Raw genomic sequence first — 144,179 nt, forward strand, 5'->3', positions numbered from 1 at the left:
TTCCAGATATGAAATGTCGGCGCACGGAATTCCGGATATGAAATATCCGGAGAAAGTGGAAAGTCGGTCGGATAGAATTCTTCCCCGGGTGGAATGAGTTATGCTACGCAAGAGGGACCATCTGCCTGTGCAAGGTGTAGGGACCTCTCCCCCTGATGACACGGAGCGCGCATCTCTATCCGGAGCTACTCCATCCAGATTCCCCAAGAGGACATGCGCCGCCATGCTATCCGGACTCCCTCAGGGAGAAGTACACGGCACTCGTGAACATCACACCCCAGATGATAGCATATCCTATCCGGATATGTTGTCCGGATGGAAAACATTGACTAAAGTGAGCAAGCCTTGCTACAACCCACGTTCCACTGCCCTCCAATGGTGTGTCCGGACGCCCTGTCCAGACATGTTTGCCATGGATTCCAAAGAACTCTCCTCAATCTCTGATTGCTTTGGTGATCAAAAAGCTATCAAAACACCAAAACTTAACACAATTTGATTAGAATTGATTTCAAGGGTCCTTAATATGTTAATTGGGTTAAAAGGTGATAACTACTACTCAAAAGTGTTTAAAAGAGTTAATTACAGGTTATCAAATAGCACTTTTTGAGTAGTAATCACTCCCCCCAACTGACATATTGCTAGTCCCTTAGCAATGAAGGAGAGAAAAATAAAAATAAACAGTACTATAATTTACAACATCATGCTAATCAAAAAACAATTTTCAAGTGGCATGATGATCTAACTCTCACATGGAACATTAAAGAAATAAAACTCAAACTTCAACAAGAGTTATCAAATAACTTGTCTAATCACAATTCTTAAAGAGAAGGCATTATGCAAATTTAAGTTTTAAAAGAGTTTCCACTCCCAAAGGGTCAAACCTTACTCTTCCACAAAAATCTAAGTGTTATTTATTAGCTTCCGAATATAGTATGTTGAACTAATCTCTCCCCCCAACCTAGTTCTTTTTCACAGCTTAGCAAACTAATCAACCTCCAATAGATTAAGAACGCACATCTTTTTTCACAAATTTTTTTTTATTTTTTTATTTATTTTTTATTGTATAAGTATAAGGCTAAAGGTATTCTTTTCTAAATTGTCCATGTAACGGGGGTCCATCGATGACTCCCAACCAATTAAGGTTTAGGGCATCAAGCTTTAAGGATCTTTCAACCACTAACTCCTCGAATTTTACCCCGGACTTTTGAGAATGAATTTTAATACCCAAGCACCTACAATTTGTTAAACTCCACCTATCCACCCTTGTAACGAGCATTGAGGTCGGTGACTCCCAACCAATGAAGGCTTAGGGCACCAGGTTTTAAAGATTTTCACCATATACCCCTCAGACCTTGCTCGGGTTTCAAGGCAAGCAAACATTTTTTTCTTTCTTTCTTTATTCTTTTTTTCAAAGGCTCATTGGCCTTTTATAAGGTGTCCCAACACTATTAATTGAGGTCAAAGGTACCAAGTCTAAAATTTTCCTAAGTCAAGAGGAAAATAGTTTTTCATCTTATAATCGGAACCTATTGTGTATAGTGTGTGAATAGCTTAAAGTGGAATAACTAAGGTTGAATTCAATAGAAGTTTCAACAATTCATCAACTTTAGTAAGCATAATACAAACTCTAAGTCAAGTGAAAAGACAAAAATTCAATTTCTCCCATTTCAATTTGAAAATTTTTCCTTAATAACCATGGAGAGTAGAATAAAAACTTTAAAAAAAATTAAAATTAAGCAAAAAGCAACTAAATTACCAAAATAACTTAGCATTAATAACAAAAACTTCCTTCCTCAACTCTCCCCCCAACCAAGCTGAACATTGTCCTCAATGTGACAAAAGTGATTGAAAAATAGGGAGGAAGTGGTACCTCCTTAGAGACATGAAGTGATGCTGTGGAAATAATGGCTCAGTTGTCTCTCCTGTACGAGGCTCCTGATGAGGCAAAGGCTGATCAACAAAAGGAGGGGCCTGTGATGGCTCTGATGAGCTGGGAATGGCATCAGCTCGGAGCAACTTCTTTCGATTTTCTTGCAATTCCTCATTGACTTTAATCATTCAAAAAGTTAGTTACAATTAACATACTTTAAGACCAAAATTACAATCAAATAATTTACAAAACTTAAAAATTAACATATTTAACAAAATTATGGACTTTGGTGAAACCAAATCCATCTAACCCTTCTCTGATCAAGATTTTTATGGCTCAAGGAGGTTGATTTCCTCCTTTTCTGGCTTGAACGGTTCAATGAATGGATTGAGGCGATGACCATTGACTCTGAAAATGTCTATGCCATTGGAATTTAGTAATTCCACCACTCCATTGAGATGTACTTGGTGAATAATGAAAGGACCTATCCATCTTGACTTGAGCTTCCCTGGAAAGATATGGAGCCTTGAGTCATAGAGTAGGACTCTTTGTCCGTTCCGCAATTCTTTGTTGGAGATTAGTTGATCATGCCACTTCTTCATCCTCTGTTTTGCAACTTTGGAATTGATGTAAGCATCATTTCTTAATTCCTCCATCTCATTAAGGTCTAAGCACCTCTTTTCCCCAACTCTGATCAAGTCCATGTTCAACCTCTTGATTGCCCACCAAGCCTTATATTCAACTTCCACAGGGAGGTGGCATGCTTTGCCATAGATGAGACGATAGGAGGACATGCCAAGAATAGTCTTATAAGCTATTCTATATGCCCATAATGAATCATGCAGCTTAATAGACCAATCTTTTCTGCTTGTAATCACCACTTTCATCAGTATGTTTTTTATTTCCCTGTTTGCTAGCTATACTTGCCCGGAAGTTTGAGGATGATAAGGTGTAGCTACCTTATGCTTCACTCCATACTTGGCTAATAAGGCTTCAAAAGGTTTGTTGCAAAAATGAGTACCTCTATCACTGATTATGGCCTTGGGCACTCCAAATCTTGAGAATATGTTCTCCTTAAGAAATTTGAGAACCACCCTGTGATCATTATGTTTACAAGGGATTGCCTCCACCCATTTGGAAACATAGTCTACCCCCACCAATATATAAGAGTTACCAAAAGACATTGGAAAAGGTCCCATGAAGTCAATACCTCAAACATAAAAAAGATCAACTATAAGGATGGGGTTCATGGGCATTTGGTTTCTTTTTGTAAGCTTCCCGAGTCTTTGGCATCTATCACAACTCCTACACATGATGTGGGAGTCTTTGAAAAGCGATGGCCAAGTAAACCCTAATTGCAAGACCTTCATGGCTATTTTCTGAGAGACAAAGTGGCCTCCACAGGCATTCTCATGGCAGTGGCTGAGGATCCCTTATTGCTCTTCTTTAGGGACACACTTCCTTATGATCTGATCTGCACAATACTTGAAAAGGAAGGGCTCTTCCCAATAATAAGCATGAATCTTTGTAAATAAGTGTTTCCTGTCTTGCGCTTTCCACTCACTTGGAACTTCACCAGTAACCAAATAGTTAGCAATATGAGCATACCAAGGAGCTTTCTCTAGCAACATAAGTGATTCCTCAGGAAAGTCATCATTAATAGGTAATACATGGGAATTATGTGCTATAGCCAACCTTGAAAGGTGGTCAGCTACCACATTCTCCACCCCTTTCTTGTCTCTGATTTGGAGATCAAACTCTTGTAACAAAAGAATCCATCTAATCAACCTTGCTTTTGCATCTTGCTTTGTCAATAAATACTTCAAGGATGAATGGTCAGTGAAAACAATGATGAAAGACCCTACCAAATAAGCACAAAACTTGTCTAAAGCAAACACCATAGCTAACAATTCTTTCTCTGTAGTTGTGTAGTTTCTTTGAGCCTCGTTCAATGTTTTGCTTGCATAGTAGATCACATAGGGCTTCCCATCTTCTCTTTGGCCAAGTACAGCTCCTATAGCAAAGTCACTGGCATCACACATTACTTCAAAGGGTAATTGCCAGTTAGGAGTCCTTACTATTGGAGCAGTTGTCAAAAATTGCTTCAATTGATCAAAACTCTTTTGACATCTCTCATCCCAGACAAACTTAGCATCCTTAGCTAAAAGTTCACAAAGAGGCCTTGACAGCTTAGAGAAATCTTGTATAAACCTCCTGTAGAACCCTGCATGGCCAAGAAATTGCCTTACTCCTTTTACAGTGGTTGGGGATGGCAATTTGGCAATAAGTTCCACCTTTGCTTTATCAACTTCAATGTCTTTCTCAGAGATGATATGGCCAACGACAATTCCTTGATGTACTATAAAATGGCATTTCTCCCAATTGAGCACCAAGTCTTTTTCAATGCATCTTTTAAGAACCGCTTCCAAATTTACTAAGCATTCTTCAAATGTACCTCCATATATGGCGATATCATCCATGAAAACCTCCATAATTCGCTCCACCATATCACTGAAGATACTAAGCATACATCTTTGGAATGTTGCAGGTGCATTGCATAAACCAAAAGGCATTCTTCTGTAGGCGTATGTTCCAAACGGACATGTGAAAGTAGTCTTCTCCTGATCTTCAACATCAATTTCAATTTGGAAATACCTTGAGTACCCGTCCAAGAAACAATAAAAAGGATGGTCAGAGACTCTCTCCAGCACCTGATCAATAAATGGGAATGGAAAATGATCTTTCCTTGTCACAGTATTCAATTTCCTATAGTCAATACACACCCTCCAACCTGAAGTGAGGCGTGTTGCAATTTCTTCTCCTTTTTCATTCTGAACCATAGTAATCCCTGACTTCTTTGGTACCACTTGAGTAGGACTCACCCAAGGGTTGTCAGATATGGGATAAATAATACCCACTTGGAGTAGCTTCAGTACCTCAGTTCGCACCACTTCTTGTAAATGAGGATTCAATCTTCTTTGAGGTTGATGAATTGGTTTAGCTTCTTCCTCCATATATATGTGATGTGTACAAACCAAAGGACTGATTCCTTTCAAGTCAGATATTTGTCATCCTATTGCTTTCTTGCACCTCTTAAGAACTTCAAGTAGAGAAATCTCCTGATGACCGGTAAGAGATGAAGATATAACAACAGGACATTAGTTATTTTCTTCCAGGTATGTATATTTTAACTCCATGGGTAGAGGTTTCAAATTGAGCTTCGGGAATTCTTCTGTTACATCGTCTTGTCCCTCCTCCTTATCGAATAAATGTAGGATCTCTTGGTTCTTCGTCCAACCTTGTAGAGTAGCAAGCACATCAGCGGGTTCAGACAACCCTTCTTCAAGATCCTCAAGACTTTCATTCAACTCGTCTTGCATATTCTGATCACAATGCTCCTCCACTAGAGTGTCAATAATGCATACCTCTTCTGGACCTTCTTCTTTTTCCGGAGTTATCAGCTTCTTTGACATATGAAAGATATTAAGCTCAAGTGTCATGTTGCCAAAAGTAAGTTGCATAAGTCCATTCCTACAATTTATGATTGCATTTGAAGTAGCAAGAAATGGCCTTCCAAGGATGATAGGAACACAATTAGCTTCCTTAACTAAAGGATCAGTATCAAGAACAACAAAATCTATTGGATAGTAAAAATTCTCAACTTGAACTAAAACATCCTCAATTATCCCCCTTGGAATTTTCACTGACCTATCAGCTAAAGATAGGGTGATTGATGTTGGCTTTAATTCACCAAGTCCTAATTGCTTATAAACAGAGTATGGTAGCAAATTCACACTCACTCCCAAATCTAACAAAGCTTTTTCCACTACCTTTCCTCCAATCATAACTGAAATGGTAGGACATCTCGGATCTTTGTACTTCAAAGGAGATTTGCATTGTATGATGGCACTCACTTGTTCAGTCAAGAAGGCTTTCTTATTCACAGTCAACCCTCTTTTGATAGTACAGAGGTCATTTAGGAACTTTGCATATGTTGGAACTTGCTTAATCATGTCTAGCAATGGAATGTTGACCTTCACTTGCCTCAATACTTCAAGGATTTCTGATGCATTTTTTATCCCCTTTTTCCCATGTAAAACTTGAGGAAAATGAGGAGATGTGCATTTCTTCATCAATTCTTCTTTAATAAGCTCTTTCTTCGAATTTGCATTCACTGTTGAATCACGGTCCTCCTTCTCTTCACTGATATCTTTCTTCTTTCCTTTCATTTCCTCCCTCTTCTTTGTCTCTTCTTCTTCCTTCGCTTCAACATATGGCTTGGGTGTTGGTGACTCAACCTTTTTACCACTCCTTAGAGTGATCAAGGCTTTAACATCTCTCACCTGTGAAGATTCTCCCTCATGAGTTTCTAGTTCATGGATACCCTTGGGGTTTTGGTGAGGTTGAGAAGGAAATCTACCCTTCTCTTGCACTGTGTTCAAATTAGTGAGCCTTGAGATTGAGTATTGGAGATTATCTATCTTCTGAGATAAGTCATTTTGCATCCCATCCATCCTATTCTCTACACTGTCTATTCTTTGACTGAGTTGAGAGTTGATGGATTTTTGTTCTCCAATAAAATCTCCCATAACCTTGCTGAGATTCACTATTGCTTGTTCAAGACTTGAAGCTTGTTGGGATGGTTGAGATGGTTGAGCCGGTTGTTGGTACTGAGGTGCTCTTGGCTTCCATGAAAAATTTGGATGATTCCTCCAACTTGAGTTATAAGTATTGCCATACGAAGCATTGCTATTGGGCTTGAATTGTCCAATGACATTTGCTTGTTCTTCATACATTTCTCTATCAATTGGAATTGAAGGGCACTCCTCCACCAAGTGTTCATAAGATTGACAAATAAAACATGGCTTTACTTGCACTGGTGTTTCAGCAACAACTTGCACTTCATTCATCTTTTTCAGTTCTAGCTCCTCCACTTTTCTTGTCATAGCTGCAAATTTTGCTTTCATATCAACATCCTCATTCAAGGTGTACATCCCAGCCTTAGCATGAAGAGCATTTGGTTGAGACTTCATCTTTCTCACTTCTCCTCTATGCGGTTCATCCCATCCCCTTGAGACTTCAGCTACATAACTCAAGAAATCCATAGCTTCCTCAGGATTCTTACTCGTGAAATCCCCTCCACACATTGTTTCGAGGAGTTGCTTCATTGAGGAAGACATCCCATCATAGAAATAACTCACCAACAACCATGTATCAAAGCCATGGTGAGGACAAGCATTAATGGCTTCCATGTATCTTTCCCAACACTCATAGAATTTCTCATTCTCTTTAGCTGAGAAGTTTGAAATTTGTCTTTTCAAGCTATTTGTTCTGTGAGTAGGAAAGAACTTCTTGAGGAATTCAACTTGTAAATCAGTCCAAGTACGGATACTCCTTGGCCTTAAAGAATTAAGCCAAATCTTGACCTTATCCTTTAAAGTAAAAGGAAATAGTTTAAGCCTCATCAGGTCGATAGAAGCTCCTCCCTCTCGGAATGTATTACAAACATCTTCAAATTCCTTGATATGGGCATAAGGATTCTCACTTTCCATTCCATGGAAAGTTGGCAGAAGTGGCACAATATGGGGTCTGATCACTAGCTGCTCTGTAGGGGGCACTATACATGATGGTGCACTCATACGAGGTGGATGCATATAGTCCCTCATTGATCTGAATTCATTGGGATTGTCCTGATGATCATGGTGACTATGCTGATCCTCAGGTGTAGTTTCCATGATGTTCAAGATTACTTCCAACTCCTTGTTATGAGGTGTTTCAAGTTTAACAAGCCTTCCTCCATAATCTCGTATCCACTTTGGCATACACAACTAGTATCAACTGTAACAAAGAAAAAAAAAACAAAAACAGAGGAAAACAAAAAACAAAACTACCAAAAAAATTTCGATTAACTAAAACTAAATTAAAAGCTATGCTAGAATATAAACGAGTAAAAGAAAAAACTAAAAGAGTTAGTAAAATGAGAGAAAACTCACCAAACTTGTGATGAAAACCACAAGTACCCTGAAATAATATCAATATGAAGTTGGCACTCTCCCCAGCAACGGCGCCATTTGATTCGTTCCCAATTGGTGTCTCAGTTGATTCATGTCCAGCTAGTGCTCTTTGATTGAGAGAGTAATCAACAAAATTTATAACCTATATCACCATGCATTAGGATAGCTTAGCTAATATAGCATAGTGGCTCTAGGATCGTTCACTGGGAAGGGTTTTCAACTCACAACTGATACCAATTTAAAGTAAATTATTGGTGTTTTTTCATTTCAAGGTTAGCTTAAGAAATAAAATACAAACTTTGTTTAAATAAGGTTTTGTTTAAAGCTAACTAAAAAGAAAGTAATGGAAATTTCTTACGAAGAAAAACATTCCTTGGAGGTTTAGGTTCACGGGGGAGGTTCCTTATGCAAAAACAGAGCTTTGGTCATTTGGTTCATTTCCTCGCATTAGAGAATTAACATATAGTCAATTCTCTAACCAGTGTTGTACAGATGTAACCTTTAAATGGATTTCAGCTCTAATTCCCTCTCACTGATGCAACTTGCAATGGCTCGTGCCTCTCACCTAGCATTTTCCATTCAAGGTGATCTTTAACTTTGGACTTCCCTTATCAAGCTCGTAAGAGATAACTAATGGATGTCTCCTTGGAGTCTAAAAGCTTACCAAGTGTTGGCAATTCTAGAAAATCCTACCTCCAAGTCACTTCCCAAAAGCTCGCAAGAGATAAACAAGTGCATCTCCATGGACGGAGATCACATGCCTTACCATGTGTTGGCTCAAGTGACTTGAAGGTGTTTTAAGTTAACTAAAAACATAGAAATCATTAAAGGATCACAGTTTCTCTTCATTAATGACTGAAACCACAAAGCTACTAATTCTTGCACTTGGAACCTTTCCCGGCAACCTTAACTCCAATGAACTAAAAGTCTAGCCACTCATTCTCTAAAGAAACTTCCTCAGAGCTTGTTTGGCTTGTAAGAAAACTAACGAGAAAACAATTATATGCTAGCTCAAGGAATACTTGCTTTCTCCTCTTGTTTTAGTGTCTCCTATGTCGGGACGTCCACTTCTTTTGTATTTGTTAGTTTTAAGCATGGCCTTGGGATGTATGCTAGCTCAGCTCGATGACTCCGGGAAGGAGCGAGCTATTTACTATTTGAGTAAGAGGATGCTGGAGTATGAGATGAGATATGTTATGATTGATCATCTCTACTTAGTGTTAGTTTGGGCCACTAGGAGATCGAGGCATTACATGATTGAGTATTTAGTGTGTTTGATTTCTCAACTAGATCCATTAAGGTATTTGTTTGACAGACCCGCATTGACTAGTAGATTGATGAGATGGCTCGTACTTTTGTCAGAGTTTGATATTCAATATGTTTCTCAAAAGTCACCGATCACTTAGCCTCATTACCGATATCTGAGGGTAGACCAGTTGACGATGATTTTCCAAATGAGGGGTTCATTGCCATGACTAGCTATCAAGTTGGCGCATGTATTTCAATGGTGTAGCCAACCAATCAAGGTTTGGGATAGGCGTTTTGTTGATATCCCCCCAATGTGATCATATTCCGAGGTCAGTTCGTTTAGTGTTCTCAGATCGACATCCCATCACGAACAACATAGTTGAGTATGAAGTTTGTATCCTTGGTCTAGAGACTACATTGGAGCTTAGCATTAGACAGATGAAGGTATTCGGTGACTCCAATCTAGTACTCAGACATATTCAAGGAGATTAGAAGACTATGGATGTGAAGCTTAGGTCGTATCATGCTTATTTAGAGTTACTAGTTAGGAGATTTGATGACTTAAGATATACTCATCAACCTCGAGTGCAAAACCAGTTTGTTGATGTCTTAGCTACTTTAGCTTCTTCAGTGGACTTTTTGACTGAGGTGGTTATATGTCCATTGCTAATAGAGTCGAGGTTTGCACTCGCTTATTGTTGTCTGATTGGAGATACAGAGGTCCAGGATGATCTATCTTGGTATCACGACATGACATTTATTAGCTTCTTAGACCTGGTACATACCCCGAGGATGCCACAACCAAGGATCGGAGGACATTGTGGCAATTGGCCACTAGATTTGTGATTTGCAAAGGGACTGTATATAGGCAATCAGTTGATGGTATGCTTTTATTATGTTAAGATCAAGCCTCTGCAGATCGAGTGATGAGAGAGGTTCATGCTGGAGTTTGTGGTCCACACATGGGAGAACACATGCTAGCCTATAAGATTATGAGGACAAGTTACTTTTGGATGACTATGGAGACAGATTGTTGTCAGTTTATTCAGAGATGTCCAGAGTGCCACATTCATGCACCACCATCAGAGTTACACACTTTGACCTCGTCATGGCCGTTTTCAGTATGGGGTATTAATATTATTGGGAAGATTTCACCGAAATCTTCCAGTGGTCATGAGTTTATCCTAGTTTCCATAGATTATTTCACCAAGTGGGTGGAAATTGCATCATATACAAGGTTGACATCTGCTAGAGTAACCAGTTTCATAAGATCACACATCATCTATCGCTATGGGGTGCCACATGAGTTGATTTTGGACAGAGGTCTACATTTTCGAGCTGAGGTTGATACTTTGTTGCAGAAATATGGCATCTGACATCATAGATCTTCTGCATATAGGCCATAGACTAATGGGGCAATAGAGGCTGCAAATAAAAACATTAAAAAGATTTTGAGGAAGATGGTTGAAACATCTCGAGATTGGTCAGAGAAACTCCTTTTTGCATTGTGGGCATATCGTACCTCTTTTCGCACCTCTACAGGAGCTACACCTTATTCTCTGGTGTATGGTATGGAGGTTGTTTTGCTAGTTGAGACAGAGATGGGTTCATTGAGAGTAGCTCTCGAGCAGTAGATTTCTAAGACAGAGTGGGCTCAGGCTAGATTTGATCAGCTTAACCTGTTAGATGAGAAGAGATTGAGAGCAGCAGATCGTGTTCAAGCCTATCAGAGAAAGATGGCTCGTGCTTTTAGGAAACGGGTTAAGCCTAGACCATTACAAAAAGGAGATTTGGTTTTGAGGATTCTCAGAGGCTTAGTTAGAGACCCCGGAAGGAAATTTAGACCTAGTTGGAGTGGGCCTCATGTTATTCGAGAGTTAACTCTAGAAGGGGCTACATGGTTGACCAACTTAGATGGAAATTAGTTTTCAGAGCCTACCAATGTGGATCAGCTGAAGAAGTATTACGTTTGAGATTATGGTCATAGGATGGGTGGCCATTATTTCGGTTAGCCTTACACCTTATCACCTTTATTAGTTTATTAGACAGTTGCTAGCCCATTAAGCCTCACGTGGCATGCTATAGCCTTTTCTTTTCTATAACCTTGCTTATCATTTCTACACCCAGGTTAGGGCCCTTTGATGTATAGTTATGCTTTGCTAGAAGAGTCTCATGAGATTTGGACTTGTAAGCTTATCTTTCTCATATTTTCTATTATCACCTCACCACCCTGTCTGTTACATTACATTATTTTCACATTTTCATCTCTATCTTGGCTTTCATTACGAGTCGTTACACTTCATATTTTCTTCACTTGGAATGTTGATTCTTCACATCTTAATGTATAGAGAGTAGTTGTATCACCCTTTTCATTCCATCATTTGACCTTAACTCGGAGATTTTAGCTTGAGGGTTTATCTCATGGGATGTAGTTTCATGTGTTCATCAGTAATTTGGGGGAGTTTATTCATTCCTTTTAGTTTCTCATTGAAGTAAGATTTATTGATGATCAGGGTATGCACACGCAAAAAAAAAAAAAAACCGCAATGATATGTTTGTACTTGGCATCCTACTCCATTGAGCATGTGTTGTTATTTAAGGGTTTATTGAGTTTATCATTAAGGGTTTGCGCAAGTTTTCCATGAGGACTTTTCGCTCCTTGAGTCACTTTCATTATGCATTTGGAGGGTTGAGGGTTCATGTGAGAGTTCTATGAGATCCTATGCTTCTTGGATGAAGTTTGATATGTATTAGGTATGAGAGATGAGTAACCTTTTACTAGGATCTCCGGATCATTGTCATACCCACCATTCCATCATTGGTGATATGATTTTCCTTTATTGTACTGATATGGGTTGATCATCATTCATTCCACTTTCTCATTGCTTTGTTTTATATCCCATCACCTCCTTCCAGATCTGCATTACACCTTTTATCCATTTCCTACATATTGACACATTTTCAGTTCAATACCTTTTACACATCATTCACACGTTTCATTGATAATTTGAACACTTATTATTTTTTCTTATTCCGCCATAGACATTTCTCTTGGTTACCTCGAGTCCATGGCTCACGAGTTCTTCTATACATGTCACATTTTATTCACAAGGGCATGGGTTTTTAATTATTAGGTATTTGGGCCTAGTTTTCCTTCATTTCTATTACCCTATTGCCCTAACCTACGTTACGTCCTGTGTTTTAAGACCACCCTGAGGCCATGAGATCAGATGTCTTCTTCAATAGCCCCTACTCAGATAGGTGTTTGAGATTTGGTTAATATTTAGATATCATCATGCTTCTTCTTCTGGGAGACATCCCTTTGATGTATGAACCTGATTCAGTTGTGGATATGGATGATTGAGATTGCACATTTGATGATGGATGATTCGATGTCATCTGATTTTTTTTATCTACCATACATATGATGCCATATTGGGGTATATTTCCCTTTCGATTGAGATTTATAGATCTTCATGGAGTTCCATGATCATCTCCACTTACAAGATACACACCAAGACGATGACCTGTTTGTTAACTTATCATGATCCCCTAGTGGAACCGCTTTGGGCCATTCAGTCATGCCCACACTTTTTGATATTTAGATGTTCTCATGCTTCTTCTTCTTAGAGACACCTTTTGATATGTGGATTCGATTCACCTGTAGACATGGATGACTAGGATTACACACTTGGTGATGGATGATTGGGTGTCATCTGATTTTTTTCGACCTACCACACATCTGATGCCATATTGGGGCATATTTCCATTTCGGTTGAGATTTGTAGATCTACATTGATTTGCATGATCATCCACATTTATGAGATACATGTCAAGTTGATGATTTGTTTTTATTTTACGATGATTCCTTAGTGGAGTCTTTCTTGAGTCATTTAGTCAGGCTCATACTTTCTGATATTGTCATGATTCTTTGAAGGAGTTGTCTCAGACGCATAGACTCCCATATCATCATTTTAGTGGAGCACATGTCATATCTCTTATACATCCCCATTAAGTTATCATCGAGTCATCAGGATGGACCAAATGTACTAGTTGTTATACTGAGGCATATTTTCCTCAGTTACCCACATGGCAAGATGCGTCAGTTGCTATACTGAGGCATATTCCCATTTTCTGTTGTGGAAATGATCATCTTCTCATGGAGTTGTTACCGTTTTCTTTATTCAACTGAGGAATATTTATTCGCATTACTAGTTATAGTATCGATGATTTATGCCAAGATGAGCCTTCAGATGAGCCTGACCTTTGGGTTTTGACTGTCTCGTTACCTATGACTTTTCAGTCAATCATTATGTTGGGGCAGTGATAATTTCCCCAATGGACCATTTTTCTTGAGACCCGCCAATGTATCATTCCTTTGAGATGACAACAGATTCCTCCAGCAGGGTATCTCGAGTTAGAGATATCCAGATTATTAGGACACTTTGTCAAGCCTTGATTTAGTAAGATGAATTGTGAGACTTTATTTTATAGTTGATTTGACCATTTTGACTCATCAACGGAGCATCTTTTGAGACTCATGGAGTCTCTTTTAGACCCTTTCATTGGATCGAGATTTGTGATGGCACACCACACTGAGGCATTTTCCCCTTCATCATTCCCTCGTAGCTTGGCATTCAGAGCCACCATCATATCTTCAGTTTGGCATTCAAAACCACTCCCTCTTTGCAATCTCAAGCGTTTAGAGCCACTATTTTTTCCAGTTTTAGGCGTTCAAAGCCACTTCTTCCAGTTTTAGGCATTCAAAGTCACTTCTTCTAGTTTTAGGCATTCAGAGCCACCATTTTCATAAGTGTTCAGAGCCACCATTTTCATAGGTGTTCAAAGCCACCATTTTCATAGGCGTTCAGAGCCACAATTTTCATAGGCATTTAGAGCCACCATTTTCATAGGCGTTCAGAGCCATCATTTTCATAGGCATTTAGAGCCACTATTTTCATAGGCGTTCAAAGCCACCATCATTTTCTTAGGCGTTCAAAGCCACCATTTCCATAGGTGTTCAAAGCCACCATTTTTAGAGGCGTTCAGAGCCACCATCATTTTCATAGGCGTTCAGAGCCACCATTTTCATATGCATTTAGAGACACCATTTTTAGAGGCGTTTAGAGCCATCATCATTTTCATAGGCATTCAGAGCCACTATTTTCATAAGAGTTCAAAGCCACAATTTTCATAGGCGTTCAGAGCCACCATTTTCAGAGGCATTCAGAGCCACCATCATTTTCAGAGGCATTCAGAGCCATCATTTTCATAGGCGTTCAAAGCCACCATTTTCATAAGCGTTCAGAACCACCATCATTTTCATAGGCGTTCAGAGCCACCATTTTCATAAGCTTTTAGAGCTACCACTTTTAGAGGCGTTCAAAGCCAACATCATTTTCATAGGCTTTCAAAGCCACCATCATTTTCATAGGCTTTTAGAGCCATCATTTTCATAAGCGTTCAAAGCCACAATTTTCATAGGTGTTCAGAGCCACCATTTTCATAGGCGTTCAAAGCCACCATTTTCATAAGCGTTCAGAGCCAACATTTTCATAAACGTTCAGAGCCACCATTTTCATAAGCGTTCAGAGCCACATTTTCATAGGTGTTCAAAGCCATCATTTTTGTAGGCATTTAGAGGCATCATTTTCATAGGCATTTAAAACCACCATTATTTTCATTTATGACCCAGAGTCATTTCTTTTCCATTTAAAGCCTAGAACTCTTGACCTAGAGTCGTTTTTCATTTATAACCTAGAGTCATTTCTTTTTCATTTAGAGCCCAGAGCTCTCGACCTAGACTCATTTTTCATTTATGACCCAGAGTCATTTCTTTTTCATTTAGAGCCCAGAGCTCTCAACCCAAAGTCGTTTTTCATTTGTGACCCAGAGTCATTTCTTTTTCATTTAGAGCCCAGAGCTCTCGACCTAGAGTTGTTTTTTTCATTTATGACCCAAAGTCATTTCTTTGCCATTTAGAGCCCAGAGCTCTCGACCTAGAGTCATTTTTCTCATTTATGACCTAGAATCATTTATTTATTTTTTAGAGGCTCGAGCTCACGACTCAGAGTCATTTTCTCATCTATGGCCCAGAGTCATTCTTTCTACATAGAACCTTGAGCTCATGGCCTAGAGTTGTTCCATTTTTTTTTTATTGCAACCCCGTGGTCCTTTTGTTTTAGTTCTTTGGTATAGTTCACTTTATTCCGCTCATTATTCATATTTTTACTCACATTCCCTACACTCATGATCCCTACCGAAGATGAGCATATTTGTAGACCCTCCATTTTGTCCTCTTAGCATATGTCCTATAAGGTATTTGTCCCATATTTTACAGCAATCCCCTGGTGGCTCATTACTACTCGTGTAGCCTATCTTTTCTAAGCCACCTTGGGGACTTTGGTTGAGAGATTTATCTAACCCCGTTGGGACTCCTAGCAGCCTTAATTTAGATTTAGGCTCACTTAGGCACCTTAGGCCCACTTAGGCACCTTAGGCCTACTTAGACACCTTAAGCCCACTTAGGCACCTTAGGCCCACTTAGGCACCTTAGGCCCACTTAGGAAACTTAGGATCACTTGGCACCTTAGGCTCACTTAGGCACCTTAAGCCCACTTAGGCACCTTAGGCCAACTTAGGCACCTTACGCCCACTTAGGCACCTTAGGCCCACTTAGGCACCTTAGGATCACTTAGGCACCTTAGGCTCACTTAGGCACTTTAGGCCCACTTAGGCACCACACTAGGCCCACTTAGGCACCCTAGGCTCACTTAGTCTCCCTAGGCCCACTTAGATACACTTAGGCCCACTTAGGTACCACACTAGGCCCACTTAGGCACCCTAGGCCCACTTAGGCCCCTTAAGCCCACTTAGGCACCTTAGGATCACTTAGGCACCTTAGGATCACTTAGGCACCTTAGGCTCAATTAGGCACCTTAGTGTCACATGATGCTTCAAATGACCCTCCCCATGGGCTTATATAGGAGAAGGGAAGCTTCTGGAGACTCCTGGAGCCATCTACACTAAGCCATTAGTGGGAAGAGTGTGGAAGGTTCTAGAGATGCCTAGAGATGTCCACACGTCTCTACACTATGGTGGAAGGCATGAGAGGAGTCCAAGGCTTTCTAGAAGATTCTAAAGATCTCTTGCATATTCTTGTACATAGGGTTGTACATAGATTAGTATAGGGAGTTCTAGAATATTCTTGATTTGTAAGGAACCCTCCAAGGTTCCAGAAAGTTTCATTGGTGCCTATAAATAGGTAAGGGCCTCATTTGGCCAAGACACCACCCAAATCACTTCCTAACCAAGCAAGTGAGCTTCTAAGCACTTGTAAAGGCTTCCTTGAGTTAATAAGAGCTTCCATTCTTTAAAGAGTTGCCTACTAAGCTTCTTAAGCTTTCGAGTCGTGAGCGTCTTAGCCTAGCAAGCTAAGCATTGGGGAGCAAGGCTGACTTAGCAAGATCAAGCGTCTTGACTTGCCTGAGTGCAGCACGAGCTTAGTGAACGACTAAGTCCATGACATTAGGCTCACTTAGGTACCTTAGGCCCACTTAGGCACCTTAGGATCACTTAGGCACCCTAGGCCAATTTAGATACACTAGGATGTGCTTGAATTTCTTATTTTATTTCCTTATTTATTTATTTATTTATTAGTTTTATTCATTTACTTATTCACTTTTTCGGAAAATTGCATGAGAATTGGGATTTTAGGTTTTTCTAATTGCATAAATTGGTATCTAATATATATTCATATATTTACTTTACTTTAATTGTAGGAAATTGCTTGAGCTTCATATTTAAATTCTCTTAATATGTTTGATACCTTAGTTTTAATTGCATAATTTTAATTTTACATTTTAAATTTTTAACTACATGATTCTTCTTTTATTTTACTATTTACTTTCTATTTCACAGGGAATGAGGAAATATTTTCTCCTAATGGTTTTGTTGAAGTATTTTCATCATATGGGACGACATGAAGCAGAATCGTGGTTATGGATTTGTTAAGCTTCCTAATAGAGATATGGTAGTGGCAGCAATGAATGCACTAACTGGAAATTACGTGATGAGGGGTTGTGATTTTTTATTTTTTGGAAAGTGGAGAATCAGTCCAGAGCATAGCGTCATTTTTCCTTTTGAAAGGAAAATTAAAATGATTGATTTTGGCAAGCTAAAGAAGGTGGGTGCAGCATGTATATGGACGAAAAGAAGGTTGTGTTCAAGAGGGGGGTTGGTTGGCTTTCTTTGGGAGAGAAGACGATTTGAAGAGAGAGTTTTTCAAGGCGGATGGGAGCCATTTGAAGAGATCGGTAAAGGGGACTTTTTTTTGTTGAAAGGAAAAGAGACTGTTGTTACTGCTATATGGATTACCGGATTGCTATTGCTTTTATTTTTCATCATCGGACTGTTGCTATTTCTATTGAGATCTCCGAACTACTTCTATTTTTCATCACCGGATTGCTTTTTCTTCCATTTGGATCACATGACTGTTGCTTCCAAGGATTGCCATGGTGAATAGAGAGGATGGGACACCGATTCTGATTGAAAAAAGGTACAGCCAAAAAAAAAATTAAGAAAACAAAAGAAAAAGTTGTTTTCGTCTAAGGACGCCGAAGGGATTTTCTATTGGGTTTTCTCTCATTTTCTGAGAGACCAAGTATCATAGCGACACCACACGTCCACTTTCATCCTTCTCCACTCCAAGCAAGCATCGTAGTGGCGGCTGGGAAGCTTCTTTCTTCTTCGACTTTTCTGGTGTAGATTGATCGAAGTTTCGAAGAACTACTCTAAAAATCTGAAGTTCCAAAAAATGTAAGATCTGGTAGTGGCCGAGTAGTTTATTGAATAATTTTAAGTCAGAAGTTCTTTTTTTTTTCTTGCTGTTTCGACAATCATTGTGTTCAGATCAGTAGAGTGTTTAAATTTTGAAGCATTTGGTATATTTTGTCTAAATCAATTTGGATTAGAGTTGTTTTTTTTTTTTTTAGGAAAGGTTTGATGATTGCAACATTTTTTTTTTATGTTGAAGTGATAAATAGTGACTAAAAACTGAAGAGCACTATAGTTTGCATCAAAAATTATGGTCCCCGCCAATTGACAAAGCTAACAAGCTGCCTTGTGGGGCTACCTCATGGGGCTGCCTTGTGGGGCCTTGTCATAGCTTGATAAACCTTTTGGAGAGAAAAATCAAGGCTTTTTTATTTAAATCTCTTATCATAAATGTCATCATCCAAGACTAGTTCGGCAAGATCCCAAAATTCTTCAAAGAAAATGTTGAAGAGCTTGGCCTCAAAATCATGGTTTCAACCTTCCCCTAGTCTATCGAATCAATGTATGTTGGTTTTTGGTTTTTGGTTTACAGGTTCACCTACCTCTGGTGTCTCTGGACAATCTTATGATGTAAATACAGAAAATAGTAACGTGATTTTTGATAATATTCCTGAAAATGGTGATTTAAGTGGTGAGGTGGTTTGGGTAATTCTTGATGATAATGGAAAAATTAGGATTTTTAAGTGTTTGGATAATTTTTTTATGACAGTTTAAAATTTAAAATTTTGATTAATATTATTTTTGCTCTCAATTGGGAAATTCATGATCTCATTTAGTTTAGTTTTAATTTATCTTTTAGTTTAGATGTTATTAAAATTCTAGTTTATTAGTGCAATTGATTCCATGCTACTATTTTCATATCCAAAGGTTGTTAATTTTAATTCATGATTCATCCTTTTAGTTCATTAGTTTTAGAATTTAAGTTGGTTAATTTATTTCATTTTGTGTTGATATATTCATATTTAAAAAAAAAAAACTTGTTAACTCTAGTTTTGATTGATATTATTTATTTTATGCGTTTGTTTTCTTTTATTTAATTGATTAGTTTAGTCAATTGTATCTTGTTAGATTTATGATTTAAAATCGTCAATATTAGTTGATATGTGTTGTTAGTTTTATTTTAAAAGTCGAATAATATTTGCGCTTGATTGATTCTATCTTGAGTTTAAATGTTTTTTTTTTAATTCCAGTGCTTGTAAGATCTAAAAGGTTTTTTTGTTTGTCACTTTGGTCATCCTTCATCAAATTCAATTTCTAGAGGCCATTGGAAAATCATGAAGACTGGTCTATACTCTTCTCACCTTTACCATTTTTGTTGATTACTAAAAAAAAAAAAAAAAATTACTTTGTGATTTCATTTTCTTTTGTTTTGTTCGGCATTTTGTCTCTTATGTTTTGTTGTTTTCAAATTAATTTCTTCTATTTCAAAATCAAATACTTTTCTCAAAAGATCAATTGAAAATTTTGTGCTAAAAATAATTCATTTAGAGTCTTTAGAATCAAAATCCCATTTTCTTTAAAAATATGCAATCATTTTTTTTACTAGTTCGCATCTTTCTTGGTTTTTAATGAAAATTTTGGTTTTGAACAAAACATGAATTAAAGCTTGTGGCCCTAAAAAAAAATGGGATAATTCTAGGCTAAATTTGTGTATACGAATTGTGGAATTGGTGAAACCTCTACATAAGAAAATTTTTCAAAACTCTTCTTTGCTACCAGTTTTCACTCAGCCACTAACCCTTTCAACTTAAAGTTCTTTTAGCAACTTTAGAATGTTTTTAAAAATTTTCCAAAACTTGAATGGCTTTTCTCATTTCTTGAACTTGAATTTTAATTTTTAAAATTTTTTTTTTTTTTTGAGTTGGAAAGTCATTCTAGAATAGAAGATATAAACAAGTTTTTAGGGAGGCTCCATTTTCACCTAGTTCTGGACACCCGAAATATTTTTGCAAAAATGAAATTCTAGATGATTTTTTAAATTTGATTCAATATTTTTTTCTCAATTCTAGGCTTTTGGAAATTGATATTAGACGCATGAAATATTAAAAAAATATGCCTTTTTTAGGGAGATATGATTTTTCAAATTCATACCTACTGTGCATGATGAATTCTTGACATCTGATTAGCTTGAGTGTTTTAAAAAAAAATTTGAGTACTATACGACCCTATATTCATTTTTTATGTGATATAGACACTTTGAACTGTGTGTAAATTTTTTTATGATTTTATGTGATCATTTATTATTTTTTTTTTAAAAATCGTTTATGCTTGTCAGTTTTTCTTATCTAATATGGACTTTGTAGAGCCTTTAGGTGTCTTTGTTGCAACCTGTCCTTTGAATGAGAGTTTGGCCTTTGGTATGTTGATCTAAATGTGTAGTAGTAGTTTCCTGAATTTTTTTCGTAATTAAATTCCACTCTAATCGATTTTTTAGAAATTTTTTTCTTGATGTTCCCTTTTCTAATTGCATGTTGATGGTTTTATACTTTACTTGAAATTGTTATTATTTTTTTAGTCATTTGATTTATCTTAGCTCGATTTTGGCTTTGGCAATGTATATTAGACATAATAAAGATGTTATATGATATATACTTGTCCTAACCACTCTAGCCTTTTTTGAGGAATCTTATAAATTATGCATGTTATCCAAGTACGCTTTCTATCATTTACTTTTCGGAATTCCATGAACATGCATGTTGTTGTGAGCCTTATTTATGCTTGGTATGATCCTTAGGTGCTTAGATGTATGCTTGATTCACTATGACTAAATACTGTCGTGTGTTATATTTCTATACTAACTCTAATGTTTTATGATAGCGCTTGAGAAGCGATTCGGGTACGCATCCCAACTCTCCTTTATTGTGATTTGATCTTGTTTAACATGATATTTTTTTAAATCACCTTAATCTACCTAGATACCCTCAATCAACCAATTAATTACCACATTCCCCTCAACTTAGTCAGTAGAGACCTTTATAGGGCTTAGAGGGGCGCTACCTCTTAGAGGTACCTTTCCCAATAAGTAATCTGATCCCCGGACCTAAACTTGGGTTTTTTAAGACTTGCTTTTCCAAAACTATGAAGTCTTTTTTTTTAGGGTTTTCTTTCTTGTTTTATTTTTCCTTTAAAATAAAAATAAAATAAATGGCGACTCCAATTTTTTCCAAAACTAAATAAATTTTTCACAAAATAAAAGTGAGTCTCACTAATCGAGTGGGGGCGCACGTGAAAAATGTGGGTCCACAGTTTGGTCACCCGAATTTTATTTGGTTTGACTAAAAAAACTTGTATGTAGTAAAGCTAAATCGGCTCAATCCTTTCACTACCACCACAAACCCCATTGAGGGTGCGAAAGCTTGCCCCCGTGGTATGGACCTGTTTATTTATTACTCTCTCACACACACACAGATATATATATATATATATATATATAGGGTTTTCCATGTAAATCTATGTGTTCTTTTTTATTATTATTGTCTATCCTAGTTTTTCGTAATAGTATACTTGAGCTTAAACTACCTAAAGGAATTTGACAAGTTCTCTAAGATAATATTGGCCTAGGTTTCTCATCAATTTGAGCTCTAAGGATCTCCATCTTGGCACAGGGTAATGCTTTCATGCCATCTTTCTTCTCAAATGTCTTAGGACACTAATTTTGAGAAAAAAGAACTCCATACCTAAAGGGTTGCAGACCTTTCATATACTCCAACATGACAAACTTAACAAAAAGTTTGTTAATCTAGGTGACTTTAGATAGCACAATCTTCATATTTTTGCAATCCTGAATGACCTTAATCCCAATAACATATTGTACCTCACCCAAATCTTTCATTTAGAATTGAGTAGATAACTAAATCTTGACTGTTGATAATAGCCCTACATCATTTCCAATGAGTAGAATGTCATCAACATACAAGATAAAAAACACTATCATGCTTCCCTGCATCATACATACAAGGCTCAACATCATTTTGATCAAAATCAAGAGTCTTGATAGCCTAATCAAAACACCTATTCTATGAGTGAGTTGTTTGCTTTAATATATAAATAGATTTATGCAACTTGCACACAAGATGTTTTTGGTCATTTGCTATGAAACTATGTGGTTGCATCATATATATGCTTTTTTTCAAGATCATCGTTCAAGAACATTGTCTTGACATCCATTTTTCATATCTCATAATTGAGAGAAACTACAATGGATAGTAGTATTTTGATAGATTTAAGCATGACTATCGACGAAAAGATCACCTCATTGTTGAAACCAAGTTTTTAACTACAACCCTTCTTTGACTTCATTCCTCTTGTAAAGCCACTTACCTTATGGGTTCAATCCTTTTAAGTGAACCAACAAGATTCTAAACTCTGTTATATAATACATAGATTCTAGTTCTACCTTTATTGTTTTTTGCCACATAATAACACTATTAGTATTCATTAATCCATCGTAATCCATAGAATTGATCTTATGACCTTTTGAAATTGCCTTGAAAGACTCTCCTAAATACATAAGCCTATTTAGTTGTATAACAATGCTCTCATTATGATAAGGCTCTTGTGTAGTAGAAGTGACTGGAATGGTAGGTGTAGAAACCTCAAGACCCAAAGTGTTCTTTAATAATGTGGGACTGTCTTCAAGTGTTCTCCAATTTATCTTACATTTTGCTTTATTGCTCATAATATAGTTTTCTTTTAAAAATCTAGCATTTGTGCTAACAAGTACCTACTGATAGATCGGACTATAAAACTAATGTCCTCTCGTGCTTTTAGATAGCCTACAAACTAACATATCTCAAACATTGCTTTCAACTTGTCTACTTTTAGCTTCAATACATGTATCGGGCATCCCTAACTGTGAATGTGTTGTAAATTAGGTTTGCAACCTTTCCATATCTCCTTGGGAGTTAAAGGTACTAACTTGAAAGTCACTAGGATAAGAAGACAAGTCATAGTCTCCAAGGCATATCCCCAAAAAGACATAAGAAGTGATCATGAGAAACTCATCATAGATCTCACCATGTCCATCAATGTTAGATTTCTTCTTTCTGCTACTTTATTTTGCTATGGTTCCTAGTGCATTCAATTGGGAAATAACCTCATGCTCCTTAAGGAAAGAATAGAATTGAGTAGACATGTACTTACCACTTCGATTAGATCGAAGTGCCTTGATATGTTGTTTTACTTGAATTGGTTATTGTTAAAAAATTTAATTATTATTCCTTTTCAACCATCCACATAATTTTGGATAGGTGATTCTCAAGGCTCTCCTCCCCTAAGAGAAAGAGAATGAAACCTATTGTGGTCCTCTAAGCTCTCTCCCTTAAGAGAAGAAGCATAGTACTAAGTTCTTCAGGCTTCCCTTCCCGTCCTCTTTTCTCTCTTTCTCCTCTTCCTCTCCTGAGAGAAGAAAGATTGTGATAGGTATGAATGGTCTAAAGAGAAGGAATTCATAAGAGAAATTCTTTTAGCACAAGAGTCATAATTTAAGAAAAAATAATAGATTTGAAAAATCTCATGATAAAGAGTTTATTTTAAGAAAGGTTATTGAAATTACTCAAAGTCACTCTTTTCAAAAGATAAATGGGAAAGGGCATTAGCAACACCCATGACCTCTACTGCCAAGCTCATTTTGATTTGGGTTCATCACTACCCCAACGGTGGGTTGTGCCCTAGGAATCAATGGCTTTGGACTCTTTATTTGGATAAGACTAAATATGTTTGTAGATGAAGCAACCACCTTAGCGGTGAGGTTCTATACTTGGTGACATTGATAGTTCAATGAAAATAATTATATACTTAACATTGGATATGAAATGGTTAAATCGCCTAATATGGTCCTACTTTCATAGTCCATGGGCCAAAGAAAAGATTTCTTGATCTTGTCATATATACCTTCCATTCTTAAGGTAGAGAGATCAATCTAAGAAGGACTCTAACTAATAATAAGGTCATGACCCACCCAACATTGTCTTGATTCTTATGATATTAGGATACCTTACAAATAGACATGTAGTCTTGAGAGCCCCATATTTTTTGCTAAATTTATTCTTACCATGTGTGTTTAGTTAATTAATGCATGTTTTTCTTTTTTATTATAGATATCAAATTGTACAATCCTATTAATTTAATACACACTACTAATAAATTGACTAGACTAAACTATAAGGATTGGAAAATGAATCTAGACATACTACTCATTTGAAAGGAGCTAAAGTGGGTAAATCAAGAGTTTGCTCTATTCCTCTTCATGAACATTCCACTCAAGAAGAGACTGATACATATCATACTTGGTAAAAGGCGGATCAAAAGACCAAGTGTACGATACTTAGGTCTTTGGATAACATGTAACAACATTAACATGTGTCTATGCCAACAATTTATGATATTCTTCTCAATTTTTATGAGATATTTTATGGTAAGGGTAAGTCAGCTAGACAAGTTGCTCTTAAGACTATCATGAATGCTAAGATGTCAGAAGAAACTTTCATTAGAGATCATATGATTTGTATAATTGAACACTTTAATGAGATGAAGATCTTTAGAGTTAATCTCATTGGGGAAACTTGGGTGGATATGTTTCAAAAACCTTGTTGGAATCTTTCAAGCATTTCAAGTTCAACCATACTATGAATAAGTTGGTGATAAGCTTATCGAATTGATGAGAGAACTCAAGACAACTGAGGAGATTCCCAAGGATATAAGTGCATTTATATTGCAGTCAAGGGTTCCTTAGGTTCTTTTAGCCAAAATAAGAAGAGAATTTTTTATACCATAAAGCAAAGCAAAAAGTTCAAGAGCAACGGGAAGAAAAAGAAAAAGAAAAGTAATTGGTAGGGTAAGTGTTTCCTTTGTGGAAAGAAAGGTCACTAGAAAAGGAAGTGCCTAATTTTCCTAAAGAGACAACTAAGTATGCATCATTATCTTCTAGTTGAATCATGTTTAGTGGTGGATAGATTTTGGTAGCACTAATTATGTTTGTAATTCTTTATAATGGTTTCAACTAAGAAGATGATGAAATGATATAGATATATACTTAACATTAGTTTTTAAAGCAAAGATTGTTGTGCAGGTAATGGGAGATGTTACCCTTATCTTAGGTGATGGTTATCTTCTAAAACTCAAAAATTGTCTTTTTGTTCCTAAGTTAAGAAAGAATTTAATTTTAGTTTCTAATATATGTAAATTGAATTATTTAGTGGTTTTTTTTTATAACAAATAGATTTCATTAAATTGAATAATTCATTTATATGCTTAAAATCATTAGTTAATAATCTTTATAATGTGATTCCTTTATTTGTTGTGCCAACTAATGAGAATTATCATGTCTCACTTAAAATGAAGGAATCGAACATTAATCAAACACGACTTGGGCGCTTATGCCTAGGTCATATTAATCTAAATAGGATCTAAAGATTGGTTAAGTTTGAAATATTACACTCTTTGATTTCAAAAGATCTTCATATCTGTAAGTCTTGTACATAAGGTAAAATGACCAAGAGGCCCTTTATTGCTAAAGGATATAGAGTCAAGGAATGTTTAAAGTTGGTGCTTACTAACATGTGTGAGCCTTTTAATGTCCATCCACAAGGAGTGTATGAGTACTTCATCATGTTTATGGATGATTACTCTAGGTTCAGATATGTTTACTTGATACATAGGAAGTCTAATGCCTTGGACAAATTCATTGAGTTTAAGGTGGAATCAGAAAACCAATTAGGTAAACATATTAAGGCACTTTGATCTAATCAAAGTGGAGAGTATATGTCTACTCAATTCAATTCTTTCCTCAAAATGTATAAGATCACTTGGAACTCCAAAGCAAAATGGAGTATTGAAAAGTAGAAATTGAACATCGATGGACATGATGAGATCCATAATGAGTTTCTTATCACTTCTCATATCCTTTTAAGGATATGCTTTAGAGATTGTGCTTACCTTCTCAACCAAGTACCCTCCAAGTCAATACCTTTAACTCCCATAGAGACATGGAATGGTTATAGACCTAATTTACAACACATTCATATTTAGGAGTGTCCAACACATGTGTTGAAACAAAAAGTTGACAAGTTAGAAGTAAGGTTTGAGGTATGTCGGTTTGTAAGCTATCCAAAAGGAAAAATAAGGCATTACTTTTATAATTAGGTTAACCATAAGGTATTTGTTGACATAAATGCCAACTTTTTTAAAGAAGGTTATATGATGAGTAATAAGGCAAAACATGATATAAATTGGAAAGCACTAAAAGACAATCTCACATTAGCACAGAAGACTATGATCATAAGTTGTCTACACCTATCATTGTTATCAATTCTAGTACATGAGAGCTTTATCACAGTAAGAGGGTTGTTATATAATTAGATAAGTTTATAAATTCGAGAGTTTTTCGAGACTGATTCCATGGATTACGATGAAGTAATGAGGAGTGAGATATTCTATGGCATGGAACTATGAAGGTAAGGATAGAATGTGGTATTATAACATAATTTAGGATCTTGTAGAAGTGTCTAAAATGATAAAAGCTATACCATACAAGTAGGTCTACAAGAGGAAAAAATGGGTAAATGGAAAGATTAAAACATATAAGGCTAGGCTTGTAGCAAAGGGTTATAGTCCAAAACCTAATTTTGTCTATAAAAAAACCTTTTCGCCCATAATCATGCTTAAATCCATCAGAATACTCTTATCCATTGCAGTGCATCTTGGTTATAAGATATCACAAATGGATGTTAAGGTAATGTCATTCAACGCCGATCTTAAAGAGCACATCTATATAATACAACCAGATGGTTTCATAGCAAAGGGTTGCGAACACCTTATATGTAAGTTGCATAAACCCATTTATCAATTCATGGAATAACCATTTGATCAAGCTATCAAGATTCTTGATTTTAAAATGAGGATAATCCTTATACATGAAGACATATGGAAGCATAGTGGTGTTTTTTATCTTATACATTAACAACATCTTACTCATTAAGAATAATATGGGGTTATTGTCATTAGTCAATATTTGGTTACCTACTCAGTTTCAAATGAAAGATCTTAGTAAGGCTCAATATATTCTTGGAATTAAGGTCCTTAGGGGACTATAAGAATAGGAAGATTGTGTTGTCTCAAGCCATCTACATTAACATCCTTTTGGTAAAGTATATGATGTAAGACTTTAAGAAAGGTCTAATACCCTTCGAGCATGGAGTACCTATTTCTCAGGATTAGTGTCTTAAGACATTTTAGTAGAAAGATCACATGAAGCAATAACATATGCCTTCAAAATGGATAACCTTATATATGTGAAGTTATGTACTAGACCAGACATTGAATAAGGTAGTGAGTAGATATTAGTCTGATCCTACCTTAAAGCATTGGACGACAACTAATCATATACTTAAGTATCTTCGAAGAATGAAGGATTACATACTAATATATCATTGTGAGACCTCTTGAGTACACAGATTCAAGCTTTCAGTCTTATAGAGACTCTCATAAGCCTACTTTTGAGTTTGTGGTCACTCTAGTTGGTGAGGTTATTAGTTGGAGAAGTGTAAAGCAATCTTGTATTATTGACTCTACTATGGAAGTCAAGTATGTTCTTGTTTCTAAAGCAACAAAGGAAGTCATTTGGCTTCGTAAGTTCCTAATGGGACTTAAGGTAGCATCCTTAGTTATGTCACCTTTGGTATTGTTTTGTGATAAAATAAGGTGGTAGCATAGTTTGAAGAACTAAGAAACCATTAGAAAGGTAAACACATAGAGAGGAAGTATCATTTAATACGTGATATAGTAGTGAGAAGAGGTGTGTTTGTAGAGAAAAATTCTTTTTTAGAGAACCTAACGAATCATTTTCATGAACATTTTGTCTACAAGAATTTTTTATGGTCATAAGGATAGCTTAGGTCTCAAAAGTGTTCCCAACATACATTACAACTAGTGGGAGTTTGTTGGGATAAAGCCCTATAAAGCATGAAATGATATATACCAAAAGGTTAATTCATTAATAAATTTATTTATTTATAGTTATTAGCTTCATTTACTATCTCATATGCATTAAATAGTTATTTGAGTATTCATACTCATATCACTTGCATTATACATGACTTGGGTGTATTAAGAGTTGCACATAGGAAGTCATGGGTTCTTTGCAAGACAATAAGTTGTTTACATCTGGCTCACGGATTTGGGTAGTCTAGAAAATATTGTAATGCACTACCCCCTAATTGAAGGGATGAGTTGTCTTAGCTGTCAAGATGGTGTTCCCATGGTTAGTGCACTAATGTGTATAGTTACATATTGGACATGACCTATGGTGAATCATGATGTAAGGCTATCAGTTGTCATAATTCACCAAGCTACTATACTACATTGACTCTCTACCTTAAAAGGATATTGAGTCTATTTTAAAATCAATATTAGACTTTAACCTATGGGTGAGATCCTAAAGTGGTCATATATCCCTACAAGTTGGTCACTACTAATGAAAGCTAGTGGCAACAAATATTCTCAATAAAGACACCATGATATTTCATGGGATAGAGACAATGTGTCCTCTTAGATGATTCAAATGACATGTGATCAAGAAGACTATGGTCATAACAATTCCTTTAGTGGAATTTGACATATGCTCTTTGGAGGTAGAGTATGTCAATTGATCACATAATAGGTGAATTTATAACTCAAAGATTAGAGAAGTAATCTTGATAGGTTAATAACACTACCTTGTTAGATTACAAACACTAATTCATAGAGAGTCTACATGTAGTGAATAGTAGGTCACAAACTCAAATTTCACCTTGTTGTAATTTCATAAGATACTGGAGTACAGTTGATTTTATTTAGTAGAGTGTTGAATCAACTTCGAAATTAGATTCTAAGGGAGCCAATATTTTCCAATGGGTTGTAGTGGTCTCTACTTGAGCTCCTAGCTTAGAGTGGCACATTTTATTTTAGGGTTTTGAGTTTCTAGCTCATAAGTATATATAAGGGCATTTTGGTTAAAATTCAACATCACATAATATCTTATGAATGGTTTTTCTAGACTAGGTTAATTAATTAATTAGGACCCAAGTGGGTTGGATTAAGTGACAAAAACCCAATTTGGACTTAAATCATCTATGCCCACAAGAAAGTTTATAAACACCCTCTTAATGGTTAGGGTTTTAGACTTTTTTATACATTATCTTCTATAGTGGTTGGTCTAGATAGAGACCCTAGCTACCTTCAAGGACAAAGAAAAGCTTACACTTTTCTTATGTGTTTGGACTACACTTCTCTTGCATGCTTGAATTTGTATGAGGAGAGATCAGGTGGAAGCACACTGAGTGAACAAGTTCTAAAGCTTCTTCGATGACTTCCTTAGATTGGTTTTAATATAGGAATATCCAGATCACATGTATGAATTCATTATCTTTAAATCTAATCTTTTATGCTTAGATCTAGAGAACTCTAAGGATATATGTATGCACCCAACAAGATCCAAGACCAAGGAATGAAGTGATCTAGGATTCCCAACAAAACTATGAAAGAAAGTGAAAAAATATCCCGAACTTCCAAACTAATATGTGGATCATCACATAATAAATCATCATACATTTCCTAGCATTGATGAAATTATTTTTTTGAAAAAAAATTAATAAATAGTAGTGCTACTATACCAAAAGGAGTCAAGTCTTTAAGCAAAGAGACCACAATTGTAGTAATTGATGAGAGTATGAGCCCTAGTCATTTTTTCATGGGGTTTAATAGCTTACCAAACATTTATCTTTAATAAAAACTATGTTAGGATCGAGCCCTTAAAAGCATGACATGATGTAATAGATTTGGAATTCATTATTTATTTAATGATATTCCAGTTTCAATTTTATATATTCTTATTCCATGCATTATACTTTATAAGCATTATTGCCTAGCATATCTTGGATTGTACATGATTTGGGTACATTAGGAGTTGCACAGAAGATTTAAGTCATAGGTTTCTTGCAAGTAGATGATTTGTTTATAATCGATTTGTGGACTTAGGCAATCTATTCAAGGTTATAGTGCACTATCTCATAATTGGAAGGATTGCTAGTCTTAACCATTGGGATGTGTTTCCCATGGTGAGTGCACTAGCGTGTATGGTTAAACATTGGACAAGAACTATAATGAGTCATAACTTAAGGTTATCAAGTAGTCATGACTTCACCAAGCTACTTCATTGTATTGTCTTTCAACCTTAAGAGAATATCAAGTAGTAACTTTGACCAATGGGTGAGATCGTAAGATGATCATATATTCCCTATGGATTGGATCACTATTGATGGAAGTCGCTAGCAATAGGTATTCTCAATAGGCACACTATGATATTTCATGGGATTGAAATAGAGTGTCCCCTTGGGTGATCTCAAGGAGATATGTTCTTGTAAATTATGGTCATAGTAGTTTCTTAAATAACACTTGATATAGGTTCTTTGTGAGCTAAGATATGTCAATTGATTGGACAATAGGAGGATTTTGTAACTCAATGATAGTAGAGGTAGTCTTAAAAAGGTGATACATTTCATCTTGTTAGACTATAGACACCAATTCAGAGGGAGACTAAACACAATGGATAGCATGTCACAAACTCGAGCACTTAGTGTCTCGTTGTTATTTACATATGGTATTGGAGTGTACTTGATTCTCTATAGTGAGATGTTCAATCAACTTCATAATTGGATTCTGAGGCAGCTAATACTATCCTATGGGGCCTAATGATCCTTACTCAAGCTCATATACCTTATTGGCATCGTTTACAAGGGTTGGATTAGCTTTAGGTTCATTTTTTTGCATAAAGGCATTTTAATAATTATATAAGATTGCATAGGGGTAAGTGAACAAGGCCTTTAGATTAGGCTAATTGATTTATTAGTAGGCCTTATTGGGTCAATTAATCAATTAAGACTCATTTTGATCTAGATTAAGTGACTCAAGCACTTAATGGGCTCAAGTCACTTAAGCTCAAAAAGGAACCCTATAAATACCCCCTTAAGTGTTAGGGTTTCCATATAGTTGTCTTCCAATTCCAAAAAGAAAGAAAAAAAGTCATGACCTTCACTCTCTCTTTTCCCTACTAAAAATGTGTTAAGATCAAGAAGAAATTATCAAATAAAAGATCTTAAGTCTATGGTACGTCCAAGGGCATTGATTTAATTCTTCAACACTTGGAATTTAAGGTCTAGAAATATACAAACCTAAATGTTAGTATTTTAACCCTAAAGATCAATTTTGAAAAATTGGTACTACTTCCGTTTTTTAAATATAATATGCTAACAAGCTAAGGCACAATACGCTAGTGATTTTGAAATGAATTTATTTTTGGTATATTAATGGTAGAGGCAAACATTCAATCACCTAAAATAAATATAATAATAATCGAGTTACTAAATAAACATCATAAATTAAATGAAAGCATTAGAAAGAATAATTAAGAAGGTTGCAGTAGTTGAATGAGTTTTTATGCATGTAGTGTGACCCATATCTTGGATAGATGTTGCATTTCTGAAGAATCCTTACTTCTCTAATCAGCCTAGATCATGGTACTAAAAAGGCTCCACGTGTTGGAAACCCATATTACTCTATTCATTGGCCTTGGATCTTGTAAGGTGCATGCAATCTATTTCTAGGGTCTTCAGATGTAATGTAAGAGAAAAAAATATCACAATAAAACCATAAGAAAACATAAATCTAGAGATTTTGAGTGGCATACCTATGATCTAGGTTTTCTTAGATCAAATTCAATCTAATGAAGTAAATCATAGGTGTCTTAGATATTATATGCCAAAAGATCTTTCACCTAACCTCTTTTTTCACAAACCTCTAATATAAAAGACGGGTAGTCTTCTCTAGAATGAGACTTAGGTTTCCTTTTCTGATTTGGAAGATAAGGATGCACAAGTGAAAACCTAAACCTCTAAGGGGGTTTATACAAGCTTCCCTATGGGCTTTAGTGGCTAGATACCAACTTGGTTTCCTTAATCAAGTCCACTTAGATTTTAATTAATTAATTAGTCTCATTAAGCTTCAATTAATTAATTAACATAATCTAGAAAGATTATTCATAAGATTCAACACAACCTTGCATTTTCACCAAAACACCTTTATGCAAACTTATGAATTACAAATCAATAATACCCTCAAATGAACATACCATCTTAAATTAGGAGCTCAAATGGGAACATCGGGACCTAAGGAAAATATCAACTCATTCAAAATCTAATTGTAAAGTTGACTCAATACCCCACTAAAAAAAAAAAAACTACATGTCAATATCCTATGATATTACAATGAGGCAAAGCTTGGGTTTATGACCTACTAATCCATTGCATGCAAACTTCCCATGAATTGGTGTTTGTAATCTACCAAGACTTATGTTATCATCCTCTCAAGATTACTTTTCTACTCCGTGAGTTACAAATTCTCTTATTATGCGATCAACTGATATACTCTAACTCATAAAGAGTATATGTCAAATTTCACTTAAGGAATGACTATGACCATAGTTTTCCTTATTACATGTCTTAAGGACCACCCAAAGAAACACTTTATCTCAATTCCATGATATATCATGGTGTTTCTATCAAGAATACCTATTTTCACTAGTCTTCATCGATAATGACCCAATTTGTAGGATATATATGATCACCTTAGGGTCTAACCCATAGGTCAAAACCTTGTGTTGACTTCAACACAAGCTCAATATTCTCTTAAGGTTGAGAATCCATGTAATATAGTAACTTGGTGAATCATAACTACCCGATAAATAATGTCATGATTCACCATAAATCTTGTCTAATGTGTAACCATATACACTAGTGCATTCACCTAGGAAAATCATTTTGATGACCAAGACAAGTCATCCTTCCAATTAGGAGATAGTGCACGATAGTCTTTGATGGATTGCCCAAATCTATGAACCAATTATGAACAACTTATCATCTTAACCCATGACTCATATGTGTTGTGTAACTCCTAATGCACTCAAATCATGTAAAATACAAGTGATAGGGGCATGGATACTCAAATAACCAAACAATGCAAATAGGATAATGAAAGGAACCAGAATCATAAATAAATAAATTTATTAATAAAACTAAAATTTGTTACATCATGTTACGTTTTCTAAGGTTTTACCCTAACATCACACCTCTTAATTTACTCCACTATCGCATTCCCATTGGAGACATTTCAAGGAATGTAAATCATAGTAATGATAAAAAGGAATTGGTTTTTGTGGCTAGCTCCACATTTAATTCTCATTTAAGATATTTGAAGTAATAAGGAACCATAGTGATAATAAGATGGAATTGCTCTTTGCCTCAACAAACTTAGACTCAACTAGAAAGAAAGATGAAAATGGAGTCCTAAACTCAAACCAACTATGGAACCCTTAATTTTTGCCTTCAAATTCAAATAAGTAATATGGATTTAAAATTCAAAATCAATAAAGAGAATTGAAAAAAATGAAACTAAAATTTGTATAAATTTGAAATTAAGAATTTTGAATAATCCGAAAACATAAAATATGAAAGACAATTTGACAAGCCTAAGGTAATGACATATGCCTTATTCCTACACTAACTACTACCCTTGAAAAAAATCTTCCTAAGTCATTCAAAGCTTGTTGAACATTTTTTAAGACTCAATTATTATTGCTAGAAAAGAAGATTATTCATAGGCGATCTTTTTTTTTGGTTAGTTGGAAGTTAACCTCCGTTACCATTAGTTGTTGCATTGCTTTCGTCCCTTTCTAACTTTTAGATGGCATGCATGACACCTTAGTTGGCATATCTTGGTCCTTCTCAAGGTGGCTTGCTCCTTAGTTATGAAACATTAAGCTTACATTGAAGACGAAGTCTCATTTGGCTTGCTTTCTCTTGCTTAGTCATGGAGAAAAGAGTTAACATGGAGGGGGAAAAAAATACATGAGAAATTAAATTTAGAATGGTTTAGTAGATTTTTGCAACTCTTTTGCAACTTTGAGAGTTGCAAAATTGGTAGGTTTTGCATTTTTTATACCTTTTTACTTTGTTTCGCTTGCAAAATGTACACAACATATGTTAGGACACCTTGTCATAAGTAAATTAATTAAAATAGATATTAAAGTGTTTGATTGATATGAAAATTACATGATTATGCAAGATTAAATATAACATTTTCATGCTAAGGATATTTCACAACCCACTAGGAATACATTTTCTAACATGTTGAATGACATTAAAAGTTTTTAGGCATAAATAAAAATTGGTTGTGTTTTTTGTAACATCATTTATAGGCTCAAATAAATTTTGTAATTTACATCCCTTGGGGAAATAATTTTTTTTTTTGAATTCTTTGGGTAATAAAATATCCATTTTAAGGAAATAGTTATATCTCTAAAGAGGTATAAGTCTTCATTTGAGTGTAGTGGAAGAAAGAATCCTTAATACTCTTGTTTTGGTTTGTATTTCTAAGTGATACCCTAAGTATCTTTGGTGGAAGTATAGTTCTTGATTACACAACTTTGAAAGTGAAGAGGACATAACCAAGAGTGCTTTTTCTTTTTCATCATTCTGTGTTTTGTTGATTGTTGTATTTGTAAGAATGCTTTTGCTTTTTCATTATTCCATGTTTTGTTGATTGTTGCATTTTTTTTAATCACAAAATTAAAATAAGATGCAAGTATTTGACCTTAATATATATAATGTGGAGACCAATGTATGTGTTAGATTAATATGTGGTTGATTGTGTATTTTTATTTTGAACTATTAACTTTAACTAATCTTCATTGGAGTATATGGTACAACAGAACCTAAAATCATAATTTAATAGGAAAATAACTTTTGTTTCTTCATGTGAAACAAATTTTAATCTTGATATATCATTTAACATAAAGTTAAAATAAAAAATAGTGAAACAACATGATTTGTGCCATGAACCATAAAAAAGGGAACCTTGAAATGACATGTATTCCACTAATTATTTCTTCAATGAATATTAGAATGGAAAATGCACATGGTATTCAACATAGTTTGAACCATGAACTTGATCCCTATCTTCACATTTTCTTTATAGTGGGTGTGAGAGCATAAAGTTAACACTATTGTTGGTAAATATGTTCTTACTAGTTACTTCCCATATTCCCAATGCATCCTCATGTGACCCACCTATTTTTTCACATTCTCATTATCTCTTTTTCATCTTCTAAACATAGAATTTTAATGCCACCACTAGAGTCAAATAGAGGTAGTTTAACTAAAAGAAGAAACTAAAAGGGATTTAGTGTTGGGGATTAAATCACTTTTCTATCTACTCATGTCTTGAAGTATTATGATGTCATTCTACATTTTCTTTGGGTGATTGGTTAGGGGTCTTAGTTCTTTGTTTGAGATTACACAATTTAAGTGGTTCTCACCCATTTGTTGTAGTGTGCACATGGGATCATCTAAATGATTATCAGTTCTAGTGAATTTAGCCTCTTTTATAAGTTGGAACTTCAAGGATTTTCAACTACATAAAGTTTGTGTGATAGCTTCAAATTTTTAGACTAATGAATCACTCATTTCCTAGCCCCCTTAATATAGCACCATCCATGTATTATCTAAGAGTCCTTTGATCAACTTTCTGTTTTTCATCTCATATCTTTATGAATCTTTTGAATCCTTGCATAAGTGTATCTTATTCAACTTTTTACTTTATTTTATTTCTTTTCTACTAGAGTTGCTCGTTTCGTTATTCCTATGGATCTTTTTGCTAAAATTCTAGATCGGTGCTTTATTGATTAGACAAAATCTAACAATTGTAAATCATATCCCATTGTTATAAGGAATTTTAAGTGAAAACTTAGCTCCATTGCTCTAATCGTTAATTGTTGCAAGGAATGTCATTCAATTATTGTTTATTCCATCTAAGATTTTTTTTTTCCAAATTGTCAAATAGGTATGTTTAGTAGGGAGCAAGGAAATGATATATATATATAGAATTATCTACATAGAAGAGTTATTTAGAGGGCTAATGCTAACGATAAGAGATGATATAGTTAGAACTTTGACATTTCTCCTTGTCATTTCTTAGTGCCATTGAAGTTATGTTCTTAATAAAGTTATTAAGAGGGCTAGTGTTGTCATTGTTTAAAGCCTAAATCTTGCGCTATGCCAAAAGGGGCTTCCTTTAATTGTGAGAGAAACTTTTTTAACCTTTTTGGTATCCTTTTTTAAAGGTCCCATGAAAATAATCATTCCATTAGAAAACATTTGACATTCATACATTGTAGAGTTAACTTTTTAGGATCCTAAGAGATTAAACACATAACTTCTTATTGAAAAAGTTACCCAATCATTTCATTATATTGAAAAAAAAAAATCTAGGAAATATGTTTAGGAACTAGTTTGTACTAATTACACTTCCCACATACTTGGACAAATTTTAGAAAATAAATGTAGAAGAAGTCAATATTTTTCTTGGCTTTGTATTTTGAATTAGCATATGCTTTGTGAATATAAATGATTGATTAAAATTCATTATATAGGAAAGGAAGAAGAGTTGCAAAAGGTAGCTTTGAAGGTTAAAGTTGACCCAAAGGTGTGAAACCATGGAAGAATGGAAATCTAATAGATGGTTAAAGGAAACCTAATTGATAATGGAGACTTCATATAATTAAAGTAGTTTTATTATTATTATTTCTTTTCTAAATATAGGTGGAAAAAAATTCAATTTTTTTTTTTGCAGATCTAATTGATGGTTCGGGAGCTTCTACATGTATATAAAAAAAAATTGAATGATGACTAAAAATTGAAAGTTCTCATTTAATTTTTTTTTTATGTGGACGAAAAAAATAACTTTCGTAAGAAAGATTTGTAGTTTTATTTTAATATTTGAATTTATAGCATACAACAATTAATCATGATAGAGTAACTTGAGAATTTCAACCCAAAAAAAAGAAAGAAGGAAAGAAACCTTATAAGTGTTGAAAATACACCCTTATAGTTGGGGTCAAGGTAATCTCTACAAGATATCATTTTTTTTTATTTATCAAGATTATAACTTGGTCACAACCATAGCCCCTATATGGTGGCAACTCTAGCAATGTCCCCTACTATAAGTAGCTTTTGGTCAACGGTAGCATTTGCCACAATTGTAGCACCCTTAAAGTTGTGGTAGCTATGACCCAACCTTGCTACCACATAACCTTTTTGTAACTCATTACCATATATAGGCACCTATAGTTGCGGACTACTTCTTGTTGTGACGGTAGGTTTTTATGCTACTATTACATATGGTCGACTAGTCATGAACTATAGATCTATCCTCTTCTAGCGTCAACATTTTTCATACCTAAATGTCACAAATTAGATGCATAACATAAATGACGGAATTATAATGCCTTAACAAGAACAATGTAACAAGAACAAGGAAATTTAAAAGATATAAGTTATAATATAAATTTTATTTAATATATATATTTTAATTTTTTTAGATAAATAAAAAATTGAAATTACTTCTATTAGTCACACTTTTCATGTTTAAAATCCCAAGTAAATGTTTTATATTGCAAGAAAGGCTCAGCTATGGCTGATTTATTAAGAGGAGAAGCTCCAACTAGTGGAATCAAACAATCCAACGCGCCGAATTTCTCCAAACGCCCGCGCTCTCCAACTTTCCCCCTCCTCTCCCTTTCCTCATATTCTGATTCCCAACTCTCGATGGCGCTTCTTCCACCTTCTCTTTCAAATTCCTCCTTCTAATCTCCACGATTTTCCGCAGCATCTAGGGTTTCCTCTACTCCAAATTCTTCATGAAGCGCGATTTCACGGAAATCTCCGACGACGAGTGGGACAACCACTCCTTCAAGCTCTCCCGAGCCCTCAAAAAGTCCCAAGGAGCACCTCCGCCCATCGAGTCCTTCTCTTACCGGCCGGAGGATCCCCAGGTTTCGCCGGAGGATGTTTCCGATGGGAGCAGCGATGATTGCGTCGAAATCAAGGAGGACTTAGAGGATGATGACGCGGAGGTTCTGGCGGCGCCGGTGAGTAGAGGTCGGAGGTTTGTGGTGGATGAGGATAGTGATGAGGATTTTGCAGAGGTGGTGGAGGTGAAGTCGGGGACGGAGGAGGAGGCGGAGGAGGAGGTGGAGGAGGATGATGTTGTCGGTAAGGCTTTGCAGAAGTGCGCGAAGATATCGGCGGAGCTCAGGCGAGAGCTTTACGGTTCTTCGGTGACTGCCTGTGACCGCTACGCGGAAGTGGAGTCTTCTTCAGTGAGGATTGTGACTCAGGTGCTTTTTCTCTTTTTATCTTCTGTTTGATTTCCAGATTTTGGTAAAAATGGTATTTTTTTTTTCCTTTTTTTGTTTTCCTGCACTTTGATCAGTGACCAAAAGCAGGCTTGCCTCAGTTTTGGTGTGATAAGTTTGCTTTGTTTTAGTTCATAATAATTGTTTTAGGCTTAGTTGAGTGAAGTGAATGAAAAAATTTGAGATTCAAGATCTTATTTTTCTTTCTTATGTTCTCTCAGCAAACAAATGGGTGGAATTTTTACTTATTTTATTATATGGGTGTAGGCTTTATTGGCTTTGTATCATGTTGATACAGGATGATATTGATGTGGCTTGTGGGGCAGAGGATTCTGATTTTCAGCCTGTTCTCAAACCATACCAACTCGTTGGAGTCAACTTTCTTCTCCTGTTGTATCGGAAGGGTATAGGAGGAGGTATTTCTTCTAATTTTGTTGTCATCAGCTGTATTTCTAAATGGCTTACTACAAGTATTTCGATGCCTAATACATGTGTGTGTTTATGCTGTCAAAATAAATATATTTTAGCTGGTTCAATTGGTTCAAGAAGTAAAATCTAATCTTCTTTGGGAAATACATGAGTTATTTAAGTAATGTTTTCTTCCTCTTGAACCAGTGTGGGGTATATTGTTAATTGGAACCAGTAAGAAAAGATTCTGAAACCTGGACAGTTATTCATTTGGTTCTATCTTCATTCCTTTCCTTGATGTTGGAATAGTATAATGCCAAACTGTTCTGTAAACTTATATCATGAGCTTGTTGGGGAATGGGGCTGAGAACTTGTACAGTTGTGCCTAAATGAGTCTGTCTCTGTTTCACTAATGAAAGTGTTTTTTGTCTAATGGCAACATGACATAACTCAACTTTATAAAGCCCTAAAGAGTGAGTTCTACAGTTTGCTGGGCAGTCCTCTGGCTAATGGGAGTGCTTGTATTTAGTTTATGTTCTTCTTATCTTGTTTCATTAGGCTTCAATTGGGATAAATAAATTAGAATTAAAAGCTATAATATGATGGTGCCATGGGCACTTCTTCCTATCAATGGTTATTCAGATACATATTGATATGTTCCATATGTCAACTTGTTGCAACAGCTCTTTGGAGATGTAGGGTGCATTGAACCTTATCTTTCTCCATTTTTATTTTATTTTATTTTATTATTAATATTATTTTTTTTATGGTGGGATTGGTTACAAAAGGTGCTAAACTTTTGATCACAATTTTGATAGGTATGCTAGATTAAAATATTATTTTCAACATTATTGGATGTCCTCATTGCCTTCATCTACGGTTTTTAGTCTTTTTTTTTTTGCTTGTAAGGCCTTAGCTGCCATGTATACTTCCTGTATACTTTGGGGCTCTTTTGCCTTTTTTGAATGAATTCTGTGCTTACTTATAAAAAAAAAATAAAAAAAAAATAAAAATAAAAAAACTACCAAAAAAGAAATCCTTCATTTTTGTCTCTCTAGGATTTCTTTTAAATGTGTTTATTGGCATTTTCTTTATTCTTGTTTTGGAATATGGAGTGCAAGCTTGCCAAATCTTTGCTTAGATTTTCTCTTCCATGTGGTGGCAATGGTTTTACTCAACTGCTTGACAGTGGTGTCCTCCAGCTTTCTCAGTTATTCTCCTCCACCAACCATAATATTTAAAGTGTGATCCTATTACATATTTGGAGATGGGCAAGGAAAGCTAAGAGCGGCAGGAAGAAGTTATTTTCTTTGCTTCATGTGAATGTATACAGCCTTATATTGGACATGAGAATTTTCAGAAAATGGATATGCTCACCTTTTTTGGGAAACTAAAATGGAATGAGTTGATGGTGCTGTGGTAAAAAGATATTTGCAATCCATCTTAAGTGGATTGGGCTGCTTTTGGAGCTAGAGGGAACAGTGGGAGAAATCTTATTAATGTAGGATCAGGTGAGGGACTATAAAGGAAGGTGATTGCATTGGGTGCCTTTGGGGAGTAGTTGAACATGTTGGGAGGTAGCTGGATCTCCTCTTGGACTTTTGTGTTTGGGAGGGGCCTTTCATGTGGTTAGATATCTGTGCAAGAGGAGGTGGTGGGGGTAAATGTTGATTTCCCAATTAGGACAGGCTTCCCAGACTTCTTAGAAAGAAATGAGTTTATGGATACTCCATGTGTAGATGGTTTATTCATTTTGTCCAATAGTCATGATGTGATGAATTTTTTATTTTTTTTTATTTTTTCAGGATTGAGTATGTTTTTCTCCTGGCCCCTTGAGGGAAAAAACTTCTAAAAGGTCCGTCTAATGCCTTTTGTTGGGATTTTCTGTTGTTCTCGGCTGGGGCTTATATAATGCTTGGGATCTGAGCTGAAGGTTATCTTTTCCTGGAAAGCTGATTGCTAATGCCTGGTTCAAGGAAGGTTTTAGGTGAGTGGAGGTTAGGAATGGTGGTGTTGAAATCTCTATAAAAGTTTTCCATCAAAAAGCAGGTCTGCATATTTTGACTTCAGTAGAAGGGAAGGAAATAATCTCAGGATTGGGTTCTGTGGGATAGTGGAAGTGGAGACTTTTTGGCGGCAAAAATCTTTTGTTTCTCAATTGAGAACTGTTTTTAAGCATTGTTCTTAAAAGCTGTTTTTGAAAACTATTTTCAAAATGTTGCCAAATATGCCCCTAGATTCTTCCATTGGCTATTTTTTTTTTTTTTAAAAATTAATTTCCATTGGCTATTGAATTCCCATGAGAGAAATAAGTGCAGGAAGAGGAAAGACGATGTTCAACAATGTCTTATTAGAGGAAAGGTATGGTGTTGGGGTGGCGGGTTATTTTGTTAATGTCCTTAAACAAGAGGGTTCAAATGTCTATGGTAGATGAGATTCTTTATTTATTTATTTAGTTATTATTTATTTAACTTATTCTTTTAGTTCTAGATGCATAGGAGTGAGTGGTTGGGGCTTTGAATATCTTGAATGGTGAAAAAGTGCTTGTTTTTTAATGGGTTGACCGTAGTGATTTATTTATTTTTATATTATTATTATTATTTAAATTTTAGGGTTGTTAAGAAGGACTTATAAAACTTTTGGGTGAATTCTTTGATGACTTAGTTATAAAAAATGTTAGAATGTTGCCTTAGTTACTTTATTTAGTTTACCAATGTGCACCCATAAGCTGTTGCAAAAGATCCCAGCCAATAGGTTAAGGAATTGTGAATGATGTAGTTCCTTATATGCAAAATGCATTGTTACTATTATTATTTTTTTTGAAATAGAAAATCACCGATATGATTCTTATTGCTGATGATGTGTTGTGTTTGACCTCTCTAAAGGTGGTTGGTTGGAGAGAGAGGGGGGGCTGCCAATTAGGCATGGAGAAGGCAGATGGTCATGGCATCGTGTTAGTTGGAATTCCTGAAATGTACTTGTGGAGGAGAGTGGAATTTGGAAATAAAATGGAAAAGGTAAATTTAGGCTTGCCTGTCTTTGGTACTATTCTCTATATTTGGTCAGTGGATCCTGCTTTGGGAGGGTTAGGCAAAGTGATTCACTTGACCATCTTGTTTATTTTGGATGTGATGACCTTTAGCATGCTTTTACGTTAAGTTGTGGAAGGAATCTTTTGAGAAGTGTGGTTGTCAAATCAAAAGTAGGGAAGGGAATCATTTAGGTGATGCTCGCTTTTAACAAGCTTTTCAAGTGAAGTTGTGGAAGGAGATCTTTATTCTCATCTTTATATTCCTATTCACAAATGTCTTTTGTGGGGCTAATGTTTAATCAATCTAATCATTTGAGGGAATCCTCTTGTGCTTTTAGCCGGGCATGGACTTTGCGATTAATTTGAGTAAAAGTGAGTGGAATCTGGTTGGGGAAGTTGAAGAGGTTGATTTGTAAGCAGCCAATGTCGGGGGAAGATGGAGGGCCTTCTAGTTATTTACTTTGGGATGCCTTTAGGATTAATGTTAAACCAAGGTGGTTTAGGACATGGACATCAAAAGGATAAGAAAGGAGTTTGGAGGGTTAAAGAGGCTTTCTTTCTGGAGGATTTTATTATGGGATCTTGAATTGAAGAACTCTTACTAGCCTCTCAAAGTTCTTTGTCTCTTTTCAACACCAGGTTTTTAATACCTCTCTATTCTAGATATTAGAAAAGAAAGGATCACCATTGTGGGTAAGCGGTTGGAGAACCTTTATATGATGTCCCATGGGTTAGTGTAGTTAGGAGTTCAATTATTACTTGGTTGATTGTGAGACAGTTTTCCTTCCTAAGGTGTTCATGGTCTTGGGATGAAACCATTATCCATAATTAATCAAGCCTCTTGGAAAGTGCCTTGGAGCTTTACTTTGGAGAGGATGACCAGTGGATACACATGATAGTCTGGAATGGGTGGCCATGGTTATTGGGGGTTTGAAATGCATTGTTCAAAGTATTGATTCCTTGTAATAAGACATGGGGAATAGTGGTATGGATTTAAAACATCTTGCCCGTAGTTGTTTGAGCTATTTCAACATGTGTAATAGTTCACATCCCAAAAATGAATAATGGTTTAAGTTACATTCTAATTTTGAATATCAATCATTTAACCCACAAATTAAATCAAATAAGAATAATGTCGAAAACATCAGAAAGCATGGGTGTACAAATACTAGCCAGTATTTACTTGACTCAAGTTCATTCATGCAATTACAATTTACAACTTAATACTTGGGCAGTAAACATTCATTCTTGTATATCTTGTTGGAATGGGTCAAGGTGTCATAGGGGGGAATATTCCTTGTCCATGTTGGACTTTGTTAATTGATTAGGCTCTAAGTACAGCATGGTTGTTGTTTTTTTTTTTTGTGTTTTTTTGTTCCTTTCATTTTTGGTCTTTTGGCTTCCTTGTATATGTTGTGTAAAATTTCCTGTGTTTGTGGTTGTTGCTAATACAATCCTAATTTACCTATTAGGAAAAAAAACCTATGCAATTTTCTTTCCTAAAAGAATTGATCATATCCATCCTACACAAAAAGCTAATCTAACACGTGACTACATACCTTCACCTGACTAAATTCGCTGGTGCTTCAAGGTCTAGCCATTTTATCCAAAATAATTAACAATGGAAGCTCCATTCGTATCAGATCTCCTGTAATGTGGCAATGATGGTCACTGATTATAGCACCACCATCACTGATGCCATTGGCCTCCCCAGGTGCCTAGGTGAGTAAACCCTAGTACTATTCTGGCCTCCATAGACATAGGCCCTATAGTCATGGCCTCAATGCTGGCCCACTAATATCCTTTTTTTTTTTTTCTTGGATGAGTATGTAATATATATGGAGTTATAGAGAAGGCGTACATAACCACACAAGTAGTATACAAAGAGCTCTCAACAAAATGAACCAACAAAAAAGGGAAAAAAAAAAAAAAAAAAGGAGATACAATCGTATCTCTAACATACCCCAAGCCCAATCAATCAACAAAATCTACCATAGACATAGGTGCCTCAATCTATACAATGCCTCATGCAATCCAAAGAATTGTCTCTGAACATTCCACATTATCGAAAGCCCTTCAATTTCACTCTCTTTGGATATTCTGAAGTAAACATAAAGGGGCAATCATCCACGCTCTCCTCCATCTCTTCCCAACATAAGACCCTTTCCAGCTAAGCAACATTTGTGTTGTTGAAGAGTGGACAACCCAAGCTAAACATGAAAAAGACCAGCTGCCACAATATGCTTGCTAAGATGCAATGTAAAAGAATATGATCAATGGGTTCTTCTTCTTGTTTACACATTGAACATCTATTTGCTAAAGACACACCTCTTTTTTTCAACTGGTCAAAATTCAAAATCTTGCCCCATGATGCTTCCCATGCAAAAAGTTGTGGATGTTGGTCCAGCTCTAGGGCCCTAGGTTCATAACCATGATGCCAAAGGGAATTCTGATCCCTCTTGGAAAGTCAACCAATGTAGTCAAACTCCTATAGTTTTCCTCTATCCAGCCTTGCCAGGCATAGTTGTTAAAGGTGCACCTAAGCTTAAGGTGCAGCAATCCCTAGCTCTGTTGTTAAAGGCACTTCTCAGTTTTAGTGCATTGCCTATCAAAGTGCATGCCTTGTTGGAGGAGCGTGTCTTGTCTTTATATATATATATATATATATATATATATATAGCATTTTTATGTTGGAATTTCTCATTGTATATTCAAATTTGTAATTGTATTAACATTTTGTTGGATGCTTCTTTTAAATGCTGGGACTCTTGATTTTTTGATTGCATGGATTAGAATTTTGGATCATATTTGTTGATATACAAGTGTTTGATAAATATTTATGGATTATATTTGGTGATATACAAGAGCATATTGCATGTCCAACTTTACAGTTTTTTATAAAATTGATGTACACCTGTGATTGCAAGTTAGTTGGTTCAGGTGTGCACCCTGGGTTGTGCCTTACACCTGGACCCCTAGAGGCCTTTGTGCCTAGGTGCGCCTTATGCCTTTCGGAATTATGAAGCCTGGTTGGAATAATATGATTAATGTTTTGCATCATGTAGTTGTCATCTCCCTGCCCATATGATACCTTTAGATGCATGCACCTTCTCCACCTAAAAAATCACTAGATGACCCGGCCATCTCTGATACACTAGAACTAGATGCATCACCATGGCCTACTGTGCTACTGCTGTTTTCATCCTTGTCATCAACAGCATCGCCACCACTGTTCCCATCAGTGTCATCATCATTGGTAGAACTGGAGAATATATGCTGGTAGTGCCCACAGTATGGAGTGGCATTTTCTTAACCCTGAACATTTGCTGCTTTGTTTAACTAGATATCTTTATCATCAAGCAGTCTTGCTCCTCTCTTTACCTCTTTGTCAAACTTATTATCATCCTTAAACATGGTTTAGATAAGTTGGACAATAATGCTTAGCATTGTATCCCTTATTCACTAGTTTTTGTTTTTATTATTTTAATTTTTATATCAGTTATCCATGTTTCAGTAGCTTTTGAACCCAAAATCATATATCATAGTGCACAAACCAACTCCACGATTGAGCCACCAGTCCGTGTACAAAGTAGAGCAATTTAATAGAATCATCGAGTAATTCCCGAATTTTTATCCAAAAATGATGATGTTGGCTCTTCATGTCAAAATTGTGTTGGCAATCCAATCCTTGTTAGGGTGGAGTCCTAGCTTGCTTGTTCAAACCTGTTGCCCGAGAGGCTCATTCCCTTTAAGTCTAAACCCAAGTTGCCCAGTGAGGTGTCCAACCTGGTTACAGTCAGTTAGGGGCATGATGCGGTATCCCCTTCGGGCGAGTTCCAAATTGAAGGCCTATCTCCTAGGAAAATGGCTAAAGTGCGTGAGGTTTTAAGCTCTCTGGATATTAAGGTATATTCCAGGAGGAAGAGTAGACGCTCTATAGGTTTGTGAGACCTGTTGGAATCAGTTTGGGGATTAGGGGCTAAACTGTTTTTCTATGAAAATAATTAGTTGGAATACCAAAGGTTTGGGATCAAGGAAAAAGCAAAGGGTGGTTAAAGATTTCCTGAGGTTAGAGAACCCGGATGTAGTGATGATCCAGGAAACAAAAAAGGAGTGTGATAGAAGGTTTGTGGGTAGTATTTGGATGGTCAGAAATAAGGAATGGGCCGCTCTTCCGGCGAGCGGGGCTTCAGGTGGGATTTTGATCATTTGGGACTCCAATAAACTGCGCAGTGAGGAGGTGGTAATAGGATCCTTTTCGATCTCAGTCAAGTTTGCTTTGGATGGATGCGGACCTCTATGGCTAACTGTAGTTTATGGCCCAAACAGTCCCTCACTTAGGAAGGATTTTTGGGTGGAGTTGTTGGACATTTTCGGAATCTCTTTTCCGTTATGGTGCATAGGCGGTGATTTTAATATCATAAGGAGAAGTTCAGAAAAATTGGGAGGATCTAGTCTAACTTCAAGCATGAAGGACTTTGATGATTTTATAAGAGAGTGTGAATTGTTGGATCCACTTCTATGGAACACACCATTCACTTGGTCAAACATGCAAGAGTCTCTCGTGTGTAATAGATTGGACCGTTTCCTTTACTCAAATGAGTGGAAGCTTTCCTTTCCTCAAAGCCTTCAAGAAGTTCTTCTTAGAAGAACTTCGGATCATTGGCCGATTGTTTTGGAAACCAACCCGTTCAAGTGGGGCCTAACACCTTTTAGGTTTGAGAATATGTGGTTGTAACATCCTAGCTTCAAAGAGTGCTTTAAAAGTTGGTGGAGTGGCTTTCAAGGAACTGGGTGGGAAGGCCACAAGTTCATGAGGAAATTACAATTTGTTAAGGCCAATTTGAAAGAGTGGAATAAGGTTTCTTTTGGAGTGCTAAACGAAAGGAAAAAAAGCATCCTGAAAGATATAGCTAACCTTGATGTCATTGAGCAAGGTGGGGGTCTCAGTTCTGAACTTATAATTCAAAGAGCTTTAAGAAAAGGGGAGTTAGAAGAATTAATCTTGAGGGAAGAAATTCATTGGAGACAAAAAGTTAGGGTGAAATGGGTTAAGGAAGGGGATTGTAATTCAAAGTTTTTTCATAAAGTGGCTAATGGAAGGAGAAATAGAAAATTTATCAAGGTGTTGGAAAATGAGAGAGGAGTAGTGTTGAATGATTCAGAGAGCATTACAGAGGAGATTTTACATTACTTTGAAAAGCTCTACTCGGGTCAAATTGGTGAGCCATGGAGAGTTGAAGGCTTACATTGGTCCCCTATATTTGAAGAGAGTGCGTCTAGATTGGACTCCCCTTTTACTGAAGAAGAGATTCATAAGGCCATATCTCAGTTGGATAGGGATAAAGTGCCGGGTCCTGATGGCTTTACCATTGCAGTGTTTCAAGATTGTTGGGATGTGATCAAGGAGGATTTAGTGAGAGTGTTTGCAGAGTTTCACAGTAGCGGGATCATCAATCAAAGCACTAATGCCTCCATAGTTTTGTTGCCCAAAAAAAGTGTGACAAAGAAAATCTCAGACTTTAGACCTATTAGTTTGATTACTAGTCTTTACAAGATAATAACCAAAGTGTTATCAGGATGTCTAAGAGGGGTATTGTGCAAGACAATTCATACTACTCAAGGCGCTTTTGTTCAAGGGAGACAAATATTGGATGCAGTTCTCATAGCCAATGAGATAGTGGATGAGAAAAGACGTTCAGGGGAGGAAGGATTCGTTCTCAAAATCGACTTTGAAAAGGCTTACGATCATGTGAGTTGGGATTTTTTGGATCATGTGTTGGAGAAGAAGGGGTTTAGTCCTAGATGGAGGAAATGGATGAGAGGTTGTTTGTCCTCGGCATCTTTTGCAGTCTTAGTGACTGGAAACGCTAAGGGGTGGGTCAAGGCATCTAGAGGCTTAAGACAAGGTGATCCTTTATCCCCCTTTTTGTTCACTTTAGTAGCAGATATACTGAGTAGGATGTTGTTGAGAGCAGAGGAAATAAATTTGTTAGAGGGTTTCAGGGTGGGTCGGAATAGTACAAGGGTGTCCCATTTGCAATTCGCAGATGATACCATATTCTTTTCTAACACTAGTGAGGAAGATTTGCAGACTCTCAAGAGTTTATTGCTAGTGTTTGGGCAAATTTCTAGGCTTAAGGTTAACCTTGACAAGAGTAACATTTATGGTATCAATCTTGAACAAAATCACCTTTCTAGGTTGGCCGAATTGCTAGATTGCAAGGCTTCTGGATGGCCTATTCACTACTTGGGTCTCCCTTTGGGAGGGAATCCCAAGGCTTGTGGCTTTTGGGATCTTGTGATTGAGAGGATCTTGAAAAGATTAGATGGGTGGCAAAAGGCTTTTCTATCTTTTGGAGGTACGATAACTCTTATCCAATCTTGCCTCACCCACATGCCTTGCTACTTCCTTTCCTTGTTTAATATACCTGCTTCAGTGGCTGCAAAGATTGAGAGATTGTAAAGGAATTTTTTATGGTCAGGGGTTGGGGAAGGAAAAAGAGATCATCTTGTTAGCTGGGATGTAGTGTGTAAACCGAAGGCAATAGGGGGTTTGGGTTTTGGGAAGATGGTTCTAAGGAATGTCGCACTCTTAGGGAAATGGTTGTGGAGGTTCCCTAGGGAGGGTTCAGCTCTATGGCACAAGCTTGTTTCAAGCATTTACGGATCATGCTCTAATGGATGGGATGCCAACACAATAGTAAGATGGTCACATCATTGTCCTTGGAAGGCTATTACACAAGTCTTTTAGAAGTTTTCCAAGTTTACTTGGTTTCTAGTAGGAAATGAGGATAGAATTCGATTCTAGGAAGACTTGTGGTGGGGGGATCAATCTTTGAGTTCTCAATATCCAAGACTATTTAGAGTAGTTACGGATAAAAATATTCTCATTTCTTCAATTCTCAGATCTACTCGTCCCTTCTCTTGGAACTTTAACTTTCACTGCAACCTATTCGATCCTGAGATAGAAGATTTAAAAGGTCTCATGTGATCACTTGAGTGTTTGCAATTGACATTTTTCGGTTCCAGATGCGAGATCCTGGTTTTTATCTTCTTCAGGGTTTTTTACAGTCAAATCTTTCTTTCTTGCCTTATCTCATTGCCCTGATTCTCCTTCAGTTTTCCCTACCAAGTTCGTTTGGAATTCTCAGGTCCCTTTCAAGGTTAAGTCCTTTGTCTGGTTGGTGGCACACAAGAAGGTAAATACTAATGACTTGCTACAATTGAGAAGACCCCACAAAGCCCTTAGTCCGAATATTTGTAAGTTGTGCATGAGGCATGGAGAATCAGCAGATCATCTTTTCCTGCATTGTTCTTGACATTGGGGTTATGACAGATTATTTCAGTTAGCCAAGATGGATTGGGTTCCCCCGAGGAGCATTTTCGACATGCTATCCATCACTTTCAGTGGCTTTGGTTTATCGAGGAGAGGGATAGTTTTATGGCAAGCTGCGTGCATAGCTTTAATTCGGGTTGTGTGGCGGGAGAGAAATGCGAGGATTTTTTACGATAAAGCAAGGAATGCAGAGAGTCTTTGGGATTCTATTTTTTTTCCTTGCTTCTCTTTGGGCTTTTTGTTCCAAGGTTTTCAAGGGAGCCCCCCTTATTGTTTTACAACTTGATTGGTTAGCGGTGTATAGTTCCGATGGGTTGGTTTAGCCTAGAGTAGTTGTTCGTTATTACAGTGTAATTTCTGATTTTTGGTTTCTTGTAAACTAGTTTTCTTTGGTGGGAGGATTCCTCATCCTTCTCTTGTACTTCTTTTTTCATTAATATATTACTTTGTCGTTTCCTATAAAAAAAAACAATGTTTAATTTCATAATGCATTATCAGGAAGATCAGGTCTGTTAACTTGCTTGTTAACCCTTCCCAATTCACCTCTTATATCTATGATTGAGCCACCAGTCCGTGTACAAAGTAGAGCAATTTAATAGAATCATCTACTTTGTCCATTGTAAATTCTGCTGTGTACAATGTTTAATTTCACAATGCATTATCATGAAGATCGGGTCTGTTAACTTGCTTGTTAACCCTTCCCAATTCACCTCTTATATCCATGAATATATATTTAACAAGCCAGTCTGGTCAAACATCACATTTATCATATAAATTATTTTTTTGATAGGTAATACTTATTTCCCCTAGCTGTCACAAGGAATCGGACCTGGAACCTTCCCCATCAGGCCATCCTCACCACAATCCTTTGCCACCTAGCCAGGCCCCAAAGGCAAGTGTACCATGTAAATTGTGAAATCATGCTTAATCATTTATATGACCATGATGTAATTTAGTATACGTGCCAACTTTTTTCATTTAGTTATTAACACAAATTCTGTTGCTCGCAATTTGTATTACATAATGCATCATCAGGAGTATCAGTTTTCTTAACTTGTTCGGGGTAGCCTTTTAATTACTCAGTAAATGGTTCAGTCTGGTTAAAGATTGAATAAACCATATAAACTATAAAATCACACTTAATCATTTATATTGCTATGACATGCTTCATTCGTTTCCCTTCCTTGTTTGTCCAATCTGGCTGCAATCGGCAAATGAGTTTTTCCCACCCTTGCCTTATCACAGGATGCTCAGAGAAATTATGACTAGTAGTGGAAGGTCTGGTTCAGAAAATATGCTGCCACATTATCTGTCATCACAAATTAAAAACCTGAATAATAAAAAACAAGTGTCATTTGACTAAATAAACCCAACTTCTACCTGCTGTGTTAATGTGACAGTCAAGTTGTGATTCCTATTCTATCCTGTGTCCATCGTATCCCTGAACTTTTTGTAGGCCTTAACCAAATGCCTTTACTGCAAACCTTTCCCTGTGCATTGTGTTGTAGATGGCAACTAGATATGCTTCCTATCATGATCATTTGTCTTCCACACTCTTACAAGAGGTTCTGTTACATGTTTCACTTTCCTGATTCTGTGCCCAAGGTGCGCAATAAGGATAAATACACTCTTTCATCTTGGCAGCTAGAGCCCTCATTGATTTATCCCAATCTGAGATACATGGACTCTTTAATTCGACCCAAGTTACTTCTGTTAAGACATGGATATGGGTGAGATCCTTGTTGGATATGTCTGTTTTACTTAGGATTTGGCTGTTAATTGCTTCTATTTTATTTTTATTTTTATATTTTTTTCTACAACTACTAAAGAAGGAGAGAAATTTGTTGCAAAATGACCTTTTATGAGGATATTTAGGAATCTTTTATAGGGCTTTCTTTCTGACCCCCTGAGTTGTATAATGTGATTTTAGTCCAGTATTTTTTTGTCACAACCTTTTGTCTTGTCAACACATCAGAGTGGTTCACTTTTACTTATTATCTTTTGCTCAGATCTTGTATTTTTGGAAGGATTTCTTGTTGTCCTTTGTACCTGTTACTTCATTTCAATGAACTTCTTTGCTTCTGATCCAAATAAGGGGGAAAAAAGGAGGTGGGGTTTGTAGGGAACAGGGGTGAGAAAAACTGACAGCTAAATATTGCTTTATTTTTTGAAAGCACTTAATTGAAATTTAATTTGCTCAAGCATTACAATTTATACAACTTATATCTTAATAAAAATTTGAAATTTCAAAACAATGTTGTCACAAATAATATGAATCAACTTCTTGTTGCATCTCCTCCAACACTTCTCAATTAAGCTAGATTAATCGCTAATTGTACAAAATTATTGATTTTCTATCTGTGTCCAAGTACCTGTTCCTGCTATTTAGATCCTTGTCAGCCGACTCTTTGCATCCTACAATTTGAGAATTCAAAGGATTGGGCGCCCGTCTAGGTGCATCCAACACCCACATCTGTACCCATGAAACATTGATCTTAAGTATAAACCATGTCCTCAAATCAACAAATTAAAACATCTTAGGTTTTTGTTAGGTGTAGATATTCAGATTAGGTTCTTAGGAGCAATGAACTCAGAGGCAAAGCTGTTGATGCTTGGTCTCAGCAAGTTCCGGTCCTCTGTGTTTGTTTTCAAACTTAACACTGTTGCATACCAAATTTGATTTTTTCCCTCCATCAATCAATTAATTGTATAACAGGTTTCGCTTTCCTCCACAAGGGAATTGGTATTTTGATAAGGCATTTAGTATTTCTGTCCATAATTAATAGATTTGTGGAAGGTTGTATAGTCACTGTAGACAATGATGGACTTAAGCATGTGAGATGTTCATTCATCTTGCCTGATATGCACCTAGATAGGCCACCTAATTCTCATTCTCTCTCTCTCTGTGGATGTTCTATTTTTGCCCTAGAATCTTATTATTTCATGAGAAGCACTTCTTAAGATGTGAATTGAATGTTCATATGTGTATCGAGTGTATCGACTAGACATTATCATGAAGGGTAACTGACTATTCACCTTTGTACTCCATGCAGCCATCTTGGCAGATGAGATGGGTCTCGGTAAAACCATTCAGGTAATTTGGTCTTCATGATCTTGGCTTTATGAATTACAAGTTTGATTTAGATTATAATATATTTCTTTTGTGACAGGCTATAACATATTTAACCTTGTTGAAACACATGGACAATGACCCTGGTCCCCATTTAGTTGTGTGTCCTGCTTCTGTTCTCGAAAACTGGGAAAGAGAGCTTAAAAAGTGGTGCCCATCATTCACTGTGATCCAATATCATGGGGCTGGGCGAACGCATTATTCAAAAGAGTTGAACTCTTTGTCAAAAGCGGGATTACCCCCTCCATTTAATGTACTTCTTGTGTGTTACTCGCTTTTTGAACGACACAGGTTTGATTTATTGTCTTTCTGACTACTGTTCATGTATTTATTGTTCTAGATGTGTTAGTTCTCACTGTTGTTGCTTTCTACAGTCAACAGCAGAAAGATGACCGTAAACTTCTAAAACGTTGGCAATGGAGCTGCGTGCTCATGGATGAGGCCCATGCTTTGAAGGATAAGAACAGCTATAGGTGGAAAAACCTGATGTCCGTTGCACGAAATGCAAACCAGCGTCTGATGTTGACGGGGACACCACTCCAAAATGATTTGCATGTATACCTATTGATAGCCTTCCTTTCAATTAATGGCATGTTGGTTATAGCTACTAGCGTTTGATGAAATAATGATTGCTTTGCAGACCCCCTTTACTGAGCGCCCCCCTCTAGCCTTTGAAAATATTTTGTAATAAAAAAGAGCTATAGTGAGTAGGTGGAATGTGATATTCTGGTGGCTTTAATACAGTGATGCAAATTTTCTTTTCTTTTTGAAGTTTCTTATCATCATGTACTGCTGTGCTTTAGGCATATGCCTCATGTTGCTGTGAATCATGCTCTATCAAATTTGTACCATATTCCATTGTTAAAGATCATTCTTTATTTCCGAAAGGAAGGATACTCATTCATGTATGCTGTGAAAAAAACGTGCTTTCCCATCATTCATATGTGTGAGAGCAATATTGGCTTACTGATGTTCCATGACTTCATTATACCTATGGCTTTTCCATTGCTAAAATTCTATTAGTCATTCTCAGGACATAATAAACTTCTATAACGACTTTGAATGCTCTATTCATGCTTCATTTCATTTTGAGCTTGTGGTTAGGCTGCAGTCCACAAGAAATTGTTAGATCTGGAAGGTAAATTATTGGAAATGAACCAGACGGCTTAGTTGGGTGATTAGGATAGTTGTGATGTTGTAGCTTATAATTTTGGAGATTTGGATTTGTGATTTGTTAATAGCTTCTGATAAGAATTTATCACCAGGACTTTTGATTGACTTGTGAGAAGAATTTTATGGTTATTAAAGCTACTGCTCTTTTCTCCACTACTGCTGTCCTAAATGCTATATGACAGGCAATGCCTCTATTTTTTGCCCATTGAAAAGGTTCTATTATCCATTGTCAGGAGAAGGCACTGAACTAATACCAAACAATGGTTTATTTATGTTCTGTTTGTACTTTTAGTGTGTGCTTGAGTAGCAACTAGTCATTTGTAAGGTATCTAGATTAAAAAGGTAAAACATTATTGAAAAATGTGCTTAAACTGATTATTTATCTGATTATGTTAGTTATTGTTTTGTAGATGATGAATTTGAAGATTTTGACTCTTTACTGTTACACCTACTGATAAGAGATTTTTGTTAAGAATTTCAATTGACTTGTGGCTAAAATTCATTGTATAGTGAATGGTACATTTGTTTCTCTTCTTGTGGCTGGAAATAGGGCTGATTTGTTTTCTGAAGTTAGCTTGGTTCACTAATGGGGTGGCATTTAGATCATTTGACTATTATATATGAGGCATCTACATTTGAAGTTAGTATACTGGACATATTTTACATTGTTCAGAATTTGCAGTGTCTTTGTTTTTAGCTAAATGGGTCTTCATAATGTCTTTTCAGGAGCTTTGGTCATTATTGGAGTTTATGATGCCTGATCTTTTTACAACTGGAGATGTGGACTTGAAGAAGTTATTAAATGCAGAAGATAGAGATTTGATTGCTCGTATGAAGTCCATTCTTGGACCATTTATTTTGAGGCGTTTAAAGTCTGATGTAATGCAGCAACTTGTCCCAAAGATACAGCGGGTATGTTAGATGCTTGCTTACCTGCTCTGGCAACTTGAGTTTGTCCGTCAAATCACCATTTCACTTAGGATCCTGATTTCAGTTGTCATTTCCATTTCATTTGTTCTTTTTACCACGTAGAAATACTAAGAAAGGCTGCTGCAGGTTGAGTATGTGTACATGGAAAAGAACCAGGAGGATGCTTATAAAGAAGCCATTGAGGAGTACCGTGCAGCTTCACGGGCTCGAATTGCAAAAATTTCTGATGTCAACCGCAACAGTGTTGTTAGAGTTCTTCCTCGGCGTCAGATTTCAAATTATTTTGTTCAGTTCCGAAAGGTGCTGATGCTTCTTTCTTATTTATTTTCCCTCCTAAATTCTATTTATTAAGATATGATTATAGCTTTTGACATTTATCTTGATCTGATTTTATAGTGTTTTATGCTTATCTTGATCTGTTTGTATATTTTTCACTGTTATAGATTGCAAATCATCCTTTACTGGTGAGGCGTATTTACAATGATGAGGATATTGTTCGTTTTGCAAAAAGGTTATATCCGATGGGTGTGTTTGGTTTTGAATGTAACTTGGACAGAGTAATCGAAGAGCTTAAGAGTTACAATGACTTCTCTATTCACCGGGTAGTTGTTCTTGACAGTTTCTCTTTTAGTCTATTATCTTGACTTATTTTGACATGTTGACCTTTTGTTCTGATTACACTGAATTGAATTGGCCTATTGTATTCATCAGATGATTCTTCTTGACTGTGCAACTTGACAAATTGACATTGTATTTCAAAGTGTGATTGAAGTACTATCGGAAATGATTGAGCCTGAACTTCACAATCCTTATCCTTCTTTTGGTAGTTATTGTTGATAATTAGAATCGTGTGCTGTTGTTCTAAGCAAGTCCTATCTAGCACAAATGTGGATATATGACATGGTACACCAGCATGACAACTCCTTAAAAATGTAGGTCACACCAATGGGACTTGGTGAGACAGGTCAACATATATGTACATGCAAAATTAAGTTATATATGATCAATGCATATTCTGATTACGTTCTAAGATTTTTGGAGTAACAATTGAACAATATGATATTACTGCTATTACTACTTTCAGAATGTGCCAACCATACTTGACTCCTGTCCAGCTATGCTGGGGAGTCTCATGTCTAGCATAACAAGAATCGCCTTTAGAAATGTATGCTTAGCATAGATTAAAACAACTTGGATTTTCTATTTTTGTTGTATTATGTGTTAAGTGTTAGAACTTCAAGTTAAATAGTTCATGAATGAGTTATCACATATGAGTTGTTTTGGAAACTAATTAACAGCATCTAATAGTAGCCAACTTACCTACTATGCATGTTTGTAACAATGTCAGGCAATTCTAATGCATATAAAAAGTCGCCCTGTGTTAATTTTGAAATTGATGCATTAACTGTATGTGTAACAGTCACTATAGTAGCTTCTGTATCTATGGCTGGGGTCTGATACCAGGGTCCTTCTAGGTTTACACATCTGTCAAAATCTCATCTGCTCCCATTAATAACCTATGAAATACATGAAGCAACCTGTCTCTCTCATATGCTGTATGGGTGATCATCTAGCTGGTTTAGAGCCTTGAGAAAAGCATGAAGGGGATGCTAAACCTTTTGATCTCCATTTAGGTTTGAAAACATGTAGTTGCTTCACCCAAGCTTAAGGATAGTTTTAGCTCTCATGGTGGTAAGAGTATTGGGGCAAAGGGTGAGAAGGTTAGACTCATGAAGCGACTACAATTTGTCAAATCAAAGTTGAAAGAGTGGAATAAGGATGCATTCAGAGACATGGAGGAGGAAAAAGATTATTCTCAAAGATATAGTCAACTAGAGGCTTAAGACAAGATCCTCTTTATCCTTTCCTTTTCACTATTGCAGTAGATGTTTTAAGTGGAATGTTGGTAAGAGCAAATGATAATGGTATTTAAGAATGTAGAAGAAAATATATATATATAAAGCCTTAAGTGCTACCATGAGAGAGAGAGCGAGAGAGGGCGAAAGAGAGGGCGACGACGAGTGCGATGGTGAGGAGGAGGAGGAGAAATCGGCGTCGCAAATCAGAAGGAAGGAGAGCAGGTTTACAGTGGAATCCAAGGTGTTCGAGATTGTAGTGGAGGAAAGATCCAAGGACGCATTGTGGAAAAGAAGGGAGGGGCCTCGTCATGGGTATGACTGGGATCGGATAGCTTAGCGTTTTTCTTGGAAGGGTTGAATCTCTGTATCAAGGGTGAGGAAGAAACCAGATGGGGAAGGGAATGGAAGGAGCAGGGGAGAGTGTATTCTATGACTCGAGGGACAAACAGAGCGGGGGGGTTTATACGGCTAGGGGTCTTCGATATAGAGGGGAAGAGGTTCTGCATCTTTGTCCCGAGAGGTCGTAGGGATAAGAGGGGGTGGACGACCATGGCGGAGAAGCTTAACCAGGTGTTAGGGTTTTTTGGTAAAAACCCAAAAAACCAGAAGGGAGAGGGTGTGGAGAAGGTTGCTATGGGAAGATCGTATGCAACAATGGTGGGAAAATCATTGTCGGGTAACTCAAATGTAGTTGCAGTGAAGGTGAAAAAGGAGGAATCAGAAGGATTAATACAGAAATTGAAACATTGTGTAGTGGTGAGTTGGAGAGATGGGTCAGGGGGAGAAGATGATATGGAGAAATTGGGGCAAGTCTGGGCAAAGTCTTGGGATCTCAAAGGTAACCTAGGGCTGGCTAAGCTGAACAAGAGAAAAGCGCTGTTGGAATTTGAGAATTTGGAAGAGGCTAGACGAGTCGTTTCCTCTGGGAGTTGCGTGTTGGAAGGAACCCAGGTAAGGCTGGAACACTGGAGCCCTAGGAGTGGATGTTGGGCAGAGGGGGAAGAGAGAAAGGAAGCCTGGGTAAGGATAGTTGGGCTCCCAATCTCGTTATGGAGCCCAGAGATTTTGAGGAGAGTGGGGGATGCATGTGGAGGGTTTATCACAGTCGATGAACATACGAAATCGATGGGAGATCTTCAATGGGCCAGAATCTTAGTGAAATTGAGAGGGGAAGCTAGACCGAGCGTGCTGGAAATTGAAGGGGAGGAAGAGAGTTACGCAGTGTCCTTATGGTGAGAATGCTGGCCAGTGGTGAGGAGGAAGTGCAGGAACGAAGCCGATCGCCATAGCAGGGAGGTTAGGGGAGAGGAGGTTTCACGCGCAGGGCAGCGAGTGAGGAAGGATTGGGTGAGTGGGAGGCTCGAGACGCTGCAACCGTCAGACGAAGTGACAGATGTGCAGGGGGTTGGGTCGGGTCGGGTGGAGATCAGTCCAGATCTAAGCCTGACAACCCGGACCTGGGTTTCATCTGGTGAAATAAATCCTCTAAGCCCAATCGCGGGCCCAAAGGGAACAAGGAGGGATGGTGGGCCTGGCCTAATGATCGGGTCCATGGACTTGAAGAAAAAAGGAGTGGCTGCAAGTGTTTTTGTCCCAGAAGCAGGCCCATCGTACGGCAGGGAGGATGTGGGCTGCTATTCTAAAGGCCCAGCTCCGCCTATAGCCCAGTTGCCAAACAAAGGCCTATTTTGCTCAAAGGCCTGCACCCAGCAGCCCGATCAAGGCGGAAAAATAAGGGAGGGCCCAAAATCACCAACAGTCCAAGAGGTGACGGGTTTGCTGCTGAAGTATTCTGCACCCAGCTACCCTCCAGAAGCAGAGACTTTTGTTGCGAGGGAGACTGAGGACACAAGGAAGCTACAAGGAGTGATTAGGCTTACAGAGATGGATAGGGCGCTTGAAGAGGAATCAATGAGGTATAGAATGGGGTCTGGTTCCTGGGGGAAAAGGGCATTGGGGGATTCTCATCTCAATTCTTTTCTTTTTGATCGGACTCTGGGGGGGGGAGTTTTTCGATCGTTCTGGGGATTTGGATGAGGAAGGTCGGGCCGATAATTCAATGTGGTTAACAGTGTATGAGGCTTGCAATGAAAGGATTAAGGAATGTAAGGAACTGGCAGTCATCAAATGTAGCAGTGACAAAGGTAGGGAGATGGGAGGGGTAGGCGACATAGATGATGCTCAAGTTGAGAGAAGTGAGTCGGAGGGTAAATGGGAAGAGAGTGGCTTGGCAAGGTTCAGCCAGTTCCTGGGTTTTCCTACGGAGGGACTAGAGAAGGAAATATTAACTTTCTTGACCAAGATCAGGAAAAGACGAGAGAAAATTCATAGCAAAGAGTTACTGGAAAAGTCTAAGTTTGAAAGGGAGCTAAAACGACTGGAATGTTCCATAAACTATGAGGGAGGGGTGAAACAGAAAGGCTCGGTACAGGGCAAAGGGCGCCAAATTGTGATTGTCTAATGAAGGTGAAAATTTTGAGCTGGAACGTGAGGGGAGCAAATGATAGCTCCAAAAGAAAAGTGATTAAGACGTTCATAAGAAATCAGAGGGTGGACTTAATGTGTATTCAGGAGACAAAATTGCATTGTATGACGGATAGCATTGCGAGAAGTATAGGCTCCGGGAGATTTCTAGGCTGGAAAGCAGTGAATGCGGAGGGAGCTTCGAGAGGTATTTTTATATGTTGGGATAGAAGGTCGCTGGACATGCTAGACTAGGAGGAAGGACAGTTTACTTTGTCTTGCAGATTCCGAAATGTAGAAAATGGGACTGTCTGGGTATTTACGGGAGTGTATGGCCCTTTCTCTAAGGTAGAGAGGGATGCTTTATGGGAAGAGTTTGGGGCGATTAGAGGGCTGTGGGAGGATCCTTGGTGCATAGGGGGGGATTTTAATATCACTTTGTTTTCGAGTGAAAGGAGTAGTCAGGGGAGAATTAGCTCAGCAATGAGGAAATTTGCTGAAACTGTGAATGATCTTGGGCTGGTGGATCTTCCTCTTCAGGGGGGAGATTTTACTTGGAATGGGGGCCTAAATAATCAGACTTGGGCACGTTTGGACAGGTTCCTTGTGTCTCCTAGTTGGATAGATCAATTCAGTGGGATTAACCAGTGCAGGCTGCCCCGTCCGGTATCTGATCATTTCCCAATTATGTTAGTGGGGGGTGGGATAAGACGAGGCCCGACCCCATTCAGATTTGAAAATATGTGGCTTAAGGTTGAGGGTTTTAAAGAGCTTGTTCGTAGCTGGTGGCAAGGAATTGATGTTAGGGGCAGTGCTAGTTACAAGTTGGCTACTAAGATGAAGGAAATTAAACAGAAGCTGAAAGTGTGGAATAGAGAAGTATTTGGTAAGCTAGAGTGCAACAAATCTGCAGCTCTGCAACAGGTGGAATTCTGGGATAGGGAGGAAAATGATAGAATTCTGACTATGGAGGAAACAGAGCTTAAGAAAGAGGCAAAAGAAAAATGGGTGATTATGGAGGAAACTCACTGGAGACAGCTTTCTAGGGAAATATGGCTGAAAGAGGGGGATAGAAACACGGGTTTCTTTCATCGTATGGCAAGTGCTCACCGTAGAAATAATTTTATGGAGAGAATTAAGATCAATGGGGAATGGTTTCTAGAGGAGCAGGAAATTAAAGAAGGAATTGCTAATGCGTTTAAAGAGCTACTTTCAGAAGATACGGGGTGGAAGGCGGATATTGGGAGTCTTCAGTTTGATCAGATCAGCCAAGAAGAGGTTTAGATATTGGAGAGGCCATTTACAGAGGAAGAAATCCATGGGGCTCTGATGGAGATGAATGGGGATAAAGCCCCTGGTCCGGATGGTTTTACTTTGGCCTTTTGGCAAAGCTGTTGGAAGTTTATTAAAGAGGAGATTCTAGAAATGTTCAAGGAATTCTATGATCATAGCTCTTTCCTCAAGAGCTTTAACAATACTTTCTTGGTTTTGATCCCCAAGAAATGTGGGGCTGAGGACCTTGGAGACTTTAGACCTATTAGTCTCTTAGGGGGTCTTTATAAGTTATTGGCTAAAGTGTTGGCTAACAGATTGAAGATAGTGGTTGGTAAGGTGGTCTCTTCTTCTCAGAATGCCTTTGTGAGGGGAAGACAAATTCTTGACGCTTCTTTAATTGCAAATGAAGTGATAGACTCATGGCAAAAACGAAAAGAAAAGGGACTTATATGCAAACTGGATATAGAAAAAGCTTATGACAGTATCAATTGGAAGTTTTTGTTGAAGGTGTTACAGAAAATGGGTTTTGGGTCTAAGTGGGTGGGGTGGATGTGGAGTTGCCTATCTTCAGCTAAATTTTCAGTGATAGTTAATGGAGTGCCTGCAGGCTTCTTTCCTAGCTCTAAAGGTCTTAGAGAAGGAGATCCCCTGTCTCCTTATCTCTTTGTTATGGGAATGGAAGTGCTAGATGTTCTTATTAGGAGAGCTGTGGAGGGGGGATTCTTATCAGGGTGTAACATAAGGGGCGGTAGTGAACCTCCTTTGAATATCTCTCACTTGTTCTTTGCTGACGATACCATTATATTCTGCGAGGCTAGAAAGGATCATCTAACTCATTTAAGTTGGATTTTATTCTGGTTTGAAGCGACATTAGGCCTAAGGATTAATCTAGTCAAGAGTGAAATCATTCCAGTTGGAGAGGTGGTGGAGATGGAGGAGTTGGCTGTTGAGCTAGGTTGTAGGGTGGGGTCTTTACCTTCTCAGTACTTGGGCCTACCTTTAGGGGTTCTCAATAGAGCGCCCTATATATGGGATGGGGTGGAAGAGAGAGTCAGGAGGAGACTAGCCCTTTGGAAAAGGCAATATATCTCTAAAGGGGGAAGAGTCACTTTAATAAAAAGTACTTTGTCTAGTATGCCAATCTACCAAATGTCTATCTTCAGGATGCCCAAGATGGTTGCTAGAAGACTTGAGAAAGTGCAAAGGGACTTTTTGTGGGGAGGGGGAAATATGGAGGGGAAAACTCACTTGGTAAATTGGGAGGTGGTATGTACTGATAAGGACAAAGGTGGGCTAGGCATTAGGAAGCTAGCTATGTTGAACAAAGCATTACTTGGCAAGTGGATATGGAGGTATGCTTGTGACAAAGATAATCTTTGGAAACAAGTGATCAAGGTGAAGTATGGGCAGGAGGACTTTGGTTGGAGGCCAAAGAAGGCTAGGGGGGCAGTGGGAGTAGGGGTTTGGAAGGAGATTTGGAAAGAATCAGAGTGGTGCTGGAATAACATGATCTTCAAAGTAGGGAAGGGCAACACGATCAGATTTTGGACAGATGTGTGGTGTTCAGAGACAGCATTGTCACATTGTTTTCCTCATCTCTTTGGCATGGCGGTTCAAAGGAACTCAACGGTTGAGGAAATGTGGGATCAAAGTTCGGGTCAAGGAAATTGGAATCTAAATTTTGTGAGGGACTTCAATGATTGGGAATTGGAGTTGGTTGGGGATTTTCTTCAGATATTGAGGGGTCACAAACCCTCTTGGGAAGAAGATTCAGTCCTGTGGAGAAAAGGAAGAAGTGGGCAATTCAGGGTCAAGGAAGCGTATAATTTGCTGGCGAGGGCTGATGATACAGGTTTTCCTTCAAGAAGCATTTGGGTGACAAGGGTGCCAACTAGAGTTTGTTTTTTTGCGTGGGAGGCGATGTGGGGGAGGGTCCTGACTTTGGATAGACTTCAAAGAAGAGGACTACAACTTCCAAATCGCTGCTTCCTGTGTGGTTGTGAGGAAGAAAGTGTAAATCATATCCTTATACACTGTACAGTGGTTAGAGCTCTATGGGATATAGTGTTTGGTTTAGTAGACGTGAAATGGGTTTTCCCAGAAACTGTAAAGGAGGTTTTAGTTAGTTGGAGGGGTTCGTTTATGGGAAAGAAAAGGAAAAAGACTTGGGATGCCATTCCGTTGTGTATTTTTTGGACGGTGTGGAAGGAAAGGAATAGATTAGCTTTTAGGGGGGGGGGGGGGGGGGGTATTGAACGTTCAGAAGTTAAAGAATTTTTTTGTTTGTAATTTGTGGAGTTGGGCCAAACTGTATGTAGGTGAGGAGGCGTTCTCCCTTATAGGCTTCCTAGAGTGGATAGCTTCCACTTAAAGGGAGGTGTTTTTTTTTTTTGTTGTTTTTTGAGGCTTTAGCTGCCTTGTATACCCCCTGTATACTTTGTGGCGTTTTGCCTTTTGAATGAATATCCTTTACTTATCAAAAAAAAAAAAAAAAAGAATGTAGAAGAAAGATGAAAGGAATAAAAGGTATAAAATTATTTTTCTTAATTTTTTTGCTTGTATAAAGACTCACACATATATATAAGAAATCCTAGCACCTAAATTGGGAACTTTCCTAACTTAGTTACAACAAATCCCTTTGATCACAAGATTGCTTAATTCTCTTTACAAAATGACGACTTTCCTAATTTCATTCTTCCACACTCCCTCTTAAGTGGTGAATAGATGTGTTTCATTCCCAGCTTGGATACACTTGCTTGAAACTTTATACTACTTAAACTTTTTGTGAGTATATCTGCAAGTTGGTGGTTAATAGATACATAAGGAGTACAAGTCAATCCACTATCTAGTTTCTCCTTGATAAAATGTATGTTTATTGCAGATTTATTGTCGTATTGGATTATGTGCAATACTAATTGCAGATTTATTGTCACAGTAAAGTCTCATTGGCTTATCTCATTTAATCTTCAAATCTTTCGAAATGATCTTCAACCATAGTAGTTTACAAATTCCTTGGCTCATTGCGTGAAATTTTGCTTCTGCACTAGACCTTGCTACCAAACTATGTTTCTTACTTCTCCATGTTACTAGATTCCCACAAAAAAAGGTTCAATACCTAGTAGTTGATCTTCTATCAATCACATATCCAACATAATCTGCGTTTGTGTATGCTTCAAGTACTAGTCTTGAGCTTCGTTTAAATAGGACGTTCTTTCTTGAAGACCCCTTAAGGTACTGTGGCACTCAGTTAGCAGCTTGTAGATGAACCTCTTTTAGACTATGCATGAACGGGCTAATCACACGCATAGGCTCACAACATATGCTTTATTTGGTCATGTGTGAGAGAGATAAATGAGTCTTCCTACTATATGTTAATACATCTCTGTATCTACCGCGGTATCTTCCTCAATCTCTCTAAGCTTATGATTAGGATCTATTAGTGTGCTTGTTAGTTTACACGCCAACTCCCTTATTTCCTTGAGAAGGTTCCTTGCACATTTTTGCTTAGAAATAGAAATTTCCCCACTTAGAATGTGCAACTTCAATTCCTAGGAAGTATTTCAACCTTCTTAACTCTTTAATCTCAAATTCTTTGATTAAACATTGTCTCAAAGTCTGTCTCTCTAGTTCATCATTTTCCATCATGATAATGTCATCTACATATACCAAAAGAGTTGTAACTCCCCTGAAATCTAAATGCTTGATGAACAACGTATGATCTCCTTAACTTTGTCTATATCTCATGTTTTCAATACTTTTGCAAACCTTCCAAACTACACCCTTGGAGATTGTTTCAACTAGTACAGAGCTTTCTTTAGTTTACACATCTTTTTAGTGGTTGAGTCATTGCCAAATCAAGGAGGAACTTCCATATAAATGTCTTCTTCCAAATCTCCATTTAGAAATACATTTTTAAGATTGAATTGTTGTAGATCCTAGTTATAATTTACTGCTAATGATAACAAAATTCTGATTGTGTTCATCTTAACAACTGGAGCAAATGTCTTCATATAGTCCACGCCACATGTCTCAGTGTATCTTTTAGCCACCAATCTTGTCTTGTATCTCTCTAAAATCCCATTTGCTCTATACTTAATAGTATAGACCCACTCACATCATATTGATTTTTTTACTGCAGGCAAATCTACGATCTCTCAAGTTTTATTCTTCTCTAGGGCCTCCATTTTTGCATTCATGACTTGTCTCTAATTTTCATTAGATAAAGTCTCGGATAGATAGGTAGGAATATGAATATTGTTCAAACTTGTGAGAAAACTCTTATTGGATGGAGACAACTTTTTGAATGCCACAACATGGGAAAGTGGATATAAAGGGCTTTTAGTGCATTCCCTTATTCCATTCCCTTCCTAATAGCAATAGGGAGATTTAGATCTATAGATTTTTCAGACTAAAGTTTTGACTCAATTTGTGAGGAAGGATGAGAGATTGTTACCTAATTTCTAGAAGCCGGTTCAGATTCTTGGACTTGTATAAGTTTAGGGACTGCAACTTTCTTTCTTGACTACACTTTGCAAGTCATCTGATTCTTAGGAGCATGCTCAAGCGACGGCGATTCAGATTCAGAGAAGTAGGGTATAGATATTGGATCAAACAATGGACTAGAGACTTTAGGAGGGTTAATGAGAAAAGGATCAATGAGATAGGAATCCTAACCTTTGTCTTCCTTGATGGAATTCTCCCATTGAAGATAAGGAATGGGAAAATAAGACTCACTCTTATTGAAAGTAACATCTGCTAAGACAAAAATCTTTTTAGATGGTGGATGGTAATACTTATACCCCTTTTGAGTTGAGGATTATCCCACAAAGATACATTTGATTGCTCTTAGGTTCAATTTTCCTTTGTTTGGACTATGAACATGCACAGAAGACACACACCCAAATATCTTAGGAATGAGATGATTTGTGGTTCTCATATTAGGCTAAAACGATGAAAGTATATTCATGGAACTTTTGAATGACAACTTTTATAATTTATACTGAATTCACTCTCATCCAAATAACATGAGATTGAGGTAATTTAATTGTTTTTATATGAAAAATTGGGCTTAAGAATCATAACAAAGTTAAAAGTTGAAAAAAGAAAAAAAAATCACTTTTTCTCTTAAGATAAAATATTAAAAAATTTCTCTTTTTCCATTAAGACCAAATTGTTGTAAAAAAGGTGATAAGTTAAAAAACAAATAATTCTAAAAATATCTTAAGGCCTAAAGCAACTTGCTTTAAGACTTAAGTTAGAAAACCAAACAATTCCTTAGATTGTATTTCCTAATATGGATATGACTTATTTTCTTAATCAAATTTATTAGACAACCAATTTTCCTAAAAGTTTAAGCTTTTAGGATTTGGACCAACAATGTATATCCTACTCTTTAACACCCTTCCTCATGTGCAATCCCTTGTCCATACAGGAAGAGACACACTCGCCCAAAATAAACAAACCATGGACAACCTCCTTTGTGTTTCATGTGAGCTAAATAAATTAGGCAAATAAACATGTGGTGAGGTTCAAACACATTATTTGCCAAACAAGGCTCTGATACCATGTTAAACAATCAATTTTCCTAAAACATGATATGCTTTGTAAGCCTAAATCTTCAATGTTTAAGCTTATTATAAGAAAATTGGTTATCCAACATAATATTAGAGCCTCAGTTGGAAGGAGGTCATATTTTTGAATCTCACTGCATGTTTATTTTCCTCATTTATTAAGCTCGCGTGTAAGCCCAAAGGAGTTTGTCCATGGTTTGTTTGCCTATGGGCTTGTGTTGCTTCATGCAAGTTTGAGGCCGCATGCTAGGGAGCGTGTTGGAAAATGTGATATACATTGTGGGCCAAAGTTCTCAAAGCTTAAGCTTTTAGGAAAATTGGTTGCTTAACAAAATTAAAAACTAAAAGAAATGAAAAATTTACTAACAAAAACTATTAACCTAGTCTAATAGAACAAAAAAAAAGACTCCAAAAATTAGGCAATGCTAAAACTACTAACTAACCTGCTGAATTATTTCCGCTTCTTTTCATGTCTTCAATGTTGTTCCCCATCATTTTATCCTCATGTTCTGGTTTTCAGATACTATAATGCCTGAACATTTTAAAGGGATGATGAAACATCCTTAAAAAATTTACAAAGATAGGGGCTTGGAAGAATTCACTTGTAGGTAGTTTTTGCAGCCAAAATTCAATCTAGAAACATGCTTCTCTATTATCTCATCATTTAATGCAAACTCAATTCAACAAAATATTAAGACCAAATTATTTAGGTTTGGCTGAAGAAAATCCTGCTTCAATGTTTCCTTCTGTCTAGGGTGGTATCCTGCAAGAAATCATAGGAGCCCATGCTTCTTTCACCATCTTTACCCACATTTTTTTGGCCTTAGTCTTGTCCATTTAATGCCTTCAACTTGAACTATATCACTCCTTCTTATGGCTGTGTTTATTAGTTTTTTATCCCTTTAATTAATGTCATCTTGAAGTATGGATATGGAAATGACATCAGTTCTTTATCCTGTTTGTTGAGTTTCATGTGGTATTACATTAAAAGCAATTACTTGCCCATGAAGTCAGAATGTTCCTGCATTTCATTCTTTGTAGATTGACTACAGGCGTTTCTTGAAATTTAATAAATTTTAAGCCAAAACAATTTAGGCATATAAAATTTGAAGCATGGTGGGCCCTATCAATTTTTATTATTAATGTTATTTTTATTGTTATTGTTTTGTTGGTTTGTTATTATTGAAATTTCTTTGTTATGGTGTAATTTTTTTTCAGCATCCTTAGTAGTTCTTGTATGCAAAATCACTAAGATTCATTAGGAGTCTCATGCTAGGCATCTACAATTATAAGTTCAGTAAAATGGTAAAGACCTAAAGCTGAGATTCTTATATTATAAGCCTTGGTGGATTTTGTTTGATCAAGATGAACCCTCCTGAATTTTTTGTATAGTTTAGTGATTTATCATTTTGCATTGATATATCTTTCAACTATTTTACAGCTTTTACTCTATTATGATGTCGCGGATAAAAAGGGCATCCTTCCGGACAAACATGTCATGGTTTCAGCAAAATGTCGGGTAGGAATTAAATAATTTCACAAACCTGATGAATTTAAATCATAAAGGGTACTCCATTAGTCATCATGTGTGCAGAAGTTAGATCGAGTTGTTTTTTCTATGTTATAGGAATTAGCAGAACTTCTCCCCACACTCAAACAAGGTGGGCACCGGGTTCTAATATTTAGCCAGTGGACATCAATGCTTGACATTCTGGAGTGGACTTTGGATGTAATTGGAGTGACATATAGACGACTTGATGGGAGGTAACACTCCATTTCAGTTTTAATAATTTGCTCTTGATTATTATTATTATTATTAGTATATAGTTTTTCACCATTGTTGCTGTTATATTAATCAAATTCCTTCTAACTTGTATCAATATCATTGCAAGGCTTTGGGTTTTTTGTGATGTGTCTTATGTTGTTGGATAGTTCCTACTGTAGTAAACTTACAGATGGTTATGATCATCTAATTCTTTAACTTCATTATGTACTATTCCAGAACTGCACCTCTTGATTGTCTCAGGGTACATTTTAATTCATGGTGTGACTTCTTTGCAATGAACTTTACTCCTGCTGTGTTGCATCAATAGCAGTTGTCAAATCCATAGCTCACTAGTGGGAAAAGGTCTAAAGTATTGATTTGTGTCTGAAGTGGCTTTGCTTGATGAATCTCTGTGTGTGTGTCTGTGTTTGTATGCACACCTTTAGTTGATGAATTTATCTTTGTCTCTCTCTATGATGCGCATGTGCATGCCTTTGGTTGATGAATTTATCTGTCTCTGTATGTGTGGCCCAAATGATTTGAATGAGATGAATATACATGCGCACACGTGTCTCTATTGGTGTTTGTGTGTCTACCGTGACCATGCCAAGTTTTTCATGCTTTGAATGAAATGAATGTCTGTGCCTATGTGTGTCTAGCCCAAATGTTTGTGTCCATGTGAGCCCATCATTTTTCATGTTTCTTTACCATGATTCACAATAGTGATATTTTTTATCTCAGTTTGTTCTTTAGCAACATGTATTCTACCTTTCAGGGACCTGGACAAACCAGAAATGCAAAAAATGCAAGTAGAACAGCATGAATTATATTTCAAAAGGCATCCCAAATAATTCATGCTTTAGTGAAATAAAATTTTAAGGCTGAACTGAAAATGCATTGACTCCTGGGGTTTCACTCCTGAACATATCTTCACACACATCTAAATTGTCAACCATGTACTGGTTACCCGACACTGCTACCATGTCTACTACAAGTTTTATATCTTAATATTCAGAAACATGTTTCTGCAATGGCAGCACACAGGTGACAGACAGACAGACAATTGTGGACACATTCAATAATGATACTTCTATATTTGCCTGCTTGCTGTCCACAAGAGCTGGAGGGCAGGGTCTGAACTTGACTGGAGCTGATACAGTTGTCATCCATGACATGGATTTCAACCCACAGATTGACCGTCAAGCTGAAGATCGATGTCATCGCATCGGCCAAACGAAACCTGTTACTATATACAGGTACTTCCAGCCAAACCTCCCTTATAAATTTTCCTCAGTTTTATTTTATGGTGAAAAACCAAGGTATAATAAAAATTGTACTAGTTGCAATCAAAGAGGAAAATAAAAGGAGAAAAGGAAAGCAAAAGCATGGCAGTTGGTTCAGAAATCTTAATATTATCAGTTAATTCCATAGAGGGTACTTACCCTATATATTTCATTTTTTATACAATTTCTCAGTTTCAACTCTTAAATCCCTAAAGATTTCTGCTGTTTTTCTTCCTCCATTGATAGACCAAGTTAAAAGTAGTAGGGCTATTCTCCAATCACTTGCATCCTCATTTACCGATTCCCCATTTGAATTTTTCTGTTTTTTTTTTTTTTTTTTTTTTGTGTGAAATATTCAGTTACTTGGTATTTACTGTATCTGCTTGAGTTCTGTACAGGTTGGTGACCAAAGATACAGTGGATGAGAATGTTTATGAGATTGCAAAGCGGAAGCTAATCTTGGATGCTGCAGTGCTCGAGTCAGGTGTGGAGGTGGATGATGAAGCTGGCATGTCTGAAAAGACTATGGGAGAGATATTATCGGCACTTTTGCTTGGTTAGATCAACATTCCCCTGCATCATCAGCTCTTTTGCTGGGTTAGTTCACCATTTTCCTCACAGAGAAACTCTTAGCAGCTAGAACAACCTTTTTTTTTTCCTCCCCTTTTTGCTTCCACTTATAAGATCCATTACTGTAGTAGTCTTTTTTTGAGAAAGATTCCAGTTGCAATTGATAGATGCATAGGCAATAGGGTGTAAATTAGCCCTTCAATTCATCTTGTGAAATTAAATTTCAATAATAGTTGATTGAAGAGAAGTTGATTTGCCAGATGCCATAGACGTCCGGAGTGGCACGCCATCAGTCAAGTTACATCAATGGAAGTTTTAGAATTATGATATTCAGAATTTGGAATTAGTGTTGAGTTGGGTAGGATGGTTCAAAACCTTGAGGGGAAAGCATGGAGAGAGCATTGTCTTCAATCTTGTGCACGAAATTGAGCCCGTCCACCCAAAACCATTCTTCTTCATCTACTTTGCCATCTGTAAGTGGTTTGTAAGACATCCATTACCGGGTTTCTGCTACTCCTTGCCTTCTGCCATGAGAATCTTAAGCAAGAGCTTAGACAGAGAGGAGTATTATGCAACTTCTAATATCCGATTATAGGAGTTGGATTTTTCATTGATTGCCTTTCAATGAAAAGATTGGATCTCTAGTGCTTATTATGAAGGGGGGATTGATGAAATTGACAAGTGATGGGCCTAAAGGTTAAGGTCATCTTGTACTAGGGTTCTATCCCTTTCTCATTTGTTTTACTTTTGCTATGGGCTTGGGTGGTGGGTAGGCAAGAGTGTGGAAGTTCACGTGAACCTCATTTTCTAACGATATCATTGAAAGTAGCATTGCGGATAGATGATCGATATGGAGTTATCCAAAATTTATTCGCTTAAAAACATTTCTCTTGAAGCTAATTATGTCAATTAGCTTTTAGTAGTAATTTATTTTAAAAATTCTACGTCTTTTTCAAGACAAGGCCTCTGATTCAAATGCTGCCTTCAAATACGAGTATATCTTGTTTTTATCTTGAAATTTTATACCATCATGACAAGATCTCCGATTCAAACAAAGTCTTGAAATATGAGTCGTTAAATCAGTGGATCTTGTCTTTATATTAAAGCTTCTACGCTATCTTTTTATGACAAGCTCCAAACAGGGTCTTAAAACCTATTTTTTATTTTATTTAAATTTAAAGCAATAGAATAGCCCAATCCAACTCTCCCACGTAGAGAATCTTGAGATATTCAATACATCAAGGAAAAGAAAAAACTTCTGCATCACATATGCTGTGATACACAACTGGTATAAGAAGAAACGTGGACAAATTATCTATTAGAAATTTTGGAGTCCCATAAAAATATTTATTAATTTGTATAAATATTATTATAGTGTATGTATGTTCCCTATGAGAATATGATGAGAATTCATGGTTTAAAAAGTTATATAGTATTTCAAAGCTTCCCATGTTCTGTCTTTGTGGTTGGGCCTCAATCTTTGTCCATTATCTTTATTCAACACGGTTTGGCTACAGCTATAGCAAAGACACTGAGTCCAGTTAATTTAGGTGGGCCCCCAAATATTGTGTAGGGCCCATTTTAGAATTGGATTGGATGACATTTGTATCTTGTCCAAGATCAGCATTTAACATGGTGGACCACACTGGAAACAGTGACTCTGGCCCTGTCAATTCGGATAGGCTGCTGGGCTCTTGGCCCATGATTGTTGTTTCAAGATTGTAGTACTTGCATAAAAAATAAAAAAACAAAAATATACTATTATGATTTGAAAAAGGTTTTTAATATTAGACTCCTGGTAGATGTGTTTCAAACTTGGAAAGTTTCATCAGACTCAAAAGGGATAATACCCATATGAAAAAGAACGGACTTTCTTGTCATATCAAGGTCGAGGTTCATTGAGTAACTGAGAGAGAGTTAAAAAAAAAGAAAGAGGAATATTGACTTTTAAAAAGGAGATTAGAAATTAACACACTTCTCGTTCTTTGGGATGAAAAATATTGGGGTTTCACTCTCGAAGCACGTAAAATTATGAATTAGGTGATTGGGCCCCTCATAGAGAAAATAAGGCAAGAACTAAAAACCCTAATATGAATGGCAATTTCAAACTCATCCATCATGATATGGAATAAAGAATCAATTTGAGTTCAACCAATATATATATATATTCCATGTCAAATTGGAAAAAATGGGTCAGTATGGCCTACGAAAATCAATTAAGTAACCAATACTCTTGTGATGGTCACCTCAAAATAAAGTATTTTACAGTTGGTAGAATAGACCCTTTCATATATATAATAAGTATTGAAGAATATTTGTCACATCACTTGACCTTGTTGTGGAATCTTTTTTTTTTTTTTTTGGGCGGGGGGTGGGGGGAGAGGAAAGAAAAAAAAGAAAAAAAAAAAAAAAAAAGAGATTGTTAAGGGTCTCTCTTGGGCTGTCTCTACCACGTGAAAGAAAGAGAGGTTGTGAATTTCCTAGTGAATATTTTATTATTATTATTTATTATCTTAATTTTGCAAACATTCCATATCCCTTGGTCTCACACTGTTTAAGACTTTATCTATCAGATTGAACGCTTTGAAAATGATGAGTGAGTATGGCGATTGGCTGCCAATAATTTGCTAGCACATGTTTTGGTATATATGGGAAGTTTCTTTGGCCCAAGCATCAATCCAAGATTCATTAAAAAGTTAGAAAGGTCATTATTAATCTGCTGAATGTTTGAACTGAGTTGGGGATGAATTCAAACATAAAAAATCATTTTGTTGAAAGATTCTTCTCCTTTTGTTCTTTCAAAGAACAAGAAAAATTTAAGATTGGTTTTTAATTTTTTTTTTTTAATAATTTTACAAATAGTAACAACATATTTAAAATTACTATACTTCTCATCCAAGCAGATCATGAGTACTGGTGGAGCCAGGAATTGAATCTAGGTTCAGAAATGAAAATGATTTTATTTTTATTTTTCCATTATTATTATTATTATTGGCATGGATGAATTATTGGGACAACAAATAATTGAAAAATGAATAATCAAACTCTAAAATGTTGGGTTAGATTTGAAAATGTTTTGGTTTGATGTAAATATGGGTGTCCTAATAATTGAGAAATCCATGCAGCTAGAGATATTAGATTATGTTGTTAATGTTTTTCAAACAAACATAGAATCCTATGTTCCCTCTAGAACAAGCACTTTTGCAGAGAATATCAAACAACAAATACTCTAACCCCATTATCAACTCCTAGAAAATATTCTAATATAGAATATTCAGAGATGGACTCCCTCCATGTGTGAACGTTGGCCTATTCTTAGTGTACATTTCTATGGATTCCACTGCATAGAATATGAAATTGTAAGAGAAAAAGAAAGAAAAAAGTTGAAGTCATTGCTTTATGGAGTATCTATATACTAACAGATAAATTTATCGGTTAGGAAAAGATGAACCAAACGAAGGAAAAAGTTGTTAGTTGGTATGTCATGTTGGTGATGACCGCATAACAAGATATTTCTTTCATAAGTAGTGTAGAAGAAGATGACTCTCTCTCTCTCTCTCTCTCTCTCTCTCTCCTTCACTCTCTTGTAAGAGAATCTTTTCTTTGGATTGATGTATCCTGTTGGGGTTCTCTTACAGGGGTGTCTCGTGAACCCCCTTTAAACCCCTCTCTTTAAAACTCTCTCTCTCATAAACACATATAGTAGGGTACCATAACAACTAGGAAGTTGGCCTACAAAGGAGAAGAAGTTTCAAAACTGCTTCCTTGATACAAAGGGAGGTGGGGGTCCTTGATCTCAGTACTTTTATGCTTCAATCCAAAAGGAAATAAGAGAGAATATGAATGGCCCACAAGTGGTCTGGCCACCATGTGTCCTTCCAATGTCACCATCACTCACATGCATCCACTCTGCACCCAAATCACATGTTCCTGTGTTTGTGTTTTTCTGTCTACCCATCTCCATCATCCTATTTTCTTGTAACTTTTTTTATTTATTATCAACCACCTGCTTCTAACTGCTGCCACACCCTGTGGCCATCATCTGCTTCAATTTTATCCCCACCCTCTGTTTCAACTTTCAATTATATGAGCCTGCCATGCATCTGTCACTGCCTGCTTTTATTCCCATAATACATCTTATGACCTTTTATACATATGAAGTTGGAGAAGAACCTTTGATAAATTTAACATTAATTGCTCAAAATTGAAAAATGGACAATGTATACACATGAAATAATACTAGATTGAGCTTTCTCCTAATGGTGCTGCACCAAGAGATTTTCCGGTTATTTCCTCTATGCTAGAGGACCACCTAGAAATGGTGCAATATGTGGATGAGAGGTTGACATAGAACACTTGTAGGAGCCAGTTGTGAGCCAGTTGTGCAGATTTCGGATTGAGAATGAAATAACTTTTGGTGTTTTGCATGGAGGAGGTTTGAAAAAGGCGATCCATCGATAAGAAATATTGAATGGTGCCCAAAATTGATCCACAATAATCAGTACTTAGAAAAATTTGGTTAACTTGTCATTCATCTCTGAAAGCTTGAAAAGCTTAATAACAGAGAAAGTCTAAAACAAAATTTAGTGGCAACCCTAATTTTCATTTGAAATTTCAGACGAGAAAAAAAATGTAGTCATGGTGCCATTGAAAGGGAAATGAGGAACACATGTGGACAAATAAATCAATGAATTACAAGCTAGCCACAACCTCGATGGACTTCAGTTAACTACTTCTTTTGAGTAATGTTTATTGGTCTTGATGTATGTACATGTCCACATACTGTTTGTTGGTATGAAAGTTTTTCATGGTCAAGGGTTAATTAAGACCTTATTCACTTGTCTTAATTCCTTCAGAACTAATGGGACCCTTCAAAGTAGAAAAAGAAAATCACCGTCATCTTTTATGCACATCAATTATTCTTTTATCTTTCAACTTTTCTAGGACATTGTAGGCCATGTCCTAAATTTTTTGAAAACCAATCAATCTTGGACATTGTAAGGTAGTGTTTGGCCTAACTAATAATAGAAACAAATGTAATTGATCATTAATCATTAATCATTGATATGAAATATACTACATCATGCAAATGGCTTTCATCATTGAAAGCATTAAACTAACTTTTTTAAAAGCTTAAACTATTAGGACATGGGCCTCGAAAGTTTATATAGCAGTGGTTATAGATTACAAAATTCGAGAACTGTACTTAATTGTAATTCTGATACTATGTTAAGCTACCGACTTTTTTAAAATCGTAAGTTCTCTTAATATGGTAGATTCAATTCATTAGCTTGAAGGAATACTACAGTAGATCAATGTTAGGGTTTAGATATAAAATTAAGCAATCTAATATTCTCTGCAAACAAATATCAAATCACACCAACATATCCTATATATTAACTTAAGCTTGAAATCTCAACCATTTTCTTATAGTAAAACCTCTCACCTTCTTATAGCATGGAAAGTTTCATTTTGATTAGTTCTGAAAAGTCCCAAACTTTGGTTCTAAAGACTATAAATTTATTGTATATAGACTTTTTCTCTAATGTACCTCTCTTTCTAGTTGCCCTAGTGTGACATATGAACCTTTTTTCTTGGTCATATATACTTATTTTTGTTGTTGTTGTAGCAGTCTTAAGGAGTTGTTTGCATGGTGTTAGCTTTTGTTTGGCATCAACTGCGTGGAAGTTATGAGTTTGATTGTTTTTGGCTGCCTTAGTAGGGCATACTGGTTTTTTTTTCTAAAGAATTATTATTTGCTTCAATCAGCCTGCTAGCCACACGGTGTTTGTTATTTGACTATATTTTGATCCTCCTTTGACCTCAATGTGTTTTTCTAGTTCAATTTTTTTTTATTCTTAAAAAAAAGGGTTAGATGTAGAATTTTACTAATTAATGATGGATGGGAAAGTTGGTTTAATATATATATATGTAAAAGTAATAAGAGTAAGATGAAAATGTTATAAACATTAAATAGGGAGTAAGAGATGAAAACCTTATAAATGTTTTACATGCATAAATTAAAATAGTTATTAGCTTAAGTGGTTTGGTGAAAGCAACTTACTTTCAGATTTTAGATAGTTTATTTTTTTTACTTGTTATTAACTTATTACATATTTCTTTAATTTGTTACTAAATGAAAAAATTCAAAATATTTGAATTTTTTTTAATGCTAAAAATAATATGTATATATATTTACTTATTAATACTTGATAGAAATAAAATATTAAAAAATTAATATTTAACACTATTAAACACTATTTAATTTTAAGTTTTATTTAAAATTAAGTAAAAAAATAAATAACTTAATATTTAATACTATTAAGTATTATTTAATTTTAAGTTTTATTTAGGTTTAAGTGGAAAAAACAAACACACCTTAGACTTCCCTGATTTTTCCAGAAATCCCTTTGTTTGAAGCTCATTTTAAGATATTTTGAGCCTATTTGATCATGTGATTTAAAAGCAGTTTTCTATTTTTAAAATTTTTTAATACTATTTGACTGTTATTATTTGGAAACAATTTTTAAAAATAAAGTGAGATAGAAAACAATTTTTAGAGAACAAGTATGAGTTATTTTCACAAAATTTTAAAAACAAAAGAAAAACATGAGTATGTTTGACTATGTTTTTTGAAACTTAGTTAAAGAATAAAAAACAATTTTTAAATATAAGTTTAAGAAAACATGGTCAAACCGGCCCTCATCCTAAATACAAAAAGTGAAAATTTTTAGTTCTCCTTAATTTCTATTTAGATTTCGATTCTAAATGTTCTTTTAAGTATTAAGAAATTCATGGGGATCTCAATGTAATTCATCCCGTACTATTAAAGGGCCGGGCTAAGTGTTGGGCCAATTGGTGGCCCAAAATTTAGATGCTTAGATTCTATTATTTATATATGATATGATCTTTGGAATCTTAAAAAAATGGAAAGCATATCCAAAGGAAAATTTAAATAATAATAAAAGAAAGGAAAAAAAAAGGAGGAAAAAGGACAGGTGAAGGGGAAGTATTGTCTGTAATGATGTCTGATGGAAGGAGAAGGAAGGTTTGTAGAGTGAGTAGGAAAGGCGTAGGACCCACCAGACCTTCCTTCGAAAAAGTCTTTGAGCCGTGCCACCTTGGGAATCTTTACAAACCGCTAAACGTCTCCGGTTCCGGATAAGGTCATGCCCCACCACCCCTCTTTGATATAATATTATGATTTGTCTCCATTCTCATTCTTATTTTTACGTATTAAACAAAACTTTGAAGTAATTGATCTAAACAATAACTTGAGGATAATTATCTTCAAAGAGGTTGTCGGTGCGTTTGGTATGTAAAAATAAGAATAAAAATAAGATAAGAGTCAAAGGCAAATTGTAATATCATATAACATAGAGGAATTAATTTTATATCTGAGAAGAATGATAATGAATTTTTTTATTCTCTTTTTATTTTTTAAAACATTCAATCATAATAACGAATGGGAATAGAATTGATTTCTCATTCTCAATTTTTATTTCAACATTCCAAAAGGTAATAAGGAGATTGAGGTTGAATTCATCCTACATACCACCTTTTCCCCACAAGGATGTTAATTAAGGTGGATAATTTATCATTGAATAAGGCCCAAATATAATTAAAATACGTAAAAAATACAATATGACAGCTTAAATTATCATGCATATTTAAAAGACACAAAAATCAAATATTTACTCAGATGAAACATATATAAGAAAAAAAAGGTTTATTTCATAAATATAACTTAATCCATGATGCCTCAACACATATCATGTTCTTATAAATAGATGATATAAATATGAATTTTGCTACAAAAGCAATTGGATTTAGCACAAAGTGAAACTAAGGAAATCTAAGATCAAATTGAACCTAGGATACAAGATAACAAAACTATATCAAGACCAAATTCTAGGTTGTATTTCTTTTTTCTAAATCTAAAATTCTTATTCTTTGGTATGTGTGAAAGATTTTAAAAAATGCCCCTTTTACGAAATGAAAAGTATTTCCTAGAGCCTCATTCATTTAGCATTGTGAATAAGGGGCTTTCAAATCCAAGATAACTTGGCCCAAGTTGATCTATTCCGATAAGGCATCAATCAATCAACATGATTGGCATAAACTATTGATTGCTTAGCCAAGACAATTTGTCTAATCTTGGTGGCTTTGCCTTTATGGTGATTATGAACCATGTTTTCATGGCCACAACTACCCTTTTTTTATTTATTTATTTCAAATTTCACCTCATTTTTCAAGTTCAAGGTAACTAATCACAAATCTCTTTTATAATTAAATTATTAAAGTTTAAATATGTGATTACTCTGATTAAAAAAAATAAAATTTAAAGATAGAATTACTACAACTCATAGTATATGAGTTATCATCCTTTGAGATCAATACTAATGTGTTTAATTGTTTTATGTTATAAAGATTAATTAATTGCTTGTACTAATGAAATCCCAATTTGAAATAAATAAGAATAAAAAGATGAGATAAGAATTTTTTTTTAAAATTTTTGTTAAGTACCTAAGAAATAAACAAAACAAAAGAAAATATATTAGATAATTTCTTATTTTGGTGTCAAACCCATTGAGAGACAATATTCTATAATTATGGTTTAGGATCGAAGTTTAGCTAAGATGTGATATCCCACATCGGATAGGGGAGAAAGTTCCTGACGCTTTATATGTAGAGACTCCTTTTAACCAAATAGACGCGTTTTAAAGCCGTGAGGGCTCCCTTGAGTTCAAAGCGGATAATATCTACATGGTTGGGAGTAGGTCGTTACAAATAGTATCAGAGTCGATCCCCGACCCCGGTTTAGGGGTTTGTCTGTTTGGCCCCGCAATCCCATGGGACACAACGAGGACGTTGTGTCTGCATGGGGGGGTGTTTGTGATGTACCACATCGGATAGGGGAAAATGTTTTTGGCGCTATATATGTAGAGACTCTTCTTAACCAAGTAGACGACTTTTAAAGTCGTGAGGGCTCCCTTGGGCTCAAAGTGGATAATATCTACATGGTTGGGAGTAGGTCGTTACAAATGGTATCAGAGCCGATTCCTGACCCCGGTGTGGGAGTTTGTTTGACCTCGTAAGGGGTGTTTGTCTGTTTGACCCCGTAATCCCATAGGACATAACGAAGACATTGTGTCTGCATGGAGGGGTGTTTGTGATATCCCACATCGGATAGGGGAGAAAGTTCTTGATGCTATATATGTAGAGACTCCTCTTAACCAAGTTGACGAGTTTTAAAGCCGTGAGGGCCCCCTTGGGCTCAATAACAAATGGTATCAGAGTTGATCCCCGACCCTGGTGTGGGAGTTTGTTTGACCTCGTAAGGGGTGTTTGTCTGTTTGACCCCGCAATCCCATGGGACACAACGAAGACATTGTGTCTGCATGGGGGGGTGTTTGTGATATCCCACATCGGATAGGGGAGAAAGTTCCTGATGCTATATATGTAGAGACTCCTCTTAACCAAGTAGACGGGTTTTAAAGCCGTGAGGGCCCCCTTGGGCTCAATAACAAATGGTATCAGAGCCGATCCCCGACCACGGTGTGAGAGTTTGTTTGACCTCATAAGGGATGTTTGTCTGTTTGACCCCGCAATCCCATGGGACACAACGAAGACATTGTGTCTGTATGGGGGGGTGTTTGTGATATCCCACATCGGATAGGGGAGAAAGTTCCTGATGCTATATATGTAGAGACTCCTTTTAACCAAGTAGACGGGTTTTAAAGCCGTGAGGGCCCCCTTGGGCTCAAAGCAGATAATATCTACATGATTGGGAGTAGGGTGTGGGGGTTTTGTTTGGCCCCGTAAGGCGTGTTTGTCTATTTGGCCCCGCAATCCCATGGGACACAACGAGGACGTCGTGTCTGCATGGGGGGGTGTTTGTGATGTCCCACATTGGATAGGGGAAAAAGTTTCTGGCGCTATATATGTAGAGGCTTCTCTTAACCAAGTAGACGCATTTTAAATTCGTGAGGACTCCTTTGGGTTCAAAGTGGACAATATTTACACGGTTGGGAGCGGGTCGTTACATAAGATCTAATTTGAATCGTAAGACCAGTTCATATATTTAGAACTAGGATTTTAACTTGGGAAAATAGGTGATTTCTTAAACCAATTAAATATAATCGTGCATTAAGTTTTCAATTTGAAATATTCACAATCCATATCCATATGGTAGATTTGGTTGTTTTATTAATGATTTGTTAATAGTAAAATCAAACTTATAAGTTAATTAGCGATCATGGTCTTCTTGAGAATTACATGTACATTAGTAAGAATCCTATATATCTTATAAAAGGAAAACCAACATAGAGGATTTATTCTTAAATATTTAAATATAAAAACATAATTGAACCAATATATTGTCATGCTATTGCTACTTGTCCTTTGGATTCTTCAACTTTATATTATATTTTCGGATTGCATCAAATTAGCCAAACATGGTGGGGGATTTTTTTCCTCACAATCCATATTTAATTTTGAAGAAAATAGAATAGAAAGGAAAAGAAAAGAAAAGAAAAATAAAGTGTATTGAAGAAAGAATTGAAAACAAGAGCTTTAACTTTCACCCTATGAATTACTTGTGTAAACCCTAAAACGAAGAAAATATATGTAACCTAACCCTAAAAAGACATATAACACATTTGAAGTAACCGTTTATTCCAAAATTACACCACAAATGTCTTAAAAATCCAAAACAATTAGGTATTCTAAATGACCATTGCTCATTTTGCATTGGCTTGGAGTCTTTAGAATTGATTTTGAATTGGAACAAAGGTTAGATAGCCAAAATAGCCCCTAAGTTTGAAATCAATGGTGAATGTGAAATCCATTTTGAATTAGTAAGTGGCTTTTAGATAGCCAAAGTGTTGAGTTCAAAATACCCTTGTAAATTTCGAACCAGGCTTCTACCATTTTTAGCTCGCTTCAAATGATCATATCTCTCTCATTCAACTCAATTACGTTCATTGTTTGAAGATTGAAATTATGATTTTCTTTTTAAGCTCAAAAACCATCTTATAAATCACTAAAAAATTCATGGGAGACAACCCATGATTTTTTTTTCCATCATAAAATGTGATTATATAATGACAATTCTAATTTTACCATTAATGTTTAATTTTTTGTGACATAAATAGAAGATTTGTAGATCATGACTTTTAGTGACAAACTTTTGTTTATGAACCTTGTGACAAATTTTTTCGTCACAATACACTAATAGTGATGAATTATTGTTTATTTATGATAAACACTTTTTGTGGCAAATTTGGTAATGTTGTAATACACTATAACCTCAAAATGGATTGCCTAAGTTCATGTACTAGCTGTGAACTACTCATAAACTTGTGAGAAACCCATGACTTGAATTTTTTGTATAACTCTTAATACACTCAAATCATGTATAATGCAAGTGATGCAAAATTGAATGTTCAAATAAATATTAATAAAAATAAGGATAGAATAGTGGAAACATAAGTCATAATATATAAATATATATTAATGGAATCCTTCTTTGTTAAGTCATATCATGCTTTTGTGGGCTCTATTCCAACATGTGCCATGTCTATTTTGTAGATTGAGTAGGTAGAACTAAAAAAGTATTTTTTATGGAATGTTGCATCGTAACTTGCACAACTGTTATTGTGTAATTAATGCTAGACATAGAGGAAGCTCAAATCAATTTCTAAAGTCAAGATGACACCCCTCATACATATCTCATACCTATACTAGGTTTATAGTGATTCAAACGCATAACCTTTCACTTTGAAAGCACTTCTTTTTGCCATCTCATTTATAAATCAATTGATGTTTTAAAAGATATACTATAGTTTTAATTGAATTCAACATTATAATTATCTTTACACCAATCTCGAATTTGAATGATTTTCTATAGTAATGTCAATGAAGTAATAAAAAGGCTAAGAAAAAAATTGAAGATTTCAAATCAAACTTTACAAAATTGTCAATTTTAATTTGCTTACAAACATTATGATCTTTAAAAAAAATAAAAATAAAAATAAAAGCTAAAGAAAAGAAAATTTTAAATTTAAAAGTAAAATTGTTTATATAATGAGAATTAATTTTTAAGTTTTAAAATTTTTTATCTTTTATCAATGGGAAATAACAAATGTTATTACAATGATATTTATTTACCATAAATATATATATAAATTTCTATTATTACTTTTATTTATTTAATTATTTTTTGTGATTAAACATTACTAAATATGATAGGAAATACATATTTGATATAATATATGTATATATATATATATTATTAAATATTTTTTGATAAAAACTTTTATGTCACAAATGATTAAATCACATAAATTTATAAAAATACACACACATATCTATATATAGACACACACACACACTCACAAAAAAATTGTCATATTAAAATATCTATTCTGAAATAAGTTTACAAAAATGTAAAAGTATCACTATTTTTATCATCAACCATTGTTGTTACAAACAAAAAAAATAAAAAATAATAAATAAATAAATAAATTGAAGACAAAGTAATTTGTCATAGAAGAGTAAGTGATTTTTTAATTTAAAATTTCACTTCGTAATGCAATAGTATTATCATAGAATAATAATTATAAACAATAAATATATTTTCCAACAAATGGTTGATGATTTGGTGAAGAAAAATATTCATTGCTGGTCAATTGAAAATTAGTAACAAATAATTCATTGCAAACTTATATTTAATCACTGGTGAAGAAAATTATTCATTATTAAAAAATAAAAAATATATGTATTTCATTCTCAAAAGGGTGGGAGTGATAATTTTTTACTGGTAAATTTTTGTGACAAAAAGTAATTTTGTAAAAAAAACTTAATGGTAAAATATTCTATAACAAAATGTCTCTTTAGATGCGTAAGATTCATAATTAGTGATGAAATTTTAGATGTCGACAAAAAAAAATTGACACTAAATCTCACATTTGTTGTAGTATTCACTAAAACATGCAATCTATCATATTTTTTGTAATCATCATGTGCACACAAAGTGCAATTGGAGTAAGAGCAACAAAAAAGAAATCTTCTATAACTTTGAATCATTTCTTGTACCCTAACACAACCTTACTCTTTCTAAAATACTTAGAAAATGTTTTTAATGATCTTAGAATCAAGTTAAAGGTCTCTAAGGTCTAAAGGATTGCAATTTGGTCTTTTGAAGCTTAATATGAAATCACCTTATACCTTATACCTAATTCCCTATACCTATGCCAGTTTAATAATCTAAGGCTTCACATTTTACATTAAGAACATTAATCCAACAAATTTGTAAACAAATCATTTAATCATCTCTTTCTACAAAGTATAATAGATCCTTGAAGTGGATCAAGTTATTTTGTTGACAAAAAGTGTGTCCACTTTGTTTAGTATTGGGAAATAAAAAGAATAAAAATATTTATTTTAGTTTTATCAAGTCCCCATGCATGAGTTGGTAGAAGAGATTAAACTTGATCCCACTTTAAGTTTACTTATGTTTAGCCATGGTCATTAAGAGATTAAGCTTGATCTCACTTTTCTATATATAGGCATATTTGGATTAATTTTTAAAAAGTCAAAAGTTCTTTATAGGTTCGTCATGATCTTGGTAAACTAACTATGAAATTTATTGATAAATATATGATATGAATGAGCCAGAACATTAAACAAGTCTGTAGAATTTTTTTTTGAATGAAATATTGCACTATGCATTCTTAAGTATCCTTAACATATTTTTACAATGACTAACTTCATCGAGCTCCTTCAAGCTAGTGAATGAAACATTATAGGCTCCCAACTTGAGCTGAAATTCTTCAAATATTTATGATATAAGGGCTTTGTTAGCATGCTTGATATTTGAAGATAATTAGGTATACAATAAATGATTAATGCTCTTACAACCATTTTTTCTCATACAAAATGGTATTCCAATTCAATGTGTTTAGTCTTATCAAGGAAAATAAGATTGATTGACATGTGCTTGAACACTTGTACAATCACTTAGAAATTGAGGTAGGTGCTTGAGAGTAATGTTAATGTCTCTTAAAAGATCAATGATTCATATGATCTTGACAAAAGTGGAAGCTAGAGCTCTGTATATTTGGCTTTAACATTAGACCAGGACATTGTATGCTACTTTTTCAATGACTAAGAGATATGGTTTAAGCTAAAAATATAAGTATCGCCAGGAGCATTTTTCCTGGTTTGGGAGGAACCAACTTAAGTTGGATCATAAAAATCAAAGAAAGTTACAATGCTTTGAGAAAGAAATCTTAAGCCATAAGTTAAGGTTCCTTTAAGATATTGAAAAATACATTTACAACCTTTAAATTTCCTTTATTGGGATTTTGAAAGTAATGGTATGCACAATTCATGACCTGAGTAATGTTGGGATGAGTAAAGGTAAATGCCCTTACAATATTATGATATTCAGTTGCATCAACGGTAAGTGATCATCTAGTGTGATTAAGGGCTTAATAGCAATGGGTCTAGACATTTTGAAGGATTCTAACATCTTTTTATGGTTAAGAAGATCCTAGATATACTTACTTTGTGAGAAATAAATCTCTAGAGAAGAATTTGACTACAAACTAAACAAAGTAGTGTAACTCTTGATTAAAATAGATGGCAACAAGTATTCTTTAATAGAAACATTACGATGTCTCACGTGATTGAAACAAACCCCTAAGATGATCCTCAGTGCTTATGATCATGAAATTTGTAGTGTTGTAATAATTCCTTCAATTGGATTTGACATATGTCATTTGTGGACTAGAGTATGTTAGTTAATAATAAAATAGGAGAATTTGAGACTCAAGAATAGTAGAGGTAATGTTGAGAGGTTAGAAACTTAGACCTCATTAAATTATGGACACCCCTTCATGGAGAGTTTGCATGCAATGAATATATAGTAGGTCACAAAACTAAGAGATTGATTACATTGAATTTAATCAATTTTCTTCTCAATATGATATCCTATGATACTAGAATATAGTTGACTCTTTCTACTAGAATGTTGAGTCAACTTTAGAATTGATGTCATCCTAACATAATTTTCTTTCTAATTCTTGGATGGGCTCTTGCATGGGTGTTTCCAAATATTATACATCTTTATTCTATTAATCGTATTGTAGTTTGCCAGAATTTTGATAACTAATGTCATAATAGTTAATGTTAGTTATTTTTGAAACTTGTTCTTGTGAGGGATTTGTAATAGCAGTAGTATTAAAAGTTGGTTGTTACTTTGATGACCTATCAAAAACACTTTTCTAAATCTACAAAAGTTGTGAATGGAAGAGTTTGCATAGTATGAGAGCTAGGAAAAGCTTTAAAAGAGTAAGGAAAAAACTTTCATCGAACACCCTATGACTCAGTATATAAAATTTCTTTATTTTAGTTGTAAACATCAATATCCCTCTTGAAAGAGGTCATAGCCAATGAAAATACAAGGAAATGTTTTCTTTTCAAATTTATTTGTATATGAATACTTTAAGCAACATCCAAACACTTTTAAGATAATGTAATCGAGATGCTTATAAATAGTTGGAAGAAATGAGTTTTCCATTTTAAGGGATAAATAAGGTAACCAATTTATTAGATGGCTAGTAGTTAAAAAATGTCTGCCTAAAGGTTAGGTGGCATTCAAATAGTTGGGTAGGAGTTATTTCTATCACATGTCTATGCTTTTTTCTCTCTTAAGCCATTTTGTTTAGGTGTACCTAGGTAAGATAATAATAATTTTATTCTACATTGAACTAAATAGTTAGTAAAAACATTAAAGGTGATTTATACTCCTTTATCACATTAAACAAACTTAATTTTCTGTCAAATTGGTTTTTAACCAAATTTTGAAACTTAAAAAAACAACCATACAAATCATCAAATTTAGTAGGGTATGAATAAATCTATTAAAATTACCAACAAAGATTACATAATAAGGGAATCTTTGAGTAAAAATAATTAGGTTAGGCCCCTATAAATCATAGTGCATTTTCTCTAAAGAACCTTAATCTAGAATTAGATTTATTAAAAGGCAACTTGTATATTTTCCCTAATTGATAGATTGAATAGATAAAGATTTTATTCAACCAATTTGAAATCTTAATAATAGTTTTTCTCTCTAAGACTTGAAGAAGCTTTGAGTGTGGATGACCCAATATTTAGTACTAAACACTAGTTGGTGTTGTATCATCCTTAATTGTATTGAACTCTTCTTTAAGTGCATAGAAAAGTATGTGTTTATACCCTTTCACCAAGATCTTTTAGTTTTGATCCTTTATGAAAAAAGCATTGGAATTGAATTCAATGAGACATGAATTATTAGTACTAAATTAACTACCTAACAACAAGTTTTTCTTTACTTTTGAAACCACAACACTTTTCAATTATCACTATAAGTCGAGATGTGTGTAATTGGACACGACCAATGTGTGATATGAGCAGCTAGCTTGTTGCCATTGTCAACATAAATAATATCTTAACCTTTATAGACTTTAGAAAAAGGTTAACTTACCTATATTTGTTGGTCATGTGCCATGTATCTTTGAAATTAGTATAAATTTTGGTCATTGTTATCATTTAGATTCATAGTTGCAAGGACCTATGGTATATCTTCTTCCTAGTAAGCACAAATAATGATTATAACATTCAATATAGTGTGATTAGCCCTTCCATAGATTTGGCAAAAGACTAATAGTTTATTGTTGCTTTGCCTATTTCCATATAGTTTTTTCCATTGTTGAACATTGTTTGGTTTTTTAGGAGAGTTTTGGTTACTTAGCTATCATGCAGGAGCAAAGCCTCTTCCTCATAAATTAAAACCTCTACCACTTCCATTTAGTCTCCATTTTCTCCTAAGAAGGCTTGAAAGTGATTTATAGTGTTCATTTCTCCTTCTTTAACTAGAAATAAAACAAATTTTGTAGAGATAAAACAAATTAGTTAGTATTGGATAAGATGGTTATATAGCATTGCAGTTTCAAAATCTCGGTATTTTAAACCAAGACCACAAACAAAGTGAAAAACTTTGTTAACATCAAATAAAGGTTGGTTTATGGCTACCAAGTTGTCACATATTAATTTAAACTTTTTAAAGTACTCATCTAGGGATTGAGAGCCCCTCCTTAGCGTAAAGAGATGATTTGTCAATCTTTATTCATTTTCCTGAGTGTTGGGCAACAATCATTTTCCACCATATTCTAGATCTTTAGGGCTATATTTGCACCAAAAACCATGTTAAGGGCTTCTTTAGTCGGATTTTTGAGAAGCCAAGATATTAAGATTCCATTGTTGTTCATCCAAGTTACAAATTGGAGTTTATAAGGCTCTATTGGAGAAGTATTTTTTAAAATGGTTCTAAAAATAGTTTTTTAGAACTATTTTTTGATGTTTTGTAGAATAAAAGTTTGTTTGGGAACTTAAAATGTTCTTAACTTGCTTTCCATATTTTTAAATTAACTTTTTGTATATAATGTATTACTTTTTTATCCTTCTCCATATTTGTATAATTATTTTTTAAAACAACCTTAAAAAGCTAATACAAATAACTAAAAAAAACTAAAAAATGCCCACTAAAAATACTTAAAAGACGTTTATAGAAAACAACATTTTTTTTATTTATTGTCAAATATATTTTCCTATTTTTTTTTTATCAAGGAGAACAAAAAAGTAATATTTTTAAAAACAATTTCCAAACATAATCTAAGTTTTTTTTCTTATATAGTCAATTGCTTCTACCTCCCATTTCTTACTTGTGATATGATGAGATATTTTGAAATTTTATATCAATGTTAACACTTGGCTTCACCTTAGAAAGAAATTGGTGGAGCTTAATTTGATTGAAACTAAACTCATACATTGGTAGAATGATTGGAAGGTTAGACATGGTTCATAACTCACGAGCATGTTTGAAACAAATGATTGCTCTAATACCATAAGAGAAATTAAATAAAAAAGATTTTAATTAAAAACAAGACTATCCATCCTTGAGTATTCTTAGCATATTTATACAATTATTTACCAAAAAAGAAATAAAATAATATATAATTGGAATTGATACAATGCAACTAGGAGGAGATATCAATGAAATTCTTGAATATGGAATTCCAAAATTCCCATGGATGTTTTGTTGGGATAGAGCCCTAGAAATCATCACTTGATATGACGGATTAAGATTTATTTATAAATTTATTTATTTATTTATGTTTCTTATGGTTTTCCTTTATTATCCAATATGTATTAATTGGTAATCTGAACATACACACTCATATCACTTGTATTGTATATAACTTGGATGTATTAATAGTTGCACAGAGGGTATAAGTCATAGGTTCCTTGCAAAGGATAAGTGTTTTATAGTTGGTTCATGGATTTGACAATTCAATAGAGACTTCAGTGCATTACCTCATAATTGGAGGGATAATTTATCTTTGTCATTGGGATGAGTTTTTAATGGTGAGTGTACTAATGTGTATGGTTACACATTGAATAATACTTACAATGAAACATGACGTAAGACTATCAGTTGTCATGATTCATCAAGCTACTTTATTGCATGTATTCTCAACCTTGAGTGGATATTGAGTTTGTGTCAAAGTCAACAAGAGAATTGACCTATGGGTGAGAACCTAAGGTGGTCACATGTCTTTATGGATTAAGTCACTATTGATGGAGGCTAGTGACAATAGTTATTTTCAATAAAGATACCATGATATCTTATGAGACTGAGATAGTGTGTCCTTTTAGGTAATTCAGAGGACATGTGATCTAGAAGACTATGGTCATAACATTTACTTAATGGAAATTCGACATATACTCCTTGGAGCTAGAGTATATCAATTGATTACATAATGGGTGAGATCTATAACTCAATCATTGGAGAGATAATCTTAATAGATGATAATACTACTTTATTAAATTACGGACACTGGTTCATAGAGAGTTTATATGTTGTGGATAGTAGGTAATGGACTTAAATTTCGTTTCATTATTATTTATATAGGGTATTGGAGTATAGTTGATTCTCTATAGTGGGATATTGAATTAACTTCAAAATTAGATTATAGGGGAGCCAATACTATAATTAATAGGATGTTTAATCAACTTTAAAATTGGATTATGAGGGGGTTAATACTCCTATGGGTCCCAGTGGTGTTCGAGCTCATATAACTTGATGACACAGTTAATGAAGGTTGGATAACTCTAGGTTCAATTATGTACAAAAGAACATTTTGGTAATTATGTAAGGTTGCACATGGTTAGTAAATGATATTTTTGGATTGAGATAATTGATTAATTGGATAGTTCTATTCAATTAATTAATTAATTAATTATGACCCTTTTTGGGCTAAATTAAGTGACCCAAACCCTTAATAGGCTCAAGTCACTTAAGCTTAGTGGGGAATCTATAAACACGCCCTTAATGGGCTTCAAGTTAGTCAGTTTCTATCATTTAGAGAGTAGAGAAAGCTTTAACCTCCATCCTCCTAAACACCCCGCTATTTGAGTGCCAAGGATCGAGGTAAAGTCATTGGGTGGAAGATTATGGGTTTATGAGACATTTGATGACTTCAATTTGCTTATTCTTTGAACAAATTTGACTTAGGAACATCAAAATTATAAAGTTTTCTAGAACATTTAATTTAGATCCTTTAATGTTAAAATTTTTATTTTGCTTGTATTGCATAGGATCTAGATGCCTTAGGGAGTTTTCATAGACCTAATATGAGCATAGGACAAAGAATGGAGAGATTCAGGATTTCCTACATGTCTGTCTCTAAAAGCTTTATTACGTGAGGCAATGGATGGGTTGTAATAATAGAATTGTAGTGGATGATTGATTTGTTTGTATATTTGTTATTATCATTAGGGATATTATTAGCAAGGCTTAGTGAATGATTGAGTTTTTTTTTTTTTCATAATATGAGTAAGATTGGTGAAATAATGGTTAACTTGAACAAAAATATATACCCAATAACTAGAATGATAGACCTCCTCTCACATTGTATGTAAGCTATAAATTCTTCATTAAGGTGGATAAAGTCTAAGCAATCATTTACTTCCATTTAATTTAATTAGAAATTGCTATTAGACAATCATTTGCCGAACTTAAAAAGTGAAGTAATTCATTCAGTGCTTATATTTGCTTCCCTTATAAGAATTTAAGTGTAGTGCAATATTGTAACATCATTTTTATATCTTGACCTTATGTCATGATTCATTGTAGGTCCTACCTAATGTGTAACCATACATGCTAGTGCACTTATCATAAAAAACCTATCTCGATGACCGCAATAAACTATCCTTTCAATTAAGAGGTAGTGCATTACAATGTTAGATAGATTGTCCAAATCCATGAACAAATTGTGGATACCTCATCACCTTGCAAAGAACCCATGACTTGTATCCTCTATACAACTTTTAATGCACCAAATTCATATACAATGCAAGTGATATGGACTGAATGTTCAAATCAATATTAATGCATAAAAGGGACAACCTGAGAAAAATTAAGTTTAACTTTATTACATCAAGTCTTGATTTTAGGGGCTCAATCCCAACATGATTTTTTTCATGTTTTTTTTTAAAGAAACAATTTATGTGGAGCAACCTCCTAGATTTCTAAGTCCACAATTTCTAGATCATGTCTGTAGCCTTGATTACTCCTTATATAGGCTTAAACAAGCACCACATGCATGGTTTGATTGACTTTCTCAAATCTTTTTGCATCTTGGATTTTTTTTTTTTTTTGTAGTACTACCAACCCTTGTTTATTCTTCATAAGCATGTTGCTATTGTCTTAATGCTTATATATGTTGGTGATATTATAATTATGGGCAATGATATAACTCTCATTGAATTGTTCATCATCAACTTAGAAAAGGGTTTCCATTGAAAGACCTTGGCTACCTTCATTGCTTCTTGGGCTTTGAGATCCGCTCATTCGATGGGGGCATTTTTTTTTCATAGACAAAGTAATCAAAGATTTATTGGCTTGTGCAAAGATGCTTGATTGAAGTCATTATGCCACTCTTATTGCTATAAAAATCCTCCCATCTTCCAATAACACGAAGCCCGTTGATCTAACTTCATATCAACAACTTGTTGGCCCACTTTAGCACCTTACTTTCACTTGTCTAAATATTGTGTAGGTAGTTAATAAGGTTTGTCAACACTTTCAAGTGCAAACTTAGGTTGATCTTCGTGCAATTAAGCATGCTATTTGGTATCTCAAAGATACTAAGGATTATGGACCACATTTTCTTTCTCAAAGTCCATTTAAATTAACTAGGTATTGTGATGTTCATGAGGTTGGATGTGTTGATACAAAATGAAGCACCACAGGTTATTGTGTTTTTCTTGGTCCTCCAAAAAGCAGCCAACTATATCTCTATCCAATGCCAAAGCCAAATATCACTTTCTTACATCTACAATGGTTCAAATTACTTAGTTAACTATTCTTCTTCATGATATTGGTCCTCTCTCTCAACCCCTCATCTCTTTTGTGATAATTTAAGTGCTCTACACATGACTACCAAACTTGTCTTTCATAGTCGCTCTAAACATATAGAGCTTGACTATCATTTGGTTCGAGAAAATGTTGTTGTTGAAGCCTTAGTCACTCATTTTCTTCCATCAAAGTTGCAAATTGTAGATATTTTTACCAAGGGATTTCCAAAGGATTTGTTCCTCACATTTTACTACAAGCTGGGTGTGCACAAAATTCCCCACACTAGCTTTAGGAAGGTGACAACATATCAGATTTCAAATATTTCAAAGAAGAAAACCTCCTCTTAACAAACTTTGCCATCTGCAGAGCTCTATCTCAAGGATTCTTCTTTACAAGATTGAGATTGTGATTTTGTGTATTTTCTCCAAGTCAACCTCTCTACTATTTCCCTATAACTGAGATTTTTTCTTGCCTTTCTAATAGAGATCTCACTACTCTATATCTTTTTTTCCTTTTTTTTTTGTTTGTAATTTTTTTTTATAGAGATTTCATTGTTGTATATATAATTGATTGTTATAGTAAAGATAAATTATCCATTTCCTTCAGACATTTCTTTAAAGTGCATATTCCCCTTCACTAGAGAGTAGTAGGATGGTGCCCCTGTATGATACCCCTTAGAATGCAACATATATAAGGGTACAAACTTATATTTTCTACCTTTTTTGATTCTCACCTTTCTCTACTATGATCTCACCATGTCACTTATCTATTAGGACACTTGATACTGATTGAGATACTACAAATTTAAAGTCCTTGCATTATAAAGTATAAACACAATATTATTAACCATAAAATTTAAGCATATGATGAGGTGAAGCTAAAGGTTACCAAAACTAGCAAAGTTTGATTCCAACACCATTAAAATGAATTCTAAGAGGCTTTCTCTAAATAACTTCACTATTTTAACCAGCACAATATGTTAAACCAAAGAAAATACTAATAAAAATTTATTATGCTTTCATCACTCTTATTTAAATGTTAATGAGACGCTTAATGATAAAAAAACTTTTTAGGGTCTTAACTACTTATAATATGAAAACTAAATCTTGATTTCTTCATATTAGGGAACACCATCTTCCAAGTGTTGGACCACGCAACAATTGTAACGCACCCACCCCAAAAAGTTCCCACAAGACTCCACCATGTCCCACATGATTGTCCAAAACCACACAGCTATGGTGACTGTTCACTATCAATAATGCCATCAGCATATATCCTGTGGCACATTTCAGTATATATAGCATCTATTGGTTGCACAAGAAATAAGTTGTTGACTAGAAGGGGGCTCATGCATTTAGTAGTCCCCATCAAAAAGACCACAAACAGCAACAAAATTGACCCATTCACAACCTGGCAACCGTTGGATTCAACTGTGACACATCCACCTACCAAAAGGGTCTCAAAAGACAGCCTCTGTGTTCAACTTCTTTCTTTCTTTAATTTCTTCAGTTTAGACAACACACTTGTTTGGCTCCTTGCAATTGTTGAATGTATATAGCTATATTTACACACAGATATGGAAAGAGTGCAAAGAGGTTTACATGACTGAGCCACTGAGGTTGACAGAGGAAGTATCGAAAGAATTCGGATTTCAGAAACCAACAAGATTGTCTCCATCCCCCATGAAATGGTCAAGAAAAAGACTAAAGAACACTGGGTAATGTGTAAATTAATAGAACTGAATAGGGTTGCTTTGTGGGTGAAAACAAAGGCCACTCTCAAATCATAAAGCAAGGAACAAAAAAATAAAAGGAAAAGGGTTTGTTTGAAGCATTCCCAGATTGTTTTTTTTGTCTCTCTGGTGAATGGACAAAAAGGATTGTGGGAGAGCAAGAGTGACAAGCACCCGCAAGTTTTTTTCTTTTGTTTCTTTATAATTTTGTATTATAGTTTTCAAAGGAAAATTTCCAAATCTCCATCCTTTAATTGTATTTCCTCAAGTTACACCTTATGACCCACTCCAAGGACATAATGATCATTTCACATGTCAAACCCAAAGGTTCAAAATGTGACTTGATTTAAATATTCATCTTATAATTAGATGAATCAAGTTATATTTTGAGCTTTTGGGTTTGAGGTATAAAATAAGTGTTACATTCTTGGAATATGTCTTGGAACGTAACAAGAACATTATGTATATAATTGGGTGCGAGTTGTTGCAATATAAGATTAAGATTTTACTAAAAATAAAATTGAAGAGGGTGGATCGTACACGGTTTCAGCGATGAAACTTGATGACCCTATTTTTTGAAGGGTCAAATCTTAGATAATAGAAACATAAAAAGAATGGAGTAAGGGAGGGATATGAGAAATTAAGGAGTACTGCAATCAGTTCTTCCCTTAACCAGCATCCTATTTTTTTATTTTTTTTATTTTTTCAAATCAATGGTGGAGACCCAATCTTCAAATCCACTTGCTATTATTAAATATTCTGTGTATAGAAACAAAAGGTAAAATAAAACCGATCATGAGGCAATTTGAATTGGTTCTTTCATTCATTCATTTTGTCATCATTGAAAACACCAATTATGGAATATATTCTGCAACTACTTTAATTAGGGCTTTTAAATTAATTCATCAAAAGAAGTAGAGGGTTGAGAGTGTCATCGCAGGAACTGCATAAAAGGGCAGTTGGAGGAAAGAAGCTTTTGGAGGAATGACTTGGAAATTTCCGGGAAAGGCTAGGAAAAAGGCTTTTGGAAATATCCCCGAAACTGACATCATCTGAACCTGACAAGAAATCTATTCCCTGGGATTATCATGTTCTTCCTTGGACCATTTTTTAAGCATTGCCAACCACCGTCCGTACCCCTTCACCCTTTAACATTTAAAAACCCCATTTTCCGCTTGATTATGATTATAATTATTCTCTAAGATGATCAAACTGGTTACTCCTTTTTCAAGTTATCTATCCATCACATCAACGATTATGATCAAGTCCATGCATGATACTGTGATTTAATTTGGCCCCATGGCCACCAAATAAATTTCATATTTGACTCAGCAATCAACCATGAAATCCATCAGCAATCTTTATTGAAATTAGTCTCTAAACAAAATGAGAGTGATAGCTAGCTGAAGCTAATTTGTACTTAATATCAATCTTTGCTAACCCATAATGGGAAAAAGAAGGCAGTTGGGTACTGAGGAAGATTCATATCAATTTTGAACCCACAACCTATCACTTGTGGAATGCTTTCACTCTCAACATTAATTCCTTCTATTGTTTCCTTCAAGATGAACAGTCCTAGTCAAGAGGGGTCATATGTATCTGGCAAGTCAATCTGAAATTGCCCCACAAGAATTTCAGGATCTGAACTAAATGTTCATATATAAAGCAACTACATACATGTACTGTAAACAATATACTCACAGTGGAATATTGGTTATAAAAACATATTTCCTTCCACTCAAAAATTAAAAGCCTTGGTGATAAAAAGTTGAAAAGGATAAGTTGCTAGAAAGGGGCAAAATTATTGGGCTCTTTTCCACTTTGTTCCATCCATTGCATCTCACTAGCCAATCAAACCTTATCATGTTGTGACCAATGAGCTCATGATGTTTCTCTCTTATTAGATTAGATTATTAATTAATTATTATATGTATAAAATTTAACTTTTTTTTTTCTCTCACATATCATAATATTTGATTTTTGGTATGTAAATATTACAAGTGGTTTTTAATTTGTTTTGAAAGGCAAAGCAGAAGGCATTTAAATGTAAGAATGCAAGTACCTATTTAACAATATTAGTAAATTATTAGGATGAATTTCAGAAAAGTACAAAATTGGATCACGAGTGGGACGCTTTCAAGGCTTTCAAATTTTTTAAATAAAGCCTGGCCTAGTCTAGCCTAGCCAGTGGCCATTCAATCTGAAGCATTTCTATGGAGAGATTCCTCTTCCCTTTCAAGGAAATTGTTTTGCATGCAATTTTCATGTTATTTACTGAATGATAGACACATGTATGCTCTACCTCCTTTGCCCAATTTTCAGATTTTTTATTTTCCTTCTTATAGTATGTCGGTGGACCCTTTACTAATTTTAAATTTCAGCACTAGCCTTTTCAGAATATTAGAGGAAAAAAATGCTTAAAATAGCAATTATTTCTGAATTTCTCTCTCCCTTTTAAGAAAAATAAAACTGAAAATTTAAATTGGAGTCTACCTTCACCCAATATCCAAGGCTATAAAATATTTACATGCAACAACAAAATAGGGAAGTGAAAAAATAAAAGAGACAAAAGGAAAGAAAGAAGCAATAAAATAAAAAACAAATAAAATTGAAAAGATTAAAAAAATTCAGCATTAAAAGGCTTTAAGATAATTTTTTATTGACCAGATATAACATGAGATCGGATGAAAAATGAGATACGGTATGAAATAGGATAAAAGTGAATTTTCTCTCAAGTTATGTAAGATATCACACTCACTCTTTTATGTGTGGTATCTTGTTCGGACACATGAGATCATATTGCTTGCTTTGAGTCTATTAGCCTTCTAGCCTCATGAGAATGTGGCATATCATATTTATTCTCCAATATAGATGTGACATTCTCATCATAACCCTTTGACCCTGGTCTCCAATGCAACAACTCATATAGATATTCTATGTTTAGGCTCATTGACCCTTAATATTTTAAAACATGTCTATATGTACCAGAAAATTAAGTTGCCCCTTATAAAGGGTATCACATTTCCCTCCTAAACAAATAGAGCATTCCTATTATAGCCCATAGGATCAATGTATAGCAAAACTTAACAAATTTCTAATTAGGGATGAGCTCTAATATCATCAATAACGACATATTCATATATATAGATAATGTTCATTTGAGTTCCACTAGCATTTATTATGCAAAATTCATCTATATATATTGTGGATAGTTGTGCCATTATAAGGATCATAAAGTTTCCCCCAAGGTAATATGTGATCACATTCAGTCTTCCATGCAAACATGATGTTATTGTTGTGACTCATGAGATTAGAAGGTGATTAAGCTTCATACATTTTCAAGTGAAAATTAGCTCTAATACCATGTATAATGATCTATGTATAAATATAATCCGTTTTGAGTCTATTAGCTTCATAGTTTTTAAAAACATTGACATAAGCTAACTTGCAACTACAGTCTAAATGATGGTGAAATCCGAAGAGTACAAATAATGAGTAAAAAAATAGAAATTAACAAACAAAAAAACTTCAAATTTCAAGTTGTAGAGATGATTGCAATACCCTAGTAGAGTTTCAATATCATTTCTACTCTACTAAGTTGCTCTTTCAATTGTGCTCTTGATGCATTTGTAGCAATGTAATGTTACCTCTAAAAACTTTTTGTCCTCCTTTTTGGACCTATAAATGAATTTTCAATTTCTTAATAAATGTATAATTGATGTTTTTAAAGCAATTAGTCATTCTCCTTTGGCATGCTGTTTAATTTTATTTATTTATTTATTTTACTTTTTCTATGTTGAGAAAAATGAATATTGATGATATTAGATTTGACTTATCTATCCTAATGGATTTCCCAATTGATTGTGTTTTGACCGCCCTTCATGGCCATAATTTTTTTTTCCTTCACATTTAATATGATGCTCTATATGTTTTAAATAATGTTCACAAGGAATAACAATCCTTTACATACAGATGCTAGAATGTCTTTCTTACACATTGTATTGTATTTGACCTGAAAGTTAAAAGGACATTTACCCAATTTTCAAAATGTCTAGAAAGAAAATTACTCCAAGAACCGCCACTTTCTTTTTCCATTAAAATTTAAGATAACCAACCAAATTCTAGGTTGGGAAATAAAAACTTTGTACAATTTCTGGTTATGGACTTGTTCCAATTGTTGGAAAAAATTGTTCCATTTACAGTTTCCCTTGGGTTCATTTATCCCTTTGTCTTATGCAATTTTTAGCTTATAAAATTGGTCCTCTAATGGGGAGTAGAGTGGTTTCCTCTTTTCCCAATACTAGAATTTCAGATAATATCTTGAGGGCTTCACACAAACCTCTTAAAAACAATCAATATTACATGTTTTCACTAGCAAAATATAGCTGTAGATGGAATATGCCACTGCCTAATTAATCTCCATATGCACAGTATATATATATTTACATATGCTGTAGTTGAAGTAATTGACTCTAGTCCTGTTAGTCCATCCAGAGGTCAATCAACATGGTCGATTTCTAAGCGAATGGCATAGTATTATAGAATTGAAGAAAGAAGTATGAATGTCAGGTAACGAGCTAGCTCATCAAGGCTTTTCCTGTGCAATGGTCTTAACGAAATTTCAGATATATATATCCATCCTCCCCATAATGATCACTTTTCTCTGTTGTCATGGGACATTTGTGATCGATGTACTGCACCTGTTGGTGACCCTCCTATGGACCCAATGCAGTTTGGGTTTCAGTGCCTAGTGGGTGCACATATTCTTACATGATTTACCTATACTTGACATTGTGTTTTGAACTAGCATATATGTAAGCTAAAAGTCTCTGTCAAGAATGTGTAACCTTCGACCATTTTGTCAAAAGGTAGTCTAATGTTATAAGCCATATACCTGGAGAATATAATTAATATGATTTTAAAATTTTACACCCAAATAAAAAAAAAAAAGAAAAAAAGAAAAAAGAAATTCAGTTTGGTAGTGTATAATTAGTTTTTGGAATCCAATGTGAAAAGAAGCAATTCTTGCAGCTGGGACCCTATATTTGGCAATAACTTCATTTCGTCCTTAGTCTTTGTACATTGAATTCATACTTCTATTTTTCTTAGAGTATCTTCCGAACATTGGAATAGAAAATGAGAATGTAAAATCTATTTCGTTTTTCATTCATTACTATGTTTGAATTAATTAATTAAACCGAGAATAGGAATTAAATTTCATTATCGATGAAATCAATATTCACTCCTTTTCTTATGTCACTGTGATTCACCTTCATCTCTATTTTTTATTCCCATTTCTATTCATCCGAATCAATCACACCTTGATGACATGGCATCGTTGAGCAATGGTAGGCTTAATCTAATTTTGTCATCAAAAGACATACCTTTTTATGGAAGCATTGTGGGAAGGAACATATATACCTAACTACAATATAGTGGGTGTGATAAGTGTTTGGTTAGCCTGAATTGCCTTGATTTTATTCATGCCTTGTACCAATCCCTTTGGGGGAAAAAAAAGGCGCCCAAAATGGTCTAAACAACCCTCCACTGATGGGAGTGGCTAGCACTCAAATTGGTAATGGCCAGGATGGTTCTATGAACACGATTTGTGATTTACAATCTTATGGACTATGCTAATTAAGGTAGGGTAGAAATCTGCAAGATATTCTGAAGGGATGTGGAGTTTATAAGGAATAGAAAAAAGAGTGATTTCATTATACAGTGTGGTGAAAAATGAGCAAATTTGAATTTGGATTAGAGAAAACAGTATCCTTTTGACGGTCATGCTATCTTTCCATCAAAAGAAAGCGAAGGGGACAAAAAGCTAAGATTTACATCAGTGAAAAGAGGTGAAACTGTGAGTCTGTGACACACATGAGCTGCATATGTAAGAACTATAGCTGAAAAATGATGGGGCAATATGGAATTTTGTGGTGGAAGTGCAGGGCTGCGCGCATAAATAAATAGAAGTATAGGGGGAGCATGGAGATTTGGGGGAAAGGGAGTGACGAAGGAGAGGCTTGTCTTCACATGGTAGAGAAGATACGAAATAAGAGAAGGAGAGATGGGGAGAGGGTAAGGCCTACAGGTCGGTGGCCCCAAACAATCGCCGCATAACGACACTTAAGGGTGCGTAAGAGCTGCATGAACAGAAACACCAACACCCCTCAATTAATTCTCTTCTCTCCTTCTCTCTCTAACTCTAGATTTATTTACAAAGGAAAATACTGAGCAGCTAAATTTATTTACAATCGAAAAGGGGTGAGGAAAATCAGGAAGAATATTGGGGAACAGAGAGAGAAAAAGAAAGAGAGATGGGTATGCATATGGGTGGATATATATTGGGGGTTAGGGCGTATGTACATGAGAATTAATCATTGAGGAACAATAAGAGCATGCCGGATCGATTCTCTTCTTTTTCATTAAAAAACAACAGCAAGTACTACAATAGAGGAGAAGCAAAATAGGCCTATGGATTGATTGTTTTCTTCTCTCTACATCTCCGGATTGTAGCTGTCCCTCTGGATACTTTCCTCTTGTTTCTTTATGGCTTGTATCTGAAGGTTTTCAGGGTACTAGAGTGGAGGTTAGATTAATGGCAGCCAAGAGCTACCTATTTTTTTTTATGTTTTATTTTTAAATTTCTAAGTCTTTGCATGTTTTCATGTGGGTTGTAATTGATTATTTTGGCTGATTTTAAGCTATATGTTTCTTTCCCTTTTCCAATTTTAGATTTGCTTCTGTTGAAGAAGATCACAAAGATAGAGCAAACAACTGCAGCTGCATAAAGAGATTGTTGACGATGGCCGCCCCTTCCTCATCGGCGCCTTTTTTCGGAACGAGGGAAGAAGAACAAACCCAAATGATACAACAACAATCCTCCACACCCACTTCCTCCACAGCTCCAACTGCAGCAGCACCTCAAAAGCGAAAGAGAAATCTTCCAGGAACACCAAGCAAGTATCTAATAATTTCATAGAAGATCTACCTCAGATATGTAGTAAATGAATTAATTGACTGTAACAAACCTTGACATCTTTTTCTTCCTAATTTTTCTTTTTTCCTTCATCCATTTTTCTAGAAAAAACCCCATAAGGAAACCCTAATTTGTAAAACTTCATAGAGAGTGATATCTTTCTTTTTCTTTATGGTCTCTTTCTCTTCCAAGATCTCTTTATAATTTTTGCGATTTTTCTATTTGCTTTGTTGTTTGGCTTTTCCCGAACTAAACAGATCCAGATGCGGAGGTGATTGCACTATCTCCCAAGACCCTAATGGCAACAAACAGGTTCATTTGTGAGGTATGCAACAAAGGGTTTCAAAGGGAGCAAAACCTACAGCTACACAGAAGAGGACACAACCTGCCTTGGAAACTAAGGCAGAAGACTACAAAAGAAGTGAGGAGGAAGGTGTACCTATGCCCCGAGCCCACATGCGTCCACCATGATCCTTCTCGAGCTCTTGGCGACCTCACTGGCATCAAAAAGCACTATTCTAGAAAACACGGCGAGAAGAAATGGAAGTGCGATAAGTGCTCCAAGCGATACGCCGTGCAATCCGATTGGAAAGCCCATTCCAAGACCTGTGGTACTAGGGAATATCGATGCGATTGTGGCACTCTCTTCTCAAGGTAATCACACTTAATTTTCACATTAGTCATATGCATAATCAAGATTATATAACTATATTATTAGGCACTCACCCATTCATACAATCATATTCCAAGATGACAAGGATATGAACAGAAAGAGTGAGCACTTTTCCTCCATTATCTTTTATATGGGTCCTCCTTCAAGGCATAGGTTCTCAAAATCCTCCTCCCCTATCTCTCTCTATCTCTCTCTCTGTCTGTGTGTGGAAGACAAAGGCAAAGAGACTGCTTCCACGTGAGTAGTGTCTGCAGTGAAACTGCCATAGTGTAGAGGTGTCAAAAGGAAAATTTTGAGGGGGGAAGAGAGAGAGAGAGAAAAAAAGGTTCATTTTTTTTCTTCCTCGAAAACATCGCCCTTCATCTTTTCCTATTCACGTGCCGTTATTACAAATGTAAGGAAGGGGATGGTGTTACTGGATTTGTTCTCATATGAGTTGGACATAATTACTGGGTTTGTTTTCTTATGGGTTGGCTACATGTACTCAGAACTGTGCTCTTGCAGGTTCTCCTTCCCATGGAAACCTGTGGGCCTATGTGGCCAACAACTTCTCTCTCTCAGCACCAATTCCCAACCTTTACAGTCACTGGAAGTGAAAAACAATCTTTTGGGTCAAGTATTGGTCCATTAGAGGCTTTGAGATGCGATCATCTGAAGTTAATTTTCATGGGTCTGGAAAAAAAATTTCTTGGGTTTGAAATCACAGTCCATGGGTATTGCATGAATGAGGATAAGTCCCAGAAACAGGCTTCTCAGTTGCTGGTTTTTCATCAAACCTGAAAAATAATTCCCTTGTTCATTTATTGAAGAGTCAGTCCTGGATATGGCAGTTCAAGCTTGATTGATTAAGTATTTCCAGGCTTTAGCAAAATTGGATGCCTCAGCATCCTTAATTTCTTTTCTTCTTCTTGGGAAAGAGAAGTTACTCCTTCAGTCCTAAGTTTTTTAAATTCTCTCCCTTTCGCTTCCCATCTTTATTCTTCTGCAGTTGAAATGATGTATAGTAGTCATTTTTTATATTCTTTTTTTTGTTTTTTTCCCGTAGAAATTATTACTATAAATTCCTGTATAAATGGTTTTTTATTTTTTTCTTTATTTGATGCTCATTTTTTCATTTTCTGGATATAAAATTCCTTCCCATATTTCCCACTTAGGGAAACTACAATTAATCTAACAATTATTCTCTCTCTCTATATATAATGAAAATAACTGCTCATTTAACTTGGAACGCTGAAGGTCTAGTTTGGCCAAGAAACGAAAATGGAACTTAATTCCTCTTTGTTTCAGAAACCATTTTAAGTTTAATTAATTGAATGGTTTCATTTTGTACAATTGGAGAAAGAATATTGAATGATTTCACTTGAATCTTATGCTGGAACACTTTAGAGGGTTTATTTATAATTAGAAGTGACACACCACAGACAAGAATTTCTGTTCAAATATTGTCTTCACATAGGCCTCCTTACAGAAACAAGGCCCTCTATCCTTTCCTTGTTCCCATTTTTACCAGTTAATGTACAAACCCTTCTACCATCCACCAGGAAAAGGAAAAAGAACAATGATCTAATGGCTTCCTACTCATTGTAATTATTGTTGCAGGCGCGATAGTTTCATCACTCACCGGGCATTCTGCGATGCACTGGCTCAGGAGAGTGCGAGGAATCCTCCCAGCTTGACCAACATGGGTGGCCATTTATATGGAACCAGCCAAATGACCTTGGGCCTATCTCAAGTGGGTTCCCAGATTGCTTCGCTCCATGATCAGAACCATCCATCCAGTAACATTTTACGCCTGGACAGTGCCGGAGCAGCAAAATATGAACACCTCCTTCCTCCATCTAACCCTTCATTTGGAAAGCCCCCGCAGCCAATGCCTTCGTCGGCATTCTATATGCCAGATTCAAACCAAGGCTATCAAGAACACCAATCTCATCATACTTTATTGGGGAATAAACCATTTCACGGGCTGATGCAATTCCCGGATCATCAAGGCAATGCCAACAACTCTCCTTCTGCTGCTGCCAATCTCTTTAACCTTGGTTTCTTTCCGAATAATAGTACCAGTAGCAGTATTAGTAATAGCAACAATGCCAACAATTCAACCACGCTTCCGCCCTCAGGGTTCTTAAGTCCGGATCAGTTTAACAATGGGAACGCCAGTGGCCAAGGAACAACGCTGTTCTCCAGTAGCATGAGTGATCACGTCGGTTCGGGTCTATCTTCTCTCTATAGCACTTCGATGCAACAGGAAAGCCTTGCCCCACATATGTCTGCAACTGCATTGCTCCAAAAGGCTGCTCAAATGGGTCCAACTACAAGCAGTAATAGCTCCTCATTGCTAAGAGGCTTGGGCGGCTCTTCATCAACCGGCGCTAAGTCTGATAGGCAACTCCTCTCTTCCAACTTCAGCAGCCTAAGGTCACAGATGGAAAACGAAAATCATCTCCAAGGATTAATGAATTCACTTGCAAACGGAAACTCTTCCATCTTTGGAGGATCGGGCCATGCACAAGAAAATAACTTTGGTGGCTTTAATGGGAGAGGGATCACATTGGAACAGCAGCACAAGAACACCAACTTCTCCAAGGTTGATGATGCTAAGTTGCATCAAAGTCTTGGTGTCAGCATGGGGGGACCTGATAGATTAACACTCGATTTTCTGGGTGTGGGAGGGGTGGTAAGAAACGTGGGTGGTGGGTTCTCGCAGAGAGAACAGCGACACGTTGTCGAAATGAGCTCTTTGGACTCTGAAATAAAGACTGCGGCAGCAGCGCAGGGAAGTCGGCCATTTGGAGGTTCAAAACTGCAGTGAAGATAAAACCTAAGGAGCAAGAAAGAACGAAAGAAAGAAAGAAAAGGAAAATGCAGGTTTAGATGTGCATGTGTGGTGAATATGTAGGAAGAAACTATGATTTAGTTCTTTTACTTCCATTAGGGTTTCACTGGTAAACTTTTTGAAGTAAGGCTTTCTTCCTCTTTATATCCAGTTTTAGTTATTCTCTTGCTTGGTCAGCTGCATGCGGTCATGAAAACAAAACTCTCTCTCTAAGACACGCACACACATCTAAGTGTATGTCTATTAGAGAAAAATTTGAACTAATGATACACAAACCTCCAAATTATTCAGAATAAATGCAATTATCCGTTGCCTTCAAATGGATACTTGAGAGTCATTTTCTGGGTTTGTCTTGGGATATCCATAAACTCATAAAAATATGAGGTAAGTGATGTTAAAGCAGAATGTTGAAACAAGGACACTGAAGACCACTAAGAATGTTCACGTGCTGACTAAAACTCTATTCTTTTTTTGTCCACACGATGAGAGAGAGAGAGAGAGAGAATGAATTAGAAATATATTTCTTTGTAATTTCCTAAGGAATTTGTTTGGCCACCTAATACCTAATACCTAATACCTAATCCTAATTCTCAAAAAAAAAGATTTCTGAATTTCAGGGTCCTTTGTTGACATTCCGTATAGACTTTCCACACTTTTTCTTCCTTATAACTTGCAGCTTCTTTGACTCCCTTTAGATATACTTCATTTTTATCTCTCTCACTTTTATGGGAGATGCACATGTCTCAGCTCACTGTTCCCCTTTACAAGCACTAGTTTTTTTCTTTTTTATTCCAGTAGCCATCAACTCTCTCTTTTAGCCCAATAATTTAATGGAATAAATTTCAAGTACAAACATGGAGCATCATGGGTTTTGGGAGCATATTAGGTCCCACTGCTCTTAACTTTTTGGCACAAAATTCAATAGAAAGCATGGAATTTGAGGAGACTCGCATACATTCTCCTCATAATTTTGAGTTAGAAAATTTTGACCCTGACGCCATTTATATGATAATCTCTGGGAGCAATCAATACTTGGTATGTCTAGCCTTTTCTTCCATGTTTTATGCAAGACTTACATTCAAGTAAAAGGCTATGGTGAATACTGTGAAACCCGCAACAGTTTATTCCAATCATTGTCTTCCTTATTCTCTTTTCTAAATCATTTGTCCTTGACCATGAATGCATGAATAGATATTCGTATCAAAATTTGAGTCGAACCTCAAGAGGGCTCCATTTTGAGAATGAAGTGCTGGTCCCGCGCATGGTAGGACCCGGCTATTCATGACCACTAGGCAGGATCTATCTCGATCTCGAGAAGGAGGCCCTGGACCACTTGAACTGAAGAATTAGGCCTAAGCCCAAGGCCTTGTAGCTTTGGCCTCGGTGTGGGTCATTGAGCCATTTTTTAACCTGTATTTGAAAGTTCTTAGTGATACTAAAATTGAAAAGAATGGCAAGCGTCATGATCATTCTAGTCAAAATAATTTTACTGGACTATTATACATCTTCATTGCATGAGAACTAGTTGCCTAATTGGTAAGGTAGGCCTAATTATGATCAATCAAAACACTCAAATTCCTATTTATGGGTTAGTGATTAGCTCATATATATATATATATATATATATATATCCACTTTGAGAAGTCCACTTCATGACTTTAAAATATATCTATATAATTAAGACAAGTTCACTACATATATAGTGTTAATTTTTGTTTCTAACCAATTACTACAACAAATGTCACTTTTTGCCACGAAAGTATTAGTCATTGGTAAACAATAATTAATCACTATTGATGTGTTCTAATGAAAAATTTGCTTCACAAGGTTTATAGACAAAAACACATCACTAAAATATGATCATCATTGAATAATCATATTTTATTATACAAAATATGAAGTATCATCACTATATTTTTTTAGTAATGAAAGTTTTTATGAAGTATCTTTAGTGACAAATTTAGTTTTTTTATGATAAAAGTTTTTATGAACAAAGATGTGTCTTTGGTGATGATTTTAGTTTTGTGGAAAATATTTTTTAATGATAATTTATTGTTCATGACTTTAAAATACATCTATCTATACAATAACAAAAATTCAATTACTTATATAGCGTTAAGAACTTTTCGTCATTAATGTTAGATATCACAATGGGCCCAAAGTGAATAATATTTACACAATATGAAGCAAGTCATTGCAAATCATATAAGAATTTATCTTTGACCCTAATGTAGGACTTTGTTTACCCTTATAAGGTGTTTGCCTATTTAGGCCCACAACCCCATGACGAGGACTTCATATCTGCATGATGGGTGGGTATGATATCTCATAGCTAGGGAGACAAGTTCCTAGATTTGTCATGTTTTTAAATCCTTGAGAACTTATTGGATGATTATGCAACCAGAAATCTAAAGGAGTGGGGTACGAAGTCAAAGATGATGCAAACTTGTAGAGAATGAAAGTGAACTTGTGTGGAAAGCTCATATTCAAAAACTTTATAATCAAGGAGAACCTTAAAAATTCAATATAATAGCCCTTAATTTTAGATCACACCTAAAGCCATTTTTCCAAGATTGCTCTTAAAAAGTAATATACATTTAACATATGATGCTGTATTCTCCTTCCCATCCCTTCATCAAAAAATTGTTAAAGTACAATTTAATCACATGGCAAAACCTTCAACTCTAATAACTAAACTAAGGTGCTTGATTACAAAGGTGAGATCATTATTAAGGTGTAGCGTGCTAATGTTAAGCTTTTTGAACTTAACTTCCAGCTTGGCAGGCTTAAACCTCACTATAATTAGGCATTGTTAAAGGAAGTGTATACCATATGTAAGATGATCTGTCCACATTATTAAGGAAACATTCTTCTATGACCATCCCATTAGAATGGTGTATTGAGGCAATAATCCATGATATTTTCTTGATGAGATAAATAGAGGGTCTCACGATACTCTTGAAGAGTGCATTGATATAGGTGTCTATCATCTAATATAGAAGAGAAAATGATAATAAAAGGTACCCTTGTAATGGAGTGAGGGCAAGGAAGAAATTTTTAGTGAAAATCATTGAAAAATAGGGTAAAATATCAAATTTAGGGGACCTAGATACAAAAACATGGAAGAAAACTTGGTTCAACCAATATTTGGCAAAAAATCAGTGAAAATTAAGAAAAAATTATTAATCAATGTAAGTTGGATTATTCATGTAAAATATGGGAGATTTATCACTAATATTTCTTTTTTATGTTTTTGGAATTTTTTTTCAAAATATTAACCAACATCATCCTTTTTAAAAAAAAAAAAAAATTCTTCTTATTTTCTATTATCCTTTTATTTTATTTTATTTTTTCATATTGTCACTTTAATTTTTTATTTTAAAAATTATAAAAAATTATCAAGCACTTAATTTTTATTTATTTTTATAATATTAATTATTTTATTTTAAAATTTTAAATATCATATATATATATATATATATTTAATATGTGCATTATATGATGATTGGAACCGAACTAACATTGAGGGAGAAAGTGTAAGCTTGAAGGGCTTGGAGAATGAATGGTTTGATTCTTTTTTATGGCTTTACACACATATTTATATGTACAATGTACACTTTACAAAGGAATAAATCTCTTAAAATTAGGGAAGTAAAATCAAGAAACTAAAGCGAATATTTACAGAGATTCCTAAAAATATGAGAAGTGAATACTCATACCCTATTATGCCCCTCAAGATGGTGTTCCATAGAGACACCAATCTTAATCAAAGATTTTGAAGATACTGATGAGATAGAGGTTTGACGAGGGAATCCACAAGTTGATCTCATAAAGACATATATGAGACTCAAAGTTGACCTTTTTGAACCTTTCCATGAAAAAAATGAAAATCAATAGCAATGCACTTCATACAAGATTAAATACTGGATTGACACAATTATAAGTAGCTTCAATGTTATCAAAATAAATAACTAGGTAAGATTGTAAGAAAATCCCAAGTTTATGAAGAAGAACTTGATTCATAATAGTGCAGAAACAATGGTGTTAAGTTAGTGAGTGTTTGGTAAACCAGCTTAATCACTTAAAGTGACTTAATAACTTAACTTAAGTCATTAAATAAATTAAGTATGTTTGATCAAATAACTTAATGACATGATATTTAAAGTAAAAAACAAATTTAAGTAATAAGTAAAAAACAATTAACTTATTTTTTAAATTCACATCTTTATTTGCTTTTTTACCACCAATTGTCGTAGATACCTTCACAATTTTTTTTGCTGCTCCACAACTTTCATTGTAACTAAATATTTTTTTATCATAATTATAATTTATAAATATGAATACTTCAATTTGATGATTTAGAATAAATTTTAAGTTATTTTATTAAACAATTTTAATGTTTAAAGTAATAATTAAATAATAAGTTTTAAGTCGATAACTTAAATATAATTTAACTTAAAATTAACTTAAATCATTAAGTAATAAGTATTAAGTTTTATCAAACACTCTCTTAGTCTAAAATATTTATTTTTATATCATTTGTTATGTAAATACAGAAATTCTGTGTTCTCTAGTTTTATGAATTTCTTAATATTATATAAAAATGTACAAGTGATAAAATAATTAATATCTAGATAACTATTATTATTTTCCTATCTACACATTTATTATAACTTATCCTACTTTTGACGACAAAATAGAGGACATTTCAGTTTTCATCGAACCCCAGCCCATGATCATTTTTACATTCAATATATTAGTTTTATAATATTTTTTTTAAGCATTAAATTAACTAATATTACAATTAAAAGAATGTATTATCGCACAACTGAATAAAAATTTATTATTAATTTTAAATTATTTTAAAAATTAATAAACGTTGTTTTTACTGTGGTGGGACCAGTCTTCTGAGCATGGATCACGTGCCCAAGATATAAAAATGTTGTTCCTTTGTTTTCAAGTTTTTTCTTTTTCTTCTTTTATAATTTCCACATTTTTTTATTTTTCTAATGGATTAAAATATTCAAATATATATATCCATGCATTGCGCTTGAGCTTTTTATAATTCCGGAATGATTCTGGACAAGGAGAAGAGGACAAAACATTCTCTGGAAAGGGTTATGTGAATCAAAGTAAGTAGATCTCGGGGCAGACACAGTGCTGAAGAAGTATATATAAAGTAATGTAAACAAGGTGGTTAAATTTTGAGTGACATTGAAGACTCTGTTTCTTGTATTGTCTTGTTGGATTTGGCTTTGGCTTTTGTATGGAATTATTAATATTAATTCTTCAATCCCACGTATGTATGTATATAAAGTATTGGCACTGGACACCTTTTTGACTCATAATTGCCTAATCATGGCTCTCTGCTTCATCAATCTGCTGTAGCTTTTATTCATAAAAAGAGCTGGCAGTTGGCAGTCATGACATATACCACGCACCTTAAAGAATTCTTTGACATTGGAAAAGATTAAACTATGATCCCGCTTATATTTTAGTTTTTGGTAAATTACAGATTTTTGCCTTTATAATAATAAAAGACGTTTCTAAATAATATGGAAATCGACTCAGGGTGGTTTGTGATCAGTGGGAAGGCAAGGAATCCATGAAGCCATGTCTGACGTCAAGAAGAGCGAGCAAGGTCGAGGTGGTCTACAATAAGGTGGCAAGCATCGTAAGATTTCCAGCATCCTCACTAGCAAAGGCCTTTGTTTGACCACCGAATCTGCACCTTGATTTTGAGAGAATACATTTATTTGGTGGGGCAAGCTCTAGTCCTCTTAAAAGAGGAAATCTTCAAATTTTTCAAATTGTCCTTCTATTAGGTGGTAGTTGTTATTAGGAATAATATATATCATTGACCCGTTATGTAATCGTTTTAGTTTCTAGAAAAATAGGTAATTTAATATGATATTAAAGCTAATCCTTGATCCTAATGTGAGAATCTACTTATCTGATCATATAAAGATTAATATCTATCCAACCATTTATTCAACCCCTAATTCATGAGACTCAAGGAGAATGTCGTGTCTATATAGGGTTGATTGAAACATCTCACCTTGGTTAAGGAGAAAAGTTTCTTATATTTTATGTGATGTAGATTCCTTTGAACTATACATATGTATTTTAAAGTCATATGGGCCTCAACCTACATGACAATATTAACATGAGAGAGAGTAGATAAGCTTCATACTACCTCACAGCTTGAGGTTTTAGAATAATCATTTATTTAACATGGAATTAGAGTCTTGTTTAATAAGAGGTAATGAGTATGAATGTTGTATGTTATTTTCCCAATTTATTAAGTGCACAAGTACTACTACTTTACATGCATATTAAGCTTTTGAAAAAATAGGTAGCTTAACAATTGTGTAATTTTTGGATCACATAGACTAGGGGAATTTGTGTTAGGCACTAGTAGGCCTACATTGAGATCTAGATAAATGTGATCATAGAGTAGTAAATGAGATATCAAAAAAAAAAAAAAAATGTTGTAATGAATCATGACACAGAAAAATAATTTATAGGTAAAAGAAAATAAGAAAGTCAAGATAGAAAACACATAAAGCACAAAACCATTTATATGGTTTGATCTAAATCTACATCCACATGCGAAGAAGTCATGAAATGAGAGAATGATGAAAGGTTCAACTAAACTTTTGATCTATTCATCTATATATATATATATAACAAATAAATTAATTTTTAATAGTCTAACAAACTAAAAGTGTGTTTGACAGTAATTTTAAAATGCGTTTTTTGTTTTTTTAACACTTAAAAATATTTATTTTTCATGCATTAAAAATGCTAAAAATACTTCTCAAAATCACCACCAAATACACTCTTAAAGTACGTTTGACAATAATTATAGGAAGTATTTTTAATATTTTTAATACTTGAAGAATGAAAATTTTCAAGTGTTACAAAGGTTAGAAACAGTTTCTAAAATCACTACCAAATACATTCTAAGTTAGTACATCAAATTAGTTAACAATCAATTTCTTCAACACAACCATGTAATGTGACGTTGGTGAAGCCAAAGTGAGATTGTCCTAAAATAATGTAGATCATGAGATATACAAGGCTTTGGTAAATATGTCAGTAGTTTAATGTTTTTTAAGAACATAACAAACATCAAGGTCCATGAAGATAACTTTTCAATGAAGGAAATGAACACTAAGCTCAATATGTTTTGTTGTTACATGAAATATCGAGTTAGAAGTAAGGGTACTTTCATCAATATTGTCACACCAAAGAAAAAGAGGACTATTGAAGACAAAAGGCCAAATCTCTAAAAAAAGACAACTAAGCTAAACTAGTTCACTAGTTGCAGCACTTAAAAGATCAATACTCCAATTCTATACTACTACAAGCAACACATTGTTAGTTAGTGTTAGTGCATTAGGCTAGTTAGATTAAGTTGGCAATTTCGTTCCATCCATTTTGGTTTAGGAATTTAAAAAAAGAAAAAAAAATTCAAATAATAAAATTAATTTGAAAAAAAAAATTAATTTAGAATTTTAAAAGAGAATCTTTCCAAATCTTTTAAAGGATCGGAATTTGGAAAATAGATTTGGAAATAATTTAAATTTTGAAAGGAATCTTTCCAAATATTTCTAAAATTCTTAAGTTTCTAAATTATTATTTTGGCAAAAATATAATTTCTAAATTGATTCCAAGTCCACTAGGTTTTCTCTTATATATGCATATTGGAAGTGTTCTTCAAAAATTGGATACGTTTATGCTTTAAGTTATTATTCTTTGCGCTTAACCCAAAATTCTAAAAAATTTCATGATTCTTATGTTTGGGTTCCTGAGAGAGATTTGCATCCCCTCAAGGCGTTGAGTAGTCCACTAAGAAGCATGATGGTACTCTGTCATGGATGTGATATTAGGTATAGGTTCTAGAGTGTAAGTCTTAGAAAGTGGCAATTGCCAAGTAAATCTATGTATCTTCATATTTAGTGAATTATAACTCTACAGTCTCTAGCTTCATAGTTTTTTATCTCTGCACATTGTGTGGAGATTTTCCATGTAACAATCCTTTATCTCGTGTGTGTTTGATTGCTTTTTATATTTTACACTCTCAAAGGATTAATTGAATTGAAAATTTAAACTCTTGTATTATAATCTTTAGGATCACCCAAAGGGACATACTATTCCAAACCCATGAGATATCCAACTTAAGGTTTCACCTATAAGCCAAAGTCATTGAAGACCCCAACATTAGCTCAATATTCTCTTAAGATTGGGAGTCGGTGGAACATACCAGCTTAATGAAGTCATAATTACCCAATAGCTAATGTTATATCTCACTATAGATCTTGTTTAATATGTAACCATACACATTAATGCAATCATCATGGACCATCTTAATGATCAAGACAAGTCATTTCTCCAATTATGAGGTAGTAAAGGAATTAAAATTTAATTCCAAAAAATGAAATCATTAACAACTTAATATCCTCATTCCATCTCATTTTATTATTTCAACTAATTAATTTAAGGTCCAAAAGTAGAACACATTTAATTTGAATGTCATTCAACCAGATTTCTAACTAACATGACTTCATTTCTTTCACATAAATATCTACACACATCAAGTGCCTTTAGAATTCCCCTTAAACCTCGATTTAATTTTTCAATCATAATTTTTTCTTTAATAGGGCAATTCAAGAATAGAATAAAATATTACCTTATTAGTCCAAGGTTTTCCCTAATTGAAATTCTAATTAATGATAACAAAGCGAGGTTAGTGTTAATGAGTTTAATGGATTTAAATTTTTAGTTTCTAAAAATGTTAATCAAGCTAAGAGACAAATGAGGATCATGTTAAAGACTTTAATGTAGTAAAGACCCTTAGGATCATATTTTGTAATGTTGAATGGTGTCACTAGGAGTCTATCACATTGATTTACATTTTAGAGCACTTAACTCATCTAGAATGATTTTAAATATGTTTTATTCCCTTATTTTATGCCTAAACTTGCATTTTATTTTTTATTTTTAAGAAAAACTATGGAAGTTATAAGAGGACTAGTTAACCACCCAGGTCAACCGATTGAGATGGCCTAATTCTAGTTTTTGCATTATTTGATAGTGGCCACTAGTTGAGCAGGAAGCTTGACCAATCAAAGAAACTGATTGATTGCCCAATTCAACTAGTTGATCATGTCACTACCCAATGACTACCTACTATGCTCATACCTCTAATGGCTAGTATATTGATTGATCACAAAGTCAACTAGTCAAGGCAAACTGTGCCTAATGGCTAGTTTAGTATTTTTCTCATTCTTAAGACTTTTTTTTGAGTCATTATTGTCAAGAGAAGTGTGATCTATTCATCAATCTAAAGGCTTTCAACATCTTGCTAATTTCATTTGAACCAAAAATTGCAATCCTTGAGTGCACCACCTTTAATCCTAGTTTCATTTTTGTATCATTGTGAGCTTAAACTCATGCTAGGAATTTTATGAGACAAATCTTATTCAAGTACTACTTTGTGAGTGACTTCAAGGGTGAGGAGTCCCTTGGAATCAAGAATCCAAGTGAAAGAATTAAAGCTTAGTTGAAGTTTTGGAAGCTAATGAAACTCTCAACCTACTTGGAACTTGAGGAACATAGGTTAGGTTTGGGGTTAAACCACTATAAATCATGAATTTACAAATCTCATCTTTTTCTTAATTTATTTCAATATTATTTTAAGTGGTTACCATCTCTAGCAATAGTATTTTGCATTCATTTGGTTAAAAATTTGCAAAATTAGACCTCATCCAATTCACAACAACCCCTTTGTTAGGTAACACCTAGAAAGTGACCTTAACTTTGCATACCTTTCATTTATAATTGCATATTCCAGTTTGGGGATTTTTTTCACTTTTGCAATTAAGAGATGACTTTTATGCTTGGATTAAATGTTTTGAATTTAGAATTTGTCTAAGGTAGCATTTATCACTTCACAAATTTGATATTACTTTTCGTTTAAGTAAATGAGACAATTCAAACATGTTGGACACTTGAGAGACCTATATATTAATAAGAAAAAATAAATTTATTTGATTTCCTTTCAAAAACATGAAGAAATAGATTCACAACTTTTTAGAATTTTCAAAAATACTAACATCAGGAAGTACTTATAAATTATTTTTTTTCTAAATCATTCTATAAATCAATTAAGATGTTTCTAAATATAAAGAAACATAATAAATTCATGTTCATCTTTCCTAAATTCCATAATATTTTGATTTTTTAAAATGATAAATAAAAGTATATTAGTTTCTAGGGACATGAATCTAGATCTTAGAATTCCAAAAAATAACCCTCTCCCCTAATCTCAAGGGTTTAAAATCTAGAAGAAATGCAATTTTAATCTAGGATACCAATCCTTTAAAGATTTTCTAAGGTTTTGAAATAAAAGGACATTAAAGGGATAAGACACTTTATATAGTAAATCACTCCCCCTAAATGTAAAGTCCTAAACTCAAGAATAGATAAGCTTTCCCTAAATCCTAGATCCAAACTCAACAAAGACTAGCTAGCAAAGAAGTCTTAAATAAAAAATAAAGGACTCAAGGACTTCTAAATTAAATAATATAGCACTAAAGAAAACTAATGAAACACCAAGTCTAGACCCTACACTATGGAACAAAGTATGCTAGCTAGAAAAGAAAGTTCCCAAGGATTTCTTAGAAGGAGAAATTCTAAGAGAATCTGAAGGAGTTGACTTTGAATTCACTAGGCTTAAAATTTGAAGTACAATTAGGTCTTCTTTTTTAATCCAAATTTGCCTAGTTTTAAGGGCAGTATGAAATGGACTTTTCCTTAGCCATACTTTTAAATATTAAAGGTCTAATTCCTACAAGAGTTTGACTTATTGGGATAGAGCCCAAGACATGATGCAATAAAACTATACTACTTGAGTTTTAACTATTCTATCCAATAATTTCATTAAGATTTATTTAATATATATTCAAGTCTGCATCATTTGTACTATACAACACTTAGGTTGATTAAGAGTTTCACACAAGGTCCAAGTCATGAATTCCTTGTAAAATGATGAATTGTTCACAATCAGTTTATGGACTTAGATCGATCTAAGTGTATAGTGCACTACTTCCTAATTAAATAAATGACTCATCTTGGTCATTCAGATAAGTTTCTTATGTTAAGTACACTACTGTGTATAGTTACACATTGGATAGTACATACATTGAATCATGACATTGGCTATGAGGTAATTATGATTAACTAAGCTATTATGTTACCTAAACTCTGTATTGGGATAAAGCCCTTAAAAACAAGACATGATATAATAAAGTTAGACTTGAATTTCCATTATTTTATTTAATAATTTCATTATGATTTATTTAAACATTCAAACCCGTATCACTTGTATTATACATGATTTGGGTGCATTAGGAGTTGCACGGAAGATCCAAGTCATAGGCTTCTTGCAATTTGATGAGTTGCACTTTGTTGATTTATAGACTTAGATAATCCATTTGAGGTTTTAGCGCACTACCTTCTAATTAGAGATGATTTGTCTTGGTCATCGTGATAAGTTTCCTATGGTAAGTGTACTAGTATGTATGGTTACACATTGAACAATACTATTGTGGATCATGACATTGATTATTGAGTAGTCATGATTTCATCAAGCTATTATATTACATGAATTCTCAACCTTGGGAGAATATTGAATTGGTGTTAAGGTGATCTTCAATGGCTTTAACATATGGGTGAAACACTAAGGTGATCATATATTCCTTATGGATTAGATCACCATTGATTAAAATAGGTAGCAACAAGTATTCTCAAGATAGATACCATCATATCTTATGGATTTGAGACAATGTATTATTTTGGGTGATCCTAAGGACTTGTGATCATGAAATTTGTGGCATTGTAGTAACTCTTTTAGTGGAATTTAGCATATGTTCTTTGTGGGCTAGAGTATGCTTGTTGATTACTTAATAGGAGGATTTAAGACTTAAGATTGTAGAGGTAATCTTGAGATGCTGATAGCATCTACCTTGTTAGATTACAAACAATAGTTCATGAAGAGTCTATATGTAATAGATAGTAAGTTGTAGATCGGAAAGATTGATTAAATTGGATTTGATCAATTCTTATCTCGATGTAATGATATAGGATACTTGAGTGCAACTAAATGTCTTTAATGGAGTGTTAAGTCAACTTCAGAATTGGATTATGAGGAAGTCAGTATTTTCTTATGGATCCTAATGGTCCCTACTTGAGCTCACATTCTTAAGTAATGCATATATAAAGTGTTGGGAATAAACTCTAGAAATTATGACGTAATGTAATATATTGAGATTCATTTATAAATTTATTTATCTATGTTTCTTGATTTCCATTTATCCCATATGTATTAATTGGTTATTTGAGCATACATGTCCACATCACTTGTATTATATATGACTTGGCTAATTAGGAGTTGCATAGAAGATCCAACTCATGGGATCTTTGCAAAATGATGAGTAGTCCATAGTCAATTTATGGATTTAGGCAATTCATTTGAGACTATAGTGCAATACCTCCTAATTAGTAGGATGACTTGTTTTGGTCATCAGGATGGTTTTTCCATGGTAAGTACACTTGTATATGTGATGCAAATTAGACAAGACCAAAGGTAAATCATGATGTAAGACTATCATTTGTCATGATCACCTAACTACTATATTGCATGGACTCTCAACCTTGAGAGGGTATTGACCATGTGCCAAAATCAACAAGAATCTTTGACCTATAAGTGAAACCTTAAAGTGATCATATATCCTTATGAATTGGGTCATTGTTGATGAAAAGTGGCGACAATAGATATTCTTAATAGAGGCACCATGATATCTCATGGTATTGAGATAGTATGCCCTCTTTGGTGATTCAAAGGACATGTAATCTAGAAGACTATGGTCATAGCATTTCACTTGTGAAATTTGACATATGTTCATTGGAGTTAGAGTATGTCAATTAATTACATAATAAGAAAGATTTATAACTCAAGAATTGGAAAGGTAATCTTGATAGATGATAGCACTACTTTATTATATTACAGACACCAATTCATGGGGAGTTTGCATGCAGCGGATAGTAAGACATAGACTTACACTATGTTTATTGTAATTTCATAAGATACTAGAGTGCAGTTGATAGAGCCCTTAAAATCATAAAATGATGTAATAAAATAATATTTCATTAATTATGATTTCAGTTTCCATTATTCTATCCATGATTTCATTAATATTTATCTATGCATTTAGTTTGGTATCTCTTGCATTATACATCACTTAGGTACATTAAGAGTTGCACAAAAGATTCAAGTTATAAGTTTCTTGCAAGTTACTGAGTTGTTCACAATTTATTCATGAACATAAATAATCCATCTAAGGTTGTAGTTTACTACCCCTTAAATATTAGAGATATGACTTATCTTGGTCATTGGGATGGGTTTCCCATATTGTGTACATTAATATGCTCGGTTACACATTGCATATGACTTATAATGAATCATGACATTGACTATCAAATAGTCATGATTTCGCTAAACCACCATGTTGCATGAACCCTTAACCTTGAGAGAATACTAAGATAGTGTTGAGGTATCAATGGCTTTGACATACGAGTGAGAGCCTAAGTTGGTCATATATTCTCTATAAATTGGGTTATTGTCGATTAAGTTAGTTAGCAACAAGTATTCTTAATAAAGGCATCATGATATCTTGTAGAATTGAAACAATATGTTCCTTTAGTTAATCCTATGGACTTGTGATCATGAAGTCCATGGTATTGTAATAATTCCCTAATTAAGATTTAAAATATGTCATTTGATTAGATTTTGCCAATTTATTACAAAATAAGAGGATCTAAAACTCCAATATGGTTGAGGTAATCTTAAAAGGTTGATAGCTTCTACCATGCTAGATTACAAATATAGTTCATTAGGATTTTACTTGTAGTTAATAGTAGGTTATAAACTCAAGAAATTGATTAAATTGGATTTAATTAATTTTCATCTTGATATAATTTCATAGGTACTATAATGCAATTGACTCTCTTTAATGAATGTGTTAAGTCAATTTGAGAATTGGATTCTAAGAGAGTTAGTATTTTCCTATGGATCTTAGTGATCCCTACTCAAGCTCATATTCTTTGTTGGCACAAAGTCTTAAGGTTTTATAGAGAATTAATTATTAATAAGCATAAAGGCGTTTTGGTAAAAAAGTAAGGTTACACAACATTTTATGATTAATTATTTTTTTTAGATTAGGTTAATTAATTATGACCGAGTGTATTAGATTAAGTAACCCAAGCCCAAGTTGGGCCAAAGTTGCTCAATCTCACAAGGAAGTCTACTTTTAGGATAAATGCACTCTCAATCGTTTCAAAATGTGGTCTTCTAAAAAGCCTCTATCTCTCCCAAGCCCAAGTTAAGCTAAAGTCACTTAAGTCCATAAGAAAGTCTACTCTTAGGGTAGACACACTCTCAACCATTTCAAAAAGTGGTCTTCCAAAAAGGCTTTATCTCTTTCCCTTTAAAAATGTGTAGCCACTTTACACAAGTGTTAAGATTCCAAGGAGTGATTAGGTAGAAAATTGTAAGGATTTTAAGATTTCTTCTATAAAAGATTTGGGTTTGGAAACATTCAAACCTTAGGTATGATTTCTAACACACCTCATGAGGCCAAAAGTTTTGTTTTTTAATGTTTCCATTATGCTTAAGATCTTATATGCATGCACTACAAAACCCAGATATCATATTCCAACAAATGATTTATTATTGTTTAAGAACCATAAAATATTTAAATTCAAGAAATTAATTCTATCGAGCATTTTTTGATGTTTCAAAGTTAGTTCCCTAATCTTATTATTCAATTCAATTTTATGAGAATTTATGGATTCAATAAGAAAATTCTTTTTATTTAAAATCCTTTTAAGTGCGCATTTAAATTTCATAACTTTCCTAACATAAGGCATTATATGCATCTTATCAATCTTCAAATTTCCTTAGGCGACTAAGAATTAGAAGCAACAAAAATTGAGAATGGGTCATTGTGGACCAACTCACCAAATTATCACATTTCCTAGCCATGAAGACTACTGACTCCCCGAACTCATTAGCTAAGTTGAATATACAAGAAATTGTGAGGCTTCATGGGTGTCTATTTTGTGATAAGAATCCCTTCATGGGTGTCTATATTGTGTTAAGAATCCTAAGTTTACTTCTCAATTTTGGCAAAGTTTGAAAAAACCATGGGCACCCAATTGAACTTTAGCATTACATTTCATCCCTAAAAAGATGAAATGGGTGTTTGAGGGAAAGAATGAAATGGTTGTTTTTTGATGATATAACTTATGAGAATTGAACAAAAAAAATTATTGGTGTTGAATGTTGAGACTATTGGACTATATTTGAAAAATAAAAATGTATTCTAGAAATAATAGTTTCTAATATGTGGGTATAGTGCATTGCATTTGCATCATAGCTGTGTAAGAAAAAATAATGATGAAAAATTGTGTGAAATGGAAAAAAAATTAAAAAACAAAAAAGGTAAAAAGGAAATGCCTCGAAAAAGGCAACTTAAGAAGAAAAAGAGATTCGTAGTGTAAAAGAGAAAATTTTCCCTTAGAAATATATTAATGGGGAATGTATTTGGGTACTGACATATATCCTTCAATGAAAAAGGGTCATGACAGATTAGGCAAAAGATCAGAAGGATTTCAAGATCTCTTCTGCAAAAGATTTGGGTTTGGTAGCATTCAAAACCCTAGATATGATTTCTAACACACCCCATGAGGCTGAAAGTTTGTTTTCTAATGCTTATGTTATGCTTAAGATCTTATATGCATGCACTTCAAAGCCTAGATATCATATTCCAACAAATGATTTATTGTGTTTAAGCACCCAAAAATATTTAAATTCAAAAATTGATTTTATCTAGCATGTTTTGATGTTTCAAAGTTAGTTCCTTGATCTTATTATTCAATTCAATTTTCTTATAATTTAGAGATTCAATAAGAGAATTCTTTTTATTTAAAACCCTTTAGAGTTACATTCCACATTTAATTTCATAACTTTCATGATGTAGGGCTTTATATATGTCATATCATTCTTCTTTCATGAGGCAAACCTTGTTATCTATATAGAAGCTACAAAGGTAACACATTTTGAATGATGTTGGATCTCATGAATTTCTTTTTCTAACAAGAAATCTTTTCAAGGTGAGAAAGTTTGTCTTTATTCAAAAAATTTATCTCATCTCATTACTTCTTTGATTTAAGAGTCAAGGATTCACACACACAAAAAAAAAAAAACAAAAAAAAAAAACAAAAACAAAAAAACAAAAAAACAAATTTTTTTTTAAGTTTCTCGTTCAATTTTTTATTTTGTCTTCTTGTATTTTATCAATCAAGATAAAAAATTTTACAAGTTAAATAAAAACTAATTTTATTTCCTTTAAACCCCATGTTATCAAGAGCAAATGAAGGAATCATATAGAAAAAGTTGAAATGATTCTTACTTTCTTTGATACCAATAGAAAGAAATTTTGTTTTAGTAAATGAAACTATTCGAGGGAAAAGGGGTTAAATAGACAGTTCATCGATTAATCTCAAATTAATACTTTATTATCAATTTTCTGGTTTTGTCACTTTAGATTAATCATTCAGTGAGAGCACAACAATCTCATGCAAAAATAACTAATCTAATCAATAATATAAGACAGTATATGACATGAAAAGTAAAACCTACTAGGTTTTAAAAACCATGATTAGTATTTCAACTACTAAACAATCCGCTAAACAATTTTACATGACATGATGCACCTACTCCCTACATTCTTATACCATCAACACTTATACCCATTTTCCACATTCTCAATGTAGCACTCACATGCTCCTTGATAGATCCCTCAAAGTTTCACACTTTGACCTTTATTGAAGTCAAAAACCGATAATATCTAAGTAAGTAAGTCACATCAAATCAACAAGAAATGGAATAAAATTGCCAACTAACAAAAAAAGACATTAACAAACATAATGTGGTAAAATCAAAGTTTAATACACGTCATTTTTTTTTTTTATTGATTCTTACTATGAAATTAATAACACTAAAGAAAACATGCAACCATAGTATTCTTCAGATAATCTTCTTTCAAATTTCAAGCACTTAAAAATGTTGAATTTTTCTTTACAGTGGGAATTGTAGACCATGGGGTCTATCATATGCAAATGTCATCTAAGTTTAGAAAGTACATTATTATCCTCATGACTAGAGTATGACAGGGACATATATGAATTTTTTAGTAGGATGGACTCCCATGTTCATTTATGATTGTTTTAATAAAAACCAAATATTTAAAATATATATTCCCAAGATGTATGATGACAAGTAGACAAAATTCATAAAATCTAATATGCAATCAAATCTTGTCAACCAAAGCAAAGAGTGATAATACTTTACAACTAGTATGTTATTGTAATTTGAGTTCTGTGTGCAACAATATGACTTATTTTGATTCACAAACACATCAAAGCTTCATGAAGGCGAGGTGTGAAATAAGTAGATTAACATGTAAAATGAATTAGCTTCATAATATTACATTTGATCATGAAGACATGTCCTCTAGAATGGGAATGAACATAAGCCTTATTGTAAGCATCTATAATAGAGTCTTGTTTGGGATCTAAATATTGTGAAAACTAAAGGGAAACCAAGTAGCTCAATGACCAAACTCCATAAATGAAAAGGATATGGTAATGTAAGAGTATAGGTCATACAATTCAATAATGTCCAAAGATGTTATACAATAGTTGAAGAATAATATCATCTTATAGATTAGTCTCCAAAATATACATATTCAAGTAGACACATTAGGTAAGGAGAATTATTCTTATCTTTTAGAACATGTGGCTTAGCTAAGCTTTGATTGTTTTACTTCTCTTACCATTATTCATAATGATTTGAAGTATTTAATTAATTGTCAAAGTTGTATCAAGAGGAAGGCATTGTTAAAGAGCATGATATGTATATTAAACCCAAATCTTGTAAGCTTAATCTTTTAGAAAAATTGATAGTTCACCATGGTATCAGAATTTGGTTTGGTGAAAGATCTTAGGTTTAACACCCCTCTCTGCAATTTGCATTTCTATTCTATTTGTTCCTGTCTGTTGGATATGAATGCAAATTTTGTTTCTCTTCACATGCAAGTGGTTATATGCAAGGGCGGATGTTAAGGAGCATAATATACATATTGAACCCAAATCCTGCAAACTTAAACTTGCTCGTTCCAATAGTAGATTAGTGTGCATGCTCTTCTCAACAACATAAATCAAGTTACAATTGTTCATATAGATTATCATAAAGTTAACATATCATATTACTTAATAGCGTCATTATAACTTATAAAACATAAATACTAATTTAATTTTTATATGAATAATATAATAAATCCAATCCACATTGATATCACTATCAAAACAATGGAGTGGCAAGCATCCTCTTTCACATACTAGTTCCATAATTATTCTATCTTTATTTAATTATGTATAACATTTTTATAAAACAGGGATATACTTATTTTTTGAAGGTATAAGATCTCTTGGCAAACTTTTTTTTTTTTTTTCCTCCACATGTTTTAAACTTCAATATAATGGTAAGTACTTCAAAAGGGGTTTCATACCTTCTTCACCTAAATAAAGCAATAAGAGTACTTTAAAGGTGCAAAAAATAATTCAACAAATGAAGAAAGAAGCCTAAGATTTTGTAGGAACAAAATGAAACAAATTGATCATTTCGAACACCACTTTCATTCCCAAAATATAGGGAAAAAACCTTAAGGAGTGGATTAAGGAGATGTATTATGCAAACAAAAACCTAAGTAAAGTGCTCTTAAAAGCAAATTATGCTCAACAAAAGAGAATTGAATGAATAAGAGCAGAATTTATATGATTTGTATATTATTCCAGTTTATCAAAACACTTCTACACAATAAACTACTAAAGGGAATGGTTTTCTATATATGGGAATGGAATTTTCAAAAAATAAAGCACACCCTTTTTTTATTTAGATATTTATATATTATTTTCATTTCTTCAAACATAAATCTTTATCTATTTATTTTTTAAACTTTCTTTTATTAATTTTTCATTTTTGAACAACTTAGAATTAGCCCTATCAAATTATGGTACATTCATACTATTTATTTCTACGTATTGAGTATCATTTATTTGTAATTTTGTTTCATTTTATTATATATTAATCTCATTTATCCATACATTTTAAGACAAATTGATTGGTCTCATTTATGTTTACTTTGATGTTATTGGATCATGTCTTTAACTTTTTTATTTGCACCTTCAAAAGTTTTATTTAAAATTGGCTCCTTTCGATTTGTCGCACCTTAGTACTATTTTCCTATTTCTTCATACCTTAGAGATACTAGTTAATCTCATTTCTTTGTATCTCAATTTCATTTTATTATGACTTAGTCTTATTATTTGTACCTTCACCGCATTGTTTGCACCTTAATTCTATTTATTTAAACATTGATCTTATTTCCTTTCCTACCCATGTCTTATTAATTTATAGATGACTCCCCTTTTTTTTTCTTACTTTCCAAGTACAAATTACTTGATCTCATTATTTTCTATCTTAACCTTATTTTGTTGTAGTATAATCTCATTAATTATTTTGAAGTGCCTTGATTCAATGTGATTATGGGCAATTAACACCAAAATTTTAGATTTTCTTAAATTCATATATTTAAGTATTATTAATATTTCTCTTATTAAATTTTGTATTTAAATACTCAAGCAATTTCTAATCCAATAAACTATCAAATTAAAATAGGTGATATTCTCATGGATTTTCTATTATTTATTTGTATATTTTTCGAAAATATATTTAACAATTATCTCATGGATTTTTTTTATTCATTTATATATTGGATTGGCTTCCTATCCATATTGCTCTCTACTTCAACATTTAATGGCTAGGATTGTTTATATATAGTACCCAATGAAAAATGCACTTTTGGTTATCCTTTTACAATGTTTCTATTTGCATGTTATTCATATCTTCATCAAGAAATCAAATTTGTTAACTTTACACATATTTGGATTGATTTTTTTTATAAGAACTCAATAATTAGATTTTTCTTTTTTTTTAACTTGATAACACTCTTTGAATATTTCTACATAATTTTATTATTTCATTTACATATATGCATTAATAGTTGCATTTCATAAAATCCCTTTTTTTCGATCGTGCACAAAGTTGTTTCTTGTTTAATTGGACTTGCATGACACTAAAATTGTCCCTTCAAATTTTGTTCTTGACTTCAATTTTAACTTCTAATTAGAACTAAACTAATGCCTTAATAATATCGCAAGCTACACAATTTTTGGTCTTAATATCATACTAACTTCTTGTAGCATCCATGGTTTTGGCGATAAATTAACCTCGATCAATCAACCTTCAAGCCTCTCACTTCATCAATTTTATTTTATTTTGAAACTTGATTTTCAAAAACCAATAACTTATCTCCTCACAACCTAACAATAGTTATGTAATGAAAACTCGAGCAATGATTGAACTTGATGGAAGATTCTTACACTCCAGGGCAATAAATTTCCCATATTGGATGTATATAAAGGAAACAACAGACTCCATGTCACATTTTGAGACCAGAATTGCCATTTATAGAACCCTAACAAATAGGATGTGGGTCTCTCACCTTTTTCTTTACAAACAATAGCTTAATGATTATTTTCACCATATAGAGACATGATATATGACAAGGTTATAATTGTCCTACATATAGAAATCATAGATAAATTAAAAAATATTTAAAATATTGCAGATATCCATGGTACACAAACTAATATGATCCCAAAAAAAATGTATTAAGAAATTGAAATACGTAAAGGGACGATGAAAGATTCGTTCTCCCTATGTCTAGTGGCAGACGCATAAAAATCTACTAAAGCTGCAAAGCTGCATGGCTAAAAGAGATCAAAATCTTCACATCTTTTATAGTAACGCAGCCACATAGAAATTAACATCAATAAATGTACATAGCAAGTATACATATTAAAAAGACTTGGAACAAAGATATGATCCATATTAGTGCATAAAAACAGCAAGCTTTGGTGTCTCTAGATAGACTAAACCCCACCACGCCCATGGTTCTTCTATTCTTCTTCTTAGATTGACTTTCACTGTATCTGCCTTCTACCTCCCTTACTCTCCACGTTTTTACAGAACTCCCTAATACAAGAGCTGTCAACCTACTTTTATTTTAAATTTACTCCTATTATCTCCCCCTAAATCTCCTCCACCCTCTTCCTCTTTTAACCTATCCTACAACATCCCTTCTCTCAACATTTTCTATTGCACCTACTAATCACATGGACTAAATATCTTATATCTTAAAAGTGCATACTGTCCTCTTTTTATCTTTTTATTGTAAGTGGGTCTGTTTGCTTTTCTTCCCTTTTCCACAGTCATTTTCAAATTAGTCTCCCTCTAGGATCCCATTGTTAATCCCCATGTCACAAGCAAAGGTTTTCCGGAAAGCACATACTCATTTCCATTTTTGAATCCTTCCTCACGCCCACTAGGCTTTCCTTGGACATGATGGCTTGACAAGACAACTGCACAAACACACAAACCTTCTTTTCGTAGTTTGTACATGTGTTGGGGGGCCACCCACTAATGGGACACACAAAAAATATAAAAATAAGAAAGTCTTGTTCTGCATTTATAATGATATATTCTCTGAACTGGTGGATAAAGGAACCCAATTCACAACGTACAAAATTCAGAAATTTCGTTGGGTCAGTGGAATGGTACGGTGAATTAGGCTGCATTCATGCACCCTCCAAGCTGTAGCTAGCTATGAGGCTTTTGGAATAATGGTAATCTTTCTGGCTTTACACTTTTGCAGAATGGCAACAAAACAAATCATGGTAGAATTTCCTATGTCAGCAAAGGATTGACTTCTCAAATCTCTTTAGAAAATCTGCATGCAGCCAAACTGTAGAAGTATTTTCCCATTGCATTCACAGGTTGATTTTGTTGTTTCCCAAACGCGTACATAATAAAGAAAATGAAGCCATCACTACAGACATGAGTGAGAATGAAAAGAGCTACAACATCAAGAAATGATAACATTTTTTAAAATTGTTTTTCCGGGAAAATTCAGTGGCATGCAATATAACTTTACTTAAAGCTAAAGGTATACACTGAGCTGTATATATTAGGAAAGAAAAGAAAAGGATATATAGGGCGGGAATCACTGCGAATAGTACTATAGGAAGAGACCAAATGCGTAAGATTGATGCTGTTTGAAGCCACATGCATATTATTGTCTCATACTTGTCTTACAAAAACTCCATAAGGAACCCTAAGTTTAACACAACTGTGTGGGTTTGGTGATATACCGTAAATTAAAGCTCCTATCTCCTAATTTTCCAGATAACTGAAAATGCATTAACAGCCACTAGTTCAAAAGGAAACAGATCGAAATGGACCATCTGCAGCTAAAGTCATTAACCAAAATATCAGAGGGTCTACCTGTATTCCCAGTACACTTGAGGGTAAGCCAAAAAAGAAAAAAGAAAAAGAAAAGGAAAAAGAAAAAAGGAACCGGAAATTGCTTGGAGAAGCAAAAGCTGCCTGTGTTTTCCACTGTGTCTGAGATCAACAAGTCAAAACATCATCATCCATCCAGAGAGTTCTACTCCACAAGAAGAGGAAAAAGGCATTTCCATGGAACAGCCAGAGTTCCTGCAAAAGAGCACACTTAGTAACTGTGATGAAAAAAAGACATAATTACATGCATACATATCTATATCTATATACATATATACATGAAATATCTTGTATTTTATGCTTTTGTCTATCATAAGAAATACATATCCCTTTCCAGGAATATACTTTCAGAGCTACTTTGTTCATATGCCTTTGTCTTTAATTCCAAACCGACATAAGATAACATCTCTCTTCAAAAGCACTAGAAATTATCCATGACATAATCTTGTACAAACAGAAAGCCAAACAACTCGGCAGTTTTTTTGGAACTTGAGAAGTATCTGTTTAGAGGGTTTGTGTCTTGTCCGAGGTATCCTCTCAAGTACTATCATAAGCCACCACTTGCTACACATAATTAAATCAGAATACATCAAATAAACAAAATATACCAAAGCTTTCAAGGGGGCACATGGAAATTAATCATGAGCGGTTCAGCATGGGTAGAAATCAAATTGTACAGCAATAGAGAAGAAACATTGAAGTATATATGGTGTGAAAGCATGTCACCTCACTATGGCTTAATATGCATTTAAAGAAAGCAATTAAGGAACAAGAAATAATTATCATGCAGCAATGTTTAAAACCCTATGCATTTACAAATAGCAATGGAAGAATAAATTATTATTATTTAGAAATGGAGAACTTGATGAAAGACTTTTGATAGCTGATCCCCAATGGGTCTCAAATGAACCCCATACATTTACAAACAGCACGGGAGGGAAAACTAATCATTAATTCACCCTTAAAAATGCTGAATTTCTCTAAGAATATTTTGAGAGCTACATCTCAAATTAGTCCAAGTTAGTGATACCCATTATAGTATTGACAGCCTAAGCACCTAAGGAGAGTAGTACTCTAGACTTGCATATGTAATTAAAATTTAAAACAACTCATGTATGGCTAATCCATGCAGATAACATCTAAGTACATCATTGCTGAGAAGAGAAGACATGCATTTATGTGAGCTTCCTAATTCCAGCACCCGTGACTTGCCAGGAAAAAGAAAAGAAAACTAAAAAACAAAACGACAGGGAAACAAACAAGAGTCCTATTCCTATAGTACTCCAGTTAAATGTATCTGCCTCCTCACAGTACAGACAGACAGAACAGAAAATTTTGTAAACCCAATGAAAGAGTAAAGCATTAAGACACATTTGCCAGTGAGAGTAGCTGCTTTGGTGATGTAATCATCCAAACAAGTCACTAGGTTTTTAACGTACCTGGACTTGTAGTTGTTTCTTTTTCCTCGTTATCTCTTCTTGTATCACTGAAAATTCCCACCACCAAAAGCTTGGCTTGTCTGTGCACTGCTTCTCTCTGAATCCAAGGTGCTGATATTAATACCAGGAGGTGGTAGGTCTCTCTGTGAAAATCCTCCACTGATGGTTCTAACCATCTGCCCCACCCCTAGAAAATCTCTGGTTAGTCTATCAGAGCCCCCCATATTAGCAGTCAGATTCTGGTGGAGCTTGATTTCATCTATGTTGCAAAAGTTTGGGCCATGGCGATGCTGCTGCTGCTGTTGCTGTTGTTGTTCCAGAGTAGACCTATTTGCATTGAATCCTCCATAGGTGTTCTCATTCTCATGTCCACTATATGCATTCACCCCTCCAGACCCACCACCAAAGATGGACGAGCTCCCACCACCAAGAGAATTCATCAGGTCCTGAAGGTGGCTTTCGTTTTCCCCAAAAACACCCCCGAAGTTGGGGCCAACAAGAGGCCTATCAGATTTTGCGTTGGCGGAGGAAGAACCTGCAAAGCCTCGGAGCAAGGAGGCACTGTTGTTGCTCGAGGTCGATCCCATTTGTGCCGCTTTCTGAAGCAATGCAGTTGCAGACATATGCGAAACTGCATTTTCATTTTGGAGAGATGTGCTGAAGAGAGAAGGGACCCCAGAGCTGATTTGATCCCCGATTATGTTACTTGGGAAGAGATTATTCCTTTCGCTACCACTACCTCCATTTACAGTGTTGAACTGGTCAGAAATCAACAACCCTGAAGATGGCATATTAGTGCTGTTATTGGCATTGTTGGTGTTACTGAGCATGCTGTTGGTATTGCTGCTGTTGGAAAAGAAGCTGAGATTGAACAGATTAGCAGCAGAAGAAGGGTTGTTTGTGTTGTTTTGCAGATCAGGAAGATGAACCAGTCCATGGAATGGCTTGTTCGTCAACAACCCCCCATGTTGAGATTGCTGGTCTTCATGAAATTCCTGGTTTGGCTCAGGAATGTAGAAGGCTTGAGAAGGCATGGGCTGCGGCGTTCGGAAGGATGACGAACCAATCGCAGGTGGAATCAGATGGTCGAATTGCCCAGCCCGGGCACCTCCAAGTCGAAGCATGTCACCAGGTTGGTGGCTCTGATCTGGCATGGATGAAATTTGGGGACCCACCTGAGACAAGCCTAACCCCATGTTACTACTTCCATAGAGATGACTGCCAATTGTGCTCATTGGCGTCGGATGTCTTGCACTTTCCTGCGCGAGCGCATCGCAGAAGGCCCTGTGAGTAATGAAGCTGTCACGCCTGCAATAATTATTATAAAAAGAAAGACATTAGATCGGAGTCGATAGTAAAAAGGACAGAAACAAAGTTAAAAATCCCATCATGTCTTTCCACCATTACAAGGTACAGAATCTCATGGACTGCCTTCCTTCAATTTTCACTTTCATTTCTGAAGTTAGGTCCCAGTTTCTATAATGGTTTCGTGCTAAATGACATAATGGCATATATTAGTTCAGAGTACATAACCACAAAAATACAGTGAAATCTTTGAATTTGCACAGAATGTCTAAGGCATGCATCCCTACAAATGAACAGTTTGTACATAAATATAATTTGAATTAGCATTCATCGATGATCTTCATGATCACGAGAGGTCAATAAGCAAGTAGGTAAGAAAGGAACCCAAGATTTTGTCAACAAGTCGCTAAAATTTCCAAACAAGACAGAAGGATAATTAAGGAGGGTGGGTGGAAGAATTTCACTAGAACTTGAAAATGATCAAACAATCAACCAGAAGTACCATTTTAAGAACTGGATATTCAATAAATGCAACAAGGGAATATTTTCAAAATGATGAAAAGTGGTCAATCAAGAAGCTCAGATCAGGAGTCATTGTTTAATTAATGCAAAACCCATGACCCGTCTGGTGTCCCAGTGTGAGAATTATTCTAAGAACGGATGATCAAACCCATGAAAAGCTTGAAAATATTATTCAATTAAATTGCCATAGATTGATAGATAGAGAGAGAGATACTGCAATGGATCTGTGTACTGCAACAGCACAGCTCCAAAACTGAGAGGCATCTTCAAATAGAGAGATGTGGTTGGAGAGACAAGAGGTGTTGGGTTGGTTACCCTTAACGTTATCATGAAAAGGAGTACCTGCAAGAGCACAGCTCTGAACACAACTAGCCAACCCATAAGAGAACAAACCTGGTAAAAACACTCTCTACATGGCATAGCAACACGTGAATAGGAAAAAAAGTAAAAGGCGACGGTTCCGAGGAGAAAGAAAAGATGAACTGTTTTTTCTATCTTTTCCCTTTATTTTTAATTTCTTTAAAAAAAAAACTCTAAGAACATGGCAGTTTCCAGAGATTATTCACGTGAGAGCATTTTTTTTAGTACCAGTAGAAAATGAGGGAAAAAACAAAAACAAGCCGAGGGAGAAAGAGAGAGAGAGACACCCATTTGCAAGAAAACAGAAGAGAAGGAGAAAAGAAAACGAGAACAGCATCAACACCTTTTCTTCTCTCCCATCACTCGAGGAATCTAAGCACTAAAAAACCAAAGAAACCCATCTTTGCATGTCTCTCTTTCTCCCAAACATTATATATATAAGCTTCTATTACGAGATTGATTAAAGGGAGAGAAAGAAAAAAAAAAAGGGAAAAAACAAGGGATTGTTGATTACCTTGAGAAGAGGGTACCACAATCACATCTGTATTCTCTCGTGCCACAGGTCTTGGAATGGGCTTTCCAATCTGATTGAACGGCATACCTCTTAGAGCACTTCTCACACTTCCATTTCTTTTCTCCATGCTTCCTTGAGTAGTGCTTCTTTATACCAGTGAGGTCGCCAAGAGCCCGAGCCGGGTCATGGTGAACGCAACCAGGTTCCGGACACAAATACACCTTCCTTCTCACTTCTTTTGTTGTCTTCTGCTTAAGCTTCCAGGGTAGGTTGTGTCCTCTTCTGTGGAGCTGTAAGTTTTGCTCCCTTTGGAACCCCTTGTTACACACCTCACATATAAATCTATTTGTGGCCATTAGGGTCTTTGGAGAGAGTGCAATGACCTCTGCATCTGGATCTGTCATGGAAAAAGCCAAGCCATAAGAGAAAAAAAAAAGGCTGGGAATATCAAACAATTAGAAGAAACAAAGAAATAAGAACATACCGCACATGTACCAATTCCACTAACAAGTTTCAGAATTAGGGTTTTCTCATGAATATTTTTTTTTTTCAAATTTTTTAATTGAAAAACAAGTTAAGATGTCAGATACTTGCTTGGAGTTCCAGGTTGATTTCTCTTCTTCTTCGGGGGGGCTGCAGCTGGGGCGTTCGATGAGGATGGCACGGCGGAATGTTGTTGTTTCACCTGATTCTGCTCCTCCTCTCTGATTCCAAACAACTGCGCAGGCGTTGAAGAAGCGGCCATCTTGAACAAATTTACCTTTTCTGTACCTTCTTCTTTTTCAAATTGCTTCTTCTGCTGCTGCTGCTGCTGCTGTTGCCTCTCTAGCTCTTCCTCTCCACGGAAAGCAATCTAGAATCCAGAAACAACACACCCCACATGCAATTTAAGCTCTTCTGAAACCTTATCTCCAACCCGTAAAACTCGGGCAATCGAATCAAGCTTTCGGGTGGTAATTAGCACGGGAAATCCAGAAAGGGAAGAAAGAATCTGATAGCAAAGCTAAATCAAGGAAAAGGGAGAAAAGAGAGAAAGAAAATGGATCAACCCATGGACACCTGAAGCCTCCCCTTTCATCTCCTCCTCCTTCTCCTTCTCCTTCCTCACCCCACAGTTTTCCTTTTGCGTTTTAAATGAAAATCTTCAAAACAAGAAATATATATTACTGTATAACAGTACTACTAGTAGTAGTTGTTGCTGCTGTTCTTCTTGGGTGATTTGGTGTCATGCAAATACACAAACACATACACAAACCTCAACCCCACCCTCTCTTTCTCCCTTTTATTCTCTCTCTCTCTCTCTTTTTTACCTTTTTCCTTTTCCCTTTAATGCTTTACCCCATTTTCCTTCACCCTTCTCTCCCTTAAATAAATACACAAATGGGAATTAATTGAGATGAGAATTAATATAGAGAGAGAGAATTGTAGGGAGAGAGAGAAGAGAGAGAGGGTCGGTGGCCCCAACCATCGCCGCATAGCGACACAAGATGGTGCGTGAGAGCAAGCATGAAGGGCAACCCCACCCTCTCTTTCACTCTCTCTTTTAGGATCTTCCTCCTCATGTCCAGACAAAACTTCCTTCATCACCTCTATACTGGGCCACATACTATATTACATAAAACCAAAATATATATCAAAAAAATAAAAGTGAAAATGAAACTCCAAGGAATTATCAATCTTTGATTAACTAAAACTAAATTAGTTAGTAAATGATCTCAAGGTTTTGGTCTTTAGTAAGTTTGAACACTTACACACTGTTCCCTCAATTCCCTTCACCCACTATACAAAATTAAATAAACCCATCTTCAACATGATCTAGGGTCTCAAAGAAGTGCAAATAAAAATATTTATAATCAGTCAAAATAAATATGAATATCTCCAATGGTACAGAAGTTTATATCAGATAAGACGGAAATGTAAGCATTAAAAAGAAGCAAGATAAAAGAGCATTTTCAATACATATATCTGATGGGTAGGACAGCAGTTCTTCGATTGGGTGAGTGAGATACCTGGAGATGAGCTTTTGAGGGCAGTGTACTCTTACTGTTTGAGAGCTTCGGGAGGTGTGTGCGGTTCTGAGATATCCAGTTTGTAAGGTTACAATATACTGCTTTTATGTGCGGGTCACATCAAAGCATCAAGCCTCGAGGTCATGCAGCAGGGACAGTTCTGTCATTAAAAGAAAAAGAAAAAGAAAAAGAAAAAAAAAAAAGAGGGAAATCAACGTCATGACCTTGGAAAGACCTAATCCAACCACTGAGGATAAACAAATGCCCACACTGAATTTTAGACACACTACAATTAGATAGCCCTACAAGGGCTGCCTCTCTACACAGTGGCCACTGGCCATGCATTCTGTTGAAAAACCACAGTCAAATCACATTATTTAATTTGATTATAGAACATAAATGAACAATTCAAAGTAAAAAATAAAAATTATATTAGCTTGATGATCATCATAATTGATTTATAGATCAATCTTAGTCTATCTCAACGATGATAATTTATTTTCATGATGGTTTTATAAACCTGTGAATAATATCAATTTTATAAGATAACACATGCTCTATATCTTAGGATTTAGAGGATGAAAATATAAGGCCTTCTAAGCAATCTCTAATGTCCTATAAATATTTTTCCTTTTTTTTAGTGCAATATTTTACATTAATTTAAGAAAAAAAAATGGCATCGCCAACATACGGATCATCAATTTTAATCATTAAATTTTAATAATCATACATTATTTCAAATCGTCTTGCAATTTAGGAAGTAAAAATACCATACCCACAAAACAAATCAATTGATAAAACTATAGAACATTATAATAAAAAGGAAAATGTAATCATCAAAGAAATAATCATCACATGAATGGAAAAGAATGTGTAGATTTTGAGTTTAGAGTGGGCTAAGGCTATAATTCTCTTTTAATGACAATGAAATGTATGACCATGGTGTCATTTCTCAAAAATGACACTTTAATATTTACCAGCTATCCTCTTCTAACAGAAGATTATCAAAATGAAAGACTAACAAAAAGCCTGCATCACTCTCAAGTGTAGCTTGGAGAACTTGAAATAGCTGATGAGTCTTGTTAGAACCACTTTGGTGAGATATATATATATAGGCTAAAATTTTCTAATTTTTTGTGCATATACTTGCCATAAAATCATAACTATTTATTATAGATATATAATTTCCAAACTTAAATGGAAATGAAATGCATAAAAATGTATTTTTTTAAATAACAATGGTAGAGCATTAATGACATGCAATTAATAATTTCTAGCAGACCCAAAATGAAATTAATTAAAAAAAAAGTAGTCAAAGTTTTTGCACATTAAATATCATTAAAAGGAAATAACACTAAAAATGAATATATTAGCATCACAAGAGCTTCAAAATTATACAATTATTAAGGGGCCATTAATGCTTTATCAATTAAGGTCTATTGTAGATATAGTATATTTTAATTTTTACTTATGCATTTTCCTAAAAGTCATAATTATTCTGTTTAATTTCCAAGCTGAACCCACTGAAAATGGCATGTAAAAAAATTTCTAACATAATAATTAATGCCATTCAATTCAATAAATTTATGAGTCCAAACAGGCAGAAGAAAAAAGGGGGAAAAATTCAAAAGATAATTTTCACAATAAATACCATCATCAATCACATATTAAAGGAAAATCACACCAAAATCTGAATTTATTACTTCCATGCATTGCAACAATAAAATAATAATAATAATAATAATAATAATAATATGTCAAAATTTTAAGTATTACCTAAAAAATACCTAAAATTTTAAGAGACCATTAAATAATATTATTATTTTCCTAAAACCTGTTCCAAAAAAAAAAAAGTAAGATACATAGTATTTAGTCATTTAAAAAGATAAATTTCCCAAGAAAAAAAATCAATATTTCCTAATATTTCAAGAGCTCATTAATTCCTAAATTAAGACTGAAAAAATATAAACAGTATATAATTTTTTTTTAAAAAATACAAAGTATATATATGTATACAAATATAGAAAGTTCCATATTTTGAGAGACAGAGAAGTGCCTAAGAAACTAATTTACATATACATATATCCAAAGGATGGAACATAGCAGGCATTTGACCAGAGGCTAAGGTGAGCGGTGAGGCCATGCAGTGACAAGAAACGAGTACGTTTCAAAACGAAGACTATGAGGGTTTCACAGAACATCGACACGCTGCGTTTTGATCAACTGCTCTGGCGTCACCTTCTCTCCTCTTTTTTGTTTGCTTTCACCACCTTTTGACTCCACCTGTTAACCACCCTCTCTTTTACGTTCCCCATGCATTCATGGTGATATTAATTGAGGGCGGACCATTTCCATGGGCCGGGCCCAAACGGTGATGGTCTTGGGTTGGGTTGGGAATTGGACCAGCCACTTGAGTCAAGTTTCGCAACCCGACCCATGTAGCAAAGAGGGCGAGTTTGAACCCTAGCTCCTAGTGAACCGGCCGATCGACCATATTTTTAAAATGGTTAGCGAAATTAACCGAGACGTGATTACTAATTTCCTATGTTTTTTGAGGCTCAATTCTAACTCCTAGTAAAACCCTAGCAAGTCTTCGAACCCTATTCATGATTTGATGATTCTTTATTTAAATATATTTTGTAAGAATGCACATTTTTCATTCGTGGGATTCGCCTATTATATGATGATGTAGAGACAAAGGAGAGCGTGGTGATAAGAAATGAGGAGGGAAAGTGAAAGGGGTTTCTTGGAAGCTTCATGACTCCTACTTGCATGTAATACAAAAACCAGAGGAAAACGGTGAGGAATAAAGGTGACAAGATTGAGGGTTTGGTATCATTCTCTTGGCCCAGTTTACAAGTCGGTGTGTATGAAGCTTGAAATGGACGTGTGAAGAGCATGGAAACAAGGGAAACTGCAGACTCTACTGCACATTAGGATATTGAAATTCTCAAGTCTCATAGATCATCTCCAATAAAGTATTCAGACCAGACGAAACATTTTTCAGAAAAGAATTAGGATTTTGTTTCCAGAAAAGTCACGTCTTAACTTCTCTTTATGAATTACTTAAGCACAACAACAGTACTCAGCACCACTGTTCAACAGTGAATAACGTAATTCTCCATTGCAGTATAAGGAATATTAGAGACAATAATTTCAAGCAAAATCAAAGAGAGAATGAGAATAAACCAAACACATATAATCTACTGTTGAATTTTCCTAAAGCAAGGAAACAATAACTTGGTGTAATCTTCCAGTACAACACAAGAAGCTTCAGGCAAAATCAAAAGTGAATAGTTTAGTATTGAAGTACACCACAAGAAGTATGAGACAACAGCTCGAGACAACTGTGACTTAGAGATAAATGAATAGTTTTTTTATAAAAAATAAAAAATAAATAAATAAAGAAAAGGAAAAAATTGAAGGCATTTGTGTCTTTTTGGATAGAACCTTCAAAGCAATCATGCCACCACCAAGGTGAGATTATTGGGTTTGAATTCCATTTTATATATATATTTATATATGAAAACAATGTGCACTAGGCCTAACCCCAATGCAAAGCCCAGATGGTAAAAACTTGAGCTCTAGTCATGGAAAACTGAGCCCATTGCCCAAGTTTTCCATGCTCTAGCTCTCCAACCAAAAGCAAGGAATCAAAAGAACAAAAATTTCACATGTCTATGATTATCAGATGGCATTCAACAAGAAGAGGCTTGGTATTCAGTGCTCTCTATGATATTCAACTCACAAGCCTACCGTTTACTTGAAACTTCTCACTTTACTAGTACCCCTTGAAACAATACATCAATTTAGGTGATGATACTAAACTTCTTTTGTTTGGCCCATTAGGATGATTTACACATTTTCTCTTGTTGCCATCTCCCCTTCTCACTTTACTATATTGTTTGGCCAAAGGGGTCACTAACAATGAGGAAGAGATAAAATGACAAAAATGCTAACCAACACAATAACAAAGGTAGAAGTGGAAGAAATGAAAGGATAATACACAAAATAGATTATGGAAAGTTATGGGAACTCCAATAGGGGCAGTCTAGTATAGGAGTTGGGCTCAAACCAGCCAAGTTTCTCAGCCAACATATTTATAGCATCAAGACTATAAAAATGTTGTGCCACACAAACTAAGGATGCCACAATGAAGAGTGTGATAAAATATAGGCAATGGTGCTTAAATACCTTATCCTTAATTTTCCACCAAAATTGTTTTCCCCTTCTAAAAGATCTTAAATATGAGAAGGGGGCGTTGGGGAAGGGATTACATGTAAAAATATTTGAAGTTACCCATACACTTATGCTCTTGGAAATCTATCCAATCTCTTGGTAGCACTAGGAGCAAACTTAGTAATAGAGACTAATCTCTATATGGAAAGTTTGAGCTTATTAACTAGGCTCTCCATACTCAAGATCTACAGCCATAAGCATGGAACTAAAGTACCAAAAAAGAAAAGAAGTACAAGCCTTTGGATATATTTTAATGCCAAGAAACTATAGCTCAATCCTTTCAACTTCAAGATCCACCAACAACAACTGTACTATAACTGCTACAAACCTATCAAGGGTACTATCCTTAAACTAATGGATGGTGATTCAGACCCTCCAAAAATGGACTCAAGTTATCAGGTAACACATGCACAAACCATGTTCTAAGTCTTGGCTATCAGAACCCATCCTATTATTAATGAGAGGACATCAATAATTCCGAGAACAAACTTACCAGGGGTTTTCTACTAACTTTATAAGTGGGGGCTTTCAATCAGCACCAAGTTATGGTCATGTCTAGCCAGGAAAGAGTTCAAAGTTAGAATCATGCTAAATTCATCTGTAGCCACAATACAATGATTCGGAAATACCTGTAGCAATTACAATACATATAGACATACTTATACAAACAAACAAGTGTGCTCATGTGTTTGTAACCAAGGATTCAATTACTCTTTGATCAGCACCAAACTGGGGTCATTTCTAGGCCGGAGGGAAGAGTTCAAGTTAGAACAACCCTAAATTTGTCTATAGCCACAATGCAACAAGTCAAAAATACTTCTAACACCAATCCACATACACAATCTTATACTGCATAACCAAGAATTCAAATGCTTTTGCTTAGATAGCACTTTTTATTTGTTAAAAAGTTTAGCCTTTACTTAAATACCTTTTATGTTAGTAAAAATTAATAAATGAAAATTACTTAATTAATAGACCAAAAATATGCATATAAGGAAATTTTTTTACTTAAAACAGTCCAAATTGAGAAAATCTTTTTTAGCTAAGAGCGTAAGTTATATTAACACACATCAAATTCAAGTAAACTTAGGCATGTTGAAACTAACAAATATGATATCTAAAGAAGAAAATAAATTAACACAGTCATGTGAATCAATTAAACAAAATCTTATTTAACACAAAGTACATAGAAATGGCTACATGAATCTTTCTTCGTCAATATACAACTTTATGTAAGCCTCTATGCTCAACCATAGGTAACAAATATGTATTTTGCTATTTCTTCAACTCATCACCATTTTGACCTCTTCTTTTTCTTGCCCTTGTAGCATCTTCAACTTCAATAAAATATACCATTTTATATTGTTAATTTGCTCTCTTTCATTGCAACAATTAAATCATTTGATAGAATGCTCTACCTATTTTTTTTTTTTCCTTATCACAGAGGCACTCATTTTCTTTTTCTTTGTTGCCTCTAATTCATCTCTAAACCCTTAATTTTACTCTTAGTTTACTAAAGTTACATATTATAAAATTTGCCCTAAATTTTCCTCCATCTTAAAACCATACATTCTAAGTATCCCATAATACTATTATTTCATTTTACTACATTATTGGAAAATAACAAACGACAAATACTTAAGCAAATAAGTTAATGGTCTTTTCCCAAGTTTTGCAATAAACCTATGTTATAATTGTAAAGAAATTATTTATCTTCTAATTGTTTTGAGGCCAGTTGTTGCTCCATTACTGTTGCTCTTAGCCACATTAGTATATCAATTAATACAATTTCCCTTCAGATTAAAGCTTCTAAACTACATCTCTAAGGATCACACCACATGCCTTTTCTAGGTCTAACATATCATATGAAGATTTTTTACTACTTTTATGACTTATCATCAATTCCCTAACCTAAGCTTGAAAAAAAAAACTAAAAAAGTATGTTAATCGAAAGAAGAAATGCGCCAACAAAATAAATAATTAAATTAAACTAAATAGTAGAAAACGTGAAGGGGCAATAAAACAAATAATTTTTTTTCTAAGAAAGAAAACAATTTCAAAGTAGTATTTGTGCTTCCATAACAAAATCTAAGGTAATGCAAACAAAAATTCAGCAAACTATACACTCAAAATTAATATCACCAAAATTGGCATACAAATAAAATCAATTAACTACATGATTTTAGTATAGAATTTCAATTAAGAAACAAATAATTAAATATTAGCCCTAGTTAAAATAGGGATGAAATTGAATCTTGGAAATATCATAGTTGACAATATTATGAACATAGGGGAAACTTATAAAAGGATTTTTTTTTTTTAAATCCGATAAAGAAAGAGAAACTAGAAATTCTTACCTTTACGAGTATACTTCATCGTCAAAGTAACTTGCTCGATCATTTTTAATCTCCCAAAGCAATCTTAATGCGTTCACATTAATCAAACAAAACTCAATGTTTAATGGTCTAATTTGACTATCAATTTTATCTTAAAAGTCTGCTCGCTCGTTGAGAAGTGATGCCCATTTATAGGCAAATCTAGGGTTTTGAATCAACGGTTTGATTTTATTTTTGAAGAAATCAATGATCACGATTTGATCTTAAGGATTTGGGATTATCGAAATAGGGTTAAGATAGGTTGTGTTATCATTCACAGTGTAACTATGCTCTATTGGTGTATAATTGGCCAAGTTTAAGTCAAATTGAAAAATAGAGTTGAGACTAATTTAAATATTTGGAGTTCTTTTTATTGGATAGAAATTATTCCATTAGAAAACTCACTCACAACACAATTATCTGGCATATTATGTTTCATTTACGACACACCCTCTTCTGTATTGGTAAGTCTGTAAAATAAAAGTTTTTTATTACCTTTTAGTAAACCCAATTTAATTTAGATGGAAATGTAATGTTTTTGAAACAGTAAATATGAGAAAAAAAAACTATTTTCTACATTTGTTTAATCTACTTTTTACTCAATAGCAAATCTATTGAGATACAGAACGCACATAATGCAAAACATTATAACAAAAGAAGGTTTTGCTTCTATGTTTTGACCTTATTCGTTGAGGGGAGATAAGTAAGCAATAAATGTTGGGATCAACCATAGTAGCGTGAATTCAAATATCAAAGTGAAATATAAAGTTAAACGCAAACCCCAAAGTTTAGGTTATTACGTTGTAATATTCTTTTTTCTACCTTTCATTTCTTATACCAATACTCTAACCTACATCTTGTCCTCTAAGCTAACACATCTCCAAAGTCATTTTACTATTGATAGACAATTCAAGATTACACTATTAGAGCTATTGAATAATTGGAATTAGATTTGATTTGTTGTAGGGAACATAGATAGTCATGTGCTCAATTTCACAAGAGATTCTAAGAAGATAATAACCCTTTTTGGATTAGCTTCTAAGTTAAAACCATTTTTAAGCTTAATAAGATATTCTATTCTTGTCTGACTAATTTTGTTATGAGAGCTTATAACTTATAAAAAAAATTAATGTAAAAGCCCAAAAAAATTTACTTCTCATAGAATCTCTGCATTGACTCAAATAGAAACTATTTTATGTTTGATAAAACTTTTATAATACCAATATTATCTTTTAGAAATTGTGACATTGGTTTTAACTTCACCTTACAAGTAAAGCCAAAAATAAAAAGCTACAAAAAATGAGGTCTAGGTCATTAATTACACACGCCTATTTTGTAGTATTCTTAGTAGAAAATGTTAAGATGTATGGAGCCTAATTATTATCCTGATGGTGATCTCCATGATGCAAATTGACCTATATAGAGACAACACGCAGATCAACTTTTGTGGTAAAGTCAACATTGTTGGGCTATGTTTGTCCAGCCCATGAGCCCATATATTAGGCTATTTTATAGTTGAGTATTCCTTAAGCCCAAATATAGATATATAAATAGCATTAGGTCTTTGGCATTATGAAAGAATGGGATTTGATTGAGAAAAAAAAAATTAGGGTTCTTTTTCTGGGCACTATTCTAAAGCTCAAGGATGAAGTTACAAGTTCTTTCATCAACCTTTTAGGGAAGTCCATGTGGTATGATTTCTTTCTGAACTCTTTTTGTTCATTATTTTCTAGGGTGATGGATTCCTACCTCAAGCATTGAGATATTTATATAAGTTTTCAAGGTGGAGGAACCTATGAGGACTTAATTATTGTATTCTCACTTTATTGAAATGGAAGAAATTTTCTTCATGGTTTTTTAGCTCCATTTGGAGGGTTTTTCCACATTATATTTGGTGTCATTTTTATTTTTTTATTTTGAATGTTCTTGGATTATCATTCTTGATTCTTATTAGGTTGTTATTATTATTGAGATGTGATTATTATTGTGGAGGAATCTTTTAGCCTTGACAAGTGAATACTCTAGATCTCTCCCTTTAATTTTCTAACAAATGTGAGGGTTAAAAAGAGGGTGGTAAACCTATCTCCTAAAGGTTAAATGGGGTGGAACCCCTTGGACAACATTTTGTATGTAAGGATATTTTAAGTTGAGGTATTTTAAGGATTTTACACATGTAATTTGGTTACCCTAATTATGTTATGTTTAAGGTAACCAACTTGGTTAGATTAAAGTATTGAGAGATAGAGAAATAGAGAGAGAAAGACCTAAAGGGTGTAAGGCGTTTTATGATTCTCTTATAATCTCTATTTCATCATAGTGAAAATCTACAATGGTTGCAAGTGAACGTAGCTCTCACATTGAGAGTAAACCATTATAAATTTCATGTGTTCTTATGCTTTAATTTTTTTCGCAATCATTTATTATCCCTTTCGAAAATAGGATTAGGGTGTTTTAATCCTAACATAAAATGGTAGTCACCATCAACCTAACTAATAGTTCATTATGGTTTTTAGTTGCCCAATGATAAATTTCAATATATTATATTTTGTCAAATGTTTGAAAAATATTTGAATATCTTTTAAAAAAAAAAAAAGCCAAATAATAAATAACTTCATTATTAAATAAGAATCATTCCAGCTACATAAGCAACATTTCAAAATTCTCATCATAAATATCATTTCATCCAATCAAATGTCAAATACCCAACCATATTTCAAATACATAATAGAAGATCTATAAGTGTTGTTGGTTAAGGTCATCTTATGTCTTTCCATTCCCACATAGTCTCTTTTCTATGTTGATGTAAAATCAAATATATTATTGATTGTTATTTATTAAAGATGCTTAGACAAGTTATTCAAATGTATATAAGATATCAGTGACTACCTATGATAGATATAGATGTAAATTATCTTAACAATCTTGAAATGAAAACATCTATCCTACTAGTTGAATAAAGAACGAATGTAGACCCTTTATTTTTTCCTTTTAAGACATCTCTTTGATCATATTTGTCACCCCTTGCTCCGTGTTTTTGTGTAGTATGCACATAGAATCCCCTTCTTCTTAGCCATTCATCATGCTCCTTGGTGGTTCGCTTGTTACTCAACTTTAGCACTGACTCTTAGGTCACTTTTAGAGATGTTTTGGAGGGAGTTTTTAGATTTGTTGTATGACTTTAGTGGCACCCTAGGCTTTTCCAAAGTTTTGGTGTGATTGGAACCCATTCAAGACCTTTTTATGTAACTTAAGATCCTTTTGGTGTCAAATTGGTCAAGGTGAGCTAGTTCAATTGGTTGAAGGAATTATTTCAATTGATTAAGACAACCAATTCAACCAATTTGATCAGTTGAGGCAACCGATTGACCAATTGAGGCAAACGATTAACCAGTTAAGGCAACCAATTGACTAGTTAAGGTAACCAATTGACCAATTGCGACTGGTTCAACTAGTTGCTTCAACTAATTGATCAAGGTTTATGTTTTTTTCCCCCGTTTTGAGCCATTTTTGAGTTTTTTTTTTTTTTTTAGTATTTGCGAGTTCCTAAGGGTGTTTTAAGCTAGCTTTTTATGAGCTTTTGGGAGGTCATTTGGGTTTAATTTTTATTTTTGGGAGATTTGAGCTTTGGAAGAGATGAGGACAAGCGTTCAAATCTCCATCATCCTTTACCTTATAAAATGGGTCTTAAGAGTTCAATTTGGGGATTCTCTAAGCTTTTTGGAAGGGAAAACTCTGCCAATTTTCAGAGAATGAGGAAAAAAAAAAAAAAGAGCTTGATTGAAGGCTTTGCTTGGATGAAAATTCGGAAAGCTAGAAGGCAAGTGTTCACTTATGTGGAGAATTCTTGGTAAGTTCATTTGGATTTTTTTTTCTCTTTCTTATTCTTAGTTTGTTTTCATTTTTTATCGATTCTTAAGGTAAATTGTATGTTGGCTATGGATATTTCAAGTTACATGTTTGATTGTTGATTATATTGTTCTTAATCCATGGATTTCTTCTTTTTTATGCAATTTGATCATCTTGATCATCCAAGAAATTGTTTAAGATGTTGCATAGTGGTTATTAGAGCTTTGATTTTGATTTGTTTTGAGTATTTTACCTTTTTTCAAGCTTATTGATCAATTCATAAAATGAGGCTTTAATTGGATTTAAAACCATTGTTTTTCCTTTGATTTTTATTTTGGGGATTTCATTTTTTTTCTCTTCATTTTAATGATTTTTTAAAGTTTTTTTGATTGATTTTGAAATAAATTTAGAGATCCACAAGTGTTTATTTATTTGCCAAAACGATTCAATAGAAAATATCTTTTGAGGCATTTTTTCGCTCTTTTTTATTTCTTTTCAAATCTGGTCCTAAACCCATTTGCAAACCCTCTTTAATAGATTTTTCAAGCATCATTTAATGGTCTTTTTCATGGCCAAGGATCAAATCTCTCATCATAGGCTTTGATCTTACCTTTATGCTTGATAAAATTGATAATTGCTCTCATGGTTTTTGTAATTTTTGGAAAGTTTTTTCAAATTGATTTTTAATGGACCTTTTTTAGCCATTTTGAATCTCTATTCATAGTCAATTGGGGATTGAAATTATGGTCATTATGTGGCCATAAATGGTTGTCATGTTCAGAACATTCTCATCTATGGGTATTTTCTATATGCATTCTAGTTCCTTTTTCATGTTTGAGTATTAATTTGGTCCTTCATGCCTCTTATAAGCTTAAATCCATACTTATTTGAGGGTTGAGAAGGAGTGTTAGCTTTGTGGTCAATCCATGGCTCATTCATTTGGCCTACATCACTCATTTTTTCAAACTTATATATGATTTTCGTATATTCTTGATTTTAGAAACATGGATAAATCTCACAAATCTAAATTTAATTGGATCATTTCCAACCCTTATGAGCTTCTTTCCATGATCATTAGAAGGCTGGGATGTGAGTCAATTCATGGAAATTAATTTGGCTTTATAGCAAAGTTGACACTCTTTGATTTTCAAAATTTGCTTAGATTCTACCATGTTTTTTACCTCTAAAATTTTTTTGCAAATTAGTCCTAACTCATGGGTTTTTAATTATTTTTTATATTTTTTCAGCATTAGAGACTTCTTAAATGAGGTTTTGGGCTTTGATTTTATTCAAAAGTCATTTTCCAACCTTGAGAATTGATTTCGTCTTTCCTTGATTATTGTTAACCTAAATTTGGAGTAATGAAATGTTCTTTGAAATCTAGAATAGTTAGTGCATGTCTAAGCTTCATACAAATTTTTCATATGTTCTAAATATATTGTGTATTTTTTTTTTTTTTTTTTTACTTCACTCCTATGCTTGCAGAATAATTTAATCTTTGCATGACTTTCTATGTTACCATTTTTTTTAGCAATAAAATGTTTAGTTAAATCGGGGGTAATTGGTATATGATTAGTCATTTTGGGCTTTAGGATTATATTTCTAGAAACTTTGAGTATGTTGTAGAATTTTTGTTTATATTTTATATCTGTAACTATTTAATTTGGATTTATTTTGTGAGTGTCTACTTGTTGTCCAACTTTTATATAACTTATATATACTTGCTAATTCAATCTCTTTTTGAATGTTTTTTACCTTTTTTAACTTTTGATTTGTATTATAGACATCTTCCATAGATTACAAAAAAAACTTATTTTGTATCATGTCTCTTTTTATCTATTTTTTATTTATTTATTTTGTGATTACATGTTTGTTAGCTTATTCTGATCTCTCAACATGTTTGGTATATATTAGTTCACTTTAATGCTAATTTAGTTATTCTTTTACTCTTAATTTTGATTGTGTACTTGTTGTATATATTGGGTGGCTCATACTTTGATATTATATCTCATATTTTGCTTGTGAACTAACCATATTTTTCTTCTATAAGCCCCACCCTATTTTGGGCATTATTGAGGTACACTTTCTTCCCTTCTTGGTTTATTTGTATGACATGCATATTATACTATATGTGTTATCTTTTGCTCTTCATCACCATTGCCTTATTGTATATTATTTTTTTTGTATCTTGGTATTCATTAATTAATTAGTCAATTGTCTTAGCCCTC

The 144,179-nt window shown here is 34.5% G+C and overlaps 3 protein-coding genes across 4 annotated transcripts; 2 read left to right on the forward strand and 1 right to left on the reverse strand.

The window, feature by feature from the left end:
- Positions 1 to 37,469: 37,469 nt before the first annotated feature.
- LOC100252853 (protein CHROMATIN REMODELING 19) lies at positions 37,470 to 69,291 on the forward strand. The gene is made up of 12 exons (XM_003631300.4): positions 37,470 to 38,230; positions 38,547 to 38,664; positions 52,080 to 52,120; positions 52,197 to 52,447; positions 52,531 to 52,711; positions 54,056 to 54,241; positions 54,386 to 54,559; positions 54,703 to 54,861; positions 66,868 to 66,945; positions 67,054 to 67,190; positions 68,229 to 68,447; positions 68,873 to 69,291. The coding sequence occupies exons 1-12, from the start codon at positions 37,751 to 37,753 to the stop codon at positions 69,033 to 69,035; spliced, it is 2,187 nt and encodes a 728-aa protein (XP_003631348.1). The 5' UTR covers positions 37,470 to 37,750; the 3' UTR covers positions 69,036 to 69,291.
- Positions 69,292 to 98,198: 28,907 nt separating this feature from the next.
- LOC100257993 (protein indeterminate-domain 5, chloroplastic) lies at positions 98,199 to 102,906 on the forward strand. Its single transcript, XM_002273578.5, has 4 exons — positions 98,199 to 98,831; positions 98,978 to 99,201; positions 99,479 to 99,875; positions 101,494 to 102,906. Exons 2-4 carry the CDS (start codon positions 99,048 to 99,050, stop codon positions 102,704 to 102,706), a joined length of 1,764 nt encoding a protein of 587 aa, XP_002273614.1. The 5' UTR covers positions 98,199 to 98,831; positions 98,978 to 99,047; the 3' UTR covers positions 102,707 to 102,906.
- Positions 102,907 to 125,092: 22,186 nt separating this feature from the next.
- On the reverse strand, positions 125,093 to 130,924 carry LOC100251079 (protein indeterminate-domain 5, chloroplastic). Of its 2 annotated transcripts, XM_002268243.4 has the most exons (4): positions 130,077 to 130,924; positions 129,483 to 129,879; positions 126,782 to 128,089; positions 125,093 to 125,537 (listed from the first exon to the last, which is right to left on the reverse strand). In XM_002268243.4, the coding sequence occupies exons 1-3, from the start codon at positions 130,225 to 130,227 to the stop codon at positions 126,826 to 126,828; spliced, it is 1,812 nt and encodes a 603-aa protein (XP_002268279.1). In that variant the 5' UTR covers positions 130,228 to 130,924; the 3' UTR covers positions 125,093 to 125,537; positions 126,782 to 126,825. The 2 variants fall into 2 exon arrangements, with proteins under 2 accessions (XP_002268279.1, XP_019077216.1); XM_019221671.2 differs by lacking the exons at positions 129,483 to 129,879; positions 130,077 to 130,924 and adding an exon at positions 128,823 to 129,112.
- Between the last annotated feature and the right edge of the window lie 13,255 nt (positions 130,925 to 144,179).

This window comes from Vitis vinifera, chromosome 1, assembly GCF_030704535.1.
Source record: "Vitis vinifera cultivar Pinot Noir 40024 chromosome 1, ASM3070453v1".
NCBI classification, from domain to species: Eukaryota; Viridiplantae; Streptophyta; class Magnoliopsida; order Vitales; family Vitaceae; genus Vitis; species Vitis vinifera.

Coding starts and splice junctions, on each gene's coding strand:
- LOC100252853 (XM_003631300.4), top strand. CDS start 37,751: ATGAAGCGCGATTTCACGGAAATCTCCGACGACGAGTGGGACAACCAC. Junction 52,712..54,055: donor CACTCCAAAATGATTTGCAT/GTATACCTATTG, acceptor ATGTCTTTTCAG/GAGCTTTGGTCATTATTGGA. Junction 68,448..68,872: donor AAACCTGTTACTATATACAG/GTACTTCCAGCC, acceptor AGTTCTGTACAG/GTTGGTGACCAAAGATACAG.
- LOC100257993 (XM_002273578.5), top strand. CDS start 99,048: ATGGCCGCCCCTTCCTCATCGGCGCCTTTTTTCGGAACGAGGGAAGAA. Junction 99,202..99,478: donor AAATCTTCCAGGAACACCAA/GCAAGTATCTAA, acceptor CGAACTAAACAG/ATCCAGATGCGGAGGTGATT. Junction 99,876..101,493: donor TGTGGCACTCTCTTCTCAAG/GTAATCACACTT, acceptor TTATTGTTGCAG/GCGCGATAGTTTCATCACTC.
- LOC100251079 (XM_002268243.4), bottom strand. CDS start 130,227: ATGGCCGCTTCTTCAACGCCTGCGCAGTTGTTTGGAATCAGAGAGGAG. Junction 129,880..130,076: donor AAATCAACCTGGAACTCCAA/GCAAGTATCTGA, acceptor TTTCCATGACAG/ATCCAGATGCAGAGGTCATT. Junction 128,090..129,482: donor TGTGGTACCCTCTTCTCAAG/GTAATCAACAAT, acceptor TAATTATTGCAG/GCGTGACAGCTTCATTACTC.